The 144,179-nt window shown below is 38.8% G+C and overlaps 4 protein-coding genes and 2 long non-coding RNA genes across 12 annotated transcripts; 4 read left to right on the plus strand and 2 right to left on the minus strand.

Moving 5' to 3' along the window:
* The first annotated feature begins 12,538 nt into the window (after positions 1-12,538).
* cep85.S (centrosomal protein 85kDa S homeolog) lies at positions 12,539-34,629 on the plus strand. Of its 4 annotated transcripts, none has more exons than XM_018248465.2 (14): positions 12,539-12,746; positions 13,951-14,039; positions 14,545-14,697; positions 19,210-19,724; positions 19,837-19,961; positions 23,739-23,856; positions 23,931-24,116; positions 24,290-24,442; positions 25,482-25,636; positions 25,740-25,869; positions 25,941-25,991; positions 26,246-26,353; positions 33,277-33,502; positions 33,806-34,629. In XM_018248465.2, exons 2-14 carry the CDS (start codon positions 13,985-13,987, stop codon positions 33,964-33,966), a joined length of 2,136 nt encoding a protein of 711 aa, XP_018103954.1. In that variant the 5' UTR covers positions 12,539-12,746; positions 13,951-13,984; the 3' UTR covers positions 33,967-34,629.
* Positions 34,630-40,786: 6,157 nt separating this feature from the next.
* On the plus strand, positions 40,787-45,682 carry sh3bgrl3.S (SH3 domain binding glutamate-rich protein like 3 S homeolog). Its single transcript, NM_001091137.1, is given in 3 exon segments — positions 40,787-40,851; positions 43,893-44,060; positions 45,241-45,682. Coding segments are annotated over 3 exon segments (282 nt in total). The 5' UTR covers positions 40,787-40,806; the 3' UTR covers positions 45,310-45,682.
* A 982-nt stretch (positions 45,683-46,664) lies between these two features.
* On the minus strand, positions 46,665-58,222 carry ubxn11.S (UBX domain protein 11 S homeolog). Of its 4 annotated transcripts, none has more exons than XM_041583905.1 (14): positions 57,755-58,222; positions 55,396-55,436; positions 54,604-54,696; positions 54,369-54,469; positions 52,926-52,983; positions 52,770-52,849; positions 52,598-52,685; positions 50,092-50,309; positions 49,932-50,009; positions 49,736-49,850; positions 49,554-49,657; positions 49,410-49,477; positions 47,090-47,215; positions 46,665-47,007 (listed from the first exon to the last, which is right to left on the minus strand). In XM_041583905.1, the coding sequence occupies exons 1-14, from the start codon at positions 57,994-57,996 to the stop codon at positions 46,845-46,847; spliced, it is 1,575 nt and encodes a 524-aa protein (XP_041439839.1). In that variant the 5' UTR covers positions 57,997-58,222; the 3' UTR covers positions 46,665-46,844. The 4 variants fall into 4 exon arrangements, with proteins under 4 accessions (XP_041439839.1, XP_041439840.1, XP_041439841.1 ...); XM_041583906.1 differs by having other exon boundaries at positions 46,665-47,004; positions 57,755-58,220; XM_041583907.1 differs by lacking the exon at positions 57,755-58,222 and adding an exon at positions 57,682-57,749.
* A 3,528-nt stretch (positions 58,223-61,750) lies between these two features.
* LOC108709518 lies at positions 61,751-65,018 on the plus strand. The gene is made up of 3 exons (XR_005965820.1): positions 61,751-62,065; positions 64,430-64,498; positions 64,802-65,018. It is a non-coding gene; the product is annotated as an uncharacterized LOC108709518 (long non-coding RNA).
* Positions 65,019-69,557: 4,539 nt separating this feature from the next.
* On the plus strand, positions 69,558-75,272 carry LOC121400563. The gene is made up of 2 exons (XR_005965819.1): positions 69,558-71,679; positions 74,885-75,272. It is a non-coding gene; the product is annotated as an uncharacterized LOC121400563 (long non-coding RNA).
* Positions 75,273-77,319: 2,047 nt separating this feature from the next.
* LOC108709519 lies at positions 77,320-121,166 on the minus strand. The gene is made up of 22 exons (XM_018249441.2): positions 120,717-121,166; positions 106,529-106,634; positions 102,970-104,123; positions 95,838-99,969; positions 94,596-94,643; positions 94,125-94,243; positions 92,150-92,309; positions 91,923-92,062; positions 91,187-91,313; positions 90,485-90,520; positions 89,621-89,757; positions 89,409-89,535; positions 89,180-89,322; positions 87,887-88,013; positions 86,078-86,110; positions 84,771-84,883; positions 84,217-84,346; positions 83,349-83,488; positions 82,109-82,232; positions 80,143-80,301; positions 79,725-79,884; positions 77,320-79,231 (listed from the first exon to the last, which is right to left on the minus strand). The coding sequence occupies exons 1-22, from the start codon at positions 120,962-120,964 to the stop codon at positions 79,143-79,145; spliced, it is 7,752 nt and encodes a 2,583-aa protein (XP_018104930.1). The 5' UTR covers positions 120,965-121,166; the 3' UTR covers positions 77,320-79,142.
* Between the last annotated feature and the right edge of the window lie 23,013 nt (positions 121,167-144,179).

The raw sequence follows: 144,179 nt of genomic DNA on the forward strand, positions 1-144,179 counted from the left end.
CACTACACCAAGGCAAGGTCACTCACTTTGGAGATTATCCCCCTTGTGGCTTAACAACACGGTTGTCACGAGGTGACAGAGGCATGTTTATCCGAATACACCTCATATGCGGAAGTTAATGCAGGAACCAGTAGCCCCAAAATGGTCTGGGAGGTGTCCAAGGCAGCTGCCAGGGGCACACTTATCTCAGCAATTGCCAGGGTGCGCATTGTGGTTAAACAGACTGTCGCTAAGGCGGAGGAGAGAGTCTGGGAAGCTGAACAAGCTTATGGGGAATGGGAGGGGGAGGCTAACCACCAGGCACTGGTAAATGCTCAAGGAACTTAGAACTAGCACAAACGGCTATTACCAGGAAAAAATTATTATATGCAGCCCAGAGATCCTTTGACCAAGGAGATAAAAATGGCGAAAGTGGTCCAACAGTCCACATTGATTCACAGAATCAAAACACTAACAGGCACATATACCTCTGACCCAACAGAAATGGCAGAAATATTCGCATGTCACTTTGCCTACCTATACACCTCACGAGTCAGATACTCTTACACTAAACTGGAGCAGTTCCTGCAAACAATCCCTTTTCCTTGTCTCACCAGAGCAGAATCCTCCTACCTCGACAGCCCATTCACATTGGGAGAAGCAGTAGATGCCATTGGCAGCCTCCCATCAGGGAAGACCCCAGGCCTCAACGGCCTTCCGGTAGCTTGGCACAGACTCCTTAGTGAACCACTTGCCCCGCAGCTCCATACCCCCCTTCTAGAGGCTCAAAATGCAGGCTCCTTCCCCCAATCCTTTAACTCCGAACTGATTGTGCTTATACCAAAGGAGGGGAAGGACCCAGACCTGTGCAACTCTTTCCGTCCCATCTCACTCATAAACACGGACGTAAACATTTTGGCAAAACTTCTTTCTAAAGGCCTTAACAAAGTTATAACCTCATTTGTCCACCCAGATCAAACAGGCTTCATGCCTAACAAAAGTACTACTATAAACCTACACAGATTACACACCCATATGCAAACCACTCATACAAATGGAGGAACCAGACTTATGGCAGCACTAGACGCCACCAAGGCCTTTGACTCGGTCAAATGGCCTTATGTATGGAAAGCCCTGGAGAAATATGGTATAGGCCCCAACTTAACTTCAATCCTGTCTTAAGCTCCTCTACCTAACCCCAGTTGTGCAGGTCAGAGTCAACTCTCCAGAACCTTCCCTCTTACCCGGGGCAGCAGACAGGGCTGCCCCCTCTCTCCCCTTCTTTTCGCCTTAGCGATAGAGCCCTATGCTATTATGGTCTGACCAACACCCAAAATTAATGGACTTAAATGTGGGAAATTAGAAGAGAAAATTGCACTATATGCGGACGACCTTCTATTGTTCCTAACTAACCCAGATGACTCACTCACACTCACGCTCTGCCTAGCTGACAAGTTTGGCACTTACAGCGGTTTGGTCATAAATAAAGGGAAGTCAGTCTTATTTACTCAGGGATTGCGGTGTGTATCCAGCTTTAAATACCCTGGTGTGATGCTGATGATTTTAATTTACTGAAATAAACGTCAACATTTTATCCTTATGCGCAGTGTCCTGTGATTCAGGGTTTCAAAAACACTGTTAACCAATGGGCCGGTTTACCATTAACGTTATGGGGCAGGGTCAACCTATTTAAAATGGTATACTTACCCAAATTTCTATACTTCTGCAAAATGCCCCAATATGGATACCCCCACAGGTCTTTAAACACATTGACGCTATTCTTTTCCCCTTTTTCTGAGCAAATAAACCCCCTAGAGTCAACATGCTAACACTTCTGGCTCCATTGGAGAAGGAGGGTTAGCCAACTAGCGCTCATACATTACAAAACTGGATTAACCCTGACCCTGAAAACTCACTTACAGTGCTAAATGCCACCATGGCGGGCTCCTTTAAAGAATTAGGAACGCACCCTACAGGAAAGCCAAAGACACCCCTGAACTGCCCCACACCCTAAGCTGCCCGCAAAATGCCTGGATGCTTGCCACCAAGGTTCTTTCAAAAGCTGCAAGCCCTCCAGCCCCCTATACTCCACTATGGAGAAACTCCAATCTACAGCACTTGCTACACCTACTGCATTTCAAGTACTGGCCAAAATTAGAGGTAAGGCACTTATCAGATCTTTTAGTAGATAACACTTTTCTGACCCTTGACCAATTTAGCAATCAAATTAAACCACCCAAATATAGCTCGGCACCAATGTTTCCAACTCAGACACGCTTTTGCGGCCCAATTTGGTAACCTGGTTATTCCTACTAAAACCCAACCACACAAAGACAGGTTTTGGGATCCAAATCCACAAAAACTAGTCTCTGGGCTTTACAAGACGCTGATATCCACCATCAATAATCCATTTAACAAAGCTAAAACTAAGTGGAATGGTCTTATACCTGCTCTAGATGATGATATTTGGGAAAATGCAACAGGGGAACTGTACAGCTTCTTAATTTATACAAAAGTTGGGATGAAAAAATTCTGTATCATACACTGCACATATATTACACCAATCAGGCTTAAGGCCATGGGCAGAAGCCCCAATGGAAACTGTCCCAAATGCGAAAACCCAGACACTGAGTTCCTCCATCTGCTTTGGTCATGCCCCCTGATACAAAGGTTCTGGGCCGAGGTAATAGCCTACCTGACTAATGAAATCCTGCTCCCCGGAGCATTAACACCAGGGGTGTTCCTACTGAGACTGGTGGATGAACTGGCACCTCTGAATAAAACGAGATGTCTATTAAAAACCCTCCTCTTTTATGCCAAAAAACAGATTGCCATCAAATGGATGAGCCCTCAACCCCCCACAGCAAAGCAATGGGTAAAACTGGTCAATAATAGACTCCCAATGATAAAGGTAACATACATAGCCAGACAATGCTCAAAAAAGTTTTAAAAAATCTGGGAACCCTGGCTATAGGTCTGTCCTGAAGCAAATCCAGAGACTCAATAAGTGTAAATTTGCAAGATAATACAGGTAATATGCCTTTTTCTTTCTCAGTAAATGAACTAAGTAAATCTTAGCATGCTTACGTCCCATGAAAACAGATGTAACATGTCATACACACATGGACCTAATATGTAACATACTTTATGCTCCAAATGTATAACTAAACATTTTATTCTAATAAACTGTGGTCCTGCGAGACCAATTACACTCTTCACCAATAATGCCTGCTTTATTTGTTATTAAAATTTGTACTGTTTGTTTAAAATGATAAATAAAAACCTTTAACAAAAAAAGTGTAATGTTTATTTTTTAGGTACAGAGATACAATACAGAAAGATCCCTTATCAGGAAAACCCCAGGTCCCGAGCATTCTGGATAACAGGTCCCATACCTGTAGTACAGTTGATCAATTTCTAATACATAAATCCAAGACAGGACCACCACTTCTTTTCTTGTGAATACTGAATGTTCATTTATATATCATATGCATTCAATGTTTCACTGTTTAAACGCTGGTCAGGCTCTCTTTTATTTACTGTCCATTCTCATTCAAACCTCTGCCTCACTTCTAGGGTAAAGTGAATCTGCAAACCCCGGGTTCCTGAGCATACTGGATAATAGCTTCCATACCTGTATAACAACATAGTAAGTCAAATGGGCTACTGTGTATCAAAAATTCAAATCACACATGTAAATACATGATTAATATTCACATAAAAAAATAAGTATCAAAAGTCATATAAGAAAAGCATGTCAAATGGATTCTAAATTTAAAAAAAAAAAGAGTATAATGGTCATGTTCAAAACATGACCATGCATATATCAGATAATGGAACCCAGGGAAAAGAAAGCTTGGTCGCTACAGTATGCACACAATGGTGAATTTGTACCTGGTTCAGACATGTAGAATAAAGGGAAGTGTAAGAGATCTCCGCTATTTTCTAGGGAACCCAGTTGAACCCAACAGAGACCAGATTTCCCTACTAGGTTGGTGTCAATAGATGCAGTCCATGGCAGGACACAACCCAGGGCCCAAGCAAGAATGAATCAGCCCCTGATGTTATCAGATGCTTTATTAATCAATTGAATGAGGGTAATAGAATATGACTTTATGATAAAAGTCTAAATAATTCTGGTAATTATCCCATGTACAATAAAAAGCAATGTCAATGGACTTCCATGTATTATACAGATTAGAGCATAATTTGCATCACTGACTGGACAAATGTATTGAAACATATGTCATCTATTCTCCAAAATAATATCTGTTCTGCAATGTTTTCTTCCAGACTGTGCAAAGTTCATGATGTCATCAAGTGGCACCTGCCACAGGGCAAGAGACCTCAACCAATTGGAAATGACAGTTTGCGAGCAAAGAAGAACCTGAAGAGAGATTTTTACACATTGTGAGAAGTAGTGATGATCAATTCTGTCCCGTTTTGCAACACAACAAAGAAAGAAAAAAGAGAAGAACATCAGGAAGTGAAGAAAGTGAAGAGGACAATCGCAAGAAGAGGAGAGTGAGGAATCACTGACAGACGAGTCCAATAGAGTGCTACAGGAAGGGGAAAAGAAAAAGAGAGGAGCATGAAAAAGGTAAAGAGAAAAAATGTAAAAATAATTTCACTGCAATAAAGAGCAGCCCCTGTGACTTATAACTGCCCCCAATTTACTGGTAATATCATTATTTATGGCTCAGCAACCAAAATAGGTGCTATGCAGTTAACCATGAGTACTAACCAATATCAACTAATCCGTTTGTAAATTTGTAAACTACTCTTTCTCATTGTCTGCTACCTGATCTGCTATGACAGCTATAGGTGGGCAAGACAACAGGACCAAGAAAAAGGGGTAGAAGGAAGGGGCAAAAGTATGGCAGGAGGGAGCACAGAAGAGGGTATTAGATAGGTAGGAGACAGTAGACATTAATAACCATATGCTGGATAATCAAATACCCATAATAAAAATAGGTATTATAAAAATGTTTCTTCTGACTAGGGCTTAAGAGGGAGATAAATTAGCTAAAGAGAGTGCAGAGATGTGCAACTAAAATGGTTAGGGGGATGGAAGAATTAACTTATGAGGGTAGTCAGACTAGAAGAAAAAGAACTTTCATTTCAAGCAACGTAGGTGGTTCTTCACAGTCAGGACAGTGAGGTTGTGGAATGCACTGCTGGGTGATGTTGTGATGGCTGATTCTTTTAATGCTTTTAAAAGTGGCTTGGATGATTTATTGGACAAGCACAATAGCCAAGGCTATTGTGATACTAAAATCTATGTATGGAGGGGTCAGTGTGAGTGTATGTACAGTATATATGGATGCTGGGTTTAATTTGGAGGGGTTGAACTTGATGGACTTTGATCTTTTTTCAATGCAATTTAACTATGTAACTATATATATATATATATATATATATATATAGTTCCAGCAATTTTCTGTTCTGTCGCAATTGAACATTGCACTTTATACATTTCTCAATGACAGATAATGTATTCTGCAATCCAATATGATTTTGTTTATATCAGATGCAACAAAATCATTGCCAATGCATATAGGGACAAACCACAAATACTTAACCCCACACCATAAAATTAACTCTTCATAGACAGATAAGGAAGTCATGTTGTATGGAATAGAATAATGGGGTATGTACACGTTGAAACTAGGAACATATTTACATGAAATAATCAATTATTTCTCATTTTATTAATTGCAAGGTAGTATGTTGTAGGATAATCAACAAATCGACCATTATTTCCCTGTTTGAAAAAGTTCCATTTAGCAGAGATGATTTGTGGCCTGCAGTTTCTGCATAGCAAGGGGATTATCCATCGGTCATTATAGATTTCTTTATCTCTGTAAAATTCTGCAGCAGAGGCCATACACAGGTTGTTCTGCAAATCAGCAGCTCTTGCCTTCTTCTATATAATTCCTTTAATCTCTATATTTCAGAGACATCAAACCCCATAACAATCTGCTGGATCACAAAGGCCATGTTAGGCTCTTGGACTCCGGTCCTGCTATAGAAAATGTCTTCCATGATGACACCATCACTGGCTGGCAATGTGTGAAAGAAACGGATCCGCACACACACCGATTAGTGCAGTCTGGGATTATCCCCTTTTATTCAGCCACCAAACATCAACGTTTCGGGGGGGAACCCACCAAACATCAACGTTTCCAGGGGGAGCACCCACCCTTCATCCGGGTGAAGGTGGCTGAATAAAAGGGGATAATCCCCGACTGCACTAATCGGTGTGTGTGCGGATCCGTTTCTTTTACACATTGGTTGCTAAGGGACCCGGCCGGGTCAACGGAAGGAACGCACCACCAGCTTGCAGGATTGGTGAACTACAGGTGTGAGGTAGGAGAATTACATTATTACCATCACTGGCTGGGCCAGAACCCCAGGATACATGGTGCCAGAGGTAAGCAATGAGTAGAAAGCATGTAAAGGTATGAAGTATCAGTGTTTGTGCCCAAGACAACCAAGTAGCATATGCCATTATGTGAGCCTTTACAGCTATATTTATTACAAACCAATAAAATAGAAATGGTAAACAGCACATTATAATACCAAGGATCAATACAGGTGTTGATACATGGAGGACTGAATCATATTACTTTACTTACAAGATAAATCTTTTTGTATTTGAATGGCCATTTTGCATTTAAGTGATTTTTTCCTTTCAAGATTCTACAGGGAAAACCATATGGTGTGGCAGTCAACTGGTGGTCATTTGGCATCACCATCAACAAAATGGACCACCTGGATCTCACCTGGAATACCCAGCTAGCTGGATCTAATACATTTTCAAAAAATGGTATGAGGCAAAAGTGGGACAGAGTATGGAACAGTATTGTAACACAAATATGTTTATATGTTTATGCCCCAATCACTGCCCTATTGCCTTAGCTAATGAAGAAGTAAAGATCTCTCAATTTCAGATCTGAATCTGTTTGATCATAGTTTATCACCTTTGTATCACCTTTTGAGTATGCAACAACATGAGCACAGTAAATAGGACTTTAATTAAAATGCATTTTAAATCCATATTTTAATTATTAATTAATAATTAAAAATTTAATTATATTAATTATTATTTGTCATTATAAAGCGTGTTTTGTATTTGTATCAGTTACATTTGTGTAGGGTTAGCTAACCTGAAGGCTAAAACTGACAAGTTCTTGCTAATCAAGAGGTTTAAGAATAGGGCTGACAGTCAATATGCCAAATGACAAGTTCTAGAATGTGCACCAAAAAAACAATCTCAGACTGATGTGTGTTAATTTGAATATTTAACCTGCAAACCTATGATCTTAGCAATGTTTGCAAATCATTTGCAATGATCTTATTGGTTGGCATGTCAGGGTCAGACTGGGTGGGCGGGATACTGGGTAAAACCCTTTTGGGCCACTGTGACCCAGACCCACACCCTTCTGAGGCCCCCTGATTACCCACCAGGCCTCTAATAAATTCTGGTCTTAGTCATCTTTGCTGTGGAGTCTGATTTATTCCCTTTTTAACTTTCTCAATTTCTTAAGTATTGGAAGATGCATGCATTTTATCCCCAGTATAGTCTGGTAGACAGGGCCAGATTTCTATAGGTTGCGCCCCAGGGCCCTGCGTAAACTGTCTGCTGCTCCGCCACCCTGCTTGCCCCAGGTGAGTGTGCGCACACTTCCGGCACTGTCATATTCGGGACTGAGGACTGCATTAGGAAAATTATACAGCTGGGTGAGGCCTCACCACAAATCCAGGCCTGCTGGTAGTGCTGTCTAGAGATAAAAGGCAGTCTGTGGTTTTGTTGGGTTTTAATATAAATGCATTCTACCGCACTCTCCAAAACTATGTACCGCTAATCACTAAGAGCTAATAGCAAGTGAGTTATTTTCTATTAATTGCTCAATAGCTTCAGATTTGTTTAATTGTGTCCAATCCAGAACCAGGCACTCTGGTGGTTCCCTGCCTTCCCCCATTCAATTATCTTTTAATTTGGGAACCATGGGAATCTAATAGGACACATACATCCGAACTTGGTCATGGGGAAATAGTGGTATCCGTTTCCAAACTTTATTCTCAAAAGCTATAACAAAGGGTGATACAAATATATATTTAGATATATATAGAATAATGTAAAATCAGATCTACCCTATTCCCCTTGGTCCTGGTTATATTGCAGATTATTTACAGAGGTATTGGTAACTTTCTTGGTTTGAATGTCCTTGATTTTAAAACATTTTATACATTTTCAGAAATGATCTTTTACACCTAAAGGTGGCCATAGATGCACTATTAGATCAGACTAATAGTAGTTAAAAAAAGTAGATCGGTGGCCCAGGTGCTGCTGCCCCAAGCCCTCAGCTCAAGGGTGCGGAAAACCCGTATCCAAACAAACAAATAAATGTTGGTGCAAGGCTTAGGCAACCAACTCACCAAAGTAGATTGGTGGCCCAGGCACTTCTGCCCCAGGCCCTCAGCTCAAGGGCGCAGACAATCCATATGCAGACAAACAAATGTTGGTGCAAGGCACTTTGGTAGACCACAGATAGATCAGACTAATAGTAGTTAAAAAATAGAAATCCTTTATTTATATGAACATCTCTCGCCTAACGCGTTTTGTGTCACTGGGACACTTAGTCATAGGCATAGGCTATGAAGAACAATTGCCTGTACACCACCATCAACACTTTAATGAAAGTGGTCACACTATAAGTCAGTTACGCTTTCAAATAGATTCAGTCCCGAGGAGACGTGAGGGAGATTGTGAAAATGAATTATTGTGTAGAGAGGTACAGTGGATCAGGAGATTAGGTACTTTGTTCCCACATGGACTGAATCATGAGTATGATTTGAACCCATTCTTATTGAAATAGATTTTAATTCTGGGTTGATCTTATTCTTTTATAGGTTGTTACATGGACATTTATATTCTTTTCCTGGGAGCTGGTTGATATCTATATTGGACACATCAATATCGAGATGTTATTTTATATGATACTAGATGGATACACTGGAAGATAATTATCTCAGGATGCTATATGGATACATGTTGATACCTTTGTAACCCTATAACCTATATCCAAAAGAAGTTGTAACACTGAGTAAAATTTTTAAAAAAAAGAATTGCAAATAGTACAAATACAACATATCAAACACTGAAGCTTATATTTTATTGTTTTCTGAAAAATACATGCTCACTTTGAATTTAATGCCAGCAACATGTTTCAAAAAAGTTGGGACAGGGGTGTATCAGGGACAGGGGAATTGCATCAGCTCTTCTTTTAACAACACTGTCTGTGAAGTGAGGAGACCAGTTGCTGTAGTTTTGAAAGTGAGATGTTGTCCGTTTGTAGTTTGATATTGGATTCCAGCTGCTCAACAGTTTGGAGTTGTATTTTTAAGGGTTTGCTGTGCCCCTCCAATGTTTTGTTTTTGCAGGGGGGCCCAGCGCTCACTAGTTACACCACTGCCAGAAGATGCTGCTTCCATGTTTCCAAACAGATTCATCAGACCACAGAGGAAGGCAAGGGCTACTCGGATATATTTTCCAGGTGCAGGAAGCAGAGAGAAGTAGAGAGAGAGTCAATCAGTGTATGACTTAAAGGGCACCTGTTGGCAAAAAACATTTTCCTCAACTGAAGGTGTGGACTAGTTTTTTTTAAATTGTCCCCCGCCAGTGCTAGGCCACGTGCACTGGGAGCTCCCGGTATGACCAGCCATGTTGGGACACGTGTATGCGCATAATGAGCAAATGTCGCAACTTGCTCACTATACACATGACGCCAGAAGCACATTATGTGCATGCGCTAAGCACAACATGGCCGCACCAGGAGCTCCCTCCCGGTGTTATTGTCCTAGCGCTGGCTTACAGTGACCTTACAGGCTTGTCTGTGATTAATGGAATGCTCATTGGCCATTGCTACAGTGATCTTACTGTCATGTCTAGGGTAATATGCTGATTATCAATTTTCTGTAGTACGTATACTAGCAGGTCTGGGGTTAATCTACAGTTTAGTGATTCTACAGGCACAACTGGTGTTAAAATTACCTCTATCCATTTTATTTAGGGATTATAGTGGCACATCTGGAGTTAAAATGATGATTAACCAATTTATTTAGTGATTATCATGGCACATCTGGGGTAAATTTATTTAGTGATTATGCTGGCATGTCTACAGTGTTTAAAATTGGTGCATTATGTAGGTATAACCAGTGGCGTAACTAAATATTACTGGGCCCAACAGCAAATTATTTTTCAGGTCCCAGAAATGTCTAGAAGTTACCAATATTTATTGAAATTGTATATGAAGGAGGGAATCATGGAGCCCCTATACCTCCTGGGCCCTCCAGCAGCCGCAGGTAGGGTTGCCACCTGGCTGGTGTTTTGCCAACATGGCCAGTAAAACTGATGGCTGATCCAAATGTTATTAAAAGGGAAAAAAGATAAATATATATGAAGGCTGGCTTCCTCTATAGTTAGGCCCCTGGATATAAATGTATAGAATGTAAGGGGGTGTGGTCACAACTAGTTGTGGGAAAAATTGGCACACTACATGCACTTAGGTTGCACCCTAACTAGGGTTACCACCTTTAAAATACCGGCCTGCCAACCATATCTGACTGACCTTTCATTCCCCAGTTTTTTCCAACCTACACCACTTCCCACTCTGTAAATTACTATCCTCATATACCACGTCCACTCACCCCAATTCTTATCAGTTTCCACATGACCCCACGTATTGCTCTTCATCACAAATACTATTTTTGGTGACTTTCACCCATTGTTTTCTATTATATTAGCCCTTGTTTTGTCCCTATATTATAAAAATTCTCATAGGTCGTAAACCCTGCCCCTCCTGCCGAGAAAAACTGACTCCTGTGAGAGGGGAGGCTATGTTGGTGCCGGTGGCCTGCAGCATACCTCCCAACTGTCCAGTTTTATGCTGTCTACAGCATACCTTCCAAATGTGGGTTGAGCTGCTTTTGACAGCTCAACCCGCAGTCCCAGATATGCAGGGCCGCCATTAGAAATCACAGGGCCCGCACAACAAAATTTTCGAGGACCCATCCACCCCGGCCCCACACCAGATCCCGCCCACTCTATATCACAGTTAAAAGACCACACAGACACCAGCGCTAAAAAAGGTAACCCCCCCCCACACAAAAGTTATAAAAAGCTATTGGTGACCAGGGCCCCTCTTTAAGTAAACAAAAAAAAATTGGCACCAAAGAATATTTTTTTTAAAAACATTGATGGCATGGGCCTATTGAGTATTAAAATAATACATTGGTGGCCAGGGGATTAAAAAAAAAACACACATTGGTGTTCAGAGGAATTGAAATTCAGGAAGTCAACTTTGCCTTCTTTCGTGACATTGGGTCTTTTCGCTGCTTCAGGACTTCAATTTCGGCTGTTTTCATGACTTCAGGTCTTTTTTGCCGCTTCGGGACTTCGGCTGTTTCGTGACTTTTGGTCTTTTCACCGCTTCAGGACTTCAATTTCATCTGTTTTCGTGACTTCGGTCTTTTCACCGCTTCGGGACTTCGGCTTCAACTGTTTTCGTGACTTCGGTCTTTTCGCCACTGGGACTTCGGCTGTTCGGCACGCCCGCATTCAGGATTTCGGAAGTAGGCGGCACGGCTTCAGCGCTGTCAAGGGGGGCCTGGCTCTTTCAAAAGTTCAGCAATTCTTGCCCCCCTTCAGTCCCGGGCCCGGTACACTTATACCCCCTGTGTCCCACTGATGGTGGCCCTGCGAATATGTACTGATATTTCCTGAGTTTCTCTTTGATCTGCTGCATTGAATAGCCAGAAAAAGATACAAAGTTTCTAACTTAATTGGCTCTTGGCAGATAGCCCAGAACACATACTTAAAGGAGAATTCAACCCCCTAACTGCGGATGTGCCGAAAGTCACGATATTCCCGAAATTTCGTGACTTTCGTCGCATGTGCAGTAGCTCCTCAACGGAAGATCCCTCCAACTACGCATGTGCCCGAAAATGCCAATTGCTACAGGAAGAAGACCGAAGGAGACAAGATGGCTGCTGTGAACTCCACTGGACAGGACCAGCAAGCAGGGGTAAGTAGAAAGTTAGGGGCATTTGTCCAGGGTGCCAGGTAGGGCAGGGGGGAAGGGGGCCTATTTAGGTTAGGGGGGTGCAAAATAGGGGGTTGAATTCTCCTTTAACATACTTTTGTAACAATTTTATATAAGAACCAAGACTCACAGCTTAAAGGACAATTCACCATCAGCAAAACTGTAATAACATATAAAAACCATATAAATGTGTTCACACTTTCACAACCTACCAAATTTTGTAAACTGGACATGGTAATTAGGGGGTGTGGCCACAAAATGGGCGTGTTTGGGAGGTATGCTACAGTCTGGTTCCGTGTTTGGGAGGTATGCTACAGTCTGGTTCCGTGTTTGGGAGGTATGCTACAGTCTGGTTCTTTTTTATTGGTTCATTCCCTAATACAAGCAGTATTAACACAATTGTATGCAGTGTTCTGCGTAGACAACGCAAGTAACCGGCACCTTCTAATAACAGGTTCTATATTTTCACTCCCAGCTGCGTGGCGCGTCACTGCGCCTAATTATTATTGTTAGTGCAACAGGTCAAAGTCTCATCTCGCGAGCTTGTGACGAAGCACTGAATGAGAGCGGGCGGTCAGGGTCAGAGGAGCGGGATACTTAAACAGCAATCCCAGACTGCGGCCGTGTTAGGAGAAACTGTTTCTGCCGGATACTAGGGAGGTATGAAATTGTAGTTCGACCTCAGTAATATATAGTCGATTTTTTTTTTTTTAATCCGTCGGAATCTTTATTTGTTGGGACAAGAACCACGAAGTCCTTGTCCTGTTGTCCCTTTTATTACAGTTTCTACATTAGAAACGAATTAATTAAGATGAGGTACATAACTGCTTCTAAACTAGTTATTGGTGGACAAGTTGATGGTTAGGGCCCTTCTTAAAAGGGTGGTTCACCTTTAAACTAACTTGTAATATGTTTTACAATGACCAATTCTCATTTTTATCGTTTCCAGCCTTCAAATGGGGGTTATTGACCCCATCAAAAAAACCAAATGCTCTGTAAGGCTACAAATGTATTGTTATTCCTATGTTTTACTACTCATCTTTCTATTTAGGCCCTCTCCTGTTCATATTCCAGTCTTTTATTCTAATCAGTGTATGGTTGCTAGGGTAATTTGGACCCTAGTAACCAGATTGCTGAAATTGCAAACTGAAGAGCTGCTGAATAACTCAAAAAACACAAATCATAAAAAAAGAAACCCAATTGTAAATTGTCTCGCGGTCTACATCATGCTAAAAAGTTCATTTAAAGGTGAACATCCCCTTTAAACATATTGGCAATGTCTTTTGTTTAAACCTTTAGTTCTCCTTTAAAGGAGAAGCAAACCCAAAGTTAAAAAAACCCTAAATAGACTCCCTCCCCCCCCCAGCCTAAGTGTTTCCCCCCGTTAAATGCCCCTAACTTTTTACTTGCCCCTCAGTGCAGATTCAGGCATCACTCAGTCACTCAAACAAAGGCGAACTTCCATCAAATATTTGGTTAAGTTGAAAAGATGTGTCCTCTGCCTTATGCGTTTCTTATTACAAACACTTAATCATGGAGCCTATGATTAAGTGTTTATAACACGAAATGTGTAAGGCAGAGGACACAATAAATCTTTTATACTTAACCAACTATTTGATGGAAGATTGCCTTTGTTTGAGTGCCTGCTCCAGATTTAATCATGGTTGTCTGCTCCCCATGCTGAGGGCGCAGGGCAGTGCACCTGCGCCACTTCCTAAATGTGGTGAGTAAATACTCCACTTTATTGAGACCCCCTCTTCATCTTATCACAAAATTGAAACCATTCAGTAAAGAGAAACCAAAATATGAGTGTTTATAGTCTAATTCCATAACGTCTGTCCATTTTGCATTTTATTTAACTTAGAAACTTCTCTACCTGTTAGGAACCTGTTGATGCTATGGAAACAATAGAAAGATTCCAGGATGCAGGATACCAGCGGACAAGCAGGGCAGGTAAGGCCAATTTATAAATGTGAGTGCTAAATGCTGTTTCCATAGCAATTTTCCAGAAATGTGCTGAGTGGATTGCTATTAGTAACTGCATTGACGTAATTTAGCACCAACTTAGCATAATCTTAGCTCAATCCAAGTGTACTGTGAAAATCTACAAATATTTGCAGTTACAGGTCAGTTATCATGGGCATAGCAGTCCAACACAGACTAGTGATGTGTGGGCTGGCCCATGGGACCCACGGGTTTGGGTTGAACTTTAGTCTGCGTCCATCCTGCCCGTGACCTTACAGTGCCTTGCTTCCGCATCCGTGTGTGGCTTTTAATACTCATGAGAGTCAGGGTGGGCGGGGGTGGATAAATAGGGAAGTGCACAGGGTTAGGGTCAGGTACGGTTCGGAATCTTGTGTACCCGCACATACTACTACAGATGGCAGCCTGTAAAATGGTGAGTATTGAAAGCTGCACAAGAAAAGTAATTTACCTAGCTTTTCTAATCTTCTTACAGAATCTGGACCTTCTCAGAAAAGTGTTTTGTCACACACAGAGTGGCAAACCCCTTTAGTATCTGGTAAAGCTGTTAGCAGATTACCTACTCGATATGGGTTCATAAGTAGTAGCGACCAACAGTCTGGGACCTCCTGTCCTGAAGGCATGCAGGGTAAGTTCCAAGACATGGATTGCAAAAAGTGTTTATAATTTAGTTTGCATAAAATTAATGTTCAGCTGGTTTTACAGAATATGCTTATATCCATAGTATTTGTGACATCCTTTGACTGCCAACTTCACATATTTTATGGAGTGCTCCTTAATATTTCTAATTTGCACACTTTACATTTTTTGCATGCACAGTATTTGAGCGTTGAGATCTGTGTGACAGTACAGTGACTAAGTACGGAAGTAGCAATCAAGTAATGAGGATAATGGTACGAAGCATCTTCATTTTATTAAATAATCCATTGTTATAGTGCCATTTCACCAGCAGGAAATATATACCCTTTAAGTGTAATCTGAAGCCACATGTAAGGCCTCTATTATAGCATGTTTACACTGAGAGTACAGTTAAAAGCTGTTTAGTAGTTGTATTACCTTGCAATAACAGGTTTTGCATGCCAGGCAGTTGATCACAACAACTTGTTATTTTTCAACATGTAAAATCTCAGCTTTGTGATTTGAGTACAAATCATTATTCATGTTTCTCAGGTAGAGGCGTCTTGTGTTTTGCACACTCTGCTACAAGCTGACCCTTGGCAGTGGGGATATTTTTTAACAATCACTCTGCATGAACACTGGAACTGGCTTCCTCTATTACAATTCCTAACACTGAAACCATCTTTTCTGCCATTATCTGTTTTAAAAATAGAAAATGTTTGATATGATTATAAAAGGCGAAAGGTTGCAATATTTTCTCAAGAGGTGACTATTTATTATCCAAAGAGATCTTAAAATCTAATTTGCTACTAAAAGCTTTTTAGTTATCTGGTTTCATCTGTAACCAGTTGTACTACTAGTATGTGTTGAACTGTGGCTAAAACCTGAGCACTCCATGTAACCGCAGTGATGTGATCCATGTACTCTATGACTAAAAGTACAGTACGGTATAGGACCTGTTATCTGGAATACCCCAGGTCCGAGCATTCGTTTACAAGAAAACATGTAAACGGTCAATAAACCCAATACGCTGGTTTTGCTTCCAAAAAAGGATTAATTAAATCTTAGGATCAACTAAAGGTACTGTTTTAAAATTACACAGAAAAAGGAAATAATTTTTAGATTCAAAGGAGTATATGGGAGCTGGCCTATTTCTGAACTTTTGGAATAACTGGTTTCTGGATAATTGATCCCATACTGTTTTTTTTAAAGTAATTGAATTGCACGCAAAGCTGATGTGCAACAACTACTGCAACCCTCCAGCCAGTGCAGATGTTTGGGTGTTGTCTAGTTTTACCTCTGGAGGCAGTACCAAAGAAGTAAAAGCCAGGCTTTACAGACCATGTTATGAAGAAACCAAATTTAAAGACCGTATGGGTAGTTGTATAGAATCAATACCTAAGAAAGCATTCACACAAGCAACAGAAATTTTACGACCAGGCACACTACCCAAGAAAGAACACGAAATCCACTTGCTCAGTGCAGCCCATATCAACAGAAATTGAAAGACTTAATACTAGGTTTAAAGAATCATGACCAAAACATGTTTTATTCATTCTTTGCTCTCTGATCAAGTGTATTATTGTGTTCTAATATGCTTGAGTTTATTTTGTATTTTTTTTTTGCCAAAATACCTGTGCAGTAATTTAGTGATAGTGTTGGTTAGGATCAGAAAACATTAAACCCACCCAACCACCCCAAAGTTGATGTCATGTCCACTTGTACTGAAGTTGTTTACAAAAAAAAAACCTCTAATGCTTGCATAATTCCCTGATGTATGAATGACTTTAGGAAGCTACGAATGTGGAGCCATGTCCTCATTTATAAATGCATGTTAATTCTAGGAAGAAAATGTAGACCTGTTCAGCAAGATCACAGAACCAAAGGGCAGCCTTTTGGAAAAGTTTTACTCTGCTCTGAACTGCTGCTTGCATTTCTATTTTAAGCTTACCTGTGCTATATTAAGAGATGACCTAAACACTGCTTTCTACTTTCAGTGGTGTGAACTCCACCAAAATATTTTTAGACATTTATATTGATGACCTTTTTTAACCTTTTTTAAATTAAGAATTCTCTGGACCAGGGATAGGTGTATCTTTCCTTAATTTGGATCTCTATATTTATACTAAAAAACATTTATATATTAAATAAACCCAATAGTATTGTTTGCTTCAATTGATAAAATTAATAATAAAAGTTTGTGTCCATTACAAGGTACTGTGTTAGAGAAAAAGCAATTATATCCTTATAATGGAATTTATGGGAGATGGCCTTTCCATAATTCAGAGCTTTCTTGATAACTGGTTTCTGGATAACTGATCTATTCACACTACAGGATTGCTTTCTAGGTCACTGTTTGCACTTGATTAGAGACAGGTCAGCAGTACTGTACTAGTTTTGTCATGGACACTTTTGAAGTAACACAACAAAATTAAAAATATTTGTAAAATTTTATAAACAAGGGTTGCAGAATAAAGATGGGATCAGAGGACCCTGCACACAACAGCTACAGTGAAGTGACTGAATGATTCAGTATTCTGAATAGTTACCGTCAGAATACATTTGATAGACCTAATAACCATCAGTTCTATGTACTACTACGCCCTATGTCAAGAATTGTTACTGCAATATATTCAGTTATAACAAAATAATTAATTACTTAGTGATACATTAAAAGCTTTCTCTTTAACTGCTATGTCCTGTGCAATTTTATACTGTAGTAGAAGCTCATCTTTATTTAGTGTTCCTGGTGGTGTAAATGACATACTGCCTCTTGGTATATCCAATTTGGGCTGTGTGCCTAGGACAGATGTCCTGCCATTTCCTACTCCCATAGCAACGCCTTGATTTGAAAACATGAACAGGGGCACAAGGCCAAACCCTGTTTAGTTGTTTGTGAAGGCATGATTGATCTCTGTGCTGGAAACAGACGTACAAATTAGTAGAATTAGAGTATTCAAGAGGTAAGCACTGGTCTAGCATGCTAAGTTATGCTTCTGCATATGATTGCAGGTATGAAAAATGTAACTTGTCTCAAAAATATATTTTACTGTGTACAACTTCCCAGAAATAAGGTCTGCTACATAATGCACATGACACAAAACCTTCTTTTGTAATGCATGATTTTATTTGACTTTTTACTAGTTTCTGTAAATCTAACTTTGCATGTAGTTTCATGAACTGTTATTGAACTGTTATTTAATTTTCCACCTCATTGCCTCTTAAAGTCACCCTGCCAATTTCCCATGTGTGTACTTGATAGTAAGCCTTTAGGGGGCAGATTTATTAAGGCTGAATTGTAAATTTGAAGTCGAATTTTCGAGTTGGATTTTTTCTTTAAGGAGTGAATTATTGTAAATTGTTGGCACAAGATGGGGAAAAACAGTTCTTGTTTGCCTCCCTCGAATTTGTCTGCAGAACAAATTATAAACTTGCAAGAGACATGGAAGGAAACGTGTGAGTCAGATGCCCCTAACTTATCTTGTCTGCAAAGTTTAGGCATTGTACAAACCTACCACGGCTGTACTTTTTGTTGCTTCATGACAGGCATTGTGGTTTGAAAGTAGTGTATAAGTACTATATACATAGGAAGCTCTAGCTGACCAACTTTGAAGATGGCAACTTCCCGTTTTGTCACAACTTTTTGTCTTGCCAATTTTTTCAAGAATTGGTTAATTAAAGGGATTTGGGTTTAGCAGACTGGTGGAATTTTTTATTTTTAATATAGTCGAGTTTCAGTGAATAGGCCTTCCCCGAGTTTTCAAGTGTTTTCAGGTAACCCCTTTCTCCCCATCCCCATGTTGTTCTTTTTTCCTTCCCCTTTTAATGCCCCTGCCTTTTTCGTATCCTATTATTGTTTGCTTTTCTCTTATCCTCCTTTCTGCTATCCTTATTCACTTCTTCCTATTCCACATCTTTCCTTGTTTTCTCCCACTCTTGTTTTCTACCTTTTCTGTTTGTTGCTTCCCCCCCTCCCCCCCCTCTTTATTTATGTATTGTATCCTATAAAACAGGAGTGGCCATACTTTACTAATGCGGGGTCTACTTTATTTGATGGTGGTTCTATTATGATCTACGTCCATAAAAGCATTAGCATTCTGTTCCATGGAAAACATTATTTAAATATTGATTTATGACAAAGTGTATATTGTTATATTTAAACATCTATTTCTTATGTAATCTTAGCATAAAAATATCTGAATGTAAAGCATGAAACAGGAGGGTGATTTAGACAAGCTGTTTGTTTGACCGTGTCTTGAGATCTACTGATCATCAGCTAAAGGTCTACTGGCAGATCCTGATCTACCTTTTGGGCACCCCTGCTATAAAAGAAGTGCACCACATATAGGAAATATATAAATGGTTTGTGATTTGGTATCTTAGGATTCAGGCCAGAATTCCCTACATAGATGCAGACAGACTTCAATTGCAAGCAGTGAAAAAGTAAAAAAAAAACAATGAAGTGTCTCCCTGTATTTTTATGCCAAAGTTAAATGTTTGTTTTTTGTTTCCCCCCCCTTAGACTTTTGTAATGCTAGTGGAAACATGGCATTCCAGCCAATCCGAAGACAAGTCACTATCCCTACAGCACATGTCATGCCTTCTACCCTTGGCACTCCTTCAAGTAACACAAATGAATGTTTTGGATCTGTTCTTCCTAAAGACTCTGCATTGCATGCCTACTCAAGTGTAGCTCCTCCAGAACACAATATAGCAGATGATACTAGGAAATTTGAAACGCCCAATATAGAACCAACGCTGAACCAGTCTGGCTTACTGAATGCATTTTGCACAGACCACTGTCCAAGTGCTTCCACAGGCATAGTCCATGCAGATACTGAACCATATGGTGCTCTGCCTGAGATAAGATCAACTGGAAAAGGGGAATTTACATGCAAGACAGGACAATATGCCCTGTATCAAAACAGTCATGGGTGGAAACCTGAGCAGTACAGTCTGCAACCAGGTGCTGAAATTAGTGCTTGGCGACATCGGCAAGATTCTGAGAACATGAGACTAAGAATGGAACAACTCCAGGTAATTGTGCAAATAACACACAGAATCTAATAATTCCATGAAGCAGAGACCTCTTTGGGCAAGGAGTTGATCAGAATAGACCTCCTAATGGCAGTTCTCTTATCTCCCTCAGTTGGCGAGACCCTGCCCCCCAACACCTGTTTATGGTTTAGGGCTGCAAACTGATCCTGGCCAGTGGGAAAGAATCCTTAAGACAAGAGAAGGTGTCTTCTTGGAGAAGGAAGTGCTGTTGGAGAGGTGAGTAAATGACCCAATATAAAAAAAAAAAAAAGTCACTGTGACTGACTCTATTCTGCTAAATTGCCTTTAATAATTTGTTTTTACTTTATTTTTGTGTTTTGTTTTTTTTAAGATTTAGCTTTGTATTTAGCATCTCTGTAGTTAGCTGCTATCTGGTTGTTAGGGTTCAATTTACCCAGGCAACCACAGTGGTATCAATGAACAAAAGTATTTTGGCTTCTGGAGTCAGACTCCAAGCAACCGGATAGTAGATTCCATACCTGAATAGGGCTTGCAATTTCAAATACTATCTGGAATGCTCCGGATCTGGTGTTTTCAGAGATCTTTCTGTAATGTGGATCACCATACCTTAAGGCTTCTTAAATAATTTAACCATTAAATAAACCCAATAGGATTGTTTTGCCACAAGTGTGATGCATGCAGCTTAGTTACCATCAAGCCAAGGCACTCTTCTATTATTACAGAGAAAAAGGAAATCATTAAAAAATTACTTATTTGTGAACAATTGCACTTGCATTATGTTTTCTCATAAGTGACTGTTCCTGTCCCTGCAGACACAAGGGGTTAAGGAATACTTAACCTTCGGAGGCAGGACAGAATAAACATGTATAGATATCTCCTACTGATCTCCATGGCATGTGATCACAGTCCTCTCCCCCGCAGCCAGTCCCCATTTAACTGTTATCAAGAGTGGTGTGTCAGTCATCGTGCAATATGTACATGTTCCTATAGAGTGCACAGAAGACACGCAGCAAGTAAAGATTCTTCTGCCTTGTGATGAATATCATAATGCTAAGTTTCTGCGCTCTTGCAACTACAGCTTATCTTCCTTGCAAATGTCTGCTTCTCACTTTGTCTGAAAACACTCAAGATATACACGACCAATTACTAAAGTCTAAATCTTTCTGCCCAGCCAAACTGAATCCTAATTTGTGTATGCAAATTAGGGACAGGGAGGGAAATGACGTGACTTTTTGTCACAAAATAAGGAAGTAAAGAATGGGAACGCAGGGATTATTTCCTATATGCGAGCATAAAAGCGAATGTCTGTGAGTACCCATCTGCACAGAAATAGGATTTTCTAAGGAAAGTTAGTCCTACTACATCTACTCTCTAAAGGTGGTGTTGCATCTGGAAGGAGTCTAACACACAAAGTGGTGTATCTACCAATCCTTTTAAAAGTACAAACGGGGTGTCATATATCAAACTATATATATTTTTTTTCTTCTTTTGTCTGCCGCCTGTGGTGCTGGCTTTTGTTTTAGACTTGAAGGGATACAAGTACAGCCAGATAAGGAGTGTTTTCCCCTTACCACCCCTAATTTGCATATGCAAATTTGGTTCGGTATTCGGCCGAATCTTTCATACAGGATTCGGGGGTTCGGCCAAATGCAAAATAGAGGATTCGGTGCATCCCTAGTCATAACGGTTTGCTTTTAAATCTGACCTGCATGCTGAGGATTAATCAAAGTCACTGAACAGTTATGTCCCATGTTGCCCCCTTTATAGTCGCTGACTAAGTCAGAGAGCTGAAAATCAGGAGTTAGTGTTCTGGCTATTATGCTAGACATCTGGTCAATCCAGATTTTATAGATTACATTTAAAAAAAATTCCATGGATAAAAGGACCCCCCATCCCCAAGGTTCACCGTGTAACACAACCTATTGCTCACCTATTGTAAAGAGATGGATTGTGGGACTTCAGCTCTCTGTAGTGGATAGATGATAGAGGGTCTCAGTCTGTGGTATGTCTGTGTCAACATTTATTTTTAATTAATGCAGCATTTCTGTGTTTATTGAACTTTGTTATATACAGTTAGGTCCATAAATATTTGGACAGACAACTTTTTTTTTCAAATTTTGGTTCTGTACATTACCACAATTAATTTTAAATGAAACAATTCAGATGCAGTTGAACTGCAGGCTTTCAGCTTTAATTCAGTGGGTTGAACAAAAAGATTGCATAAAAATTGGAGGAACTAAAGCCTCATTTCAGTGGCTCAAAAGTAATTGGACAAATTAAAAAACTGAAAATAAAATGTTCATTTCTAATACTTGGTTGAAAACCCTTTGCTGGCAATGACAGCCTGAAGTCTTGAACTCATGAACATCACCAGATTCTGGGTTTCCTCCTTTTTACTGCTCTGCCAGGCCTTTACTGCAGCGACTTTCAGTTACTGTTTGTTTGTGGAACTTTCTGTCCGAAGTTTAGTCTTCAACAAGTGAAATGCATGCTCAATTGGGTTCAGATCAGGTGACTGATTTGGCCATTCAAGAACATTCCACTTCTTTGCTTTAATAAACTCCTGGGTTGCTTTGGCTGTATGTTTTGGGTCATTATGTAATGCCTCCCAATCACTTTGACTGCATTTAGCTGGATTTGAGCAGATGGTGTCTCTGAACACCTCAGAATTTATTCAGCTGCTTCTGTCCTGTGTCACATCATGGATAAACACTACTGTCCCAGTGCCACTGTCAACCATGCACGCCCAAGCCATCACAATGCCTCTGCCATGTTTTATAGATGATGTGGTATGCTTTGGATCATGACCTGTTCCACGCCTTCTCCATACTCTCGAATGTTTTTCCAGAACTGTGCTGGCTTATTTAGATGTTTTTAGCAAAGTCCAATCTAGCCTTTCTATTCTTGATGGTTATGAGTGGCTTGCACCTTGCAGTGCACCCTCTATTTACTTTCATGCAGTCTTCTCTTTATAGTAGACTTGGATATCGATACGCCTACCTCCTGGAGAGTGTTGTTCACTTGTTTGGCTGTTGTGAAGGGGTTTCTCTTTACCATGGGATGCGATGTCTTCTGTGGACTTCCATGTCTTTTTGCGTTGCTGAGTTCACCAGTGCTTTCTTTCTTTCTCAGGATGTACCAAACTAGATTTTGCCACTCCTAATATTGTAGCAATTTCTCGGATGGGGTTTTTCAGCTTAAGGATGGCTTGTTTCACCTGCATGGAGAACTCCTTTGACCGCATGTTGTTTGTTCACAGCAAAATCTTCCACATACAAGCACTCTTCCCCCCCCCCCCTCAAATCAACTCCAGGGCTTTTATCTGTTTCATTGATAGACATAACAAAGGAATTGCCCATGCCTGCCCATGAAATAGCCTTTGAGTCAATTGTCCAATTACTTTTAAACCCCTGGTCCAATTAATTTTCAGCCCCTGAAATGAAGTGATTGTTTAAAAAAAAAAAAAAGGCTTTTTGTTCCTCACATTTTTATGCAATCTTTTTGTTCAGCCCACTGAATTAAAGCTGAAAGTCTGCAGTTCAACTGCCTCTGAGTTTAAAATTCATTGTGTACAGAACCAAAAATAGAAAAAAAAAAAGTTGTCTGTCCAAATATATATGGAACTAACTGTATAAGCCCAAAGCTCATCATTCATTTAATTTTAACCAGATTTCCTTGCATCACCAAGACTGAGTAATGTTTAGGACTGTCCTATCTTATTTGCCTAAGGTAGTGTTACTCTTCAACCGTAAAAGGGGAAATTAGTCAGGAAGAACAATTTGAGAGGCCACACGTTTCAATAGTTGTTGTTAGATCAAGATATACTGTTTTGAATGTTCTCTCTACATGTTTTTATTTTTAACTCCACTTCTGATGGCTGGGATTAACAATGTGGAGTACAGCTTTATAAATATAGAAGGGAGGGGTTTTCTGTTTCTGTCCTGCCTGCAGTTCAGGCCTTTGAGAAAAGGATTTTTCGGTAAGTCCAAAATTCCCCTTATCTGGTGTTTGAGTTGTGTATTATTTTTGCAGACAACGGCAGCATATTTTTCAGCTGGAGCAAAAGCTAAGAGGGAATGAGGTACAAGCACACAGCACTCTACTGAGCCAAACCAGCCCGTATAACGACATGTATATAATAAAAATGCAGGTAACAATGCAAGTCTATGAATCCTTTCCTTTTGATTTAAATAATTAATAAAGCTCAGTTTTGAATGTTTTTAGGAACTGCAGAGGGAGGTAACTTTCCTGCGAGCACAGTTTGCGGAAAAGTTTGATTCTTCTAGTACCGAGAAAGCAGAGCTGGAAAAGAAGTTGAATGCTGGCGAAGCAGAAAGCAGAAGCTTAAGAGAAGCAATGAAGGAGGCTGCACAGAAACATACTGAGGAACTAAGGAAGCAGGAAGAGCGGGTAAGAAACATTAGAAATCCAGATCCTGTATTTCGAGGTTTTTTTTCCTTTATTTTCTAGAGGCTTCTTCCCAGCATTTAGGGCATTCAGTGAGTTAATACTAACTGGAAAGAGACAAATTAAAAATGAGCATTTCTCAAAACAAGGAACATCTGTTTCAACGTTGTCTGTAGGTGAAGGGAAGGGACAGACATATAAACTCTCTGAAGAAGAAATGCCAGAAAGAGACTGAACAAAACAAAGAAAAACAACAGAGGATTGAAACGTTGGAAAGATATTTGGCTGATCTTCCCACTGTCCAAGACCACCAAAAACAGACCCAAGAGGTATTTTGCTTTATGCAATTTAATTCCTGGAAATTCTACAGTTCCAAACTTTTAAACAATGGGGGGGGGGCTGCTTGCATGGTTTGTTGTATTTGCGTACAGTATTTATACAAACATAAAGCCCCTTAGCAATGCAAAGTTATTGAAGAGTTGAAAGTTGAGGGCATCTATTACAGGGAGGTTTCAGATTTGACCAAGCTGGTTTAGGTTACATTTACGTCACCTACTCAATAATATGTTGAAATAATGCCTAAATATTAGATACTATTGAGTAGGCTGACCTCAATTTAACTCAAAAACATACTTTCTTGCTACTTTGTTAGATCACAAAACAACATTCCATGCGGCAGGGCATAAATAGATGACGATACAGGGAATGGCAGCCCTGAATAATTTATTTATGTCTTGTCATTAACACAAACACACAAATAAAACCTGAATCTAAGCTTTGGGCCACATCACATTAAGTTTTGTTCCTCCCCAGATTTGACTTCCTAAAGCAGTGTTACTGAACTAAAGATCATCTGGTAGTCAAATTCACAACCCATAAATTGGTTACAACTGGTTATATGTGCCATTGTTTTAATTACCCTGGTATTTTGTACAAAGACCCTTTGCTTTTATCAATGGTGGTCATGCTGACCCATCATAAATAGCATTGCAGGCTGTCCCAAATGGTTAGTTCCATGCTTAACAGAAATTTTTTGGAAATACTCTTTCACAAAAATGCTAGGTAATGACAAGCTACATTAAGGGGCAACTGCAGTGTAGGACCATAACAGCTAAACATTTCCAGGCTGCTAAGCATTAAACACAACCATTACACAAGATAAAAGGTACATGTATATTATTGGTGTGTTTAGGAGTCTCTATGTGTTCTACTCTGCATTGAGCATATTTGCAAAATGAAATACCATACTAGTAATGGCGCTTTCTAAGCTCTTAAGGGAACTGTTATATTACAGAATATACTCAATCTGTCAAGATCAGAAGAATGTTCCTTTCCGGTTATTGATCTTCTCTAAATGTTTCCCCCCAGCTTAAGGGTCTTCAGGAGAAAAGTAGCCTCTTGCAGGAGCAAGTTAGTGAACTGGAAAAGAGTCTTACAGAGATCAGAAATTTAAACCGAGAAAAGGAGACCCAGCTGGCAACAGAAAAGCGCCGGGGACAGGAGTTGATGAGTACTATAGGCAGGTAATTGTTGGAGAGAGGAATTGAAACATGCTGGTAGATGGGCATGTGCATTAGGATTGTTTAGTTAACAGAACACCTATAACAAGGCCATTGGTTGTAACAGTTTAAAGGAGGAGATAGAGTGTTTTAAGCAAACAGACGTGGGAGAGAAAGAAAAACGTTTGACTCAGGAGTCCGAAGAGCTCCGACAAGAAGTGCTGTCTTTACGGAAGGAGCAGGAGTGTCTGAGGAAGGTAAAAATCTCTCCAAATGAATGATTTTCAAGTACAAAAGGCCATGTTGAATTCCACCTTGTTTTTCACAGGTGATGGAAAGCCAAAAGAAAAAGATAGAACAGATGAGCAGTAAAGTGAAGGTGAGTAGGCAAGCATTTGGTGTCAGTGGGGTATAGTACAGGGTTGCATAATGTCAAATCCTACACTTCTCCACATGTAGTACATGTAATAAAAGTATGTTCTTGTCTGTTCTTTGTCCTTTTTCTCTTGCTTCACTTTTCTTCTCCTTTCATCAATATCCCTTTCTCCTATTTCATGCCATTACATTTTAATCCTTTGGAATTCTGTTAAAACTATTTTTTAATAAGTGCTGTTTTTTACTTAATTTATATAGGTCCTTGAAGAACAGGTGGCACAAGAAGAAGGTACTGGTGATGCCCTTAAGGTAGAAGTACAGAGGAAAGAAACTGCTCTGCAGCAACTACGGGCAGCTGTGAAAGAGGTTGGTGATTTAAAAATCATTTTACTGAATTTAATGTAATGACAAATTCTGGCAGGTATGGAGACACTTTACATTTGTAACGTAAAATATCTTTATTTGTTGTTCACCTTCCAACACTCTTTTCAGTTCAGTTTGTTTTAGATTGTTAGCCAGAAATAAAGACTTTTTCCAATTATTTTCTATTTACTGTTTTTCTAATATTGAAGTATACAGTTTCATTTCTCACCTTCTAAAGCAGCTCGGTATGGGGGGTTCGCTGACTCTTTAACTGTTTTACCTTGATCAATTTAGTCTAATTTGTTATATTTGTCCCTGCTGAGCAGAATCCCTGAGTTTCATTCAAAGGGGAACTCCACAAAAATATGTTTTTTTTTGAAAAGTAAACATAGTTTTAAGTAACTTTGCAATATACATCATTTAAAAAATATGCAGACTTTTCATGATTTTTAATATTATAATTTCTGATAGTTCCCCTGCTCTCCTGTTGATCTCTCTGACTACTTTGCTAAGCTGACTGCATGCTGTCTAAGCTGTGGAGTAGTTGTTAAAATTTGTAGCATCAGTGTTTTAGTCCCTCCTTCCCTGCCAGGATTTCAAATGATGAAAGAAGAAGAACCGCTGGATTACAGCATAGAAAATGGCATTTATTCATACTTTTTGAAGAAACTGGTAACTTTGATGGATACATTAGGGGTTTATGTGTTATGTGGACCTCTTTATCAAATTTTGGTTTGGAAGCCGGCGTTCCCCTTTAAACTTACATTTTGTGAAACTAGTTAGAAATCAAAGATGGAAATAAATTCCCCCGAGTTCCCTTTAAAGGCAGCTGTTAGAATTACCGAAAAAAAAGTGACTCAGATAAGACTTAATAAGATTATATCTGGCTACTAGCATTGGGGTGTCCACTAAATTAGCAAATACGAAAAACGAAAACCACAGGGGACTTTAACTCCACAATGCAAGTGTCAGAAACGATCTGAAGATAATACAGATAGATGCACATTGGAATAGAATAAAAAGTGATTTTTATTCACCACCATGCCATAATAATCATATAGAATTAAAACCATTTAAAAACTAAGCAGCGCTGCATATGAAGCTGAAGGGATCCCTTCTCATAACCCCAAAGGCTGATTATATTAATCAGATGGGAAGCGTTAGCATGCTATTGTGTAAAAAAACTTGGTAATCCGTTAGTATTAAAGGATAAAGAAGCTTTGGAACAATAGATACAAAATTGTAATTATAGATTCCTTGAGTTGGTTGTATTCAATTGGATAAATCCATATTGATCCTGATAGGGAAAAATTCCAAAACTTAGAAACAAACAGCATGTGTTCATTCCCCAATATCATATATTATGGAGATAAAGGGATTGCAAAATGCCCACGGGCCGATATTTGGTTCAAAATTAGCTTCAATATTGAGGGTTATTGCTTTCTGTTCGTGCTGCAGTCTGTATAATGCTAAGAGTGCGCTGGCTGCACCTGCGATGCACAATGACTAATCAGTCCAAATGGTCTCCATTAGCGATATAACTATCGCAACACATACTTCCAATTACTTGCAGCCGGTTCACAAATGTGTCCTCAGCGCCGCTGACAATAGCGCACAAATGAAATAAAGTTTATACCGACCGTATGTTGGATAGCACTCGCAGGTGATTGCAAAAGTGAATGGAATTAGCCGCATGGCATCTCTGCCACAGTCCTCCACTAGCACGCTAGAATGCCGTCCGGGAGAGCCCCGATACAACGGATGCTGCACTGCTGTTAGAATTGATACAATAGTTGCTAATATTTCACAAATGCTGAATTTTATCAACTAAATGTAGCAAAATGTAACCGTTCAGAATGCTCCTGGATCACTGAGCTGCCAGACTTTGCATGATTTTTAATGGTTTCTGACAGTTACCTAAGCCTAGCCCTCTGCTATTCTGCTGATCTGTCTGACTACTTTGCTGAGCTGGCTGACTACTGTTACTTTGTATCAACAGCCATCTGTCCTCAGCCTACATCCTCCAAACCCCACAATTCCCTGCACACACACTGGATTTCAGCATAGAAAATGGCATTTATTCATACTTTTTTGAAGAAACGGGTAACTGTGATGGTTATATTAGGGGTTTCCGTGTTATGTGGGCCTCTTTATCAAATTTTGGTTTGGAAGCCGGAGTTACCCTTTAAACTTACATTTTGTGAAACTGGTTAGAAATCAAATATGGAAAGCAATTAAAGTATTTGTTTATGGTGAAATAAGTATTTGGAAGGGGAACAACTTCTTTTAGCTTTTGATAGTGTTAGGAGGGAAATTGTTGGTCGGTTACAGTCTCTATAGTTTCTATAAATACTCTGTTAGAGTATTTGCTTTTCATTAAAACTCTTTCAAACAGAGTTCACAACCAGACACCTGAGCAAGAGAATGTGAATCCATGTAAGAAAGGTTTCTGTTACTTCCTGGTCTGTTGAAACTGCTCTCTGAGGTTCCTTTATGTCAAGCAACCTTTTTATTCTAAAGAGAAAATCCTGTATAATATAACTAATAAGGCCTGTATCATGGCATTCCATTAAAATGTCACACACTGAAATTATGCAATGTTATTCAGTTTTATTGAAGGACATCTTGAATTCTTCATAATGTGTTCACAAAATATATATATATATATATATATACACACACACACACACACACACACACACACACACACACACACACACACACACACACACACACACACGTACGTGTGTGAAAAACTATTTGCCCCCTTCCTGATTTCTTATTCTTTTGCATGTTTGTCACACAAAATGTTTCTGATCATCAAACACATTTAACTATTAGTCAAAGATAACACAAGTAAACACAAAATGCAGTTTTTAAATGAGGGTTTTTATTATTTAGGGAGAAAAGAAATCCAAACCTGTGTGAAAAAGTAATTGCCCCCTGAACCTAATAACTGGTTGGGCCACCCTTAGCAGCAATAACTGCAATCAAGCGTTTGCGATAACTTGCAACGAGTCTTTTACAGCGCTCTGGAGGAATTTTGGCCCACTCATCTTTGCAGAATTGTTGTAATTCAGCTTTATTTGAGGGTTTTCTAGCATGAACCGCCTTTTTAAGGTCATGCCACAACATCTCAATAGGATTCAGGTCAGGATTTTGACTAGGCCACTCCAAAGTCTTCATTTTGTTTTTCTTCAGCCATTCAGAGGTGGATTTGCTGGTATGTTTTGGGTCATTGTCCTGCTGCAGCACCCAAGATCGCTTCAGCTTGAGTTGACGAACAGATGGCCGGACATTCTCCTTCAGGATTTTTTGGTAGACAGTAGAATTCATGGTTCCATCTATCACAGCAAGTCTTCCAGGTCCTGAAGCAGCAAAACAACCCCAGACCATCACACTACCACCACCATATTTTACTGTTGGTATGATGTTCTTTTTCTGAAATGCTGTGTTACTTTTACGCCAGATGTAACGGGACGCGCACCTTCCAAAAAGTTCAACTTTTGTCTCGTCGGTCCACAAGGTATTTTCCCAAAGTCTTGGCAATCATTGAGATGTTTTTTAGCAAAATTGAGACGAGCCTTAATGTTCTTTTTGCTTAAAAGTGGTTTGCGCCTTGGAAATCTGCCATGCAGGCCGTTTTTGCCCAGTCTCTTTCTTATGGTGAAGTCGTGAACACTGACCTTAATTGAGGCAAGTGAGGCCTGCAGTTCTTTAGATGTTGTCCTGGGGTCTTTTGTGGCCTCTCGGATGAGTTGTCTCTGCGCTCTTGGGGTAATTTTGGTCGGCCGGCCACTCCTGGGAAGGTTCACCACTGTTCCATGTTTTTGCCATTTGTGGATAAAGGCTCTCACTGTGGTTCGCTGGAGTCCCAAAGCTTTAGAAATGGCTTTATAACCTTTGAAATTGAACTCAGGTGTGATAAACCACAGTTAAGTTATTTTTTAACAAGGGGGGCAATCACTTTTTCACACAGGCCCATGTAGATTTGGAGTTTTTTTTTCTCCCTTAATAACGTAAACCTTCATTTAAAAACTGCATTTTGTGTTCAATTATGTTCTCTTTGACTAATAGTTAACGGTTTTTGATGAGCAGAAACATTTAAGTGTGACAAACATGCAAAAGAATAAGAAATCAGGAAGGGGCAAATAGTTTTTCACACCACTGTATAGTTTGAGATCATTAACTTGCACTGTTTTATGCAGTGTCAGTCATGAAAATTAAAAAAAAAAAAAAAACTGCATTTTGGGGTTTCTAGAAACCAAGTATTTTTGATACCCTTTTCATACTCAAGAGAATGTTAAAGATCTGGAGCTGCAGAAAGTAACTTTTTGCGAGTACCGTATATTTAAAACGAAAACTGTATAGGAATAAGGTTATAACTTGCATATTATTCTGTTTATGTTGCAGTGTTTTAAATTGAATGAGATTATTTTACCGTGTGTTTTGGCTTTGAAATCTGAAATATGCATATTGCTGGTCTGCTCCTCTGCGTTTTATTCTTATTTGAATTAAATAAAATCATACATGTGCTATCCAAAATACTTAAAGGAACAGTAACACTAAAAAGTAGGGATGCACGGAATCCTCAATTTTGGATTCGGCCAAATCCTTAGTGAAAGATTCAGCTGAATACCGAACTGAATCCGAATCCTAATTTGCATATGCAAATTAGGGGTGGGAAGGGAAAAACATTTTTTACTTATTGTTTTGTGACAAATTCACGTTATTTCCCTCCCCGCCCCTAATTTGCATATGCAATCTTGCAGAAAAAGGCCAAATCCTGGATTCGGTGCATCCCTACTAAAAAGATGAAAGTATTTTAAAAGAATGACATAGTATACTGTTGCCCTGACACTGGTAAAACTTGTGTGTTGCTTCAGAAACACATCTGTAGTTTTATATAAACAAGCTGCTGTGTAGCCATGGGGGCAGCCATTCAAGCAGAGGATACACAGTAGATAACTAATGAATCCCATTGTATACTACAGAGCGTATCTGTGTATCATGTGCCTTTTCTCCTTTTCAGATTTAAATGGCTTCCCCCATTGGCTACACAGCAGCTTGTTTATATAAACTATTGTCGTCATTCAGTGCCCCATAATGTCTGCTTCCTCATCGCCCGTGTGGTCTTTTCTTAGATGGCAGTCTACAGGAGTCACACTTTCTCACACCTTTCACTTCAACTCACTGAGGGACCACAGATAACAATGAAGATAGTTTGAGCTGTTTTTACATTTGGTTGTAAGAAGTTCTATAAATGATATTAAAGGAGTGGTTCACCTTTAAGGCAACTTTTAATATGTCATAGAATGACCTATGCTAAGCAAATTTTCAATTGGTTTTCATTATCTATTTTTTATAGTTATTTGCCTTTTTCTTCTGACTCTTTCCAGCTTTCAAATGGGCGTCGCTGGCCCCTTCTAAAAAACAAATGCTCTGTAAGACTACACATGTGTTGTTGTTGCCACTTGATAATCCTGATCTTTCTATTCAGGCCTCTCCTATTCATATTCCAGTCTCTTATTCAAATCAGTGCATGGTTGTTAGGGGAATTTACACCCTAGCAACTAGATTGCTTAAAATGCAATTTGAAGTGCTGCTGAATAAAAAGATAAATAACTTAAAAACCACAAAAAATTGGAAATTGTCTCAGAATATCACTCTCTACGTTACACTTAAAGTTCTCAAAGGTGAACCACCCCTTTAATGTGTTGTAACTTATTTACATAGTTTAAGAATAGTTTATTTTAAGCCACTAGATGGCATTGTTCAAATATGTTCTATAAATTGTTCTCATATGCAGGAACTGACAAGTATTTATACCACTAGGTGGTGGTTTGTGAAGTATGGCCCCTGGGAAAATTCTGTATCTTGTAGCATGTGTGTTCTTAATTTAATTGCTGCGAGTTTTTCGTGTTCCAAACGGTGTTTGACTGATTCTCTGGGCACAACTGTGTATTTGCCTAAATGTCCGGGTAGGACAGACAAAGGTTCGAATATCTTAGAAAAGCTGCCATTTAGTATGCAGAAAAAACATGACAGAGTGTGTACATATTTTATATCCAAGAGTTAAAAGAACAGTAACATAAAAAAAAATGAGTGTTTTAAAGTAATAATACAAAGCAGTGTTGCCCTGCATTGGTAAAACTGGTGTGTTTGATTCAGAAACACTAATATTGTTTATATAAATAAGCTGCTGTGTAGCCATGGGGGCAGCCATTCAAACGAGAAAAGGCTCCTGTTCCACATCAGATAAGCTCTCTAGAACATAATGGGTTGTGTCCACTATTTAACCTGTGCCATATAGCCTTTTTCAATTTCCGCCATTGCTACACAGCAGCTTATTTATATGAACTATAGTAGTGTTTCTGAAGCAAACACATCAGTTTTACCAGTGCAGGGCAACACTACATGATATTTTCATTACTTTAAAACACTCATTTTTGTTGGTGTTACTGTTTCTTTAAAGCTACTAGCAGATATACCGTGAGAACTGAGCTGTGGAGGTTTTTCTGACCCTCAAACACCCCAGCACAATAATAGAACCTCACAAAACAGGCTATTAAGAGGGGCTTCTCACTGAATAAATTCTGAAAATGTTAGGCTCCCTGACACTGGAACATTCCACATTAAATGAAAATTATGGTTTTGGAAAGGTGTGATTTACATTTGTTTTTTTTCTGTGCTCAAAACCTAGAGGCATTGTTCACTCAGCCCAAACGTGTATGCACATTCTGCAGCCATTATAATAGCCATTATTCCTTACAAGGAATAAAGTAATGACTTTTGAATTAAAAATGCCTTACAAGGAATACCATACAATTCAAGTATTACTTTCATAATCCAACTAAAAATCATAAATGTTTAGTAGGGCAGTTTATTTTTTTTCACTGAGGGTTTATTACATTGGTCTTTTACAGCTTGCAGTGCAGAATCAAGACTTGATGGAGCAAAATGTGACTCTTCAGGAGAGATTGCGTCAGACTAGGGGAGCTGCACAACCGGCTGAATTGGAAGCTGGGACAATCATCACCCTCTATAGTGAGCTGAATCTCTGCCTGAAGGACCTGAGATCCATATGTACTCTTCTTAGTCAGAGAATGGAGGGAAGAGACCCCAACCTGTCTTTACTCCTGGGGATACATTGTGAGTAAAAATGTAGCTGCACCAGTTCAATCAATCCTTGGTTGCCATGGTTTGAGGGAAATTTCAAAGCTCTTTGTTCATATTTGTAGGCTTTTTAGGGTGTTCACTCTTTGACTGATTTGCCTTTAAAATCCTATACAAGTAAATAGAGAGCTTTGAAATGTCCCTCTGGTAAACCATGGAGAACTCTCTTCACCAATATGCCCCTTATCCTACACCTATCCAACTACCTCTCTCAAGTCCTTATTTTTCTTACCGATTTATCTGCTCTTCTCCTTTGCTAATTCCTATTTGCATGTACAGCTGCTCCACATGTTGAAGATGAAGATGGGGCAAGTGATTCATTGTCTTTGGATAAACATCTGGATGCAGTGCGGCGTCTGAAAAGAGAGATTGAGGACTTGAGAACCACCATAAGTGACCGTTATGCACAGGATATGGGTGATAACTGTATCACACAGTAAGGAAACTGTACACTGAACATTTTGCACAGGATTCACACAGACTGTAAAAGATGCATCTTTGTGAGTACTGAAAATCCATCCGGCTCTGAAACCTGCATACAAAATATGTGACAGCTAAAAGATCAAAGTGCCTTTATGTATGAACAAAACCTAGAAGATATGAGCTGCACGTCCACTTGCAAGATTCTGTGGTCGGAGTGGACATTCTAACCCTTTGCACATTTAATGACAGGAAAAATGCACTTGTGTGGGTAAAACCCATTGTTTGTCCCTGGACTGTATGTTTAAAAATAGGAATCCAGAATGTGTCCCACCTGGAATGAAAAAACTGTATTACAGCTCTTGCTGCCCTTGGGCTTACTGTGTATTGTGTTGCATTATTGAATTTATCATGTTGCTTTGGAGATAAGTCTCACTGGCAACTGCTGCTCATTTAGTGCCTTCAAATAACTTATTGGCTGATACACTGAGCTCTATTTAATACTGGATAAAAGACTCTATACTGTTTTGACATTACATTCATGTCTGAGGGATCACATGCAGTACTGTTTGCAAGCCACGTATTGGCTTTTGACTGGTTATTTATAAATTAAAATGCTGTATATCTGTTTTGAATGCTTTTGTGTTTTAACATTAAAATAATAAACTAATGCAAACTTTCAAGTCATGTTCTCTTAAACTCGTAAACTTGTTCTGAGATAATGCGAGAAAAATAGGATATGTGAAATGGGGGCTTGTACAGTCATATGAAAATGTTTGGGAACCCCTCTTAATTCTTTGGAGTTTTGTTTATCATAGGTTGAGCAACTTTTAATATATAACATGCCTTATGGAAACAGTAGTATTTCAGCAGTGACATAAAGTTTATTGGATTTACAGAAAATATGCAAAATGCATCATAAAATTAGACAGGTGCGTACATTTGGGCACCCCAACAGAGATATTACATCAGTACTTAGTTGAGCCTCCTTTTGCAAATGTAACAGCCTCTAGACTCCTCCTATAGCTTTTGATTTGAGTGTCTGGATTCTGGATGGCGGTATTTTTGATCATTCGTCCATACAAAGTCTTTCCAGTTCAGTTAAATTTGATGGCTGCCGAGCAGGGACAGCCTGCTTCCAATCAGCCCATAGATTTTGCATGATATTCATGTTGGGGGACTGTGACGGCCATTCCAGAATATTGTACTTCTCCCTCTGCATAAATGCCTTTGTAGATTTCGAAGTGTGTTTAGGGTCATTGTCTTGTTGGAATATCCAACCCCTGCGTAACTTCAACTTTATGACTGATGCTTTAACATTATCCTGAAGAATTTGTTGATATTGGGTTGAATTCATGTGACCCTTGACTTTGACAAGGGCCCCAGTCCCTGAACTAGTCATACAGCCCCACAGCATGTCACCCTGCCATACAGATGTTCTTTGTGCAAATTGTGCTGAATTGTAGAACGATGAACAGATACACCATCTGCAGCAAGATGTTCTTTCAGGTCTTTGGAGGTGATCTTTGGGTTGTTTGTATGTAACCATTCTCACAATCCTCCGCATATGCCGCTCCTGTATTTTTTTTGGCCTGCCAGACCCGGGTTTTACAGCAACTTTGCCTGTGGCCTTTCATTTCCTGATTACATTCCTTACAGTTGAAACTGACAGTTTAAACCTCTGAGATAGCTTTTATGATACTCTGATGCTCTATGATACTGAACAATCTTTGTTTTCAGATCTTTTGAGAGTTGCTTTGAGGATCCCATGCGGTCACTCTTCAGAGGAGAGTCAAACGGAAGCACAACTTGCAATTGGCCACCTTAAATCCCTTTTCTCATGATTGGACACACCTACAAGGCTACAAGTTCAAGGCTAATCCAACCAATTTGGTGTTGCCAGTGATCAGTATTGAGCATGCATTCAAATTTCAAAATCAAAATTATAAGGGTACCCAAAGTTTTGCACAGCCAGTTTTTCACATTTGATACAAGTGAATACTGCTTCACTAAAAATCTTTGTTCAGAAAACACCCCAGTACTCATCAACCAATATTGTCTTTTCATTTGGGTTGGCCCCCATGACTATGTACGTTTGTTGAGTGCCGCTTCAAAGCTGTTAGAGTGGCAGCAGTTTGAAAATCTTCCCTGTCATTGGAAAAATGTGGGTGTTTGGAGTGCCGCCCCAAAAATATAGATGGCGAGATCACATAGAAAAGCACAGTCTGGTCCGCTATTGGGTGAAGGAGTGTTTGGGTGTTGTACCCCTAAAACTATAAGGGGAAGCGTTTAGAAAATGGGGGCGCTAAGAATAAACTGAAGTCGAAGAATAGTATGTTGGGTTTTTTCTAACCAAAATAATAGTCTATTTCAGGTGCTTTTTTTCATTGTTGAAGAAATAGTATACAATGCAATTAGCCTCAGATGCAATAGCTTTAGGAACATTGTGCCTGTTGGGTAATTTTCACCTCATCAGAAATGTGGCTCTAACTTGTTCCCTGAACACAGATTGTAAAAGCTCGAAACTTGTCAGACTGGTTTTCGATCAAATAACACACCTTTAGGTACCTTGCCATTAAGAAAAAAATACACCTATTACCTATTATATTATAGCTGGAAAATGACTTTGATATTCAGCTGAGAGTCTTTCATATTCTTGTTGCAGTCATCTTTGGCTGCTTTTCCTTGCAGATCACTTCTAATTCTGGGATTGTGGAGCTCTGCAACATCACTTCTGTATCAGCCAAACCTTCCTGTGGGTGCTTTGCAAACATATGAGGGGTTGCTTTTGCCTTTCTGGCCAGAATACAAGCAGTTGTCTCCAAAGGTTTTTGTTTTTTTTTTTGGTTTTTTTTGGGGATCTTGCCTTGACTTCATAGTTCCCCTTAAAGGAATTATTCACCTTTGCGTTAACTTTTAGTATGCTGTAGAGAGTGATATTCTGAGACAAATTGCAGTTGGTTTTCATATTTTTTTTTATTAGTGGTTTTTGAGTTATTTACCTTTTTATTCAGCAACTCTTCAATTTGCAATTTAAGCAGTCAGGTTGCTAGGGTCCTAACAACTATGCGTTGCTTTGAAGGAGAGACTCAAATATGAATTGCAGAGGGCCTGAATAGAAAGATGAGTAATATAAAGTAGCAATAATAATAGATGTGTAGCCTTGCATTGCATTTGTTTTTAGATGGTGTCGGTGACCCTTATTTGAACTGTCAAATATTCAGAATTAGGCAAATAACTCAAACTATTAAAAAGGAAAAAATGAAGACCAATTGAAAAGTTGCTTAGAATTCCCCATTCTATAAGATACTAAAAGTTAAGATGAAGAACCCCTTTAACTTTTTATATGATTTCACGGACAGTGGAAATTGTCGGCTGGAAATGTTTTGCAAATCTTTGAAGCTTTTCCCTGCTTTGTAGGTACCTATTAGATTAATTTTCAGTTCCTCACAATTACATAGAGGAGCCCATGGTTGTGGAGTGAGGGAATTTTATTTACAGGGCTTCAGGGGAGTAGGGTAATTCTGGGGGAGTTTTTGTGTGGGCTCTTCTTATTGCTTTGCTCAGAACACTTATGATATCCTAGTTGATTGTTTCAACATATGACTGAACCCACAAAATCCAGTACATCAGAATGTTTCTGATAAGCCCAACAGGCATCTGCTCACAAGAAGCATTATAAAATGTTTTCTTAAGCTTTTGTGCCAAAAACACAAGCAGGAACTTGTAATGATTGGATTTTAACTTAAAGGCAAAGCATCTAAAAGTGTTTCATTTCAGTGAAAATGAAAGATATTTACAGCTTTTATAATAGATCTTTGTTAAGGGAGAATGTTTCTGGGATGTTTAATTGTTCCAAACGATATTGCAATGTAGACTAAATACGCCATTACTTATACAATGAAAGAAAAATCTCCTCCTTTGACTGCCATTTTCATCAGTGGGACTGAATACAGTGTATTGTTGTGTGATGGAGGGCAAGCAGTTTCAGAGCAGTGTCTTATCTCTGCTCCTTCTAATCAGTCAGTAACAAAAGTCGCACCCACCTTCCACCCTGTTCTGTTCAAAGTAGGGAAGGGACAATTTGAAATGAGCCTTTCAACTTCACCTATCAGCTGCAGAGGGAAGCTGACAGATCATGTGACCCCCCACAAGCACACAGCCTCCACACCCACTCACATGCCTCTTGTGTATACCCCTACCATCAGCACTGCTCCTGACCTTATCAGGTGCATCATCACTTGCTCTCTGGTCAGTTTTGGGCCAGAGAATATCCAGATGTTGGATCCTCAACCTCCCTAGAATCCAGCCCCATATACCTTAAGTCTCAGGTCAGTTTTCTTCATGTGTATGAAAGAGAGAGAACAATGAAAGACACACATAAAATACACCCACAGCAAAGTTATCTATGAAATAATTTTTATTAAAGTTAATTTTATTAACATTAACTCTACTGTCTATAGTGTGAGTGTGTAAGTATGTATGTTGTTGGATTCCATTTCCCAAAACTCCTGTTGAGCTGTGGGTGATGAGACGTGTCAGTCCTGTCTTATCTCTATGAACTTGTGGTGAGGCACCCCAGCTGCTGTGATACACTGGATTTAGATTTCTGCCTCTTACAGAATAACATGACTAAATGTAAACAAATTAGTTTTATGGATGTTTGATGTAGGAGACTGAGGAGAGGGTTGGGCACCTCAGCAGGAACTAAGAAGGAACAAGGCCACTGTTACGGGGGGGGGGGGGGGGGGCATCAAGCCTTAAAGGAATTGTTCAGTATAAAAATAAAAACGGAGTAAATAGGCTGTGCAACATAAAAAATGCTTCTAATATACGTAGTTAGCCAAAAATGTAATGTATAAAGATTGGAGTGACTAGATGTCTAACATAATAGCCAGAACACTACTTCCTGCTTTGCAGCTCTCTTGGTTTCCATTGATTGGTTACCAGGCAGTAACCAATCAGTGACTTGAGGGGGGGGCACATGGGTCATATCTGTTGCTTCTGAATCTGAGCTGCATGCTAAGGATCTATTGCAAACTCACTGAATAGTTATGTCCCATTTGGTACCCCTTAAAGGAAAACTACAATGCCAAAATGAACACTTAAGAAAACAGTTTACAGTGGCATATTAAAGAATCTTACCAAACTGGTCTATATATTTAAATAAATATTGCCCTTTTACATCTCTTGCCTTGAACCCTCATTTTGTGATGGTCTGTGTGCTGCCTCAGATCACCTGACCAGGTGTAACTGTATCTGTTAATTGGCTCATGTGACCTAATAAGTATGGTTTGTTTGGTAAGTTTGTGTGCACAGTGAATTGTACGATCCCAGAGGGTGGCCCTTATTTTTTAAAATGCCAATTTTCTATTTATGATTACCCAATGGCACATACTATTCGAAAATTATATTATTATGAAAGTGGTTTATTTACATGAAGGAGGGTTTTACATATGAGCTGTTTTATGCCACATCTTTTTATAGAGACCTACATTGTTTGGGGTTGTGAAGTATAGTTTTCCTATAAAGTCGCTGACTAACACAGAGTTAGAGAGCTCAAAATCAAGAAGTAGTGTTCTGGCTATTGTGTTACACATCCAGTCACTCCAGCCGTTATACATTACATTTTTGCCTAACTAAATTGGAATTTTTTTTATTTTGCACAGTCTGTCTATTTACCCAGGGTTTTTTTTCTAATTAGAGTAGGCAGAAAGCATTTTCAACAAAATGGATTTTTTTTTTTGTTTTTAGGTGTATACTAAGGGGCAAATTTACTTAGGGTCGAATATCGACCCTAAGTAACCCTCGATATTCGACTGCCGAAGTTAAATCCTTCGAATATCGAAGTCGAAGGATTTAGCGCAATTCGAACGATTAATCCATCGAACAAAATATCTTCGATCAAAAAAAGCTTGCAAAGCATATGGGGACCTTCCCTATAGGCTAACATTGATGCTCGGTAGATATTAGGTGGCGAAGTAGGGGGTCAAAGTTTTTTTTAAAGAGACAGTACTTCGACTATCGAATGGTCGAATAGTCTAACGATTTTTAGTTCGATTTGAAGTCGTAGTCGAAGGTCGAAGTAGCCAAAAAAACACTTCGAAATTCAAGGTTTTTTTAATTCTATTCCTTCTCTAGAGCACTAGAGTAAATGTGCCCCTAACTGTCCCTTTACCTGATCCAATAACATCAAGATCTTTCACAGCAAGTGTATAATCCAGGTACTGTTAAAATCCAATGAAAACAATTGTTTTTAAAAACGTCATGTTTAAATATGAACAGTAAGTAACAGAAGCAACCAGGACAATAGTCTAATGCAGCTGCTCGTGGTCAATGCTCTGGTTTTGATATCTTCTATCCTCCAGCTACAGATCTAATGTTATTCACTATTATTACAGCTTTTGGACATAAAGTTACAAATATGTTTGAACAGTGTTTCCTGCTGTTTGCCAGGAACCAGGGTCCAATTTACTTCTGTAACCTGCAGTCTCAACCATTGATGAACCAAATGTTATCAGACTCTCTCTCTGTTGATTTCACACCTTTAGTGCAGACTAGAACCGCTTGCTAGTTGTATTACCTCTAACAAACAACGCCAGGAGGCGCCCACAATATTGTTTAAATCGCTAAAGCCATATAGAGTGAGTGTCATTTACATACAGACGGGAAATATACGGCTAATACCTAAGTGGCCGCTAGGCATAAACTAAGATAGACTACACAAAAGCCTGTGAGGCTAGGATGAGGCGACTGTAGATAAAGTGCGATGTATTGTTTTCTGATTGGTTCCCTGCCTATCACATGGTGGGAGAGGCCGGAAGTACCGCTGCAGAGTAATATCACGTCTGGAATTAAGGATGGTGGTGAAAGTGTATTTCACGTCGGTGACCGGATCTCGGGAGGTGAGATTTCATGTTAAAAAGCATTGTCAGAAGATGCGCTACTATGGCTCGTGTGTGCACAGTGTATTAAACATACAGGGTTTGACTGCTTTTTCCTATATTGGTTAGCTGCACGACTTGCTCCCCCGCCCTAATTCATGAATGCCACAATTAGTCTCATTATTGGGGAAAAAGAATAACGCCCAGGGAAATATTGTACATGTCTGGTGATTTTTAATTGTGCTTTATTAATTACAGTTTCCTATAACTTAGAAGCAATTCCTGGGGGCATTTAAATGATATATATTATTATTATTATTATTATAGATATATATATAATATATATTATAGCACAGTGCTAACTTATATTCACACACACATGGAACCAGCAGCAAAATGCCCCTGGAGAATATATCTAAATAATGGTAACTTGTACTAAAACACAGTGTATAGTGTCCACATCATTTTGAATATTGAAAGACTTGCATAGATAAAATGCAGGGAAATTCAGCCTGTGTCTGGTATTCCAGGGAGCTTTAATCCAAACGCATACAGTATAAAAGACTTACAATAAAGAGATGTCCAACCACAGGCCCAGCAGTCCATCGTTCTATATCATCATTAAAGGGGTGGTTCACCTTTGAGATAACTTTTAGTATGGTATAGAGAGTGATATTCTGCGACAATTTGCAATTGGTTTTGATTTTTTTTTCTTATTGAAGGTTTTTGAGTTATTTAGCTTTTTATTCAGCAGCTCTTCAATTTGCATCTTAAGCAATCTGGTAACTAGGGTCCAAATTACCCTAGCAACCATGCATTGATTTGAATAAGAGACTGGAATATGAATAGAAGAGGCCTGAATAGAAGGATCAGCAATAAAAAGTAACAATGCATTTGTAGCCTTGCAGAGCATTTATTTTTTTTTAGAAGGGAGTCAGCGACGCCCATTTGAAAGCTGTAAAGAGTCAGAAGGAAAAGGCAAATAACTATAAAACTATATAAAAAAAAAATAATTAAAACCAATTGAAAGGTTGCTGAGAATCGGCCATTCTATATCATAATAAAAGTTACCTTTAAAAGTGAACCGCCCCTTAAAACTCATTGTTACACTTATTTAGTTGTCAGCCAAAGAATACTGATTTGGACTTCTTGCCTTCAAAACTACATTCAGATTTGCACTGGGTTCTTAATAATTAATTATGGGAAATGGTGTTAATTCTAATGTTGGAAAACTATTAGCAGGTAGAAAAGGCATCATTACTCAAAAGGGAAGTACATTTATTAGGGGAGAGTAACAACTGCCCTATATCTGCCAACTCCTTTTGATTTGTTACAGCACCATCAGCCTTGTCTTGTGATTGGTCCAATATGTAATTGTTGTGCTTAATTGTGTTATATATTTTTTAAAGTATTTTGATATCAGCACATTAATTACATGTGTTAAAATTAGGGATGCACCGATTCCAGGATTCGGTTCGGGCTTCTGCCTTTTTCAGCAGGATGCGGATTCGGCCGAATCCTTCTGGCCGGCTGAACCGAATCCAAATCCTAATTTGCATATGCAAATTAGGGACGGGGAGGGAAATCGCATGACTTTTTGTCACAAAACAAGGAAGTCAAATTTTTTTTCCCCTTCCAACCCCTAATTTGCATATGCAAATTAGGATTCGGTTCAGTATTCGCCAAATCTTTCGCGAAGGATTCGGGGGCTCGGCCGAATCCAAAATAGTGGATTCGGTGCATCCCTAGTTAAAATGGTATGTGTATAGGAATTTGTATTCTTTAAAGGGCATCCATCACTTGCTGACAATATGTAAACATTTTTTACCGCTAAAATGTATGCAGACAAATTGACGTAAATTAGCCTGCAGGGGTAATAAAACTGGAGTTTTTGTTGGAACTCAATAATGCATAAAAACAAGCTGCCTAGTTTTGGTGTTTTGTTATTTCCTATAACTTTTTGGACAGCCCTCATGTCAAGAGGCTTGTTTAAATCTCCACAGCAAATACATGATTAATATTATTTCAAATGCTGGTATCTGTTTAATTTGCGCATTCTAAGGGCAGGGGCACACAGGCAGATTTGGGGAGATTTAGTCGCCTGGCGACAAATCGCCTCTTCTTCATGGCGACAATCTCCCCGAACTGCCTTCCGCCTGCTAAAATGAAAAATCGCCTGCGCCAATGCACTTGCGGCGCTTCGATTTCCGAAGTCGCCCGAAGTTTCCTCGTGAGGCAACTCTCATTTCTCATTATAGCAGGGGGAAGGCAATTCGGGAAGATTGTCGCCCCACAGAAGAGGAAATTAGTTACCAGGCAACTAAATCTCCCTGAATCTGTGTGCCCTGCCCTAAGAATCATGTCATACTCCGTGTGTGCAGAAAAATAGTGATGGTGGAAAACCACTAATAGTGTCCAGTACCGCCCTGTGTCTTTATTTCAGCTAGAAAAATACCCATGCCAGCATTAGCTTAACTCAGAAACTCGTCAACATGAACTAGTTCTCCAGCAAAACGTGCATCCATTTTATAAAACATTTATAACACAGACTTCCTCTTATAATGTGTATGCATTTCTGCTTTTTTTACTTCCCCAATGCTTCCGTTGTTTGCATAGCCTTGGTGTGTGTGGGCGTTTCCTGCAGCTTGCCAGCACTTGTGAAATCTTTTTGCAAACACGCCTCACTTATTCAGTTGTTCTCATTTCTGTACACCCTCAGCACTAATTTTAAACTGCATTTATATAATATTTCTTACCCACTCTGAAAGAAATTTTTTTAAAAATACCCCTAAAGCACAGGGGGGGGGGCCATAAAACATTAACCGTTCATCCTGTCGACAACTTCCTTCTCCAGAACTTCCTCAATCACAATCACTCGTTTCTGTGACTGCATTTTATTCGCACTTCCTTGTATAATCATCTTTCTGCAATTATGTTGCCATTACTTTGTTCAAAACATTGTTCTATGTTGTCATTATTTTAAAGCAGCAATTTTACAACTACCAATGTATGTGTTTTGCCTTATCTTAATGTCTGTTTTTACTGTCCAACCTAATCTTTAGATAAAGTCTAAACAAAGTGAGCTGATGCGCATCCTGGATAGCAAATGCATTGAATATGAGAGAGTGGATATCTCTGTAGATGACAGTGTCAGAACAGAAATGAGGGAGAAGTGTGGGAACCCCAAAGCCATTCCACCTCAGATCTTCAGTAATGACCTGTATTGCGGGGTAAGTGTGTCCCCATTTTGAAGCCATAAGCTAATCTCGCAGCAAGTATATTTCCTATCTTGAGATGCCTGAAACAACTACACCACTTTCTAAAGACTTGTAACCATCTGACCCTTGACCACTGTTAAGAAGATTATGGACAGTTTGAGGCACATCCATAGCCATAGGCTTTTTAGGCTAATATCATGTGGTGTATGTCTACCTATGCTTTTCAGCCAACACAAATGCAACACTGACACCCTGTGTTCCAGTAGTATTGGCAGACATTAGTGTTCACATGGGTATACATTTTAGCCTCACAATTGTGCATTTTTCAGGCTGAAATCTGCCCATGTTTGCACTGACAGGCTGCTGAAACAGCAGCAGTGGAGTATCTCTGCTGGCAAAAAAATATGATAATCGACATTAGCCTAAACATTTTTTTACGACCTGGAAGAGTCTCTACTAGATAACTAACTGCCGTGTTTATAGACAGATATTTTTTAACTTGAAGTATACTATATTTTTTTAATGAGAAAAAGGTTCTGGGCAAGTAAAACTAAATGCCAAAATGTTGGTAATAGTGATGTGCGGGCCGGCCCGATGCCCGCGGGTATCCTGCTCTCCCCGCCCGCCACCTTCAAATGCCGGCTTCTGAGTTCTTCTTTTAAAGCCCCACCCCTTTTGTGACATCATCGGCGGGGCGGCTCGGGTCTAAAAAAGGAACCCGGATGCGGACGGGCGCGGGCTAAGGAAGTGTGGGTTAGGGATGGTTGCGGGACGGGGAAATCCCGACCCGCACATCACTACTTAATCAGTTTAGGGTATGTTGTACTGTTAGGTTTTGTAAATTAAATGTAAACAGAACAAAGAACAATGAAGTGCACAATCATACATTTCATTTACAAACATTTTGGCATTTAGTTTTACTTGCCCAGAGTCTTTTTCTGATTAAAAAAATATATAGTATATAGTATAATGAGAAAAAGGCTCTGGGCAAGTAAAACTAAATGCCAAAACCTTGGTAATAATTTTAGGGTATGCTGTACTGTTAGGTTTTGTAAATTAAATGTAGAATAAAATATATGATGATGCACGTCATTATTCTGTTTATATTATGAGGTTGTATACTTAATATGACATGTCTTGATTTACTCTCTATCCTCCCCTGTGCTCTCATCATCTCTTTTCTTTATTTCAGGACTATGAAGAGTTTTCAGCTGCAGTCGAAAATGATATATTGAGCCAGTTCCTGAAGCTAAAAGATTAGATTCTCTGATGCAGAACCTTCTTTTTTACATCTGTGCATTTAGGCCCACCCCCTGCTTTTTTCACCCATAAAGGTGTAAAATTGAAACAGGTTATTCATTCCGTCTTTTCCTCTACATTCCGAAATCTCACATTCTTGCACCTCATTCATTCCTGGGATACTGGAAGAACCCACACTGTTATTCTGTCTTTTGCAAAACCACTCCCCCCTGCTGGCAGTTAAGGGATCTTAAAAAACGTTATTGTTTATGCCTTCTTAACTCATTCCGTGTTTTTCCTGCCAAAAAGAAAGGGAGAATGTCTTCCAGCACATCAGTAAAGCTGTTCACATTGTTTTCATTTAAAAAATAAAAACATATCTGTTCCAAACTAAATTACTCTGAATTGTCTATGATTTTTACTCTTGTATACAATGAATAATCAGCAGATGTGTGTAGGTGGTACATAGAGGTTGAGAACATGGACCATAAGATTTAATACTGGACAGTAGATTTGCACTTTTTATGAGGTACATATTTTTCAACTGTGTTTCTCAGCTGGAAGAAAAGCAACCAGATCTTAAGGTGGCTTATTGGCCGTGTATGGGGCCCTCCGACGGGCTGCCCCGATCGATATCTGGCCGAAAGTCGGCCCGATGTCGAACGGACAAAACTAAAAATCCTGTCGGATCGCGGTCTCATCTGTTTGTTGATGCGGTCCCGCGATACGACTGCCCGTTAGCCATCGTTAGGATCCCTCATGATGGGCATATCGGGGAGAGATCCGCTCATTTGGCGACATTGCCAAACGAGCTGATCTCTCCGTGAATTGCCACCTTTACTGAGAAGTCTTTCTTTGTCTTCAGTTTCCATTAAAACTAATGAAAGGCTTGTTAGATGGGTTTGTGTGCCATGAGCCCAAACATGGGCTGATCAATATGGTACTCCAACTGATTGACCCATGGGCAGAATCTTACGAGGGGCCAAACAAGTGGTTAACTTTATTTAGCTCCAGAAAAGCAGGGAGTGGAGTTGCAAGCTGTGGCACCCTGTTAATTCCTTTTGGCAGGCTGCAGTCAGAACCAATAATTTTCCATCCAGGGTCCAGGGTCACACAACCCCACAGGCACCATAATTTTCTGTTTAAAAGCCTGAAAAAAGTATAGGATAATATACAATAATTTTGCTTTTTTTCTTGTGTAAACAAATCATTACTGTAAATAGCAGAAAATGTGAAGTGCTGTTATGGTGCGTTTGTATGGTTAAAACATCATAGTGCTCATGAGAATGTTTGTTGTGTTTATAGTGTTATCTCCCAAGTATCAAGTTTTACTCATAGTAGAACATAATTTTATCCCCACAATGATAAAAAAAGAACTGTGTAAGTATTGGTTTATTGTTCCTTTATGGTCATGTATATCTGTAGAATTATATTATATATAATTGCATGTTGTAAAGTTGAAGTCGAACTGTCCTAGGGAAGAGATAAAAGATGACTGTCTTCAGTTTTGGTTGGTTCTTTAGATTCAAAAACAAAAGTCTTTTTCTCAGAGGTGTGCTATTTTTGTGATTGCTTTTGTGCTCCTTCCCCACTTCTTGCTCTGAGAACTAGAAAAGCATTGGGGACAAGGCCAATCTCTTCCAGGGTAGAAGTATCATCTTCATACACACAATAAGGGAAAGGGCTGATTATGTTGTAGGAGGAGAGATCAGGGGCCCTGCTGACAAAAATAAATAATAAGAAACAAGCTACACAAACTAAATATGTTAAAGTATTTTTTAAAAATTTTTTAAAAAAAATACCTGCAAATGGACAGGTAATTTCGCAGGTCAGCAAGGGTTTCTGAAGACAACATTCGCACTTTATAGGTTTTTTCACCAGACACGGACCTGATCCTTAAAGTTGACACTGCAATGTTCTTCTGTGTGCTAAAATATACAGGTACAAATATTTAGACTTTAATTCTTAATTGCTGTGACAGAGACAACAACACTGTCTCAAGGCTCAGCAAAAGCAACAGTCCTTTATAAGCTGTTATAAGTCCATATGTGGCCTGCTATAAGCACTTCAAATTCCATTCATAATGGAAGAGGCATTTTTGTAAGACAAAGTAAAAAAAAAAACCAAACAAAAAAAGAAAAAAACAGGATTAAAACCCAAAACAGCAAAGTATTTTCAGTTGTGTTCAGAATAGCAGCAGTCTGACATCACTAACCTGATCAATCACTGTTTTTGGTAGAAATTATATTTGTAAATGGCAAATAATTTAATAGTAGGTGTAGTAGAGTAATAGAACACCAACAGTCATGACATGCATGCTGCTGATTCTGTGTAACAGAATTGAGGCTTGTTCAAAAGAATACAGTAGCAGCGTTCAAAATTAGAACTTGTTCCAAATAATAGCAGTGTGGAGTTCAATTAGTGAGGTCATTCGTTCCGTCAAAAAACAGGTGTCAGTTACGGCACTTATTTAAAGGAAAAGGAAACCCTTTTGCAAAAAACCCCATACCCCCCAACCCATGTAGACCCCCTCCCCCCCCAGGTTAACTACCCCCCGGGGAAATGCCCCATACTCCATACTTACCCCTCGTCGCAGATTCTTCCAGCGGAGTTCCACACATCCATCTTCCGCGTCCTCGGTAAGATGACTGTGACAACTGCGCATGCGCAGAATTGCACGGAAATCCGAGGGTAAGTATGGAGTATGGGGCATTTCCCCGGGCGGAATAGTTAGTAGGGATGCACCGAATCCACTATTTTGGATTTGGCCGAACCCCCGAATCCTTCGCAAAAGATTTGGCCGAATACCGAACCCTAATTTGCATATGCAAATTAGGGTTGGGAAGGGGAAAATATTTTTTACTTCCTTGTTTTTTTACTTCCTTGTTTTCACGAAATGTCCCTCCCCGCACCTAATTTGCATATGCTGATTCGGTTTGGCCGGGCAAAAGGATTCGGCCGAATCCGAATCCTGCACCGAATCCTGAGTTCGGTGCATCCCTAGTAGTTAGCCTGGGGGGAGGAGGGAGAGGGCTCTATGTGGGGTGGGGGGTACGGGGTTTTTTGCAAAAGGGTTTCTTTCTCTTTAAGGAAGAAAGTTGATTGGAGAGGGGAAGACATAAAGAAGCGCAGAAAATGATAGGCTGCTCAGCTAAAATGATTTCAAGTGCTTTAAAATGGCAACTAAAACCTAAAAGACGTGGAAGAAAACGGAAAACTGCCATTCAAAGTGATAGATGAATAATCAAAATGGCAAAGACTTTTTGGGTCTAGGGGCCACAGACAGTTTGTTAGACGACCCCCAAACACTGAATTCAAGCCACAGTACACTGTGAAGACAGTGAAGCATGGTGGCACAAGCATCATGATATGGGGATGTTTCTCATACTATGGTGTTGAGCCTAAATCACATACCAGGGATCATGGATCAGTTTCAATACATCAAAATACTTGGAGGTCATGTTGCCTTATGAAGAGGAAATGCCCTTGAAATGGGACTTTCAACAAGACAACGACCCCAAACACACCAGTAAACAAGCAACATTTTGGTTTCAGACCAACAAGATTGATGTTATGGAGTGACGAGCCCAATCCCTGGACCTTAATCCAATGGAAAACTTGTAAGGTGACATCAAAAATGCTGTTTCTGAGGCAAAACCAAGAAATGCAGAAGAATTGTGGAAAGTAACAGCTGACAAGAAGTTTGTCGACTCCATGTAACACAGATGTAACACAGATGTGCAGCAGTTCTCAGAAACACTGGTTATACAACTGAATATAAGTTCAGTGATTCAAAGGAAAGCACAATTTTGAAATATTATTTAGTTTATATCCAGTGAATGTTTGAGTTTATAAAGAAGAATGCAGACACAGCTATTTTTTGGAACAGATTTCTTCACTTTCTGTAAAGGAATAACAAATTTGATATATTCTTCTTCATGTTTTGATTTCGAAAAGACTGTGCAGTGTTCCCAATGCATTTGTGTGTATGGAAATAAAAGCGGTTATAAGGAATTTGAGCTTTATTCACTTTTTTAAACACATTGCTATTACTCTGAACACAACTGCATGCGATGACTGTACCCCCATTTAAATCAGTGGAATACATTTTACTATCTGTACCTCTGCTCTTTTGATAGCTGGGGGGATTCAACTAGGATCTCTTTTGGCATCTCATTTTCTTCTGACCCCTTAGAAAAACAACAAGAGCTAAGTATCTGACGAATTTCCTCCAAACCACCCCCGTTCCCATGGTCATGCACAAACCTGCAGAGTGTCTTTGACAGCACCTCGTATGTCTACAATTCTTCCCCCACGAACCACAGATTTAGGCAGTCTATTCAAAAACTGGTCAGTGGAGAGCTGCAACCCTGTTTATTGGCAAAATGTACAATGACAATATTCTAAAAGGCCATACAACTTGCCTTATCTTTACAGAGAGCACTTACCTGGCTTTTTGCTAGTTTGTATGTTATTTCCTGAGCTCCCAACAGTCTGACCAGAACCAGGAAAATCATCCCATCGGCTCTGCTCCTGGAAAACTACGTTACGGTTGTCTGTGACCTGCAAAGGCAAATACACTTTTAAAGAGTTCATGTTTTGACCTATGTGGATAGAATGTGTATCCTTCAGCTCATCTCTTACCTGAAATGTGACACCATCAGGAAATCGATTCTGAAGTTCAGAGGGAAAATAGCCATCCATTATATCTCTCATACATAACTGTAACACAATTAAGGACAAATTATTGTACCACGAAAATCTCCATTCTCTCCTTACATACCTCTGTCTCCATTAAGCTCACCTGTGTGGATTTCTCCTGATAGGATCGAAAGGGTCCTTGGAACAGAATAATTCCATTTTTATACAGAGTGAGTGGGACAGACTCGGGTGCTTTAAAACGGGCCCCTCCCTTTTGGTACTTAATATGGGATTCTCCCTCACCTCCAAGCACATTCAAATCTCTTAAGTTTTCCAGGACTCGATCAAAGTCTGGTTGGAAAGAGGTAAGTGATGTAGGGACTGTGGAGATTAAAAAACATTGTTAACAAATGTTCATATTACTCTTTTATTTAATAGAAGAATAAAGCAAGCTATTTGATTTAATATTTAAATGATTTTCAGCAGACTTAAGGTATGATCTAAATTACTGAAAGATCCTTTCCTATCTGGAAAACCTCAGATCCCAAGCATTCTGGATAATATATCCTATACCTGTACCATATCTCTAGTGTATAAAAAACAATATAGTAAACCTATAGTGATACTCATGCATCTTGGATTTGCAATGTCTATCTACAAAGCTCAACTTTTTATGGCACGTTCAACAGCTGGAAATGGAAATAATGTGTTTTTTTTAACATATTTTATTATCTTAAAGATTTATTCTTATTTAGCTCTCATGTCCATTCCTTTGGTTACAGAGTCATATACAGTCATATGAAAAAGTTTGGTTACCCCTCTCAGCCTGCATAATAATTTAACAAAAAAGATAGTGGTATGTCTTTCATTTCCCAGTACTGGGGTGTTTTCTGAAAAAGATTTTTAGTGAAGCAGTATTCAGTTGTATGAAATTAAATCAAATGTGAAAAACTGGCTGTGCAAAAATGTGGGTACCCTTGTAATTTTGCTAATTTGAATGCATGTAACTGCTCAATACTGATTACTGGCAACATGAAATTGGTTGCATCAGCTTGTTGAGTCTTGATCTTCATAGGCAGGTGTGTCCAATCATGAGAAAAGGTATTTAAGGTGGCCAATTGCAAGTTGTTCTTCTGTTCAACTTTCCTCTGAAGGGTGACAGCATGGGATCTTTAAAGCAATTCTCAAAAGTACCATGGTTTAGGGAAAGGCTAAATAAACCTATCTCAGAGGTTTCAGTTTCAACTGTAAGGAATGTAATCAGGAAATGGAAGGCCACAGGCACAGTTCCTGTAAAGCCCGGGTCTGGCAGGCCAAGAAAAATACAGGAGCAGCATATGCGGAGGATTGTAAGAATGATTACAGACAATCCAAAGATCACCTCCAAAGACCTGCAAGAACATCTTGCTGCAGATGGTGTATCTGTACATCGTTCTACAATTCAGCACAATTTGCACAAAGAACATCTGTATGGCAGGGTGATGAGAAGCCCTTTCTGCACTCAGACCACAAACGCTCATTTAGACAAGCCACAGTCATTTTGGAACAAAGTGCTTTTGACTGATGAGACAAAAGTTAAGTTATAACAAAAAGCTCATGGCGAAAGAAGAACACCACATTACAAGAAAAACACCTGCTGCCTAGTGTCACCTACTGTGGGTCTGTGTGGCTAGTTCAGGTACTGGGGCCTTTGTTAAAGTAGAGGGTCAGGTGAATTCAACCCAATATCAACAAATTCTACAGGATAATGTTCAAGCATCAGTCATAAAGTTGAAGTTATGCAGGGGTTGGATATTCATTGGACAATGACCCTAACACACACTTCGAAATCTACAAAGGCATTTATGCAGAGAGAGAAGTACAGTATTCTGGAATGGAAGTCCCCCGACTTCAATATCATCGAAAATCTATGGGATAATTGTCCTTGCTCGGCAGTCATCAAACAACCTTTATTGTAACTTAAAATAATGGTTACCCACTACCACCAATCCACTTTATCTTGTCTGTAGTTTTAATTAAATGTGTGTTTTAGAGACACAGTCCCACTCTCTGGGATAGAGAGGAGTGAGTAGTTCTGTAATTGTATATGGAAGCGTGAGTATATTTTTTTAAGGAGTAACATCATTAAAAGTTAAATCTTAATTTTCTAATTTATTATCTAGCTCTGAACTGGTTAACTTGAAGCTCACGGACACTACATGGCTATATGTGGTGTACTATGTGTAACTTCAGTTTGGATGTATATAGTTTTTAGTTCTCCTTTAAGGTTAAATTCAATGAAGCCATACAACTAAATAAGGTTCTAAAAGCAAGGTCAACCATTGCTACTAATTTCAATAGTGGTATATTATAAATCAGAAGCCAAGAGATGAATAAGACTAATAGCTAGGCGATACATTGAACCTTCTTGTGGCACAAATTTGACCTACTGTATATGTGACATACAGGACAGGCTGAGGACAGGCAATTGTTTTTGAATAGAGCTTCTACACTGGCATCTTAACCTGCACGGTTTAGACTAAAGAAAGTCTGCAGAATTGGCCCTAGTCCATTTGGTAAAGAAAGGTCTGCGTATGTCCAAATAACTAATAGTAGCTTCTGATAGCATGCTTTTATCCTCTGCTTCCACGGAGATTATTTACAAAGGAAATGCTACCATCTACATTTACCTGGGCTTTGTGTCCTGGCAGTGGAAGCAGGTGAGACATCTGCATTATTTTCCCCAACCCAAACCAGTCCATAATCACCAAGGAAACTCTATGAATAGAAAAAAAAAACATTTCTGGGTCTCACTTGTTACACAGCATTACATTACAAAAATATGGCACACAATACACTCACCTCCATCTCACGGATTTGTTTTTTTAGTTTGTTACACTGTTGTTCCAGTTCTTGTTCTCTCTTTCCACTTGTGGCATTCCCTGCATGTAAAAATAGAGTGTAAAGAAACTCTAACTATATCATTCAGTGGTCATGCATTACCTTCCATTAACAAACCTGAATGTAGCTGCTGCAGTCTCACAATTTTCTTCTCTAGGCCTCTGATTTCCTGATCCTGTGGCAGCAAGGTTATTGATGTTATGTTTACACAGAGGATCATAATACGGATATAGATAGATATAGACAGAAAGGCACATTTTTTTCAGCATTTATAAAAGTATATAAAAGCAGCCCATCTTCTAGGGTGAATAACTGCCTAATTCATTGATCCTCTGTGATAAGTTACTAAAGTTCACTAACCCAGTGTGAACAGTTTTTCAATAGTATAAAGCTGGCCATAGACACAAAGATAAAGTCGTACGAATGGAAGTTTTGTATGATTTTCAGACCATGTGTGGACATTTTTTGTAACATGGTGATCGGTAGTTTAGTCGGTGGAACAGGTTAAAAGATTTCTGTTGGCTAATGTTAATTTCTCTGCATGTATTGCCTATCTGACAATATCGATGGGTGACTGTCACTACTATTTGTCAGACATAAGTTTCATGCAATTGTTGTCATCTAATTTGTTCATTTACTACTTTATTTAAACTGAATGGTTAGTGGCAGATAAGAAGATTGCATTGTCCAATCGTTTGTTGGATACAAGGCTAAAATCTGCATGTCTATGGCCAGCTTTAGATTTAAACTTTGAGATCCAATTAAGAAAATAAAACCCTTTATCTAGAGAAGAGCTATTCAACACAGACCCTAAGGGTAAGGTCACATGGGGAGATTCGGGGAGAGTTAGTCGCCCGGCAACTAATCGCCTCTTCTTCTGGGCAACAATCTCCCCGAACTGCTTCCCCATGTCTTCCGCCTGCTACAATTAAATAAAATCCTGCAGCATGGCAGTTGCGGCGATTCGTTTTCCGAAGGCGCCCGAAGTTACCCCGTGAGGCAACTTTGGGCGACTTTGGAAAACGAAGTGCAGCAAGTGGCATCCCGCTGGTGATTTTTCATTATAGCCAGTGGGAAAGCAGTTTGAGGAGATAGTCGCCCATAAGAAGAGGCGATTAGTCGCCGGGCGACTAAATCTCCCCGAATCTCCCGGTGTGACCTTACCCTAAGTCTGGATGAGATCCTCTCAAAGGTTTTCCATACTGTGGGCCATTTATTCACTATTTCACTATTGGTGAAACAATGATGTCATAGAGGTCGGTGAGGATTGTGATCATGCTGGGGTTTTTTAAATATGTTTGGAGGTGAACATCTGTCTGCTTGCCCTTAAATTGGACAGTCGTTTTCCAAGGGATTTGCTGACCACACCCCATCCAAGTAATCCACAGTCATTGTATTATATAACAACTGGTGTCTAGTAGTATAAAAATGACCACTATGACTGAACATGATAATTGAGAAGTGTTATAATGAAGCAGTATGTGTGGAAGATTGTCAAGCCACTATACTAAAAAAATGAAGGGCATAATAAAAAACTATGTTACGTTTCTCAGTGCTGACCTTCAGCTGTAGCTCTTGTTCCTGGGCCCACACCTTCCTTTCCAGATCTCCTAAACGTTTCATTGTAGAATTTAACAGGTCAAAGTCACTGGGAGCAGAACCTGAAACCACATCACAATGTTCAGCTCTAAACCTTTTGCTACATCTTTGCTGAAAACATACAGGTACAATAAAGCATTGCCTCAGCCAATCAGTAACAAAAAAGTCCATTAGACCAAAGGAAACTGAGACTGACCCTGTACAACTTTCTCAACAAGGGAGTAATTCACTTTGTTTATAGGTGCTGTGGTATTTGATGAGAGACCCCCAAGTAATGCCAGCTCTTCTTCTGCAACAAACAAACATATATTAGTGAAATCCCTTGAAGGATAAACTGAGTACCTAAAACAAATTCTGAGAGTTAAGGGTTATTAAGATGCCTTTTATCGCTACATATAATTGTGGCTCTACTGTTTCTACATGTTTCACAGATGCAAGTACTTTCATTTACTTTGTCATCTTATTGGAATAAAGAACACAAGAATTAACAAGAATAATAATAATAGATAAATATATGTAGTTTATAAATAACATTTCATGTAAATAAACCATTTTCATAATAATACACTTTTTTAGTAGTATGTGCCATTGGGTAATCATAAATAGAAAATTGGCATTTTAAAAAATAAGGACAGCCCCCTGGGATTATACGATTATACACAAGCATACCAAACAAACTATACATGCTAGGTCACATGAGCCAATTAACAGACAGAGTTCTGACTTTTGCTTCCACACTTCTTCCTGTTACAGTTAGAGCTGTGTTATTTCTGGTCAGGTGATCTCTGAGGCAGCACACAGACCATCATGAAATCAAGGCAAGAGATGTAAAAGGTCAATATTTACTTAAATATATATATCGGTATGACAAGATTCTTTAATATGCCACTTAATTTGATATAAACTAAGTATTCATTTTGGGGGTATAGTTTTCCTTTAACATTAAAAAAAATATGCACAGTTAATGGGTATCATGAAAATGACTCACCTGTGTAATGTGCCATGGGCTTGAAAGGTGCAGCTCGTCTTCTAAAAGGAAATAAAAGTAGTAAAAGATGCATTTGCTTGGAGGGGAGAAGATATGTAAACATGAACAAAGAGAACAGTAGATAGATTTGTTTAAGAAGAGTACCGTATATACTCGCGTATAAGCCGAGATTTTCAGCACCCAAAATGTGCTTGAAAATCCTACCTCGGCTTATACGCGGGTCAGCTTATGAATCCCACATGCAGTGTCGGACTGGCCCACCGGGAAAAATCCCGGTGGGCCCCCAGTCCTTGTGGGCCCCCTCAACCACACACCAATCTATTTTTTGCCAGAGCTCCGGTTTTGCGCTCGCTTCTTCCACAGCAATGGGCCCCGCAGCGCTGCCACCTACTCTACCTGAGCTCCTGGGCTGGCTAGTACTGAACTGCCTGGCAGAAGCTGCTCCCTGACTCTGCTGTGCTCCGGGCCCGGTGGTTGTTTGCGCGGCGTCCTGCACATGTTTTCAGTGTGCGACACGCGTCTGTGCCTGATGATGTCACAAACTGGCTGGCGTCCAATGCGACCTTCACATAGGGGAAGAGAGAGGTGCGTGCGTGACGCGTCAGAGAGGGAGCGGTACTGCTGGACTGGTGTGGTGGGGTGGATCCTGGCTGGCTGCATTCGCTGGGCAAGTTGTGCGGATGAGTAGTCTCTTCTTCCTGTCTCTTCTGCCAGTCCAGTTTTGTTGCTGGAGAATATACATGTATTATATTACACACTACAATGCTGGTGAGTGCCCTCTCCTGGTGCTGTTCATTATGGCCTTTAGCAATTGCTTTTTTTCTGGGAGCCTATCATTTCCCCTTTTGCTCAAACATTGGAAAATTGGTGTTTGCTCATTTCTTGTAATTTATGCACCAGGATGCTTAAAACTTTTTTTCCTCAGTCTGAGTTGTGCATGCAAAAAAGGAAACTGAATTTAAAACAACTTTTTTCCCTGCAGGCCTGCCAGAGACTGTTTGATATTTCTGAGACTTTTCTGACTTGTGTCTAGGCTTATACGCGAGTCAATAAGTTTTTCTGGTTTTCATAGGTAAAATTAGGTACCTCGGCTTATACGCGGGTCGGCTTATACACGAGTATATACGGTAGCTCTACAGAGGTTGTTCAACTAGACTGTACAGAAACCATTTTTGGACATCCTCAGGAGACTTGCTCTCAGGTATGCGCTCTCCTTAAGGGTGGTGCCACACGCTAAGATTCCGGGGAGATTAGTTGCCCAGCAGCTAATTTCCCTGAAAAGCCTCAGAGATGGCACTCGGAGTGCTTTGTTTTCCAAAGTCGTCTGAAGTTTCCTCACGATGCAACTTTAGTTTCAGTTCTCGGTCCTCCTTCCTTTCCCCTCCATACTCTTTTCATATCTCTCCTTCTTCAAACCTCCATCCTCCTCCCTCAGCCTTGACCCATTTATTCATCAACCTTATGTTGAGCCAGGGTGCTTATGCTCAGCCTTGCGCCCTCATTCATCTCATCTTCCCTATATTTCCTAACCATATCACCTTATTTTGTCAGCATCCATTGAAACCCATTTTTACTTGGTGCGAAAGACAGAAATATAGCTTAGATCAGGCATCCCCAACCTTTTTTTTTCACCTGGTGAGCCACACTCATATGTAAAAAAGAGTTGGAGAGCCACACAAGCATGAAAAAAGTTCCTGGTGGTGCCAAATAAGGGCTGTAATTGGCTATTTGGTAGCCTCTATGTGGATTGGCAACCAACAGGATGCTCTCTTTGGCCATAAACCTATTTTTATGCAACCAAAACTTGCCTACTTGGAATTTGAAAATTAGCACCTGCTTGGAGGCCACTGAGAGCAACATCCAAGGGGTTGGGGACAGGGAGCAACATGTAGCTCTTGAGCCACTGGTTGGGGATCACTGGATTAGATGAACGCTGAGGAATTTACTGGCAAGGCTGGTGAATCATGGCAAAGGGAGAAGATAGATATTATAGGAGTGGTGATGGGGTTAAGGATGAGGGAGGACAGCTGAGGGAAGAGGGGATGGAGGAAATGAATAGAGTAGGAAAACTTTTTGACGTGAAGGCTGACCAACGTGACAGGAGGAGTTGTGAGCAAGATATGCGGCCAGGACGGAGAAGGACAGCTAAGGAACAAGGGCCATATTGGCTCAGGCCTCCCAGCGCATTTGTGCACGCGCATCCTCGTTTCCGCGGGGGGGGCGACGTGGCCAGGCGTGTTGCCTGGAGCTCCCAGCCTGCATTGCGCGGCACTGTGAGGAACATACCGGGTGCAGTTACAGTGCTGAGGATGTCCTAAAAGTGGTTTCAGTGATTGCATAGCTCTGTGTTACTAGTTACCCAGGGGATTCAAGAGCAGGTAACTGGTTCGTCGGTCTAATCGGAGGTCTCGACAATTGCCCTGCCAAGTGTATCGCAGTTTCCCTTGTTGCGTCCAGAGCCGGAGAACTTCTGCCTCCATCCTCACAGTGAGCCGCCAGTGGAGTTTCGTGCGACCGCTTCTGCCTCCCGCTATAACTCTGCTGTTCCACCGATATCCTGGGTTTACGGGCTTTTCCCAAAGTAATCAAAGGGCTGCTCATGCTGCACTCAATGGCGCTCCATATTGTTTGGTGTGAGTCGCTAGGCAACGCTAACTCTATTCTGATTGGCTATTAGTAATAGTCTGGAATCCAAACTCTAATTCTGACCAGCAGGTGGCGCTCCTCCCATATACACGTTTTCATTTCCTGTTTTTTGTTTGAAATCATTCAGTTTCTTTTACATTCTGGTCCAATAATAGTACTGAAAATAGCACACAATGGTTTATCATTTCTGTGGATCTCTGCTTTGTTATATCTATTATTTATTTTTCTGGACACGTTTTCTTTGTCTGTGAAAACCTAAAAGAAGATTACTGTAAACAAAAAGACAATCTGATCATGGCTAATCAAAGTCTGATGGGCTGAGGGAGTGCTGGAAAATACACAGTACAGCCAAACACACAAAAGCATTACAAAAATGAAGAATCTGAACTTCATGTGTACTTAGGGTTGCCACCTGGCCAGTATTTTACCAGCCTGGCCGATAAAAATGATGGTGGATCCCAATGTTATTAATAGGGAAAAGAGATAAATATATAGGAAGGCAGGTATTTTTTTCCTGAAAAGGTGGCAACCCTTTGTGTAAACATCTTATGAGTTAAGGGAACCATTTCTCAGCCCTTTATACTGATTATCAGCCAGGGGTATGTACACAAAAGTAATGAGGGCTGCTATAGCACATGCTTCTACAAACTCTGCCATTGAGTAACTGGGTACAATCAAACCATATGTTTTCATATAAATGGCAATTATACAGGGAAGAGCCAACAAACGGCAGCAACTGCCTTTACCACATTTAATTGCAGAAAACTGGGACACAAGCTTTCAGGACAATCCCCATCAAGCTAATACAGAAGTTTTTGACCCAAAATGTGTTAAAATAAAAACTATTTCTTCTACTTTACATTATTTTGATGCATTGTGACAATTTATGCTATATGTCCCCTATATGTTGCCACTTAGGTTGAACAGTTGTCTTCCAAGGGATTTGCTTACTCCACCCTATCCAAGTAATCCACAGGCAATGCATTATATAACAACTGGTGTCTAGTAGTGAAAAATTGACCACTATGATTAGGGTTACCACCTTTTCTGGGAAAAAAATACCGGCCTCCCTATATATTTATCATTTTTCCCTATTAATAACATTTGGATCAACCATCGTTTTTACCGGCCAGGCCCATAAAAAACTGGCCAGGTGGCAACCCTAACTATGATTTGGCAACAGGTGCCCTTTAAAGGGGTACACCTTTAACTTTTAGTATGATATTGCAGACTGGTAGTAATTGGTGTTTAAGCATCGTTACCCACTTAGGCGGTGTGGATGCATGCATGTGTATAAGGGGCATCAATTGTGCTTCTATATAATAGTAGAATACATTTGGAACACTTAGGCCCCCTTGGCATTTGGTCCTGTAAATGGTTTGTCTATGCACAGGACCAAATGATTCTGAGATGTTTATTGGCGCAAATAAATTGAAATACCTTTCTCTGCATGGCTTGAAGATCATGGTCAGGAATGGGGATTGGCAATGCCCTAAAATAGTATAGCAGTTTAGTTAAGAGACATCTTAAAGGCATATATCTTCCCGAACCACAAGAGATCCATCTTTGACCATTGTCACAAGGTCTCACCTGCCTTCTCCAAAACTGGGGATAATTATGTTGATATAATGTAGTAGTATCCCAGGGAATATCAATTCCCAAATAATGGATCGTTGTTTCCTGCCATTTGAAATCAAAATTTAGTTGTAGTAATTTGACTATAGGTTGGGGTAGTGATATAGTAAGGGCTTCTGATTTAGTATGATTTATTGTTAGTCCCAATATTTTCCCAAATTTATCTAAGAGATGGATTATGTTGGGTCGTGAGGTAAGTGGTTTAGTTATAGTCATCCGAATGTCATCAGCATACAATCCTTGTTTATGAATGTGGCGTTTTAGCGGAGTACCTAAAATATAACTGTCTTGTCTGATAAGTTCAGCTAGGGCCTCTATGGCTAAGACAAATAATATGGGAGATGGGATCTGCTATATATGATCCCCACTTGGGTATTGCCATAGGGAAGTAATCTAATGTTTTCAAGATCATGATAAAGTGGGGAGCAATGCCCCATTTATCCAGTATGAAATATAAGTAGTTCCATGATATGGAGTCAAAGGCTTTATGAATATTGATTGACAGCAGCACCCCTTGTTGTTTTGTATTATGCACTATATCTATTAGATGTATGGTTCTTCTAATGTTATCTGTAGCTTGTCGTCTAGGAGTAAAGCACGTTTGGTCCAGCTCGATCAGATCAGGGAGGAATCTGCTTAGGCGGTCTGCTAAAATTTTTGCAAGCAGTTTGATGGCAATATTCATGACAGATATTAGCCAGTAGTTTGAACACTCACGGTGGTCTTTTTGTGGTTTTGGTATCAATGTCAATTGGGCTTTCAATGATTCCTCGTTACTTCTCTTTTGATCTGATCAAATTGAACATTTTAGTTAAATGTGGGTTTATAATATGGTCGCCAATTTGTTGTAGTATAAGCATGTAAAGCTGTCGGGTCCTGGGGATGTAGTGGTTTTACATTATTGATTGCCTTAGATACTTTTTCTTTTGGTGGGTGCATCTATGTTTTCTGTTTGTAATGTTGTTAGTTTAGGAAGCTGTAGAGAGGATATTATTTTATTAGCTAACGTAGATGGAAAGGGATCTGGTTTTGCATAAATACTGGAATAGTACATAGAGAATTCTTGTAAGATTTTTTGGGGATTGCTAGCTGACTCCAGTTTTAGTGCATATTATGGTGGGTGGAGGTTTATGGTTAGTTGCTTGGTTTAATTTCCTGGCTAGCATTTTATTTCTACTTTTTATTACTCCTCTTTCCTCCCCTATTCATATTCCAGTCTCTTATTCAAATGAGGGCATGGTTACTAGAGTAATTTGGACCCTACCAACCGGATTTCTGAAATCTCAAACTAGAGAGTGGCTGCATAAAAATCTAAATTACTCCAAAACCACAAATAATAAAAAATGAAACCCAATTGCAAATTGTCTCAGAATATAACTTACTACTTCAGACTAAAAGTTAATTTAAAGGTGAACAACCGCATAAGTTACATACATTGCATAAGCTTAGGGGGTCTAATGATCTTGCTGTGGGCTCAATAATCCTTCTCCTGCTGAAAAGTTCATGTAAGAGACATTCATATAATTCGATAAATAGATCCCAATATAAACAGCTGATGTTTACACTATAATAAGCAGCTTATATAAATAGTTACTAAACTAATTAATGTGCTAATAAGTCAGTCAGTTCATATGGGGACAGTTGAATTTACCTATAATTCATTGGTGGTCAGTTTGCCCCTGCTGACCCTTTTAAAGGTGAACTATTGCGAAAATTAATGTAATATTTGCTTCAGCATACTGAAATAAGAAACTTTGTAAATACAATCAATTAAAAATTATGTACCATTTTTTAAATAATCAAGTTTATCTTCACTATTCCTCTCTCAGCATCTGTTTCTTTTCATTCTGTCTACATTCAGGAGTTGGATGTCAGATGAAGGATCCTATAGGGTTCACTCTATTAAAATCACCAGAAATTCTGTCTCTCTACATGCAGAATTTGTGCAAAAGCAGTTATTTTGTTAGATTTTGTTTGTACTGGCATTAGTTATTTGAGTGAGCTCGATTACATCTGCTAGGAAAGGAAGCCCTCCCTATAAGATATATTGGATCATTCATCTGACACCCAACTGCAGCATGAAGACAGAATGAAGAGAAACAGATGCTGAGAGAGGAATAGTGAATATAGAAAATGAAGATTTCACTGGAGAGCTGATTTAGTGAAACAGTGAAGACGTTTATTCAAGATGCATTCGAGGCGTTTTTTAGATGCTGGCCGGAAGAGAGGTCAGAGAGGCAAACAGCGGATTTTTGGCACAGAAAGAGACGTAGGAGAACGAAGGGACAGCTACGAGGATTACAACACAGTACAGAGGCGATCGCAACGCACATCAGTGAGACGCCAATTCTACAGACCGTAATTGAAGGAGAAAGGTCCAACGATATGTGTAAGTCCACTGACTTAATCATTAACTTATCCAGTCATGTACTGACCACAGCAGAGATAGGGGTCCTAAACAAAGATTTTGGCTTTATCCCCACACACTCCACTGACAATTTTCAATGGAAAGTAGACTTTCATAAATTTATCCGAAGACTGAAATTAAAAAAATGCATTTCCTTGATAAAAAATGTGAACCTGCTGAACGTGATTTACATAAAAGTGACTTATTGAAGGCTAAAAGTGATTTTACGCCTGATATTACTTTGCCAATCGTTAGAAACTTTTCAGAATGTGATTTTACATGAGGTTTCAGAGTTATGGGGTGTACACAGCTTTTCAAACTCAAAACCTGTTTACAATATTACTAAAAAAGAAAAAGAGGCATTAAAGTCTCTACAGAAAAACGACAATATTGTTATCAAAAAGGCTGACAAAGGGGGCAATATTGTAATCCTCAATAAGGAAGATTACATTAAAGAAGCAATGAGACAGCTTACGACCCCAGGCCACTATGAATGTATTGATCACGACCCCACATGGGAGATCAAAAAAACTGTGGATGATACAATATCGTATGCCTTTGATTGTGAGATTATTACAGAAAATACTAAAAAAAATCTTAAGTACACCACACCCCAGAACTCCTCTTCTATACCTGTTACCTAAGGTACATAAAAAATTGGTGGAGCCACCTGGACGACTCATTGTTTCAGGAATGGGCTCGGTGCTACAACCACTATCACAATATGTTGATACATTTTTACAGGAGGTGGTACAAAAAATACCACAATGTCTAAAAGACACCACTGACTTCCTAATAAGATTGTCAAATTTGGGTAAAGTGAAGCCTGATAGCATCTTATGTAGTATTGATGTCCAGTCCCTTTACACTTCAATTCCCCATGAGGAAGGAATGATATATATAGAAGAAATGTTACTCTCAGAAAACATACCTCACTCTACCTCACATCAGTGAGACGCCAATTCTACAGACCTACTAGCTCTGGTCTTGAAGAAAAACTACTTTAGGTTCAATAAGAACCACTACATACAGTTACAAGGGACAGCTATGGAAAGTAATTTAGCTCCTAGTTATGCTAACATCTTCATGAACGCTATTGAACAAAAATTCATCCTCCAGAATCCCCTATACAGTAACAAAATCACCTGCTATTTTCTATTTGTGGACGACATCTTCTTAATTTGGGACTCAACAATAGAGGAATTAGAATCCTTCCTGTCCTTTATAAACACACAGCACCAAACCATTAAATTCACAGCAGATTACAGTCCAAAGAGCATACATTATCTAGATGTTAAGATTAATATTGAGAAGGGTGAATTAACCACTGAACTATACAGTAAACTACTTGAAAGAAATAACATGTTACTACATGACAGCTTTCACACCCCAAATACAGTGAGAGGTATACCCAAGGGACAATTTTTACGTGTAAGAAGAATTTCCTCAGACGATACTAAATATCTGGAAGCATCCAATACCCTGATTAAAAAATTTGTAGATCGGGGCTATGACAGGAACATTCTAATACAAACAAGGGATGAGGTCCTTTTACAGTCACGTGACAGCCTCCTAAGGAACACAAAAGAGAGAAGCACTAAAAACAGTATCCCATTTGTTACAGAATATAGTCCTTTAAGTAGAAAAATTGAATACATCATTAAAAAACATTGGTCCTGGTTAGGACAGGACCATACTTTTGGGAAACTGTTCAAAGACCGTCCCATATTCTCATACAAGAGAGGTAAAAATATTGCCAACTCTCTAGTAAGGGCTGAATTAAATATACCTGACCATAACAATAAAACTAGGTTCCTGAGCAAACCAAAAAATGGGACCTTCCCATGTTTAAATTGCGGGAAATGCAATTCTATAATAAAGGGGGACTATATTACACATCCATACCAAGGAAATAAAGTCCCAATCAAACAATACCACACATGCAATTCTGACTACGTTATTTATGCCCTGAAATGCCCATGTGGAAAACTATATGTGGGACAAACGACACGGGCAGTCAAAGTAAGGATAGGGGAACACAAGAGATCAATAACCTCTTTTGACCCTAAAAATAATAAAACACACACACCGGTTGCCAGACATTTCTTTAATGAAAGACACAGTCCTACAAGCTTGAAATGGATGGTGCTACAGAAGGTTAATATGCCCAGCAGAGGGGGTGACAGGAAAACTATGCTTTTGCAACAGGAAGCCAAAGGGATTGAGCTACTAAACACAATAGAGCCAAAAGGAATGAATGAATGAAGCCTGGAGCTTAAAGTGTTTTTTATAAGTTTCTTTGTTGCATCTTAAAACTATATCCACTAATTGTTACATTTGTTGCAGACTGGTACTACCATCTGGTTAAATCGATACAAATGAACTGATAAACTTTGGACTACAAACAACTAGATGGTAGGAGATACTTTATTTACACTGTTACACTGTTTAAACTATATGTGTACTGAAGGTCAGTTTTAGAATAGACCTAATTGGTAGTATCCATGTTCTAAATGATACTGTAATTTATAGACTTGGCCTGAAGGTGGAGCTAGTATACAATTGTTTGATCACATGATGGTTGTGGGATGGGATTGTGGGCTTTAAAAGGCCTCATTCAGTGTGTTGTAACTGTACCAGAAGAAGGACCCTAGAGGTCCGAAACATGTAGTGCTAAATGCATCTTGAATAAACGTCTTCACTGTTTCACTAAATCAGCTCTCCAGTGAAATCTTCATTTTCTACATGATACCTCCTTTCTGGACGTGGCAAAACCAGATCACTGTCGGATTGAGCTATTACTGATACATACGGTTTGTGGCAACAAGTTATTTGTATTTTGAATAGTGAATATAAACTTGATTATTGCAGAAACAGTGCACAATTTTCCACTTTAAGCTTCTCTGCATTGTTATTGATTGATACTGTACGTAACTTACACAAGCTTCTTGGTAAGTTACATTAGGCTTTTGCAGAAAAGTACCTCCATACCCCCCCCCGAAGCATCCGATAAGCTAGCAAGGCACACATATACAGTATATAGTTTATGTTTTAACTTATGGTATCTGGAAGTTGCTGTCATTTTAAAAAGGGGACATTGATTAGAGTGATGCAGTACTGAAAGAAAGCTTTGCAGGTGACACAGTGGGTTATAGTTAGGCAACAGCAGTAGTGTGAGTATTTACATATCCCTGCTGCTTTCAATCAAGTAAAATACCAACTCATTGGTACAATGAAGCAGAGCAAAACCACCTTATTAGGTTTATTGTTAAGGGAGGCTGGCAGTTAAGTCATTAGACACAGTAACGTAACTAGAGGGGGGCAGGCCCTGGCGCGGGACGTGCAGCTGGGCCCCTCTATGTACGCCCGGAACCGCCGGGAAATCCCCTGGAACCGCCTGGACTGGCAATCTGTGGATTCTGGCATATGCCAGAAGGGCTGCTTAAGATGCTATACACAGTAATATTTTGTTTTTATTCTGACCTCAGCACACACGCAAGTTTAAATTGTGTACTCAAAAGAAATTCTTCGAGCACATAGCCAAGAAGAAATTAAAGGAAGCATTAGTGTCAAGCATAAAAAAACAAGGTTTTATTGTATTCAAAATGTCTTTGTTACATGATGGAGTGAGTTAGCTTGCTACATATTCTTAATAATAAGTATGTTTACATAAAGAATGGAAACTTTTCTCTGCTCATGTTTATCTCTCAGTTTGCACCACATCCTCATTTGTGCGGTAAGCAGGATCGTTAACCAGAAATTTCAGTTCTCAGAATATTCCCCGTACAGATTCAAAGGCAGAAGGGAGTGGTCCTTACTTTTCAAAAGTATCAAAACAAATACTTAAGAAAATTTAAGCAAAACTTAGGTATACATGACCCTATGAAAAAAAATAGACTAAAATACTATACATACAGCCATGTTATGCTTAATTAAAGCACTATGCACAAAACGGAAATAGTTGCAATATAAACTGGACCAAAGACCAGAAGAAAAATTATACATAATTATTGTTGTACAATGCATATACATAATATTCATATTGATTGCACAGTCAGTTGAATCCAGCTTTGATCATGATGGATACATTTGCAATCTGTACACTTGCTAAACATACAGAAATTTAAGATAAAGATAATAACTTAAGATAATAACGCAAAAGAAATTAGTCATATATCGTATTTGCTACAAAGTATATGTGAAGGATCACATGTCATAATCAAACTGGCAGTTTCTGAAGAGGGAAAGGTATAGATAACCAAATTAAATTGTTAATATCTGATGTGATATCACTTTTCCCTAATGTTTTAATATGGAATTTGGAACTGAAAAAAAAATATTGGTGTAATTAGTGATCCCTCTTTAGCACTTTTGCAAAGTATATTCATTTTCTATTTTAAGTGGTTTCTAAAAGTTCGCCAAAGACCTAGGTTTTATTCTGTGTAAGTTGTACATTCAGCTATCAATCCTTAGTTTCAATGCCACAATCTAAAATTAACCATTGAAATTGTAGGCTTAAAGTAGTTAAAAAAGCAAATCAGACGATGTTCTGGCCATTAACTTTTAATCATTCAAAAGTTATGTCCCAGAAATAGTAGTGACAGTCACCAATGGATATTGTCAGATAGGCAATACACGCAAAAAAAATCTAACAGAAATGTTCTTACCTGTCCAATCGACTGCCATGGTACAAAAATTTTCAAGCAAGTTCGAATATCATACGAAACTTTGTTTCTGCAGCTGAAATGTTAGAAACCTTACCCAGACTGCATAGTGAATTAACCCTAGTGTTGCTCAATCTTAAAGAGAGCTGTTGAGCCAAAAGCTTGGTATCAGCAAACTAAACTGCATACTTCTCAGAAATGCTTTGAAAAGGACTTTGAGTAAGTTAATAGTAATTCATGTTTTCAGCATAGATCCCTATTAAAAGTATGTACCCATTTGTAATAGTTGGAAATATGGCGTATGTTTTCTAAACTGTCATCCAGGGATGATCCTGGCCCCTTTGCCACCTGAGGTGACTTGCTTCTGCCTCTTTGGTGTAGTCCTCCCTGCTGACATTTAATAAATATGAATACTTCAGTGATCTGAAATTGTTAATCTGTGCTCTACTGAATTATGGGATTTTAAAATGTGCTTATTTCTACAACAGAAAGGAATGTTGGCCTGGAACATAGTATTTGTACCTGGATAGTGAACTGGCTAAAAGATAGACTACAAAGGGTGGTGGTAAATGGAACATTTTCTAATTGGACCAGTGTTGTTAGTGGAGTACCACAGGGCTATGTACTAGGTCACTTGCTTTTCAACTTGTTTATTAATGACCTGGAGGTGGGCATTGAAAGTACTGTTTCTATTTTGCAGATGATACTTAATTGTGCAGAACTATAGGTTCCATGCAGGGTGCTGCCACTTTGCAGAGTGATTTGTCTAAGTTGGGAAACTGGGCAGCAAACTGGAAAATGAGGTTCAATGTTGATAAATGCAAGGTTATGCACTTTGGCAAAATGATATAAATGCAATTTACACACTAAATGGCAGTGTGTTGGGAGTTTCCTTAAATGAGAAGGATCTAGGGGTTTTTGTAGATAACAAGTTGTCTAATTCTGGGCGGTGTCATTCTGTGGCTACTAAAGCAAATAAAGTTCTGTCTTGCATAAAAAAGGGCATTAACTCAAGGGATGAAAACATAATTATGCCTCTTTATAGGTCCCTGGTAAGGCCTCATCTGGAGTCTGCAGTTCAGTTTTGGACTCCAGTCCTTAAGAGGGATATAAATGAGCTGGAGAGAGTGCAGAGACTAAGTGCAACTAAATTGGTTAGAGGGATGGAAGACTTAAATTATGAGGGTTGGGGTTGTTCTCTCTGGAAAAAAGGCACTTGCGAGGGGACATGATTACACTTTACAAGTACATTAGAGGACATTATAGACAAATAGCAGGGGACCTTTTTACCCATAAAGTGGATCACCGTACCAGAGGCCACCACTTTAGACTAGAGGAAAAGAACTTTCATTTGAAGCAACGTAGGGGGTTCTTCACTGTCAGGACAGTGAGGTTGTGGAATGCACTGCCGGGTGATGTTGTGATGGCTGATTCAGTTAATGCCTTTAAGAATGGCTTGGATGACTTTTTGGACAGACATAATATCAAAGGCTATTGTGATACTAAACTCTATAGTTAGTATAGGTATGGGTGTCACAGATACTGTACTTCCAACCGCATGTGACTTTAGGTGTGGCTATCAGGGGTCACTCACTCAGTCTCTCACCCACCTTGCACACAGGTTAGAGTAATAAAAGCACCCCAAACACCAACCAACACCCACAAAACTCATTCGCTGCCACCATCTATCATTCACAGGTGATAGAAACCTAATGTGACTATTTCCCCATTTTCTCTATTGGGTAATAATTCACAATACACCAATGCATTAAACACTCTCTCACTATAGTCAGTTAGTTCCTACTGATTCAACAAGTACTTCAGCAGGCAGAGGGTTAAGGCTCACAGTTACACTCTTTCAGGCTAGGTTCGTTTAGAGCACCAAAGACAATCTTATTAAATTCTCTTTAATATTATAAAAGGTATAACAGTGCAATATACAAAAAGATGTTGCAAAAAGAGACATACATTCAATAATACAATTACAAACAGTTGTAAAATAAAATTTATAAAATAAAAGGGAAAACATGGAAAACCTATACTTAACTCCAACAGTATAGAATTCCTGGTCCTGGAGGCAAGGGGAAACAAACGGGATAACTTCCAATCGCAATTGGTCCTCCAAAGTAAATCCCAAGTTTAGTCAGAAGAGCTGACTATTTATTAGTGATTTCAGGGCATCAGGTAACTGCACACTCCCCCCCCCCTCAGGAATGTAAGGGGGCGTAGCCTAGCAGGACACAGATTGAGTTTTTATGACCTCCTGTGAGTAGGAACTGGACCAAGAATATAATGACCATAACTCTCCATTGGAACATGGGAGAGAGATGATATTATATTCATTGGTTATTAATTCTCTCATGGATTTCATAGATACTACACATCAATACTGTGTGACCTGCCCATGCCCAGATATTCACATCTAATATACAGAGTACCAAACCTAGTCATGTTTGGACTTGTTTGAAAGCTGAAATTGCCTTGAACCCATCACTAGTTTTTTATACTGTTGGTACAACAGGTATGGGTTATGTAGGGATAAATATATTTAAGGATACATTATATGTGACCTTCACTTCACCTTTGAGGGTCTTGCTGGGAACTTTAAGTTCTCACTCCTTGGGCTTCCCCCTCCCATGGAATGGCTCTTATCAGCCAGGGCATGGAGGAGGGCATTACAGCTCTGACCATAGTGAAAAGAGGCCTGTTATGTGTCTGATTTAGATGTTGGCAGAAATATTTCTCATGATACCTTGGCCTGTTTTATTAACTATTACAGGCCTGTATCATGACAATGGGTATATAGAATTTATGTGAAAGTATGGAGGGGGGTGTGTATGGATGCTGGGTTTTCATCTGGAGGGTTTGAACTTGATGGACTTTGTCTTTTTTCAACCCAATTTAACTATGTAACTATGTAACAGCCAGATGTGAGTTTATGTGATGAGCTCTGATTCAAGTCTTTGCAAGTATAACTTTTCTATGAGTCTGAGCAATTGGAATATGCTGCTGCATTTCAGGCCTGGACTGCAAATCTGTTGGTTCTGGCAAATGACCTAGGGACTGCTGTAAGTTGCCATATACAGTCACTATTTATTGGGTCCAAGTCTGCCATCAGGGGGACACACGAGTGACTATCGTCCCAGACCCGACAGATCTCGTGCTCTCAGGGGGGCCTTGTCGGTGCTGCTGAAGATGCTGCTCCGGAGAAGAACCCGCAAAGGAAAAGAACGAAGAAGCCGTGTCGGAAAAGAACGAAGAAGCCATGTCGGAAAAGAATGAATAAGCTGTGTCGGAAAAGAACGAAGAAGCCGTGTCGGAAAAGAACGAAGAAGCCGTGTCGGAAAAGAACGAAGAAGCCGTGTCGGAAAAGAACGAAGAAGCCGTGTCGGAAAAGAACGAAGAAGCCGTGTCGGAAAAGAACATAGAAGCCATGTCGGAACAGAACGAAGAAGCTGCGATAAAAAAGAAGCTCCAATGGAAAGGAACGAAGAAGCCATAACGGAAAGTAATGAAGAAGCCCGCTTTGGAAAAGAATGAAGAAGCCCACTTCGGAAAATAATGAAGTAGCCAGCTTCGAAAAAGAACAAAGAAGCCGGCGACGGAAAAGAAAGAAGAGGCCGTGACTGAAAAGAAAGAAGAGGCCGTGACTGAAAAGAATGAAGAAGCTGTCACCAAGGAGGAACTTGCAGAGGGCCCTGGCCACCTATGTTTTTTTAACTTGGAGACCCTGGTGCCAATTATTTCGTTTGTAGGGGGACCTGGCCACCAATGTTTTTATTTAACTTGTAGGCTGCCCTGGCATTAATGTTTTTTTAAGTTGTCAGGGTCCCTAGCATCAGTGTTGTTTTTTAACTTTTTGGGGACCTTGGCACCAATCGTTTCTTCTGAACTAATGGTAAATAAGCAATTATTTTTTTTTCGCAGCTCTCTAACTTGTTAGTCAGCGACATGAAAGGGGCTACATGGGATATAACTGTTCAGTTAGTTTTCTTTTGATTCTGACCTGTAGACTTTGGATTCAGATTCATTCAGACATATTTGCTTTGGCCAGGTTCTTGGATTAGGTTTAATCCGCATCCTGCTAAAAAGGCTTGCAACTAGCTACAATGCAGTATGATTTCTTGAACAGTATGTGTTATTAATTCAAGAAAAGCAGTTGTAGCTACATAGAAATATGTACTATCAGTTCAGGCAGCTTCAAGAGAGGTATTAGGGATTAGTTATCTTGTTACCTGCCAATTGTTCTGTTGATATGATGTGGGGGGGGCATGGAAGTTGACATCAATCCAACTTGCAGTGCAGCAGATTGACGCATTTCTGAGTACAGGGTTGAGGGCAGTGTCAGACTGACTCACCAGTACAGTGATACTAGGAGGCCAAAAAATAGAAAATAGGAGGAAAATTTTTTAGAGAATGGGCCCTTTGTCCAAAATTTTCTGGTGGGTCCCCGGCACCCTAGTCTGACACTGGTTGAGTGGACTTGGGAAAGTAAGAAAATAGCTTGCCTCATGCTAAATATTAAAAATTAAATATAAATAAAATCTATCTTTTGAAAAACAAATTTTAACACTGGATTATACTTTAGCTTGAGGAGCTCTGTTAATTGATGTTCAAAAAAGTCTTTCATTGTGACAGATCCAAATCAGCAGGATCAAAATACTGTCTCTGCATAATGTGGTTTTGTTTGAGGCACACACACAATAGGTTTATTTTAGGGGAGGACTGTTGGGGCTGAGTTTATGCAGCTGCAAGAAGTGGAAGTTTGAAGATTCACCCGTGTGTGACCTGAAAACCTCTCACAGGTAGAGCACAAACTTTTCTGTTGCTCCAACTCTGTATTGCTAAAGACAGAACATCATGAATCGTTATTTAATCTGCAGTGCCATCATTCTCTTTGCCGGGGCCATAGACTTAGATTCTTCAAAAATGGTGAGTGTTTACATTTTGAGACTTAAGTGTTTTTCTAATATATACAGCATACAGTTCTTTGTAAGACAGTAGGGATTTTGGGAAGAGAATCTGTCTAAGGGGGTCTATACACTTAGGGGCAAATTTATTAATGGTCAAAACTGTCAAATTTTATGGAATTATACAAAATTGATTTGAGTATTTTTAAAAAATTTGAATTCTGAGATTTATCATACTTTAAGAATTCAAATTCGACTATTCACCACCAAAAAACTTTTGAATTACTGTACAAGTCAACAGGAGAGGTGCAATTCAAGTTTTTTTCAAAGAAAAAACGAATCAAAATTGGTCGAGTCGGTAAATTTCGTCCGAGTTTTACATATTCGACTTTATCAATAAATAATCGAATATTAGAATTTAGAGTAAAATCTAATTCATGTGAGTTTAAAAAAACTCACATGAATTCGAAATTCGACCCTTACCTCCCGAAAGTCTATATGAAATAATACATGCATTATCAACTGAAATGAGAGGTGATATCTGATCTCTCAATTCATAAATAGTCATAAGTTATTATCATGGGTAATACTTCCAGCCAGATAACGATTTTTGAGATACTTTCACCTAAAATGTAATTATCACCTGACTTATCAAGCTAAAACAAGAAAAATAACTCAAATAATGTGAGTTTACTCACATATTTATCACCTGTTTTAAGTTGGCAAAAAGCTACTTTTTAATATATCAAAAGTGTATAAGTTACATGTGTTTGTACATAGGCGGATAATTCCCATTAATGTTAATGTATAATGAAACTGAAACAGTTGTGAAATGAAGTTTTATTAAACAGTGCAGAGCAGGAAGCACTGATACTGCTCATGTTATTAATATCCGCAGGTACAACAGACATTTGTGTATATATCTATATATATATATATATATCTATATATATATATATCTATATATATCTATATATATATATATCTATATATATATATATATATATATATATATATATATATATATATATATATATATATATATATATATAAAGAGAGTGAGAGAGAGAAAAGAAATCCGCACTCATAGGTCTTTTGTGAAGAAAAAAATGGGTTTATTCAACGTTTCGGCTCTTAGACTCCAGCCGTCTTTTGCCTTTTGAACTATAACTGGGATTATGAGTGCTAGCAAGATTGAAGGTCTGACCCAGTCCACAGTCTGCCATATGTATGCAGATTTGGAGCTTACTTCTGTGGCAGTTGTGAGCAATTTGCCACTTTAGAGGACCTAGAGCAACAAATTGCAACACTGCAGTCGATTGACAATCTTGAGTGGAGTCTTGAGTGAGCAGAATTAGTGGGTTCAGATAGGGCAGGATGAGGATGCAGTCAGCTGGTGAGAGTAAGAAAATGGGCAGTATGGGCCAAAGGAAATGTGAGGCTGCTCCAGGGTTTATGCATCCTGACAGAATCACCAGAAGGCGTGCAGAACATGGGAGCATGAACTCTGGATTGGCAGTACTAGATGGGGCTCATCTCTCTAACAGCTGGGAGACCAGTTTCACTAGTAGTGGTGGGGTAGAGAGCAGAACCTGATCTCAACATATTGTGGTTGTAGGGAATTCAATTATTAGGAAAGTGGATAGGGTAATCTGTCATCCGGATTGCTACAACCAAACAGTTAGCTGTCTTCCTGGTGTCAGGGTCTGTCATGAGGTTGGATGGGTAAACAAATTATTGGGTGGGGCTGGGCATGACCCAGCTGTTTTAGTACATATTGGTACTAACAACAATATTAATGGTAGATGGAGGACCTCAATGAGTGTGTTCAGGGATCTAGGCTATAAAACTAAATTTTCTGAAATTTTGCTGTGCTAGGTGCAAGTTTAGAAAGAGCTAATTGCTTGGCTCAAGTCTTCGTGCAGGAAGGAAGGGTTTGGGTTCTTAGAGCACTGGGCTGATTTTTCTTTGGGGTACAACCTATGTAGTCATGACAGATTGAACCTCAATGGAAGGGGGTCCACTGTGCTAGGGGAAAGAATGAGGCTAAGAGGTTGGAGGAGTATTTAAACTAGGCCAAGGGGGTGACCTAAAGAATTATGGGGAAGCTAGGATAGACTGGGCAGTGAGATTATTTAGTAAATTGGGTCATGGGGGAGGAGTGAGGGGCATACAGTTTACCAGCTAAGGAGGTCCCTCCAAGGGAAACAGCCTAATACTAACTTGAGATCTAATTCTCCATTAAGCAATGTAAATTTCAAAAGGGAAAGTAGTAACCTTCTCTGTATGCTGGCAAATGCACAGAGTTTGTCAAGTAAAATGGGAGAGCTAGAGTTAATTGCATGCACTAATGATGGTATAATTGGTATCACTGAGACCTGGTGGGATGAATCATGTGACTGGGCTCTGAATTGAAATGGTTACACCTTATCTGAAGGATAAATTACAAAGAGTAGTGATAAATGGAACATTTTCTAATTGGACCAGTGTTGTTAGTGGAGTACTGCAGGGCTCTGTACTTGGTCCTTTGCTTTGTAACTGGTTTATTAATGACCTGGAGGCGGGAATTGAAAGTACTGTTTCTGGTTTTTGCAGACGATACTAAACTATGCAAAACTGCAAAAAAAAGTTTCATGCAGGATGCAGCCACTTTGCAGAGAGATTGGAGAACTGGGCTGCAAATTTGCAACTGAGGTTCAATGTTGATAAATGTACTTTAGTAGAAATAACATAAATGTGTATTGTGGGTTTCCTTAATTAAGACATATTTAGGGATTTTTGTGGATAACAAACTAACTTTAGGCAGTACCATTCAGTGGCTACTCAAGCAAATAAAGTACCGTCTTCCATAAAAATGGCAATAATGCAATAAATAGTGTGTGTGTGTGTGTGTGTGTATATATATATATATATATATATATAATATATATATATATATACATATACATACAGTATATTCATTGTGTGTATTTCTCCTATAGCATACTGTATATACAATATACCTTAAAATTGCATCTGTTTTTTGCAATGGTGCACCGTGGAATTTAAGGTTAGAAAAATCCAGCATCTTTATTGTTTCAATTTAAAAACATAGCACTTCTCATAAAGAAGAAAAAGCTCAAAAGAGATTGCACACTTTACATGTTTCATAGTCCCAGACTACTGCCTCAGAATCAATCCTACAATTTCACCCTGTTTATTGACCCAATTTATATTTTCTCCTCTAGGCGGCCACGTCAATCAACAATTCAGCAGAGGTGGAACAATCTTCAGAACCAAATAGCATGGGCCTTGGGTCCTTCACTTCTCCGGTACCACTATTCATCTGCACAGTTCTATCCCTCTTTTTTTATATGTTGGGAAACTAATACCTTCGTTAATGAGAAGCATCCTTTATTGGAGACCCAACTGTTGTTCCTTCACTTTGTCAGAGAGTCTTGTTCTTCACCGATGACCAAGCAGTCCTCAAACGAACCCTCCGAGTGTATTTGTGAATGCTTGCTTCTTCACGGCTGGGCCAAACCTGATTTTGCACTCCTCTATTCAACCCATGGCTACAATATCTTTTTCCTCTGCAACCCATACACTGGCTAAATAAATATCTATTCTTTTTCACCAGAGAATTTTCTTTTTTTATTTATTTGCAAATTGATGTAATGTGAGTATAATTTGGTTAATGTGTGAATTAAAGAAGGGAAAGCAAGGAAAATCTGGACACAAATACAGTGAAATACAGTAAAATAACTAAAATCACTATTTGAAACATAATTGCCTACATGTGAATAGAAGGTTAATAAGGGAATTGTAAATGCATTTTACACATGTTTAGGTATATTTGTAAACGGTAAATCCAATAACTACTTGAAGTGAATTATTTTACAGGCCTATATCAGCAAATATAACAGAGACAACAAGTGGGGGTTTTAACGTGAGCTAAATTCTGCAAAAACTGTTACAGTTATGAACTCTGGATTCCATTCTGCGTGTTTATTATAAAAAGTAAGGAAACACTGAATCCATAGTCATTCACAAAAGATATGGTTGAATATCAAATACTTAATTTGCCTATTAACATTCTACGTCCAGTGCTTAAAAAGTCACATGATTTTAAAGGTTTCAATTTGGTTCAACCAGGCAGTCAGAATTATGGTTAATCTCAGCCCTGAACTTCTGGGCCTCTGTTAAAGCTTGGTTCTTGTCCAGTGCACACCTAATCAAAATCGACTAGTAGGTTTCAAGGGCATTCTGTAACCTGCCATCATAGAGCAATTCAGCAGGGGCAGGTAACTGCCTGCAGGAAAAGTTTATTTACACAGTAAATTGTAGTGTTAAACTTCCGGTCTCAATTTTAAAAAACTGTATAAAAATGAGGGCACCATAGAAATGTTACCCATTGGTTTTTTTTTAAGAGATGTAACAGAGAGATGCTGCAGATTGCTAGGGAGTTTATGGGAGGCCTCAATAAGAGCGGCTTTGTAATACTCTTCCATATGCTTCCTGTACTGTAACCACAGGTGTGTTTAGTTAAATGCTACTGATGTGGTATCTCACTTTTTTTCATCAAACACTCACTTGCCTTACCATTTAAGACACTTTATAGTTCAGTTAGAACTAGGTTTGCAAAAAAATAATCATATGCAAAATGTTCTGTTTAATCCATGAAAAAAGTGGAATGCACATTTTTTGGTAGCAGTTGCTGCAACCACCACCATCTATAAAGAGCTTGTTCTCTACGTCAGCCTTTCCAAGTTTGCAGGGGAGCCTGACAAGTGAAGCTGATCTCTCTGGTGAGGCACACTGGGTCGCAGAGTCAGCTGGGACTCTACAAACTTTAAGAAAACTTTCAAAAATAAAAAATATACTATGTAGGAAAAAAACTGGGTAAATAGATAGGCTGTGCAAAACAAAAACTGTTTTCAATATAGTTAGTTAGCCAAAAATCTCATTTATAGGGGTTGGAGTGACTGGATGTCCAACAGAACAGAACACTGCTTCCTGCTTTGCAGCTCTGTTGGTTTTCACTGATTGGTTACCAGGCAGTAACCAATCCGTAACTTGAGGGGAGGCCACGTGGGTCATGACTGTTGCTTTTGAATCTGAGTTGAATGATGAGGATCAATTGCAAACTCACTGAACAGATATGTCCCATGTGGCCCCCCTTAAAGTCGCTGACTAACTCAGAACGCTGAAAAGAAGTAAGTTCTGTTATGTTAGACATCCGCTCACTCCAGACTTTATAGATGACAGTTTTGACTAACTAACTATATTAAAAACATCTTTTACTTTGCACATCCCATCTATTTACCCAGTTTTTATTTTTACACTGAACTGTTACTTTAAATTCTCTTTATCTGCATCCTCTGTTATTTCCCAACACACCACACACTGGAGAGATACAAAGTGATGTTTCTGGATGCACCATCTTATTCGCCCACAAAAGCTGTGTCCCCTGCAACTTACAGATGCAATTTAGTGCCTGTTTGGTCAATTATGCGTTTCAGCGGTCGCTTTTATTCTTCATTTCTATTGGAATGGCATCACTTCTGATGTGCAACATTGATTCTGGCATTTGTCAGTTGCAGCTATTGATAACTGACTGTAACTCACTAGGTGAACCCTAGAATTCATCCATCGCATTATCAATAAGATTCAAGAAAGCAAATTAAATAATGTCATTTTTAATGTCCCACATACAGTATGTACAAAACCACCCAGAGCGTGTGAAGGAGAAGGTAGGAAAAATCTGTATAAAAATATACATTTAAATATAAATAAAAGTGTATCATTGCTTAAAACATTACTGTGCTAGAGAACACTATATACAGGGTGCTGTCCCCTGTATTGCACAGCTTCTTCACATTTCGTACATATGTTATAAAGAAGTGTAATGTCTTTTCAAGAGGCACATGGGGCATTTTTCCCGCTGCTGTTTTCCACTGGGTGTCACTAGTGTATAAAAATTCCTTGTCCTCTTGTCACCACTCCGACACTATGGGGCAGCTTCACTAAAAGGTGAAGAGGCCGACGCTACTAACAATTCGCCATAAATCCCACCTGCAGGGACATTGCCAATTCACTAACAGACGTAGAGGACAATTCGCTAGCTAACAAGACCATCGATAGCCTACGTTCGCACCCTATCGCCAGAAGACTCTCTGCTCTGGAGATTGGTCGTTACTCTGCAAATTCACTAAGATGAGAATTTTACAGAACATTACCTCTTTCGCCAGAGTTTACTTCGCCACCTCAGACCAGGCAAACTGATAACACAAAGCTACATCTTCATCAATCTTATGTCCGTGACATCATATCCTGTATGCCGGAAATGCATTAATAGTTCAGACAAAAGTCTGAACTATTAAAGATTTATGTGTGAAGATTCTTTTTCCAAACATTTGAGGGGCCTGCCACATTTGTTTTAGGGTGGGCTCATGTCTAGGGCATTATATGATCTCTTTTGTCTTTATTCAGGTTCCTTGGACATTTGTAATAAAAAGTGGCCACTTCAAGCATTTGCACCAACATCACAAACATTTTTTATGTACCGGTCCTATTTAAATTCACCTAAGCGTAAGAGTACTAACGAAATTTCACTAGGTAGACATGAAGACTGCCAAAAATTCGCTATGAAATGCTCGAACTGCTGAAGTAAGGCTAACGAAAATTGGTCTGCATTCGACTGCTGAGACACAACTTCACATTTTAGTGAATTAGCATAGTGGTAAGGCATTTGCGCCTGGCGAAGTGTAGCGAATCGGTTGCTGGCGAAAATTCGCCCTTTAGTGAATTTACCCCGATGGCTGACATATACAGAGTAGTAGTCTTGTCACTCTGAAATATTGAATTGAGCAGTTTCTTACTCGGAGAGCCATGTGTCAACATCAGCCAGGGCAGCAGAAATGGTGACGGTATCTTGACTGCCAATAACTGAAAACAGCAGGGGTGGTCAAGAAGCCATACTGTGCCATAAGCTTAAAACTGTTCAGCCGGTTATAATGCAGGCTCTGCAATTTCTGGCAGATGGTTTAATGATTGTAGCTGAAAGATTATATTGACTACTCCGTTGCTTGCAGTACCTGCAATACCTGGTTTTCCAGAAGACATCTCTGATCCATTAAGTGATGGTATTCCCCAGAAACAAACCCCTCGTTTGCAAAAGTTCATTAGCACGTCAGAGGGTATAGAATTTCTCTATAGGTAAACAAAGAGTGATTTTGCTTTTCATTAATGAGATGGGGTTAAAGTTAGTGTAACTAAGTTGGAAAAAAAATATACTTATTATTTAATACTACAGTAGTTCTGGCTTCCTGCCTCCTAAAGCAGCACACACAAGAGTACAGGGGAAAATCTGCCTTTTTGTGCTATGTTTAGGTGTATGAGGACCAGTAGCCATTTATTGAAGTAAATCTGTGGGTTTCACGTTGTATATACCCTTGCTAACATTTCCATATTGACTTTGGGTACACAATAAAGATGGCTCCAGTGTTAGAACACCTCCAGGTCCCATTGCTGGCTTGGCCTGTCTTCCGTATTCTCCCATAAAACCACGTGGTCTGAGTCATAACATTGGCCTCCTGGGATATGAAAGGTTAAAAGAATGGTGAAGCATTAATATGGGCCCTAGTCAAACTCAGAACAGACTAATGTGTAGTAGCATACTATATTAAATATATCATCTGCTGGATGTACAATCACAAAAGACATTATCGGTCAAGTATGTAAAACAGACAAATAACAAAGAATGTAATTTCTATAGTAGACATGGCTTAAGATATATTTGCCTTATATGGAAATAATGAGAATATTATATATATTCTCTCTGTAGCACTGAGATTTGCTGCTATTTTTAACAAAACAAAGGCAACCCCGTTCAAATATTTTGTGAATATCAATATAAATAACTAATTTCTCTGTAAGCAAACAATAAACAGGACCCAGAACAATATATTCACCCATAATGAAAAAAACGAAAGACATTAAAAAAACTGATTGGACCGGAAAAAAACATTAAATCTGTCAATAAAACCGATAAACAGGTTAATACTATATAAATGTGTGTTTGCTCACCTTTTACATCAAGACACATTCCTTTAAAAAGGCAACTTGTTATGCAGCCAGAGTCTTCTAGGATCCAGGTCTGAATTGGTTTGCGGCTTTCAGACCATAACACCACTTTGGTTCCAGAGCATGACTGGCCAATCACTTGCAAACTCATGTGAGGAGCCATCTGTCCAATAGAAACAACAGATTGATAATAAAAAAGAAAAGAGATAGCGTGTTAAAACAGTGAGGCAACAGTTAATGATATAGTAGAAAAGACGTTTTTTTTAGAGTTGTAACTTTTTGGATGTGTTCCCATTTTTTAACTTCAGCTACTTTATAACTGTACATAGCTTCTTGTATATACATATGAGCCTATGGAAGGAAGGCACCAAGTGCACAACAGGGTTACTGTAAATACATTTCTAAAAGTGAGACTACTTACCTGGTTTTTAAGACGACCCTCCTCGTAGAACCACAGCAAACACCTTCCCTCTTGTGCTTCAGTCACAAGTACACGTGCTGCCTTCATATCCTCGGTCAGCTCAGCAACACAGAGAAAAAGGCCCAGATTGCGGTTCCGAAGTCGGAAATACACAGTCCTCTGGGGGTAGAAGTTAAGTGGTGAGCCTAATGTACTGTATGCTCTGGAACAGTGATCCCCAACCAGTGGCTCTTGAGCAACATGTTGCTTACCAACCTCATGGATGTCACTCTCCTTGGCCTCAAAATAAGTGTTTAATCTTTGAATTTCAGGCTTGGTGGCAAGTTTTGGTTGCATTAACAGACCCTCCTGTAGGCTGCCAGTCCACACAGGGGCTATCAAATAGCAAATCACAGCCCTTATTTGGCATCCCCAAGACGTTTTCATGGTTGTGTTGCTCCCCATGTCTTTTTAAATTTGAATGTGGCTCATGGGTAAAAAAGGTTGGGGACCCCTGCTCTAGAAGAACATGACTCATTCAACATGGATACTATGAAAGCAGTTTTAATTCAGACCACCCTGCAACAATGAAGTCCAACCAACTTCCCCTTGTCAGTCAGTAAATATGGGCTCATTTGCTGAGTGCAGTTATTATTCCCAATTTAATTTAAAATCATTTTTTTCATTATGTCTACTGTTGGCTGTTACTTATTCAGCAATCCAAGTTTAATGGCACAAAGTTCATTGACATAGGAGATCAAGGTCTAACTGCAGCAACAGCTTCCCATTGTGGTCAGTGATAAAGATAATACTGATGATAAAGTATCTGGTGTTCTAATCACAGTGACCTACTGGGGTTTATTTCCTAACATTAGACAGAATTGCCACAGTGCCATAACCCATAACAGCTAATCCGCAATTAGCTTTCATCAGTTTGCTGTATGTAGAATATCAAAAAGAAAATACAGGTATGGGGCCTGTTATCCAGGGATAACGGATCTTTCCGTAATTTGGATCTTCAAAACTTAAATCTACTAGAATATCGTTAAACATTAAATAAACCCAATAGGCTGGTTTTGCCTATTGGGTTTATTTATATCTTAGTTTGGATCAAGTAGAGATACTGTTTTATTATTACAGAGAAAAAGGAAATATTTATTCTAAATTTTGATTATTTGGATAAAATTTAGTCTATGGGAGATGGCCTTTCTGTTTACTTTTTTTGTTGCTAAGAAATAAGGTACAATTATGATTTTTTTGCACTATGGTAGTCATAATAAAAATCTGCATACAGACCGACATCTTTGGAAATGCTGTATATTAAAGACCATTTTTAATAATGATAGTTTCTACAGGTTTTTAATATGAATAACCTGGCTTATTATCTTTGCTTTTACAAAACCAATTATTTGTAATATCGGTGCCACAAGATTTCAAGGTTGTTCACCTTTAAATTAACTTGTATATGGTGTTTTTGAGTTATTTGACTTTTTATTCAGCAGCTCTCCAGTTTGCAATTTCAGATATCTGGTTGTTAGGGTCCAAATTAACCTTTGTTTTTTAGATGGGGTCAGTGACCCCCATTCGAAAACTGGAAAGAGTCAGAACAAGAAGGCAAATGAAAAAAAAACTATACAAAAACAATAATGAAGGCCAAATGAAAAGTTGTTTAAAATTGCCCATTCTATAACATACTAAACGTTAACTTAATGGTGAACCACCCCTTTAAGGAATTCATCTGCAAGGTATAACATAGGGTCATATTTATAAAAGTCTGGAAACAGTTCCCAAAATATGCCCCCTAGGGTTCTATGCTTTGTTTACAAACAATATAATTAACTATATTACAGCTATATAAACATGAGATAAATGTTATATCAACTTTTTGTGTGGTTTCTCAGGTAAGATTAGCATTTAAACAGGCTGCCAGATTTACTTAATTTGCCAATGTAAATAAGGAGACATAGCAGGATGTTCTTGACCTCACCTGTCGGATAGGACAGAGTGATCCAATTCGCTGGAGTCCACTGTAAAGCAGCCAGTTAGGAATCTGCTTACGTTCCAGTAACCACTGTCTACCCCTAAAATCACTGTGCTCGTAGACTACCCATCTGTATGGAGAGAGGGACAAGAGAATTAAAATATTGGGTGAGAAAATACCAAATTGTTGTGGAAGTGAATAAGAGAAGATAACAGGAAAGCATGAAAATGCTTTAAGAGAAAAGGTGAGACCAGTGTTGGACTGGCCCAATGGGATACCAGGAAAACTCCTGGTGGGCCCTCCTGCTTCTAACCATTTAGCCTGTTTCATGGCCATTGCCTACTTCTGTATGGGAACAGAGAGGCTAAATAGATAGAATAATAAATAATAGAATAGAAAGAAAACAGACTTGAAGAACAGAGGTTGAGTGAGGTGAAGAAGAGGAGAAATAGCTCTGAAGAATGGGCCCATGGACTAAGGTTTTCTGGTGGGCCCCTGGCATCCCAGTCCGACACTGGGTGAGACCATGACAATTAGAAGCAATTTTCCCATGTACACAGGTTTACGTCTCTTCACCAGTATTTCTATTCCAAGTTCATCGTATTTACCTGTTCTAATATTTCCCCAAAGGCCTAGATTTGTTTTTTAAATGCAGTGTTTACAAATGCATATTTTCTTAGTTCCACGTGACTATGCCCATGTAACATACCTCATGGGAATAAGTAAGTTATATATTGTACCTCACATAGTTTGTAGATCTGTGGGTATTGCTATTTCCCAGACCAGTACCTGCTTTAAAAGACAAAGTAATGTGGCAATGGAAAGACGATAAAGTCCTTCTAGAATCTGAGGTAATTCCATAATTTATTATAGATTAAGTATTGTAGAAAAATAGTTGTCAAGTTACCAGCATGCAGTCCTATTAGTAGTAGGCCTCCCCAAATCTCTAACCCCATTCCTCTAAATTCACTATATATAATGGCAGTCCATGTGAGAGAGGAAAGCAGAATTTTTGGTGACCAAGTGGAAGGCAATGTGACAAGTTAGTCAAAATAAGGCTGAATTTTCTATAGCTGTTAGTTGAGAATACAAGCAATCAGGCAGCTTCCAAAAATGTGTACAAATACACATTTGCAGAATAGGGATGATGTGTGCCCATAGTAGCCTAGGTCATCTTACTTTGGTGTCTGTTTATGGGACAATAAATGGAAGATTATGCCCAAGCCACAGAGGTGCTTTAACTCACATGCCACTCTTTACGCTCACTGACATCACATGGTTGTTGTACCCCTCTCCCTGAAGGCTCCGGACTTCTTCAGTAAAATCCAACTCCTTCCCCTCAAATCTCTCTAAGCCATGGAGTGATATAGAAGGAATAGAAAAATACTGGAAAAACAAAGCAGAACTGAGGATCAGTGACATGGAATATTGCCAGTGTTAAGCAGCATTTCGTGTAATTAGCACAAAGCACAAGAACAGTAATTAAGGGCTGGACTGATAATTATGCTGATCTACTGATCTCTGTTTAAAGAAAAGCAAATAATTACAATGCTGTCTCTGCAGATTCGCAGATTCCATAGTAATTAGCACCGGTCAATCCAATTGAGCATAAGGCAAAGGTGTATGGGCGGACAGAGTCTGGGTGGTTAACAGTGGCACTATAGAATATGAGTAAGTATCAAAGAGATTTCTGGTGTAATTAGGACCTAAAGCTGGCCACACACAGACTCAATTTTGCTTGGACCAGTCATTTGTTTTTCCAATTTCTAAGTTTGGCATGACCTTTTTCAGTGTAATTGCATTAGATGTTCAAAAACGCAAACTTATTGCTACATGTGTGACAAGATCAAAGCACAAAGTATGGCATAGTTCTCATTTGTTACTGCAATCCATACATTTACAAAAATAGTAAATAACAGATACATCATCTACAATTCTATGGTTTTAATGCAGCATGGTTACAAAGTTTGCTCTTCACTTTTGCGACACCTTAAAATATGATTGTCGATTCACACACAGACCAATGTTTGGTGCCATCTGCTCATGCTTTGGATATTGGTATTGTCAGTTACACAAGTAAATTGAAATCAGCAAAACAAGAATCAGAAACATACTAGAGGCACTATCTTGAGAGATCGTAGAGAGCAGGGTATCAGACACCCCATGGCTGTGCGAGTTGGGTATTCTCCTTCTGACAGAATGTATTGTTCTCCGCTGCAGTTCTCACCCTCATACAGGCTCCAGCTGTGGGAAAGGAGACAAAAAAGTGTTATGTGATATCAATATCCTGCCTCCAGGGCGTAACTACAGAGGAAGCAGACCCTTCGGCTGCAGGGGGGCCTAGGAGGTATAGGGGCCCTAATTAATATACAATTTCAATAAATATAAACAGAACATTTTGGGGGCAAAAATAATTTGCTGTGGAGCCCAGTAATATCTAGTTATGCCACTGCCTGCTTCCTTTTGCACTATTGCTCATACACATTCCATCTGAACACATAGCAATGGAACTTGTTGTGAAGCAAAGTGCCTATTATTTCTGGAATGAGCAATACATTCCAGGACACCAAATTTAATGCCATTCTGCAAGCGGGTTAAATAATGTTCTAACATCAGAATTACTAAAACCATATTTGTACAAATGACTAGAAGCTATATCAAAACAAACCTTCCACACTCCACCCTGCAAGACTGCGGTGAAAAGGATTCTGGGAGCTCTATGTGATCTTCTCTGCAAGTTAAACAGTCACCATAGAAGTTTGGCTCTGTGAACAAGTGGATCTGAGAAAACAGAACGTATAACAGTATAAGGGAATATCTGGACTAATTGTTTTGCTTTTGTAAGTCAGCCGTTTAAGAGGCATTAAAGAAACGTATAACTACAGACTAGTTTAAGGCTCCTTGAAGTAATTAAAGTCTAGGCATGACATTTTTAATTCTAAAAACTTGTTATCCAGAATGTTTCAGACATTCCACATTGTACTTTAAATGGACTCTGTCATGACTTTTATGGTGTAGTTTTTATTTCTAAATTATACTTTTTACACTACACATAATATACTTTACAATATAAAATTTAATTCCTGAACCAACAAGTATATTTTTTAAGTTGTAATATTGGTGTGTAGGCAGCCATCTCAGGTCATTTTGCCTGGTCATGTGCTTTCAGAAAGAGCCAGCACTTTAGGATGGAACTGCTTTCTGGCAGGCTGTTGTTTCTCCTACTCAATGTAACTGAATGTATCGCAGTGGGACCTGGATTTTACTATTGAGTGCTGTTCTTATATCGACCAGGGAGCTGTTATCTTGTGTTAGAGAGCTGCTTTTTGGTTACCTTCCCATTGTTCTGTTGTTAGGCTGCTGGGGGGGGAAGAGAGGGGGTGATATCACCACTTGCAGTACAGCAGTAAAGAGTGACTGAAGTTTATCAGAGCACAAGTCACATGACTGGGGACAGCTGGGAAACTGACAATATGTCTAGCCCCATGTCAGATTTCAAAATTAAATATAAAAACAAATCGGTTTGCTCTTTTGAGAAACAGATTTCAGTGCAGAATTCTGCTGGAGCAGCACTATTAACTGATGCGTTTTGGAAAAAAAACATGTATTCCCATAACAGTATCCCTTTAAATAAATAGTTTGTTATTTTTGTCTGATTCTATAGTCTTCTCTAATAATGAGCTCATTTATTGTTAACTAACCATAAACCATCATAAATCCATACCAAAAGCAAAGCAATTGTATTGTTTTTATTTATACATGGCAAAGGAATGCATTATAATTGAGGCAATTTACTCCACATTCTAAACAGTACAACCCACCTGGCACAACTGAAGTACATGGGAATAGCCTAATTGCTCTAAAAGTCAATTTTCACACTATTCAATTGATTTCAAAGGGAAGCAGTTGCTCATATGATATATATAACTAATGCTTCTACACAGTAAATGTACATGTATATACTTGTTAGCTCACCTTGGCCACAAAATGGAGGCTGTTTCCCCCAACCTGAAAGTTAAAAATCATTCATTAATTGTAACCCAGGCAAAATGCATAAGTAACACAGTAACTGCTGAATTCTTTGCATGTGATTGCATTCTCTGTATATAGAATACACATGCTTTGCCAATTACCTACACGGCATCATTTTGATAGGTCATAACATAGTTCTACCATTAGGGAAACAGCATAGATATGTGTCTTATTTATCAACTCAGGGCAATTGTGCCCTAGACTGGTAAATGCGCCACCTAATGCATGCTAATGTGACACTGAATGGCTGATTTACAAACACAGGTGCTGCATTACACTAGTACAGGAGTGCCCAGACTTTACTAATGTGAGGTCTACTTTTAGTGATTCTGTCCCATTATGATCTACATCCATAAAAGCATTGTCAGCATTCTGTTCCATGGAAAATATTACTTCAATATTATATTGATTTATAAGAGAATTTAAATTGCTATGTTACCTTAATGTAATAAATATCTGAATGAAAAGCATGAAACAGAAGTTGTTTGTTGACAATGTCTTGAGATCTACTGATCACCAGCTGAATGTCTACTGGTAGATACGGATCTACCTTTTGGGCATCCCTGCACTAGTACAATTGCCAGCAGCAACTATTATGTGTTTAGTGTTTTGGAGTTTAGTCTAGATACACTTGTCTGTGGATCATACGACTTAACTTTATTTAGGATTTGCATGGTTTGAAGACGTGCTAAACACTAAAAACGAATAAGGCTAGAAATGCAATATTATATATATTGAACTTATTGAACCTGCTTAAAGGTTCAGGACAGCGGACTAACTCAATTTTACAAGGCTCTACAGCAAATTAATGTTATGGCACTCAGCACCCAGCATATCCAGAGGTAGTCCTGTTTTACCAATATATGTTTCCCATCTTGTATTTTGTTAGGAGTGTCTGCGACATACACATGCTCAGTGAGTTTTTGGGTTGTCATAAATCATCAAGCAGAAAATGGTCCCTTAGTTCAGGTAACTGAAAGCAGCACAGAACATGTGCAGTGAATCAGCAGAAAAGAAGATGGGGAGCTACTGGGGGAATCTTTGGAGACACAGATCTTCAATGCTAAATGGCTGTTGTTGCCTTGGGCTGGTACAGAAGCACAAAACATAATGTACAACATTTATACCCTACTATCTTAGTTCGGCTTTAGTTCTCCTTTAAAGCAAGTGTTGTGATTCTTACATTGAAAAGCTGTTATTGGTGATAGGCTACATTTTGTTTGCTGAGTAAAGACCATTTCATGCTTAATCTAATTATTTGTCCTATGCCATCTCTGGGGACATTTTTGAATCAAACTTAATATGACTTTTCTCACTACAGAAACAACCATCTTTATTATAACTTAAAACAAGATGAAACAAGACCAACTGAGGGTTTCCCAACATTGCATCATGATAAAGTCAAGTGTCTGTGATTGTCATGCAGCACATGGATTCTTCGCAATGCAATGATTAAAGTGGGCTAAATATAGTGATGCACAGGATAACCCCTTATGTAGGTTAAAATACTATACATGATAACAATATAACTAACTGATAGCAATATTATTTTCTAGATAGTATCCAGTAATATTCCTTTTCATAACTGTGTTAATACAAACATTTCTTTATTTGTCATTCACATGCTGTGCATTAGCTTGACACTCCCATTACAGCTATAACTCTACATTTTTTTTATTTAATGCGTAAGGCACATGTACTTCTCATTGTGGACGAATCACATTCATTCTATAACTAACACACAGCTCTCACCTGGATCACTGGTTGCACAGAAGAGATCTTGCAGTTCTCAGCTCCCCAGTCCTGGTGGTTGTGATAGATTCCTTTCTCTAAAATATACTGCTCGCCCGAGAAATCCACATTCTCGTATGCTACCCACCTGTGTAAGAAGGGCAGATTGGTGATAACATTGTATGGCTACTTACACATTGGCAAATTAGACTCCAAAATGGTAAATAACCCATAGTAACTAATGATAAATTTACCTGCCGATAATATAGGTTACTAGACAAGTAGTAGACACCTAAAAACACCTTTGCTAAAAATGGGCACAATAAATTGGACTTTTGTTAAAATTACATTCTGCTTATAAAGGCAATGGCACACTGGGTTAGTTTGTCACTGGGTGTTTGGAAATGTGCTCCTTTTAGTGTAGAAAGTTGTTATAATTCCTTTAGTTTGCTTTAGGATAATTACAGGCTAGTAAAATACCCTTTTCTAGTTTCAGTTATGCCAGGTTTAGGTAAATAATGAAAACAGTTATCCAACCTCATGTTTCTGCTTCATTCTCTTAAACCCAATAACAATGTTGAAGAATTCTCATGCCCTATTAAAATAGCAGTAAACGCTATTTTATTATGCCAGCTAATGCTGTATGTGTTAGTGTCTGCTCGTTTATCATGTAGAAACTTTAATAGGGTTGTCCACGATGTACATTTATTATTGGACTGTCTTTCACTAACTTAAATCTCATTCTATTTTCTTATTATGCTTAGTCGCACATTCAGTAATTGAAGCAGGTGCGACATTTACTAGTTGTCCTCATAAGAATATTCTTGTAAAGTTCTGACATATGAACCTGGGAATTAAGCTGAGGCGTTGGCCTTCAGACTATTTAAATGAAATGTCATTATAAAAGGTTGTTAAAGGTTACAAGCATTTAATGATGCATTCAAAGAAGCAATTTCCATAAATAACATAGTCTACACAAAATGCATTATAACTCAAATTCCATGTTAATATCTTAATAGGACAGTCAAACTCATTATGTGGAACCTGTTGTCTAATGCTGGTAGTTCTCAGCAGATTCAGAACCACAAGTTTCACACTCCTGAGGTGTCAAGTGTTCCAGCCTAGATGAAGTGTTCTCTGCACTCTGTTTCTAATGACATACAGTTACACCCACTGACCACCTGCCCCCCCCCCTTCGCTCCACTTCCCATCCCTTGTATGCTATGTCCCACCAACATTGCACTGTTCACCTTACACCAGAGTGCAGAAAAAAAGAGTACATAAAAAGCACCACTTATTGTCAAGAACACTTACACTCCACTCAGAACATGGATGGATCCTGTTCTTGTTCCATATTGAGCCTCTTCTAAATCAGCTAGGGATTCACTAAGGCGCAAACATGGACCCTCTAAACATCCAGGCAGTTCATATAGCACTATCTCTGGTTGTGAGAAATCCTGATAGAGAAGATAAATGTATTTCAGTATTAAAACTGTTTATTTATCCTTGCGTGCAGCAACCAGTTCAGTAAAAACAATCTCACCGTTCGGATAAGTCTGACAGAACCCAGCTCCTCTGTGCAGCCACCCCAGTCAGAGAAATTGTTATATTCCCCTTCTTCCAGCAGGTACTGGTGACCTCGAAATCCTTCCTTCTCATATCCTACCCAACTACAAACATGAAGAAATAAAATGCATATTATATGGCAAAAATGCAAGACGGAATTGTAACAAACATTACGCAAGTTATACTCACCAGCCCCCAACGACCTTCAAAGATCCCATGGAGTGTAATTGTTCTCCCTGAAAGTTGCTCTCCCCCTCAATAGAATTCATGTCTCTAGTCACCTCCAAACAAGTTCCTTCAGATTCAGGCATCTGGAACAGGAGGAGCTATAGGAGAAAAAGGAAATTACATTAATTTGGCCACAGAATTAACAAATAATATATGCACCACACACTAACAGCTGAACTAAACTAGTCATTGTACATAATGTCCTGTACCACTTCACTATATTACATTATATGTGCCATGGTATTAATACTGCTAAACACTGCACATTTTTTCTCAGTACACAATACATATTATATGCAATGCACACTTGCCATGGAGCTCAAGGTATAGATCAGAGGTATCCAGGGGTGCAGTGGCGTAACTACAGAGGAAGCAGACCCTGTGGATTAAGGGGGGGGGCAGGAGGTATAGGGACCCCCACAAGGCAATAATTAATGTGAAATTTCAACATATATTGATAAAAACGGATATGTTGGGGGCCATAAAATTAATTTGCTGTAGGGCCCAGTAACATCTAGTTACACCACTGCAGGGGTGTGAAAATAAAGCTTTCAGATCCTGCAGTTGCTGGGCGTCCAATCATTTTATGGATTTCAGTGGATCCCTAACAAATGTGCAGTTTAAACATAAAAAAACGGTATTTTCAGAAAGAGGAAGGGCGTGTGCAAAAGACATTTCTGAGGTGGGCTCAGGAACGCTAGTGTTTCCTTTGTACAACTGTAATCAATGAACATTGTCTTTTGTGCATATTAGGTTGGCGTTTCTATAGTCTCATATACCAAACACTAGCTACTGCATTACCATTCCTACACAGCATCTACTCACTTTGGGTTCATTAGGTTTTTCCACAGTGGGGCCTCCCTGCAAAAAGAAAAAGAAACAAATGTATATGTACAAAATAAATTATATCTGTCAATGATTAACCTTTACTTTGTGAATCTGTGAATGATTAACCTCTTACTTTGATAGAACCACAACCCACTCTCTTCCACTCATGTCTATAAATGTTCTCACAGCCATGGCACTGACCTATGAGAATGCACGTTTCTGCACTAAAATCTGCCTTGTGTGGAACAGAAGACAGGGGTGGGGGGTTCAATTTTTGTACTGCTGATTTTTACCGTTAAAACCAACATCATCAGAGCAGATTATCTGTTCAGAGGCAGCCTCTTGGATACCCATGGAGGATGCCCCTGGAAAGCAGAAATCAGCACTCCATATTGTGTGAAGGGTTCCTTCAGTGAAAAGATGTGAATTTGGAAAATCTCTTACCTTGGCATCTCCTATGTAGTGTTTGGAAACTTTCATTCACTCAGGACCCCAAAAACCACATAAACCCCCAAAATAATTTTTCCTTGTTAAAGAAGTTGCAGTTACTCACTGTTCCAGTAATTGTTATATTGTTAGATTGTTGCTTCTTAATCATGTATTGTATTTACTTCTATACTAGTGAAATGTTTACCTAGACATATATGTGAAGGCTTAAGCCTCTTCACATGGAGTGGTTGATGGGTACAGCAAACTTACAATACGTGCAGCTTCAAGGGAGCATACTTGAGGATCCTCTGCGCCCCAGGATCTCCTGTTGGGATAACCACCAGGCTCCAGAATGTAGGGGTCACCTTGAAATAAGGGCTTGCTAAATACAAGCCACCTAGTAAGAACAGAAAGTAGTGGTATGTAAGTCATAACACAATAGGCACTGCTTTTACCTTGTAGAAAGAGGGAGAGAAGACGCGCTCTATTTTTCAAATAGTAAAGGTAGCAGCACCTCAATAAATGGATCCACCAATCCTTGTACTGCTTTTACCTATTAGTGCTTTTTTAAACATATACTGTATTAGTACAGGTATGGGATCTGTTATCCGGAAACCCATTATTCAGAATATTCCCGAATTACGGAAAGGCCATCTCCAATAGACTCCATTGTAATCCACAATTTTAAAAAATGATTTCCTTTTTCTCTGTAATAATAAAACAGTAGCTTGTACTTGATCCAAACTAAGATAAAATGAATCCTTATTGGAAGCAACCCCATTTTATTGGGTTTATTTAATGTTTACATGATTTTCTAGTAGACTTAAGGTATGAAGTTCCAAATTACGGAAAGACCCGTTATCCGGAAAACCCCAGGTCCCGAGCATTCTGGATAATAGGTCCCATACCTGTACAATCAAAATAATTCCTTTCATTACTTTTTGTTTTGCATTTATATTTTTTCAACAGTTTCTCACTGCAATTCCCCAGATACCGTTTTTCTTACATGCCGCAGTGCACAATGATGGACTCTGTTTTGATTGTCTGGCCATATTCACTCATGTCAGGTGCAGCTCCTTCAATTTGTACTTTCTCTCCTTCCCCATTTGGCTTTAAGAACAAACTGATTTTGGGGACCTGAAAATCCTGAACAGTGTGGAAAATATGGAATGTGTTAACATGTACAAATAAAGCTTTCATTTTGAATGTGCTTAAATTTTTCTTTTTACTCACCCTAACAACATGGCGCAGAGATCCAACCCAAAATGCTGATGTTGATTGAGGCTCTCCCTTTAAGTCAGTCTGTTCAAGCCATGGACACTTCAGTTCTGCATCGCCTTCTAAAAGCATAACACGCCTGCCATGGAACCTTGGCTCTTCATACAGGATCCATCTAGATGTGGACATCTGTTGTTATGATTCATCATTTGCAAAGTAGCAAAATATTTCTCAGTGCTTAGCAGTCAGCAGTAAACATTTTAGTGTGACAATACCACTTTCCTCATGTCTATGCAAAAGGTGACATTGGATAGCCCTCAACATTTATAATTGTTGTATGGACTTGTTGATGCAGGAAAAAAAATAAATCTCTTCCACCTTGTTCCTTTCTCTGTAAAGCACTTAATACTATGCTGTTGGTAAATAGACATGTGCTAATTATGACAGTATGTTGATCTGTACGTTTCTGTGCACTTTCTGCTGTTTTTAGGCTGCTCCCAGACCAGGCGTACTGTCGGCCTGCAGATAGATGCAGGCCGAGAATCAGCCCCAAGCTCTGATTAGCTTTCTGATGTTCACATGAAACAGATGCCACCAGTGGATGTGTTTGGCTAAATTCAGTGGCAGAGCTGATGGAGGGATGGGGGAGAACCCTGTTTTGCCACAACTGACAGGAAAGAGGAGGGTCGAGGGCTGGAACAGCATTATACATTTATACAGCAGTGGTCTTACACAACTGCCACTCATAAACTTGTCTTCCCACCATTGACCATGGGGCAGTCAAACATGTTTTTTAGTCAAAACTGCCCATTCAGGATGACTTTTGGCCATTCCCTCCCAATATGGTCATATCATATAACATCTATCGGTTTTGCATGTATGTATATTTGTATGTATATTTTTACTTATATATATACCTGACCTGTTACCCACAACTAAAAGCTGTATAATAAAAGTCTGTTTCAAATTTAACAATATATCCAAATTCTTTTTTTAATTAAAGTATTCACAGCTGTTGTAAACTCATTTAAAAATCTCAGCTGTCAATCAAATATTGCCTGCCCCTCCTCTCTGTCTTAGGCATAGAGGCAGGGCAGGCAATAACTTTCACTTTCCATTCAGCACTTTCTAGATGTCACTGCCCTCCCCACATTCCCCCAGTTCTCTTTCCCATTTAATTGTGTAGCCAGAGCATGGGGATGGACATCAGGTCCCCCATTCTGGTGCACAAACAAGATTTTGAGATGGTGCAAAGCTTATCTTAATAACAGCGTCCACCAATTGGCTCCTGCTTGCTTGCTATAAATATGAATTCCCAGAGGAAACAACATTCAAATAATTTATATAGTGTAATTAAAGCTTCTTTTGCTTGACTAAAGTGATGAAATAGGAATTGGAATATTTTTTTCTGGTGACAGTTCTCCTTTGAGGTCAACCGGTGTGTCCTCTATTGGAAATGGGGCCAGCCATTCAGAAACTGGCTTAAACTATACCCATTATACTATACAGTGCTTATCTGAGCTACTCAATGTCTACACAGCATCTTATTTATATGAACTATAGTAGAGTTTCTGAAACAAATACACCAGTTGCCAGTGCAGGGCTACCAAACATTATTTTTTAATTTCTTTTAAACACTTTCTTTTTTTTGATGTTACCGTTCCTTTTCTGTTTTAGCAGAGAGGGGACAAAATACAGCACATAACACAAAGTACCAACAGCTTCACACTTTCCCTCCTTGGAAAACCCTCGGCAACCATTACATTATATGTTACAGCAGGCAGCTGTCCTAGAATTTTCCTTGGTGATATAGAAAGATATTTGCAGGAGTCAACTGTAAGCTTATCTGGGGGTCCAAACAATCAGTGAAAACCCAAGCCAGGAAATACTTGTTACTGTTCCTCTTACTGTTTTAGCAGAGAGGGGACAAAATATTGTACATAACAGAATAAAGGATAAATTAGCAAAGTGCCAACAGCTTCACACTTACCCCCCTCGGATAACCCGGATTGATATGGTTTCCTTAAGTTCCCATTTACTTGTGTCACTGACATTTCCATATATTTCATAGCACTTCCCACTAAACCCCGGATCTGAATACAATAGAACCTGTAACATGAAAACACAAGGCAAGTGAGTAAGTTCTTTTGTAAAACCAGAGTTGGGGGGTGGGGGGGACAAACACAGTGGCTGGGTCTCCAAACTGAGATTACTGTATGTAGTTCTTTTTACCAGGGACCCTGTGTGGGCCTAAGCAAAGAAGACAAACTTTCCTCTAAAATGGTCAACACAGTTCAACATCATCTCCCTTCTAACTAAACTGATGGTTGGAAGTAAAGGGGTCCAGCAGTTCCTGCCAATCATCTATACCTCCCATACCCTCACTTAAGATTTAATTAAAGATCATGGCAATCCAGATGATGAGCAACAAATGGAAACATATAAATATATATCACATTACCTTCCCTGGTCTGGGGTTCACTTTACCATGTTCTTTTTTAGTATCGTGCTAAAAGAGTGGACAGAAGAATAAACACTGTTAGCTGTTGCATTGCCAACCTGTTGTAAATGCATAACTACAACTGATTGATACAATGCAATAACTGTTTTATATATAAATCCCATGCACATTCTATAGCCCATGATAATTAAGCCATTGATAGTTGCATGTAATTTTGAACCCATCTAAATATAATTTATGTACTATATTCTATATACAGAGACACAAATGGAAATAAATGAATGGTCATTTTGGACCAATGTACCTTATGCCTGTGGAAAATTATGAAAACATCTTACTGTGGATGGGAAATCTACTGTATACCTATGTGTATGGTAAGAAGGTGGAATGAAGGGCAACCATTACATTACATGTTACAGCAGGAAATTGTCCTAGTATTTTCCTTGGTGATATAGAAATATATTTGCAAATTTTCAATAGGTATGCAATAGGCAGGAGTGAACTTTAAGATCATCTGGGGGTCCACACAATCAGTGAAAACACCAGCCAGGAAATACTTGCACAGTAATAAGGACTTGAGAAGCACACAGGCCACCAAAGTAGTGGTAGCAGAGAGGGGACAAAATACAGTACATAAAATAAAGGATTAATCAAGGAAGTACCATTTTGCAATAACAATTTATTACAAATGAACACAGGTACTTTATATAGGGGAATACTATACTATACTGTGTAAATACTAACCTAAGTACTTATTCACAACAGTGCAGTTAACAATCGGCACTTTGTTTGGTTTAGGCTACTACATGTTAGATCTCCTTGGTTGATATGGATAATTGCAATAAGAGCTATAGTGGCTTGTTTTTGCTAGTAGTATAGATGCCAAAAGACTAACAGTTGTATTTATATCTATTTAGTATATTTACACCAAATTGGACAGGATATTTCTTCAGCTAAAATGTTGTTTTCAACAAGAAAAATAATGTCTTAGAAATCAAATAGGAAACAGTGTAGGGTGTTACACGAAGGTCAGTAGAAATGATGTGCTAGTTAGCATAAGTTAGATGATTAGACTTGGACTCGTGGCAAATTATTTGTTGAGATTATTATCCTTTACCTTCTGTTAACAATACATGCTTATATAAATCCACCAATTAAGAGTGCAAATCTTACAAAATATGGTTTGTTCTTGATAGAAAGAAACAACATAAACCAGAAAGAAAATGCTAGAATTAATTTTACCCAGATATCAGTGGAAGCTTTACATTGAGAGACAGTCCTTAGGTTTGACCTGCATGGGAGTTCTCTGGAGACCAGAGGGTTTACAGAATCCACAGTATCCGCATATTTTGGAGGGGTATGGATTCCAGTGGCTGGATGTTTTGGATTTTCTGGTGTTCTAGGAACATCCACATTAGGCAAAAACTGGGTGCTTCCAGCTTCGGTATGAACCAAATCTGGCAAGGATTCTGCCTCTTCTCCATTCACACTTAATGATTCTTTTGTAGGTTTAATATAACTGCTTAAAAGTAAACTACTTTTCAGCCTAGAGAATGACTTTCCCTCTGTCTGCTCATTTTTCCTTTCTTGCCTGTCAGACAACAACAGGGATCCAATGATCGATCCTTGCCGTTGACTGAGGTTTTGTGTAAGCAAAGACTTATGGGATGCCATTCTTTCAACTTCTTCTCCGGAATGTTTCCTCATCATTTCAAGTGGGGAGCTCTGAAGTGGCTTCTCTAGGTTCTTCTCCCAGGAGTACTTTTTTTCATTCTGTATTGTTTTTGTGTCTTGCTTTATCCCCAGATCATCATTTTTTTCTTGTGGGGGACTAATGCTATCAATTTGATCACTATTTGGGGCACACACATCCTCTGTGATGGGGGGAAGAGTGGCATACATAGATAATGCAGAATGCCGTGGCTGTCTTGGGGCTCTTTGATATTTCATAAATTCGGGAATCTCCAGTTGTCGAAGAGTGTTAATCCACATCTCCATATCTTTAGAAGACTCTTCCTCAGTCTGCAAATTGTACTGATCCCCTGCATACTCTGTTGTAATATCATTCCTAACTGGAACTGTACAGTAAACGTGAGAGCCTTGTATAAGTTGGACTGATTGCTCTGGAAGGTTTGTGAGCACCTTTGTATTTGAACATTCAAGAACATCAGGAGACATTGTGTTCTCTATATTTGTGTGACCTGAGGTCTTTGTGTCTGCATCCTGCATACTTTCCTGATAGACTTCCTGATAGGAATTTATCTCTGAAAAGATCTGTCCAGAAAGAGACAAAGAAGAAATGAATGAAATAGGATTTGTTTTTTCCACTTGTGCTTCTTGTGTCAGTAAGCCTCTGCCATTGGTAACATAGTAACTTCTGCTTTTGTCAGCCATTTCTTGCATATCATTTTTAACTGCTAATGAAGAGTTTTCACTATAATGTCCCACTTTAGGCTTCATAGTTATAAAATCTACTTGCTTAACAGGGATTTTTGTGTGCTGCTCATCAGTGGGAACAATACTGATTCTACCATTAGATTGATTTATTACATCTTCCCCTTGGTCTATGCCAACTGGTTCATATTTGTTGTGTTCTACAGATGTTTCATTGAATGATGCAAAAGAGATAACATTTTGAGAATGATTTGATTGGCTTTTTATATCTTCAGCAGTAAGGTTGATTATATGCTCAGCTTGGACACCCTTTGAAGATGAATCTGTGGGACTGGCAACATGGTTTTCCTGATCTACAGGTTTCTGAATTATATCGCTACTTGGTTTTTCATTAGTATTTTCTATTGATTTCCCCTTTCTGTAAGTGTGTATGTTTACTGTTTCCTGATCTTTTAAGCTGCTATCGTGTTCTTTTGGGTTCTCCTCCAAGAGCTCATCTATCACATTTACAGTTGGGTCTATCTCATCCAAAGGCTTCTGTATCAAATATTCTTTAGACTGAATGAAGGCGCGTTCTTCTGATACATCCAACGGACATATGTAATGAAATATCTGGTCTTTCTTATCACTTTCACAGTTACTGATATTCTTATCTGTTTCCTTCTTTAAGGTCAAAATATTTGTTGCATTGTCAGTCTGGTCTACTAGCTGTTCAAGTTTCTGTGACCCATCTGTAATTGCCTTGTGATTATCTTGTTCCACTGATTCCTCTTTTGTTGATATGTAAACTAACACATCCCCTACCTCATCTAAAGCTAACAAGCCACTCATATTTTCTGCTTGGTCCTCTGCTGAAGGCGTTGTATAAATCATATCTATACTATCATCTATTTTTTCTAAATATGTCTCCACTTGGTCACTTGCAACTGATATTTCTTTTGAAAATATTTGAAATAATTCCCCAGCTTGGTGTGTTTTATCTTTATTGTTCATGTTGAGGTCTGCTTGAGCTTCTTTTTCTGACATAATATCTATTTCACTATTAGTATACAAGTGGATAAACTCTTTACTTGGTTGACTTGTAGTTTGCGGTAGAAAAACGTCTTTGGATGGTGCAAGCACTAGTTCATTTTGAGTTACACATGTCAGAATATCTATTGCATCATCAGTCTGGCCTACAAGTTCTTCGGGTTTCTGTAAAAAATCTGTCTGGTCATTATCCTGTTCCACCAATGCATCCTTTGTGTCTATGTAGACTTGTATATCACCTGTCCCATCTGTCCCAGCTGTCCCATCCACAGTTTGTTTTCTGTTTTCTCCTGATTGTCCATCTTCTGTTGAAATAACAAATCCTAATTCACAATCCTGTTCAGTCTCATTTGCAGTTTCGTAATCTTTTACTTCTGGATGAGAAATAATTCTATTTCCAGCTTTGGTCCAGAATTCTGATATTGACTTGTCTTGTGTGTTTTGCTCTGACTCATCTTCTGTAGATGTATAAACCATCTGAGCTTCAGCTTTGTGCCACATATTATAAACATTATCATTCATATTATCAGTGTGAATGTTCTCTAGTACTGTGGATGTAGGCCAATGACAACTATATGCTGGAAAATCTAATGTAAGTGATCTTATTTCAGTATTTCCAAAAGTGGAAACTTTTCTGTTTTCTGTTGTAACACTTTTATCACTGTTATAGATATTACTTTGCTCATAGCAATCATCTGATACTCCTCTGATAATTGTATTGCTCTTTGTTGGGACATATTGGCCATCAGTGATTTTAGGATACTCTGTTGACCGCCAGAATATTCTTGCAGGGTCCTGCACAGGACTTTCTTGTTCTGCTGATTTTAGTATAACTTCTTCACTACCACCTGTGTCTCTCATCTGTTTTTCGGAAAGTTTGTAAATTGTTGTTAATCTATTTGACTCCGGGGTCAAGTTTGAATCAGTTGTCATGTCTTCTGTAAAGGAGTTTTTCCCAATATTATCTAAATAATTTCCATCTTGAAGAATAGTCATCTTGAAAGACTTCTCAGATTGTGCTTTGTTAGTTATTTGTAGATTTGTGATTAGGACATTATTTATTCCTTTTGTAGAACCTTGCATTTTTCCACTTGGTTCTGCTGTGTTTTCTGAAAATGAATCTGTAACATAGTTCTGGCAGCCATCTTTCTGAGATGTGAAGGTAAATTTATCTGAGCTCTCGTTTAGTACAGGTTTAGCAGAATCCATATTTCCATCTGTCTGGAAATGAAGTGGTCTAGGTGACTGAGATCTATGGCTCTCCTTTCTCCATCCTTTTGGAGATGTGAGAAGCACTGATGTAGTCCTTGATTTATCTGGTGGAGGTGTTGGTGTCCTGGGATGAACAATGAGATCTTTAAGCATTAATATTGTATCTTTATGTTTGGTCTCTTTATCCTTTACATCCCTGTCACGCAAATGGATAATTTCCTTTTCCAGAACTGTTCTACTGTCCATTTCCTTTCTGCTTTCCCAAGCCTGTGCTGCATTGACAGAATCTTTCCTGGCCAAATGAGACAATAACTCATTACAACCTTTTCTGTTCAAAGATGGTTTAGGGGGCTTGAAAACTTGAGAGTAAATTGGTTTGTGAAGTTCATTGAGCTCATTTTGAGTTATAGTAGATTTATTTTTTGTTACAGAATTGTATGAATTTGATTTCACACTATTCAATTTGTGGGTAAAATCCTCTTTTGAGCCATTACTCTCAAACACTTTCCTCATATCCATAACATGTCCCGCATAGGATTCTTTATCCCTAATGGTTGGTACTCTTGATACTTGATTTTTACTTAGTAACATTCTGGAAGGCTGAGCCCTCTCTGGGCCGTGGCTATGTTCGTTCAGACTGCACTTCCTTTCCATTTTGGAAGACTGGGATCTATGATATTCTAGTGTCTGCTCACAGACCAGAAGGTGCTGTTCTTCATTCCTTGCCAAACTGATATCCCTGCAAAAAGGAAAGGCCAAAATTAATCAAGGACAAAATAATTGTTTTTTTAATTACAAATGTGCAGTAAAACTGTTAATATTTTAAAGAGACTAAAATTGATTGATTTATTTGTCAATTCTACCAAGTTACTGCTTGGTGAACCCATGCCAACACTTTTGTATTAAACAATTTATTTTCTGTGCTTTAATTTGAGTGTGGAAAATTTTATTTTTGAAATCCTTTCTACCCACATGTCATTTGCATTGAGGAGCAAGGATTCAGATGGTAATAGTGTGAGCACTACCGCCCCATTATACTTAATATATTACTAAATATAATTTATTAAAAACCTTTCTGGCTGTCATACAAAATATAGATAGCTTAGATAAATCATAAAATAGTTTGAACTGCTGGTAATACCAAATTGCTGGCAAATACTAAAGAACTACCGCTAATCTGTGTATGTTCTTTAGACAGAGAATCCATATATCATGAACCCCATTATACAACCCCATTATACAAACTGCTGGTAAATACACAAGTACATCTCCTTTTTGTGGTTGGGGTTAGGATAAGATGTCATGTATAAAGTTGTGTAATTGGCAAATCTGGAAGGGAGTGACTGCTTATCACAATGCACAGGTCAGAGCAAGTCAATAAACAGGAACCTGTTTGGGTTTGTCCCAGCAAAAAAATGAAAGTGCGTTTATGTTATGTACATTAATAGAGCATAGGTCTGTGAAAAGGTGTATGGTTTATGGAAAAAAAGAACAGTTAGGGGCAAAAATGAAACTGGGTAAAATAAAAAGGCTGTGCAAAATAAAAAAAAAAATGTTTTCAATATAGTTTGTTAGCCAAAAAATATTAAATATTTGACTAACTACTGTATATAGTATTTCTTAAATATTGTTAGTATCCCTTTAAATCGGCTTGATCTTAAAAAGTTTACTGTACCTTCCTGATATAGTCTTGGGAAAAGTTGATAATTTTTTGGTAAAGTTCAGATTTTTTGCCTCAAAAATGATATTTGGTCTGGGAAGCACTGAAATTGTTCTGGGGAATCAGTAAAGTTTAAAAACATATAACAGTTTGAGGGAAACGTTCCATGGCTCACATAAATACAATTAAGCACTATCCTTACAGATAGTGGATTACTGTAATTATATTGTAATGTGGGAATGTGCAGGCAAGTTGTGATGTGCTGATCTGTGGAAGTGTATTGGTAAGTGACCTAGGTAATTTGTGAGTCATTTTCTCATTATGCCTCTCAGTCATTCAAAAGAATCATTTTTAATGACTTGTATTCGTCATCGTGAACCAGTCTGTCAATTTTTTTAAAGGTGGAACCCACAGTGCAATTCTGCATTAATAGAAACATTAATAGAAACACTTGCACACTTCACTGTAAAAAGCTTTTCCCTTTTAGCAAGTAAGACATTGCACATTTTTTCAGCTTGTAGTAAAGTTTGGAAACACTCACAAACGCAGCATAACTGCAATTAGGCTTTTATTCCATTACCACACATTTTTTCAGCTGCCAACAGCTGCTAACAATAAATGTAAACTTATTCATAACACCCTATCTAATGTTGTCCAGACTGTGCATTGCATACCAAAACATTCAGACCCTAGGCTATAGAACGTTTACATGATCAACAGATGACTGAGGTTAGTTGTGAGTGAATACACCAGAGACGACCCTTGTGCTCATTGCACTAAATTCTAAAAGTTGAAACACAGAGGTAGTTCAGCTGCACCTCTACAGTGGCAGCTCTGCCAGTTTCACAGTCACAGAGTGCTAATCCCTACCTAATATTTTGGGTGACCTGGGGGGAAATGAATGTGTTTATTATTTGCTGTCCCTATGTTTTCACAGTCAGCATGCCATTATGGAAATACACAGTTGTGAATGTAACATTAATAGCTATACCACCTATGAGACTACGGCAACACAACAGTAAAAAAACTGTAGCTCATAAAACTGTTAACAAGTAACAGAGCGACATACATACTTCTAGTGTTCTTGGAACTGAGCCTTTATATATCTACAGGCAGATTCATATTCTCTTTACTATGAATCTCATACTGGTTGTGCTCAAACTCCAGCAGAACTACCTAAACCTCCACAGCTCATCTGCTTACTTACCTCGGCTTGAGCTGGTCAGTGGCAGTAATACAGCATTCTAAAACATTATTTACTCTTAACAATCCTATGACAAATACCCCATTTCAATGTCTGGCGTCATCTGTTATAATCTTGGCACAGTCTTATTACTTTTATCAAAAGGGGATTTAACAGAGAGATTTTAGCTATTGGCCACTCAACTAAACTATTCAACATTTCCAACATTGTTATATAAGCACCTAGTGGTATTGTGAGCGAGGGGAGATCAAATCCCATCCCATTCTCACTATTATCCTATGACAGTGACTTCCCTAAATACTGGACTTTGTATCTCTGTCAGTGGGTTGCAATACACCTGCAGAATACAGAGTCCAAACCTTGCTCAGCAGCAGCCAAGCCCTGGATACAATGTAAGCAGGATAAATGACCTTTAGCTATAAAGCAGAGGAGGAAGTTTGCATTATATCTAGGAATATATTTTCTTTTGAAGTGATCATGTATAGCGTATAACATCTATCAATCATCCATCTTTCAAGCACAAGAGACTGAAAAACACCAGCACTCATTTATATGCAAAATTATATGGTGGGGAAAAAAGAGTATGGCTTTCTCCTGTATCAGATTTTCTTTCTAATTCTACACAGGTATACTGTAATATTTTCTGTTGTTACATTGTATTAGTCAACACAAATGTATATCTAATTTTATCATATCAAATGTTTGTTTGAAGTCAAGCTAAAATAATTTAGACAGTGCTTTGTAAGCAGATTTTCTATCCCTTACATTCTCTTTCAATAAATCTATTGATTTTTTTCCCTCTGACCTGTAAATATATGTTCCCCACACAGATTTGTTATTTCTAGGTAACTGCAGGGGATCTAGTCTTTCCTTACCTGTCCAGATGTGCCCTCACAAAGGTTTCTCCTCCCCTCTTCTGCTCAGAGTTCTTCTCATCCTCCAGGTTTGTATATTTCTTAGGCTGCTCTGTGTGTGCTTGAGCTGTCAGTGCTGCAGCACCCGCCCTATGATGGCCACATGCCTGACATTCCAATGAAGGTGACAGGTTTAGATCTGGTCCTACAAGTTCCTCTCCTATTGACATGGCCCCTCCCAACTCAGGCACATCTGTTTCATCCATCTGTCCTTTTTTTGTCATGGTTATTATGATTTCATAACGGACTTTATGTGTACCTGGAGTTGCTTGTGTTTGAAACTGATCTTTTACATGGAGCTTTGGGGATTCCATTGAAGATACTGTGAAGGCTTCAGTTACTTTCTGCGCTAATTTGTCTTCTTGGACAGCTGGATAAGTTGGGTTTAGTTGAGGTGTATCTTGCTCATCATTTGGGAAACTTGGGCACTTGGGATGTGTTAGAGAGTATTGATTTGGTTCTAGGGGTTTGTCACTGTTAGAAGGGGAACGAGGGACTGAATTGGTTTGCTCTTCAATCATTTTAACTTGTAATGTGTTGCAAGTCAATTCACTGTGAAGACATTTTTCTTCTTCAGCGTCTCCTTGTTTTTTCAAAACTGGTGATGGCTGCGGCTTATGATATTCTGGAATGTACTCATTGAGCATGCTCTGTACCCAAAAGGGGAGGCACACCTTTTCATTTGTCTCCTCCTTTTCATTTGAAGCCCTAAAGGACTGCAGCTGAGCATCTGTATCCCTAGCATCCACTTCAATGGAGCAATAACTGAAAGTGCCATCATCTTCTAGACAATCAAAAGATTTTGACATTTCTAGGTTTCTTTGGATATTTTGATTGTCCTTGGGACATAAATCTGCACTTTCCAGTGCTGAGTCAGGAAACAAAGCTTCCACATAGCAGGATTTAGGCCGCTCATCCTTCAGATCGCTCACACTATCCACAGGTCTGTTCAGCTGACCCAAGGACCAGTGAGTGTCCACTATTGTGGACCCAGGGGAAACCAAACCACTGCCATATAAGACATTGGACTTCTTCTTGCGCCAGGTCAGACTCCCAAAACGCTGCAGAAAGCCTGAGGCTGGCAAATTCATTTCGGAGGAACTAAGTAATCGGGTCTGGAGGATAGAAAAGTGAGAGAAATTACAGGAAAAGGAAAGAAAAAAAGAGAGGAAAAGGGATAGCTGAGGAAAAGGTGAGCTGGATAGGGCAGAAATAAATTAAGAATTTTAAAAATCAATACATTTATGAAAGTTAAAAAGAAACTCAGGGTAAATACTAATGCAGATCAATGTTAAATTGCAGTTAACCAAAACAACCAGATATTTGCCATAACTGTTGCTATTGGTAACTGCACTGGTGATTTAGCACTGATGTTAGTACATTAGTTTCAGGCTGTAATAGTCTAATAGTTAAAAAGTTAAAAATAGGGAATACAGTATTGGATTATTCAGAATGACAGTTGTAAAGGGGTAGTAATTTACTAAAGTCATTAAGGTGCAAGCACTTGGCAAATGAATGTAAAATAGCATAATTTATCCAGAAACCATACCACTGGTTTCTTCAAAGGTGTTATTAGTATGTAAACATTTTCTTATTACCCTTTCATTTTTTCTGACTCAGCACCATGTAAACTTTAGCAAATAACCTACAATATTTTTTAAAAAGGTTATTGTTCATGCAATTCCCCAAAAAAATCACAATAGAATGCACCCTACTCATGGACAATGAATAAACATTGCCCTGCTATGCCTCTTCTGTTCCGTATTAACTCTTTATGTAGGCTGGCGTCTTTTGTAGGATACTGGTTATATTGCCTAGAAATGTATTCCAGGAAATTCCAGCAAACTGGGATATACAGAAAAAGACAAAATCATGCAACAATTTATCTCTTGTAAAAAATTTTAACAGTAGATGGTTCATGTTCTTATGACACCATGTGGTTATCCTTGTGTCTTCTGTTCTTAAAGGATATTGTTTTCAAAAACAAAGCTTTGTATGTGTAACTGTAAACAATATGTAGTGTTTAGTAAACAATTAAAAATAAGTTACTTTTTTTTTAAAGAATTAAAACAAAGTTTACCTAAATTTACCTAAATTTTGCAAAAATTTGTAGTCACCTTTGTGCTGTCTAAAGCTGCCCATAAACTGAAACCAAGGCAGAGCTTTCCTTGATATGCCCACCATGAGGGTCTAGGGGCCCAACACAGCGAGGGGAATGTTAGCTGTATATATTTGGCTGTTTTTTGGCCTGTCGGAGGGCCCCATACATGGGCAGACTTAGTCTAAAGACATTGACAGCTTAAAACTGTTCATGTATGGCCTTCTTAACTCTCAAAAAGCAGCATTTTTGGCATGCTTTATGGCTGAGATTGTAGTTATTTCTACAATGTGAGCTTTTAAACTACAGAGGTCCAAGATTTTTTAAGATAAGAACAATTAACAGGAATAATGAGAAGAGTGACCAAGGTAAGACATTTTTACAAATAGTGGCATAACTACAGGATCATGGGCCCAGATGCAAAACTGCACCTGCCCCCGCAAGGACACAGTGGGGCAGTTTTACTAAAGGCCGAAGTGACTAACGTTAGCGAAAATTCACCAGTGTGACATCATTTTGTTACTTCACCAATTTAGTAACGGGCTTAGGCGTAACTTCGCTAGCAAAGAAGATAGACTCCGGTAATTCGCTCCCTTATGCCTAGCGAAGTTGCGCTCTGGCGAAGGGACGTAACTACACAAATTCACTAAGATGCAGATGCAGAGCTTCTTGACATTATGATATTGTATGATAAATGTATATATTCAGTAACAGAACATTTCCCTAACCAAATTAGATGTGCAAGAAGAAAGAGGAACTTCAGGGAATTTAAGATTTTGTGTAGTGTCAGGAAGGCGAACCTCAGTTTGCCACCTTTAATGCAAGTCTATTGTTTGCTAATTGAGTTATTGCTGAAATTATGTATTAGGGTGGCACTAAATTGATCTTGTTAAATCATACCTTGCATGTGAGGCAGGAATCCTGTGTGCTGGAAATAGGTATTGCAAAAGGTAGAAACCTGCAGTGACTCATTGGCAAAGAATGACAGTTTATTGGGACACGTTACATATAAACAGACCTGATGCCCTTTAATGACTCTTAAACCACACTAAATAGCTGCACTGAGAGTGCCTTCTGAAGCCATGTATAACTGCCAATGTAACTGTTCCCTGGCTCATTTATTAACACCAGGCACATTTGCACCTGGGCAGTAACCTATAGCAACCTATAACTGATTAGTTGTTTGTTAATCATTTGACTGGTAGCCATGGGTTACTGCAAATTTGCCCAGTGCTGATAAATAAGCCATTAATAAGCACATAGTGCAAAATGACACACAGATATAAACTGAGGCTTTAGCTAAACCCTAGTTAAACCAGTAGATGGCATGATACAGTATTACACTATATAACCAAACAGCTACACCCTGTGCTTTAGCACAAAACAGTAGAAAAACTAGGCAACTAAACTCCTTCCTCTGACCTTTGATGCTCTTTTGGATCTTCTCAACATGGAATCTTCAGTTCTGTGATATCTGAGGTGTGGGAGACTATGGCCCCATCCCTGCCTCTCATTTTCTGCACCACTCCTGTAATAACAAGACATCAGGTTATACTGACAATATTACACATTGATATTATATATAAAATACAAACGAGCCATGAATATCCTGTAAACTATATCCTTATAAAATGTACTTGTTATAATCACTACTTAGTGCTGTAATTCCCGTCACCTTGAAGTTCCATGACCATTATAAAAGCACTTAGCTGTATATTTTACAATAGGGGGCACTTTATTCATTCATGAATACATATATAACCAATAAAAAATAAAACCCTTTTTTGTATTAAGATTCCTAACGAATCCCTAACAGACTCCACAAAATGGGGAAAATACCCTCCCCCACATGTAAAAGGTGTGGAGAAAGGGATGGATGATTTTGGCACATGGTATGGACGTGCCCTATCGTATCTAGGTACTGGGAGAAAGTCACCACATACATCCCTACTTTTATAATAATAATGCAATGGATGGCCCCCATTCCACCTAAAAAAGCAACTTGGTCTGTCTATGTTAACAAGATGCTCCCGCTAATGAAGTTGACCTATGAAGCCAGGGGTCAGCCTGACAAGTTTGAAAATATAAAAGTTGATATAACTGCTGCTGTAACCTTCTGTTTGGGTTTTTTCCCCTCCCCCCCCCCTTTTCTCTTCTGTACCCCCCCCCCCCCCCCGTTAAAACAAAATCAATAAAAAGAACGCCTGTTTAAAAAAAAATTCCTAAAGAAACCACAAGACTGAGGTCCAAGTGGCACAGGGGCATGATCTGCCACTGCTGGCTGTTTAAAGGAATAGTTCAGTGTGAAAAGAAAAACTGGGTAAATAGATAGGCTGTGCAAAATAAAAAATGTTTCTAATATAGTTAGTTAGCCAAAAATGTAATGTATAAAGGCTGGAGTGACTGGATATCTAATAAAACAGCCAGAATCCAACTTCCTGCTTTTCAGCTCTATAACTCTGAGCTAGTCAGCGACTTGAAGGGGGGCCACATGGTACATTTCTGTTCAGTGAGTTTGTAATTGATCCTCAGCATTCAGCTCAGATTCAAAAGCAACAGATATGACCCATGTGGCCCCCCTCAAGTCTCTGATTGGTTACTGCGTGGTAGCCAGGGTAACCAAGAGAGCTGAAAAGCAGGAAGTAGTGTTCTGAGTGACATAATATACATCAAATCACTCCAGCCTTTATACATTACATTTACACTGAACAATTCCTTTAAAGGAGAGCTAAACAAAAAAATCAATATGGCTAAAAATGCTATATTTTATATACTGATCTTATTGCTCCAGCCTAAAGGTTCTACATCTCTATAGTAGTAATGATCCAGGACTTCAAATTTGTCGCTGTTGCCATGCATGAGAAATCTAACGCCGATGCCACGTATGCGCAATTGCTGCACATGCGCTTGAAGTCAGGGATGGGGGGCGAGCTGGCTGGCTGGGCTGTCTAGGGCGTCTGGCCAGCCAGGCCCGCCTCTGGCCATGTACTATTAATCTGAATTATTACTAATCAGCCTTCTGTTGTGACATTTATAATATATATTCAGTATGTTGTTCCCCTGTCCCTAAGCCCAGTAAGTGACAGCAGCACAGAGCATGTGCAGTGAATCAGCAGAAAAGAAGATGGGGAGACACTGGGGTATCTTTGGAGGCACAAGGTGTTCTTTGTATAATTACAGTTTTTTCACTCTACCATTTGCACCTCCTCCTTTTCACTTGCTTTCTCTGTATCAGTATTTTTGTACTGTACTTCTCAGACACAGGGCAGTATTACTTGTTGTTCCACCAGTTTTCTTTGCCCTGAACCATCCAGTGCATTACTTTGCATATCATCGATCAACTCATTCCTTCAGATGCCGAATTATGCTAATATATGATAGAAAACCATTCTGCAGCCCTCCAGTATAATTTTTCCTGGAAAGTACAGATTTCTGAGTCCCTGACACACAAACAAACCACACCTTGTCAAATGACAACTTTCTATAGTCCTTTTGTTTTGTATATACAGTATACTCTCACTGTATGTTTTCCTTCCTCTGCATCAACGTGAAGACAGAGAAATACTTTGTGGGTTACGATGACATCTATTATTAATATACATTTGTTAAGCCACAGTAATACCTGACCTTTATTGCATCCAAGATGCATCCTTTCAATACCTCCTGGGCTTATTTGAAAAGTGAAATGCAGGGTGCAAAGTGTAAAAAATGAGTGCAATTTGCAGTGTAGGTCTATGCTGCTCACAAGAAGATATCAAATATTTTAATACAGTGTATCGCTTTAAGGCAGGCAGCAATGACAGGGCTGATTTAATGTTCATTAATGTTCATCTGGACATAGTTTTTGATTCACAGGAAGCATTACTGACATTCTATACCACATGTCCTGGTCAGTAATGGTGTGTGTAATGTGCTTGTGATGTATACACCCTTGCACTTTACATTGCTAAGAAATATGCTGTTGCTTTATAAATATGTGTTAATTATAATAATAAGATGTGATTATAATATGAGTGGAAGTGGCCACATTGACATCTCTATCAAGTCAACATAACATTTGTAAACTACAAGGGAAATGTTCGTATTTAAATAATACAGCAATTATTTTTAATATTCTAGTGTGCTCTATTTCTGGCAGGCTTCATAACAAAGACTCAGCTTCTTTCCTTCTCTTGTCATCATTCATTTATTTAACCCACCTCCTTATCTCCTTCTATGTATTTTACATGTCTAATATCTATTTTCTTTTCTCACACATTTTGCCTTTGACCCATTGTTTTTAAATCTATCACTTTCTCCTGCCTCCATTCTCCCTTCCTATGCTTTCTTTAATTTGTCTCAGTGGGCTGTGCACAATCATTAAGGTGACCGGTAAATGCTACCTTCTATAAAAGCCTGTAGCAAATGTTGTACCTTTTATTACATAATCTTTCATAATAGACATATTTAATAAAGGGTGAACGTTAAAGCTTGGTGTATTTTCAATAAAAAACAAAACACAATATGAAAGAACTACAAGTTTTGAATATTAAAGGGTTTGTTCACCTTCCAAACATTTTTTTTAGTTCAGTTGTTTTCAGATTGTTCACCAAAAATACACACTTTTTTACAATTGCTTTCCATCTTTTATTTTTTATCAGCAGGGACAAACATAAAAAATGTATCAACTAAATGTATCAATTTAGAACAGTTAGAGTCGCTGACCCCCCCCCCCTGAGCTACTTTATAAAGACATAAGAAAGTGAAAAAATTAAACTTTATACTTTAACATTAGAAAAATTGTCACAAAAGGTAGAGCGCAAATGAAAATACTCTTTATTTATGATAAACTATCTGAAAACAACTGAGTTAAAAAAAAACTTTTTTTTACAAGGGCAAAATATTGAATATTCACCAATTTAGCAGAAGAGCATTTTGTCAGGTTCAGACTGGCAAACTACTTTTATAAAAATAGGCCGCTGCACCACCAAAGTCATCAGCACAGAGTGAGTGAGTGGGGCTGGATCAGACCCTAAATTGCTGCTTAATCTACACCATCTCCTCCACGCTAATATCCTACACATGTCATTTCTTTATGGTGTCAATTTTCTAGCAACAACCAGAAGAACTGGAATGCAATATTCTACTATGTTACTCACATGTTTGTTCAGAAGAATAGAATATTAACATAAACATAACTACTGCCATGTAAAAGGACCAAAGAATCCACCTGTGCTTCACAGCAAGAAAAACTTAAAGAAAAGCTTTTTTGTAAAACTAATGTAGAATTGCTATTCTAAGCTCTTTTGCAATTTAGATATTTAATATAATTAATTTTGTAACAACAGCGCCACCTGCACTTCTACAGACAGGAGACCATGTCAGAATGAAAAGGAACAGTAACACAAAAAAATGAAAGTCTTTTAAAGTAATGAACTGTTGTACTGCACTGGTAAAATGGGTGTATTTGCTACAGAAACTCTACTATAGTTTATATAAACAAGCTGCTGTGTAGCCAAGGGGGCAGCCATTCAAAGCTGAAAAAGGAGAAAAGTCACAGGATACACAGCAGATAAAAGATAAGCTCTGTAATATACAATGGAATTCTTCAGAACTTATCTGTTATCTACTGTGTATCCTGTGCTTGAATGACTGCCCCCATGCCTATGCAGCAGCTTGTTTATATGAACTATAGTTGTCTTTCTGAAGCAAACATATTAGTTTTGCCAGTGCAGGGCACCATTATATTATATTGTCTTTCCTTTCCCACATTACTCTTTCGTCCTCTGTGTTCAAGAATGACCCCAATAATCAGTATATATATAATCAGTCACATGACTCACTGAAACATATGTATTATAAGAACTGATGTACTCTCTGTTAGTGACGGTCGAATCTGTGCCGTTCTTCGCCGGATAATTAGCGAAATTTACCACGAAATTCACGAATTTCCAGCGAAATTCACAAATTTTCCAGCGAAGAATGGCACAGATTCGACCGTCACTAACAGGAAGTTCATCAGTTCTTATAATACATATATTTCAGTGAGTCATGTGACATTGAGTACTGATTATTGGGGTCATTCTTGACCACAGAGGGCGAAAGAGTAATGTGGGAAAGGAAAGACAATAAAATACTGCATAATGATGATGTCCTGCACTAGCAAAACTAACGTGTTTGCTTCAGAAAGACTACTATAGTTCATATAAACAAACTGCTGCATAGTCATTCGTTGCAAAACTAATTGGAGTCAATGGGCATCAAAATAATTTTGACGCGCGTATATTTTGATGCAATCGTCAATTTTTACACGCGCGACTATTTGGTGCAAATGCATTAAAGTCAATGGCCGTCCGAATTTTTTTTTTGATGCAGTGTATTTTTTGCCGGCAAATTGTGGTCACAGTTTCACAAATTCATTTGCTTGCAGTGGAACGTGGAATTTCGGGTGAATTTATTCGCCCATCACTACTACCTGTTGCAAAATAACCATACAGTTAAAAAGTTACAGACAGCCAGCATAAAAGCATATGTACTACTGTACACAATACGCTATATACCGATGGTTTTTCTGAATTAATAGCTGCCTAGCACATACCAAGTTCCTTCTAGTTCAGTGTAATTTTTAAGCTGGAAATGTGCAAGTGTGAATTTTGGTATCAGCATAAAAGGATCTGGGATACTGAGAACCAGCCAAGTGCCTGCCCTACCTGATTGCATTTGCATTATAAACAATCAGTGCAGTCCTTCTAAATGGATTTTCTTGCAGTGTTTCTTATTCTTCTAAATGATCTGGGATTCTAACTGACACTTTGCCAGGGAGACATGCAGCTACACTTGTCCTTGGGAGCATAGCCTGAAGCAGAAACCAAACTGCTTCAAGTTTATTCAGTTGAATTGTCTTCTACCATGTTATGGACTGCATCAAATTACATTTACAGGTATTTCTACTCAGTTGTTTTTTCAGTCAATGGTGTCCCTTCAAATAAATATGGAGTAGCCGTGTCATTTAATATCACACTCAAAGGCTGATCTTGGAATGTGCTGATGGCAAAAAAAGATCATGTGAGATAACAGAAAATAACTTAGAAAACGATTAGTCATTTGTACAGAAGGATTAGACAAATATGAGAATGGGAAGGTTAAATAGCATAGGGTTTAGCATAAATGACAGGTTGAGCATTTTAGAATAACAATAAAGCATGAGAATTACAAGAATTACAGTAAAATAATTACATTGTAAAAGATAACAGACCAAATTTCTTAAATTCATTACAAAAGACAGATTAAAGATTAAGGAAAGAGTAGATAATTCTTTTAGCAAGGTATGTACAAGGAAGTGCTAGCGATGAATTCATAGATTTGGATTTCTTTAACTAGAACATGGCTTTTATACAATTTCATTAAATATTGGTAAAACAGGTCAACTTGTAGACAATTTGGGGGCCTGAGAATAATTTGCTGCGGGGCCCAGCAATATCTAGGTACGCCACAGGTGGTATAACAACATAATTGCTGATTTTTAAAGGTTAGATGAAAGTGCAGGAAGGCTAAGGGCCTCAAGATCCTAGCCATTTCTTATGCAGAAACCGATTATACAGAAAGTTACTCATTACAGGAAGCAGTGTCGGACTGGGCTGCCAGGGGCCCTCCAGAAAACCTTAGACTGTGGGCCCAACAAAAAAAACATAGACCGTGGGCCCACTTTGCAAACTATTATTCCTCATCCCCTCGCTCAACCTCTTTATTCTCGTAGTCTTTTATAGAGTGGCTACGTACTATACTTTATCCTTCCATTGTTACATATTTTTTTCCCATAAAGGAATAGGGAATGACCATGAAATAGGCTAAATGGTTATAAGCAAGAGGCCCACTGACACCTGGGCCCACCGGGAGTTTTCCTGGTATCCCGGTGGCCCAGTCCTACACTGACAGGAAATCCATCTCCCATAGAATTCATTTTAAGCAACTAAATCGTTATTATTATTATTTTTTCCCTGTAACAGTACCTTGTACTTGATCCCATATGTATGAAGATATAATTAACGCTCAATGGAGTAAAAACAATCATATTGGGGTTATTAATGCTTATATTATATTTTTAGTAGACTTAGGTTATGGCGATCCAAATTAGAACCCTTAACTGGAGCATTCTGGATAACAGGTCCCATATCTGTACAAAATTTAGCATACCAGCAGCCAAATAACAAAAATAATCCTTGCTTTCAACCAGGGCAGGGCCAAGTCAAATGGGAGTCCTAGGAAACCTGACCGGCCACCACGAAAGTGCGCTCGCACGCGCTGTAACAGAGGAGAGTAGCAGAGGGGAGAGCAGCAGAGGGCAGGAAGGATCGAGCAACAGAGGGGAGGGATGGAGGGGGAGAGTGACAGAGGGGAGCAAACTCGGACTAGGGGTAGACAGGAGACCCTTTAACAGGTACATTCCCAGCTCTTCCCTATCATGATTGCACCCTAGGCAGGTGCCTCTTCTGTCTACCCCTAGTTCTGGCCCTAAATTCAACATCCGGTACTCTCTATAGCTGATCGGCCCATTGGCTGAATGGACAGAACTTTTCTATTGTTCCATTCATTTGTGCAAAGAACACAAACAATAGAAACACTAGAAAGTGAAGAGGGTTGCAGTTTATCTATACATATGGAGAATATGAATTAAATATTTATTAGTCTTTGTGTTGTATATTGTGTATAGTTGTGTTTATTTGTGTTTTATATTGTGTCTATATTGTGTATATATACATATGCAGTACACACACGTAATTTTGACCTTTCCGATAATAATAAAAAAATAATACAAATTAAAAATTCATATAAATGTACAATCTTTCTTCCACTGTTGGAAGGGTTGTTGTGTTCGCAAAAGTTACATTACATTTGCACAAAGAACACATTTTTGCATTATGAGTATTTTATTACATTCTCTGACTATATCTATGAAGGTTTTTTGAAGTATTAACCTTACTTTTTTACCCATTTCCAAGCCACAAGTGAACATTCCACGTCATTGTTGAGGTCGCTGACCCTAACAAACCGATTTTTTTGGGTTCAGCTTTCTTTAGAGACTTTTATTAATCTTCATTCTGACTTGCTTTCCTGTCAAGTTGCTAGTGTAAGTTCTAGCAACCAGATAGCAGTTGAAATTCCAAGTCTAAGGCTTATGAATGATGAATAATGCCTTGGTTGGTATATATAACAAGTACTACTACTACTACTACTTCTACTACAAACAATAATAATAATCCACCAAAAAAAATGAAAATTAGTCTAATGAAAACTTTACTCATAATACTGTTATCTAGAGCATATTAAAAGTAAATTTAGAGCTGACCTATTTATTAAACAAGACACATGTATATATTGTAGGGGGTGTATGAAACCCCCCCCCCTTAATGGTACCCTGGTGGTTTCAGATCAATACCATGCTGAGTGAGGCAGAAAGCAAGAGAAGCATTGGGAGCAGGAAGAAAAGAGGAAAGGAACTTGTGTGCCCTTTATTTATAATTTTCATTATTTTTATAGCTTTGTAGTCTCCTGCACTGCCTAGCTATAAAAGGGGGATACAAACACAAAACATAGTTTATTTGCAAGGCCTGTTGAGGTACTGAGTTGGACTCCCAGCTGGATATGAGTGTTTGGAGCAGAGTGGACCAGAAGAGACTTGTCTAGATACATGTAGGATGTATTACCTGGAGAATACTTAGAGTAATGCCAACCTGCAGGCAACCAATAGAGAAGACATAAAAGGGGACATAAAAAGCTAGTAATCACAAAATGGAGGTAGACCGAAATGGTCAATGTATACAAAGGCAGGACAATCATATATGAAAGTGGGAAACATTTTTATTATGTTCTACATGGCTACATTATACCTAAAATGATTCAGTCCCAAAACCTGCACAGGGTCATAATTGGGGGCACAAAATAAAATTGCAAGTTTTCACAAAGGCTAAATATATACTGAGGGTGAAACAACTGTTCATTACTTATTGAGATTAATGGATTGTGTTCATCATAGAAATTTTTTGCTGGTAGTGCAAGATAGTGAGACAACTCTCATTTTTACATCTTGAATTCTCCTAATGTTATTTGATTGTTGTTACACTCTTAGTTTGCTTGTGTATTCCAGAATACCGCAGGATTAAGGCACCTGATAACCACATTATAACAGAATACAGTAAGGCTAGACATTTCTCAGTGAAATTGGAATAGTGTCACAACTACATCAAATAATGTTAATATTTATATCTGTGGTGTTTATACAAATGGTCTGCCATTGTGAAACGTCTTATACTGACAGAAAACGTGGTGCAAGAGAAGTGCACTTTCAACCTGGGATCTTTAGTCAGAATTAAGAAACCAGGGATACTGAAACAAGGACAATCTAAATTTACTACACCACTTGAAGTGAGACGCCAGTGAGGACCATACACATATAAACTGTCTGATGGATGCATATGGAATGCAAGTCAGCTTGCTCCTGTTAGATATGAATTTGGAGAAGCTCCATTTGATGAAGGATAGTTTCCTACTCCTGATGTCAACTGCAATAGGCCTGAAGAAAAAGAACCTATAAGGCGTACTGAGAGAATCAGAAAACTACCTGCATGGACCAAGGACTTTGTGATGTGAAGAATGTATAACATTGTTTTAAAATGCATACTGTTTAATTGTTGCTGTTTATTATAGTTGTCCAAATGCTTTCCTACTATAGGGGGAATATGTGGTGTTTATACAAATGGCATGTAGATGTCACTGTGTTCAGACATACTGTGCATACTTCCTGGTAGCTTAAAAGTGAAAGTGAAAGCTTACTTTGTGTAATGCCTGCATGACTCTGCTAATAAAGCACTGTTATAACCTACTCATCCTCGGCTAACCAAAACATAACAATATCCTACCCTTTGCTTCTTCTAGCTTGCTCTTCTATTAACACTGAATCATATTTATCTAAGCTCTCCTTTCAAAAGGCACATATAAAAGTCTGTGAGAATCTTTTCTTGTTATGAGAACATTTAGAGAATGTTCCAAAGAGAATGGCATTTATTATATACACAGGCAATATACAGTTTGTATGAAGAATAACATTGACAGGATGAGACATTAATATTTCCTCATTTCATTTTCTATCCTACCTACCTGCCAGCACATATTTCACTCCACAATCCAGGACACATACACATATATGCTTGGTATTTTATATTAAGGTTAATGAAAAAATGTGTATTTTGAGCATCCAACATATTTGCCAGATGTGCCCAGATGCATATCAACTGCCAAGTGCCTAAAAAGTCCTGCAGTGCATCTAATTAAAGACAATAGTGCCAGGTCCCTTACATATATACATATTTATACTATACTTTAACTGCTATATTTTTACTCATGTCAAAAGAACAATATAAAGTGGATATGAAAAAGAAGAACCACATACACCACAAAATGAAGAATCATTTGATTCATATAAGCAGATCTATGTGAGATTTGGCCATCCACAAGAAACTCTGTGTTTTATTCAGTAAGAGATGAAGAGATACAATTTTAAGATTGCCACACTATAAGAAGTGTTCTATAACATACTAAAAGTTAAATCAAAGGTGAACCACCACTTTAAGGCAGTGAATGGATAACAATGCTGAAGCCTCTCCATAAACTCAAATTGGTAATTATTATGTATAATATCCCTCAGTTATGGTTTCTTGAAGGATATGTGGGCATCAAAATACAGTATGTGTGGTTGAATGTGTGTGTGTGTTGGGGGGGGTATTAGCAAATGGGTTATGTTTACCAAAGATTCTCATGCATTTCTTTTCCCAAAGTAACTAGTTGTTCTGCCTCTGAGTGTATTTAAATATTTGTTATACTTGTATCAAGCTACCTTGCACAAAGGCATCAGGGGTGTCCAAACTTTTTGCAACGAGGGCCAGATTTAGTGAGGTGAAAATGTGTGAGGGCCGACCATTCAGCCTGACATTCATTCTGAGGTAGCTAGCTTGTGATCAGGATCATTCACTCCTGGAGATATACGCGTACACGGAATTTAGGAAGTGTAGAAGTGGAGTCTGTTTGGACTTATATCTCATTTAGACAAGGAATTGCATAGCCACAGCAGTAATATTTGGGCACATGATTAGTGATATGATCATCTATACTGCTGCCTGTGTGCTGAAGGTGTTAGCAATAGACATGTAATGGCACGTAGTTATGCGCCGCTCTCGCATACGTCTCTAGTTTACTGTACTGGGACGTCAGGACGTCTATTGCACTTTCAGCCCTAAAGAAGTATGCAAGAGTGGCGCGTCTTTACGTGCCATTACGTGTCTATTGTCAACACCTTCAGCACACAGGCAGCAGTATAGACGATCATTTCACTAATCATGTGCCCAAATATTACTGCTATGACTACGTGATTCCTGATTGCACTGTGCTGGGGGCCACATTATTATTAATTTCATGACAGAGGCTGGGGGCCGGTGTAAATTTGAAAATGGGCCGCAATTGGCCCGCGGGCCTGACTTTAGACATGCCTGACCTAATCTATAGCAATATACAAGAAAAAAGAAAAGAACCCTTTTTTTAATTAAGATGTTGATGCAATTGCAGGGAATACTAAAGAAATACTACAATTATGCTTCAATTCTGGGCACGGCCTTCCATAGGTCTCAACTATAAAATCAATTAATATCTACAAACTAAGTTCCATGTCTGTTTAAGAACTGACAATGCAATATTTAATACACTGAGCAGGGGCCAATTTAACATGCTTGTATGATTTTGAGAGGAAACTAGTGGATTACCCAGTGAAAACCCATGCAGATACAGGGAGAACAGACAAACTCCTTGTGGATAGTGCCTGGGCCAGAATTAAACTCATGACCCCAATACAGAGAGGCAGAAGTACTACCCACTGACAATGTATTTGTAAGTGTAAGTTTGCAGGCAATTACCATCAGCCAAACCAATACAATTGACACGACAATAGAATCGCTGCTATTTCAGCACAAACAAAAACAGTAAAAGAACTCCCAATAGGATTTCTATTTACACATGAGTAAGGACAACACCTACCTTTTTGTCTAAGTATGAATAGCAGCAATTGCTACAAAATCAGTAGATGTATAATCTAAAGGTAACCTACTAGACAAAAGAAAAGAAAAAAAATAATACTGCATGGTAAATAAATACCCTGCAACCCTGCAGTCTGTGCTTAATGGGTAATGGAACATGGGCATTTAGGTTGTTTTGGCTCTCTAATGATTTCCAGTTTAGCAGATGGGTGGAAAAACACTTGAAATTGAGCCTGATCGATCTAAATTGCAATCATATGGACTTGCACATCAAATTATAGCAGTTGAAATGAAGGGGGGGGGGTATTTTAAGCATTATGTGGCCCACCTGCTGAGTTGGAAAGGACTTGGATGACAAAACATCTTATAATGTCTAATGTGCCATTGGCCGTAGTAACATCCTGCTTCACCTGCTTCACCTTGTATAAACTTCTTTATCCATCCGCTGAGTCTTATTTTATCATCTGCACATTGGTAATAGACTGTGCTGTTCCAGGTACAATAAGGCTAGAAAGTGGCAGTTATTAAGGTGGTCACAGAAAACACATGGCTTTCCTGCAAAATGTTGAATGACACTTTGTTGACATGCTCCAACTGCCCCTGGACTGATTGTTCCCCTTACCCCTGCACTATAAATGAACATTACAACAATGCTTATGCAATTTTAGTGTCCCTGCTACAACAGGGATACAATAGGTTGCTATAAGACTGCATGACTTGTATGACCATAGGCTGCTTTGTCCTATTTTTTTGGGTGTCTACCATTTGAGGGCCTTCAAAAAGCTATCCATTGCAGGTCCCCATACTGATGGATACTGAAGGTTTCTAAACATCATGGGGCAAATTCACCAACCTCCGGATATAGTCTTGTAGGCCAGTTGGCACCATACACTGACCAATAAGCTGACAACTTGGTGCAGAAGGACTGAGTAGGGAGCTTTTATGAGCACGTATATAGCCAGCTTAAGAAATCATGTATGTCTTTGACTAACTAACTACATTAGAAACATTTTTTATTTGCACAGCCTATCTATTTACCCAGTTTTTATTTTCACTCTGATTTGTTCCTTTAAGATATAATTAATCCTTATAGGAGGCAAAACAATTCTATTGCGTTTATTTATTTATTTATTTATTTATTTTAAATTATTTTTTAGCAGACCTAAGGTATGGAGATACTAATTATAGAAATATCCCTTATCCAGAATACCCCAGATCCCAAGAATTCTGGATAACTGGTCCCATATCTGTATATCTAATGTTTAGTATGCATCTTTGGGTTCTGCAGACATTCTGGTCACTATAATATAATATCTGGCACACTAATATGAAGAAAAGTTAGTGGGTGACCTCTTATTTGTAAATTCAGTGGGAATGCCAGTACAAATTACCATACAATATACTGTATACATAAAGGTGTGTATATGACATTCACTGAGCCTTTGCTGTTTACACAGTGTAGCATGTGAAAAGATCTAGAGAATAAAGCAAACATTGGATTTCTCTCTCATAGCCATAAACACAATGCTACAATAAATTCAACTTATTTTCTTTTATACACCCAGAATTCTGCACACACATAGCATTGCATTGCAGTGTTCCAAGAATGAACATGACATTTCAGAAATGTAAAATGTTGTATGACACAATCAGGCCTGGACTAACAATGTGAATTCTGGCAAATGCTTCTGTAAGATGCCATAGACAGCCACTATTTAGTGGTCTGGTAGGGGCTGTCTGGGCCTCCATTTACTTGGAATGCCAGGACCTATTTTCAATCCCAGCCTGGACCTGAACACAATGAACACATTTAGAAGACAAGTAAAGCCAAGAATACATTATTGTATTATTACTATGCATGTGTCTGGCGTAATAATATCATGCTAAACACAGACCAACAATGTCTATCCACTCAGTCTTACCAGGTTAACAGCTTAATGCCTCATGTATAGGGTTAAAAAAAAGGACTCAGACACTTAATTCTGGCCATTGCTTGGCCACTGCTATCTGGGCTACCTGCAATATCATATTAGTTGAGTATTGGTTCCTGCCAGGTATGGCCAAAATACTTTGTTTGATAACCATGCAACACAAGAATATAGACAACTTGAGATTTTGAAGAACACACCTACTACAAGATCTAGTGATCTGACCTTATCATATACAGTGTGTAGCTGGAGTATGTTCTTAGTTCTGACAGTCAACAGTTTCTTGCATAGGTGCTTATCAAACATGGCTGGATATGGTGAATACTATACAAACTATGTTTCTTTGCTCTTGAGTGGGCTGTTATTAAGTATTTCACATAAACCATTTTCAGGTTTTGTTTTATGTCAGGTTTTATGTAACTAGCTGCATTCAGAAAAATATTTGCATTACATATACGCATGCATGTATAATAGGACAAATATTAGGAACAAATACATCAAACAAACGAATAAAAGTGCAGATGTATAACTCTGCTTGAATAGTATTTTCAAAGGTTCATGTTATTGAGTATTTCTGCATTCTCCCTTCTGTGTCCCTCCCTTGTTCTTATGTCAACTACTTACCTTTCCTTTTTCCCCCTCTTCTCACTCCAGTTGCTCCTGCCCTTTTTGACCAAATGTCCTTCTTCCACAGTAGACATTGAAGCATCTTCAGCGAAAGAACTGTTTCCATCACCGACTGTATGAAATTTCTCCTTCAGGTTCCCCTCACTCTTGGAGAACAGTTTAACCAGCCTCTTCTTTATACCTTTCTTTTTTATGGTGGGAGAAGCCAGGTTGGAATCTGACAGGTGGGACAAACCAGAAGACATTGCTAGATTTGCCACCACAGAGACAGTGACTAGTGGACCATAGGAAGAACAGTTCTTTTTCACTTCAGGCAGGTCGAGGATGGAGAGGAGGGGAATGGGAGGGAAGGGCTGTGAAGCCCGAGGCAGGAGAAGGGGGAGGAAAGCAGCAGGATGCAGACGCTCATCTGTCACCTCAGGCTCCAATTGTCACATGGGACACACACAGGTGTGGGAATAGAGCTGATTGAAAGACTCCCTTCAAGGGCGGGGGGCAGATTTACTTCTTGTGGAGCCTTAGGGTATGCAGAGCATATTGTATGTACAGGCTTAACTAAATGTGTAACTTCCTTGCACTAGACTTGGGGTTTATGCACACAAAGCTGTGTTACTGTACAGAACAGAATGCTAGCCAATCAGTATTTGTATAAGAAGTCATATATTTGCAGAGCTATGAATATTTGTTCTGTCTTATTTTCCTGTGCTAGGGTTCTGCTCCCTGCACACACCTGACACTGAGGATTTCAGTTCTGAGTTACAAACATGTGGTGCATCCACCCTCTAGTTCAGGGCCGGTAGGGCAAGTAGTTGTAATGTTATGATACAGGAACGCAGTTCTATTTGCCCGCTGAACAATATAAAGATCAATAGTAATAGTTTTTGAGTATGATTGGATGCTGCTGCATCTAGGGTTACCACTTGTCCAATATTTTACCGGCCTGGCTGGTAAAAATTATGCTTGATGCCAATGTTAGTAATAGGTCAGACAAATAAACATATAGAAACGCCAGCATTTTTTTCCAGAAGGGTGTCAATCTTAGATGCATGTTTACTTGGGTAGTGGCTTTCAAAAGGGTTAATCTAAGGGTGGCGGCACACGTAGCGAATCGGGGAGTTTAGTCGCCCAGTGACAAATTCCTCGGGGGACTAATCTTCCCGAAATGCCTTCCTGCCAGCTAGAATGTGAATCACAGGGAAATGGCACTCGGATCTCTTCAGCTTTCCAAAGTCGCCGAAGTTTCCTCATGAGGCAACTTCGGGCGACTTCAGAAAACGAATCGATCTGAGTGCCATTCCGCCAGCAATTCACATTCTAGCTGGCAGGAAGGCATTTCGGGGAGATTAGTCGTTTGAGGAAGAGGAGATTTGTTGCTGGGTGACTAATCTCCCTGAATCTGAGAGTGTGCCACCACCCTCAAGTGTAGAGATTAAAACTGATATGAAAATTCTCTAAGCAAGCAGTAAGCAGCAGATGGGAAATATTTGTATTAAACACAAAGATTTTCTCTCCCTTATAAATGATATCCAGAAACACAAAGCCCAACTTAGTCTGCCTACATAGCACCTACAGCTATGCTCAAGCATTTTGTCCCTAAAGCTGGCCAAAGACGCAAAGATCTGATCGTACAAATCGAGGATTCGTACAATTTTCGGACCGTGTGTGGAGAGTCCTGACATTTTTAGTCCGGCCGAGATCAGTCGATCGGACAGGTTTAAAAAATTTCGGACGGCTGCCAATAATATCTCTGCATGTATTGCCGATTGTACGATTTTCAGAGGGAGTCTGTCACTAGCTTTGGTCGGACATAACTTTCGTACGATTGCTGTCAGGGGCAGAACATCAGATGATCTGTTCTTTTTTGATCGGAATGGTTAGTGGCAGGTCGGGAGATGGGAAAGTCTTTGGGGCAAATTCACTAAAGCGCGAAGTGGCTAACTCTAGCTCAAATTCACCATTTCATTACTTCGCCAATTTATTAACGGGCGTTGGCGTAAATTCGTTAGCAAAGCGGACCTACTCTAGCGCTACTTCGCACCCTTACACGAGGCGAAGTTGCGCTATGACGAAGGGACATAACTATGCTAATTCACTAATTTGCGGATTTTCATGAGCGTTAACTTTTGCGCCAGACTTGCCTTCGCCAAATGAGACCAGGCGACGTGCAATAGAGTAGATAGGGCTTGCTTCAAAAAAAGTTGAAATTTTTTCTAAGACCCAAAAAACACTGGCGTCTTTTCCTTTTTAAGGGTGATAGGCTGAAAAAGATTGTACATTTTTTTGGGTTACCCTCCTTCCCCCCTACATTTCCTAACATATGGCACCTAAATTATACAGTGGGCACATGTATAGGGCAAAATAACAACTCTATTTTATTTTATGAAGCTTTCCCAGATTGTGTAGTGTAATGTATTTGGTGCTACACATACGTCCATTGTACTTTAACTTAAGCGTAACTTCGCTTTGCTTGACGAATTAACGCTAGCGCAACTTCGCTACCGTTCCCCTCCCTGAGCGCAACTTCGTATTTTAGTGAATTTGTGTAGCGCTGGCGAAACTACGCCTGGCGAAGTGCGGCGGAGTGTGGTTAAGCTATCGCCGGCACAACTTCGGATCTTAGGGAATTTGCCCCTTTGCATCTATGGCCAGCTGGGGCTTCATGTCCGGAAGTGTTGTGTTGGCTCAAGCGTGAACACACACGGCAGATTTAATCTCAAAGTGCAAAGTCTCGCGTTTCTTCGAAGAAATCAATAGTGTTCACACCGGAGCTGACACATGGCTTCCAGACGCGAACAATGAAGAGTATAAGAAATGTATTCTGCTAGCAGTAAGGGGCTGATTTCAGCCCCATCTGGCTCTAGCCTTAGACAAGATGATTTCCTATAGATTTCTAATTATTTAATTTTGGACTGATTTGATTTTTCTCTGTATAAGTAAGAATGAAACTTGTAATTGGTTTGTTTTTATATTTAAATGTTTTTATGGTTTTAAAGAATAGTGCTCCACTTTACAGAAAGTCCCAAGCATTGCTGTTCAAGCACCACAGTCATAATTTTAATTGATCACTATGGATGATACAGAATTGATCTTAAATCAATCTAGATAAAATGTGTTAGTATAATTATAGTGTTTATATCCCATGCAGTCTAAAAGAAATAAATAAATTATAGAAGCAAGAATTTGCTGAACTATTTTTCTACTGAAGTGAAGTAAAAACATGTCTCATATTGCCTGTTGCTTCCCAGGAAAAATACTGATGCTTTTGAATGTTGGAGTTGGGGGAGGCTTTTAAAAATAGGTTCGATAGCACTGCCTTTTATGCATAGAACTTAATTTCTTTTTCTGGAAAATGGCTTGTGTTCTGGGTACACGTGTGTAAAACTGATCATAATCATATTCAGATAAGTAGCCAATTCAACTCCTTTAGACCAAGTTAGCCCACGTATGTGCCCTTCTCGACTGCCTCCTAGACAGCTATGCCAACAGAAATTGGCCAGATATTTATTCGGCAGGTTTGAAAATCCTGTTGGGTATGAACCGTATTGGTACTGTCACGGCCGGCACCCAATACCAGAACAAGTGCCAAGTACCCTGGTCTCGGCTCGGCTTCACCAGTAGTGTGACCACCGTTGGGCTTCGGGAGGAGCCCTCAGCTTACTTGGGTGCCACCTGGACTTATGAGGGGAACAAGGCGAGATGTTCTGGCTGGCAAAGGGGTACGGCTTTAGCAGAGTCTTTTAGGCCGAAGATCAAGGTACAAATGGAGCAGGCAAGGGAATCGTCAGACAGGCTGGGTCGAGACAGGCAGATATCAAGAATCGTCAGGCAGGCAAGGGTCAAAACCGGGTAATCAAACAGATGGGGTCAGGCAGAAAGAGTAGTCGAGATGCAGGCAAAGGACAGGATTCGGATATCAGATTTGTCAGAATTGTCAAAACCGGAATAACAGATATAAGCTTACAGGAACAGACAGCACAAGGCTTCAGGAACCACCAGAATCAAGATTCTATCACGGGCAAACTCTGGAAGCCCTTTCACCCTATTTATACAGTTTGAATTTGGCGCCATTGCGCGCTGGCGTCATCACGCCAGTGCACCTGCGCCTTTAACGAACACGGAGGCGCACGCGTGCCCTTAGCGAAGCAAGATGGCGTCGGCGCCGGAGCTGGACCATGCGGCGGCCGTCCCAGCTGATGGCGACCCCGCCGCACAGAAATTTTTATTACAGGTACATTGTTGCAGCCCTCTCCCAATGAGCCTGCATAGGCTTTTGTTATGATCCATTAGTTGGCAGGGGGTGAGATGTATATAAGCAGTGCTATACAGTAGAACAATACAAACCAGGGGGTAAATGCAACAATAAAAGATACATGTATTCAAGTTTATGTGTTAAGTGCTACGACACAAAAGGAAGGAGATTCCTGCCCCATAAACTGATTTGGTGGAGCACATAGGTGGTCAAATTGGATAAAGATCCACTCAATGGGCAAACTCTCTGAAGAGTGAAGTGGATATTAATGTATATGGCCAGTTTAACTCTTCAGTCACAGGAGGAAGCCTGCAGGGAGCATAATAAGAACCCTTTCCACAAACTTCACAATTTGGGAAGAATGATAAATACAATAATTAGTGACTTAACTAATAATCACTAATTATCAGATAACTAATATTGATTAGTTAGCCAAATTAATTTTATTACTAATAATAACAATAATAATAATAATTGGTATTTATTAGTTTTACCATTTATTGATAATTCATAGAAACCATTTATTGGTGTTTTCTTTTGCAATAGTTATATTTTGATGGCAAAAAATTAACAAACTGTATAGCAGAAAGTGCAGTTTAAAACCCACAATTTGCCAATAATGTCACTGATGTTACCATTTATATACTTGCATTAATAATGCCAACTATCAGAAGGCAAATTAATATACATATTCATTTTGATGTTAAAAAATGTGTTGGGTTAATTGTGAGTTATGAACAAGTTTAACAAACCTTAGTAAATGGACACCATGACCTTACAGAGTAAGGCTGCAGAGTAATCAGAGCAGATTTGTGCTTAAAGAACTAAATAGGGATGTGCCAAATCCAGGATTCATTTCAGGATCTGGTCAAATCCCAGGATGATTTTATGAATTAGGCTTTATGGACTACTGAAGGAAATCTGTCTTTTCTTCATACAAAAGGAACACTTTTCAATTTTGTCGAACATTGTATCAGTTTTGATATGCAAATCAAGAATAGGTTCCCCATTTGGCAAATCTTTTCAGAAGATTCTGCAAAATACAAAAATATACAGTATATTATTCAGCCCTTCCTAATATCATAACTCATAACTTATATATTTTTGAGACATGCAATAGCTGAGTTATTTTGACTTTTATTTCTAGTCCTAGTTGCATGATCCAGGTCATGACCCACAATGCAAACCTCCTCTTGTTTATAAATCTCTCCGTGAGGTGCTGTTCCAGGAGAAAGAAATACTACTACTACAACTAGAATATCCCTTGGTTTAACAAGGGAGGGAGCAGCAACTGGAGGTAGTCAAGCCCGACTTTTGTTGGAGTTTATTCCACGGCTCCCATCAATCACTGCAAAGGCTATCTGGGGAATTGTTTCTTCAGGCAGGCTGACCAACAAACACAAAGACATAACATGGATGGATATCCAAGGTGGACTTCTACTTAGAAGCTTCATACATGCCTGTAACTTGTGCAGGTACACTGTATCATTCATGAAAAAACAGCTTTGCGCACTTTTTGGGATTGCCCATTTGCACAGGCCCTGCTTGATGCCTTGCATCTCTCGGTGCCCTGAAACTTTCTTATGCATGATGCGGTGCTTTATGGACTATTTCAGGGCACCCATAAAGAGGATGAACTGTGTTAGAGATGTTAGAGACATTTTGTGGTTTTCCAGGAATTATCTCATTGTAAGGAGGGAAAGGATGACAATCCAAGATTGCAGCAGGCTGGTTCACACCTGCTTTGAGACTTCAACATGTAAGACAGCCTTGAGGAAGAAGAGGATCGAAACATGTATCTTCCCCCCCATCCTATACTCATTGTATTCTTTCATCTGAGGAAAAAGCTGAGAGCAAGTGAACTCCAATACCCTTAATCCGATCACCTTTCTCAGTTAACTTTGGGTATTTTTGAATTGTGTTGCATTGCAAAGAATTCCTTTCTTCTTGTTTTTTTTATATATATATATATATATATATATATATATATATATATATTATATATATATATATATATATATATATATATATTTATATATATATATATATATATATAATAAAGTATATTTTTATTTCTGTTCTTTGACCTGAATACTTGAATCAAAAGGATTCAACTGGGTCAAAAGGCATACACCCATACAGGGGACATACTGTAAGTTACCATACAAACACTATACAGGAGATTCCCCAGTAGGGTAGGTTACAACTGACTATTAATGCACTACAACAACACCCCTGATTGGTTGGATAGGATATTGCATTGCTGCAACCTTTGCACCTAGTTCTGTACATTAAACCTCATTATACATAGCTGTTGACTTTGTTCTATTCTTCATTAACTGACACTTACGTTCTGAGGTGTAGCATATTGTGCACTATGAACATACTTTCCTTGCATTGTTTTGCTTATACTGTACATATGAATGCGAGTTGCAATTTTTTTACAGGTTGCCTAATGTCACACATTCTCTCAATTAACATTCCTGCTTCGAATTGCATTCACTTTGTTTTATCTTTGTGGAATCTTTTCACAGTGAAGAGCCTATTCTTTTAGGCATTCGGTTAAAGTATATAACATGTTTAAAGTATTCAGTTAAAGTATATAAAAAGGCTTAAGCTGACCATAGATGCAAAGATCCGATTGTTCAAATCCTCGAACGATCGGACTTTCCCATCTCCCGACCTGCCACTAACCATTCCGATCAAATAATGTAGAAGAGAACAGATCAGCCGATGTTCTGCCCCTGACAGCAATCGTACGATATCTATGTCCAACAAAAGCTAGTGACAGTCTCCCACTGAAAATCGTACGATCGGCAATATACGCAGAGATATTACCGGCAGCCGACAGAAATCTTTTAACCTGTCTGATCAACCAAACGACCGATCTCCGCTGGATGAAAAATGTCAGGACTCACGGTCTGAAAATCGTACGAATCCTCGATTTGTACGATCGGATCTTTGCGTCTATGGCCAGCTTTACAGACAAATGAAGTGTTGCAGTTAACTTTATATGAACTTTATAGGGTTATTTACAAAGACCCCAGATAAAAGCACAAGAGGACATTTGACCCCCTTATGTCTTCTGTTGTCTGTAAGCAGACAAATATCATGCTCAGTCAAAAAAATTATCTCCCTGCACATCTCAAGAACCTGCTCCTTGCTTTGGTGTGATTTGTCTAATTACAGTGGGTTTAAGCTTTATTGCATAATGCTACTGAAGTCTAGACTGTCTCTTCCTTATTTTGTTACGGTATGAATTTTAGATTTAGATTTTATTTTGGTATAATTATCTGCTCTCCAAATAATTTCTTAAAATGTAGAAGTGATGTACAGATATTCCCTTAAATACCATCAACAGTTTAGCTGAATGGTAATGCAGCCAGCAACCAGTAAAACTACATTGGAACACTAATGTTCAGCAGACAAAATGTGGGGTGCAATGAATTGCCCACCCTAGATGACCCTGCCTATGACTAAGTGCTGGGTAAGCATGAAACGCGTTAGGCGTTAGAGGGAATACTATACATGTTTTTTAACTACTGATGTGAATAAAATATATATTTTTTATTGAATAGCATGTTTTGGAGAAATTATTGAGATCACCCTAGATAGAAGACTGCATTGTATTGCAACTAATGTTTACTTGCTGCTCAGAGTAATTTTGACTGCAGCAAAAAAAAAAGCTTTTTCATATACACTATTTCTGAAGCTGGATATGCACAGGCAGATATAAGCTGCTGAATCAGCCCCATCAGACTAGGTGGGTCCTACCCAACTGCTTGCATTACAGATATATGGTTGAAAATTAGACAGATATATTTTGGCCAGATTTAAAAATCCTTTTAGCAAGAACCACATTAGCCCCTATTGGCCATCATAGGAGTGTATGTAGGTGGCTAAATCATGCAATGATCTTACCAGACTAGCAAATCTTAATATGTATGCCCAGAATTACATTCTTAATAGCTTTTTTAAAAATTATAACAACCTGTACATTTGTGTACTGAACACCTGTAGTCACTGACTATCTTTTTTCTATGATTTTCCTATTTGCTTTTTAATTCTCTGTGATGCTGCACCAAATGATTGTACCTTACACAGACAAATGTTATATTCTTGCACAGGGCCGGACTGGGGGTAAAAAGCAGCCCACATGTAAACGTGTGATGATCTTGTACACATCCACTCATATATTGGGGTAAAACTGCAAAAAATGATGTGCATAAGGAGCTGCCTTTCTTTCTTAAGTGTAATTCATGTAAAAATATGTTAAAGATTCTGCAGCCTTGTGCCTTTATATGGTCACAGAACAACCCCTCAGCGACTTCTTATATCCTTATCATTTACAGTAGGGTATAGGGTTACTATAGGCACCATCTCTCCCGACTATACCTGTAATCCCACAGTCACACTCCCTTCCCAGAGACTATTATCCACTGTTACTATAGGCACCATCTCTCCCTACTATCCCACAGTCACACACCCTTCCCAGAGACTATTATCCACTGTTACTATAGGCACCATCTCTCCCTACTATACCTGCTATCCCACTGCTATCTAACATTTGCAGGAGAAATACACCTGTCCCTCAGGTTCATCCATTCAGTCCCCACCCCAAGCATCACAGTTGAAGATGGATAGAAGGGAATTAGTAAGGGTATTCTTTTCTTTATATTAATGAGCAGCACACTGAATCACATATAAGCAGACGACATTGCAAGCAATGTTCACCAGGACACAAACAAAAATAGCTGCCATTCCTAAAGATCTGTCCTTCCTTCGTTTTTTGCATAAACCTTTCCTGGTATTTTCCAGAAAAAAACTTTATCCAGAACCATTTTTCACAATGATTTACCAATGATCAATGTTACCAATGTTACTAGCACACAGTAGTCTTGTACATCTCGTTTCCTAGTCTAAAGCAGGCCATACAAAGGCCAATATAAACTCCCAACTTTACCCCTCCAGACAAAGTCAGCCATGATTTGGGACATATTTGGGACATATATGGGGGCCTCCTTACATCAATAGGCAGGTTTTGCTGATGCAGCCCTCACCTAGTGACAAAGGCCGCTGTATGATCTGATCTCTGGCTCCGAGTCTAACTGACCTGTACATAGGCTGTCAATTTAAGCAGAGATCCACTTGATTGGTGACCTTGACAAAGGAGCATATTTTATTGTGTATGGCCAGCTTAACTTGTCCATCTTCCAAGGCATTTTGTCATTACAGGAATTCACACACTCCCACGGGTTAACAGCAGGTTTTATAATTACAAAGCAGCTCCATGCTGAACAGGTGTGCATAATTAGATTATATGTTTTACAGTCCTTCTGGGTTTCATTGCAAATTCTGTTTTCTGGTACATATTACATTATCTTTAAGAGACTACATAAACATTTTGTTACTTTTAAAGGGATGCCGCCATGAAAACAAAAAGGTAGTATTGCAGAATATAATATACAGGTATGGAAACTGTTATCCAGAATGTTTGGTGCCTTGGGTTTTCTGTATGAGGAGCCTTTCTGTAATTGGGATCACCATACTTTGTCTACTAATCAAATCATGTAAACATTAAATAAACCTAAGAGGGTTGCTTTGCCTGCAATAAGGATTAATTATACAGTTTCTTAGTTCAGGATCAGGTATAAGGTACTGTTCTATTATTACACAGAAAATAGAAATGGTGTTTACAAATTTGTATTGTTAGATTACAATGGACTGTGTGAAATGACCTTCCTGTAATTCAGAGCTTTCTGGATAATGGGTTTCCAGATAACAAATCCTTTACCTGTATTATTTTAGATTGGGTTATTATTTTTCTTTATTTCTTCCACTTTTACTGTCTTCTACTTTGTGTTTTCGTGGTAGTTAGAGGCTTTGTCATACATCTTTGTAAGACCTTTGTCCCCATGTACAGGTATAATGAAAGGCCCAAAGTTTGCCCAAGTGCAGTAACTCGTAGCAACCAAGGAGGTTTGCTTTTAAATACTACCATTAAATACTACCTGTTGATGCAGAATTGCAGAATGGAGAGCTGTTATAGAGGAAGCAAAACAAGGGTATATTGGAAAAATAAGACATTGTTGAACTGTTTATGGTGGAGTTTTATAGATACTGGAAATACCTATGGTCTTATTCCAAGTTGACATAAAAATAAATTAAATAAATGCATACAAAAAATGTATCCTTAATTGTATGTCAAAGCATTAACCAGCAATGCATTAGCTTCTTCTGTCGCACTCTCACAAAAAACAAAACTTTAGGCCCTCAACTCCAAGCATCAGTTGAATAAAAGCCCTGGCACCAACCTTCCCCCCAACTGTGCATATTTTTATCTGCAATAATAAAACAGTACTGTAGTTTGTACTTGGTCCTAACAACCTAGCATTACTTCATACTAATGGCAAAATAATCCTACTGGGTTTATTTAATGTTTAAATGTAAAAAACTCCCAGGTCCTGAGCAGTATAATCTCATAGATGATACCCTTGCAAACACCCACGCATATTGTTCACTGATGGAACTTCAGCTATCCAAAACTGCATTTATTGCTTTAAAGCTTGCTTGAGGGAAAGTATGAAGAGAACATGGAAAAAACATGATTATTATACATTTCTGTGATGAACCAATTTAGTCCAATTTAGTCCTTATAAATGTGGCATCTAAACTTTGTTGCCAGAGAGCCACTGCAACTAACATTCATTCAGAATGAGAGTGTTTTGTTGCAAAAGCCATATAAAGTCTAAAGGTAATTTTAAATAGCAGCTCTATAGAATACAGATGTGTATATATATTAATATGACAGCTGAATTTAGTATTGTTACACAATTGCATATACAGGTATCATGTGCATTAATCAACAGAAGGTTGAGTAGCTTTATTTATTATATTTATTTATTTAAATAACACCACAAATTTACACAGTGTTTTACAGTGCATAAAACACAAACAGGGCTACAAGAATTATACATTAGACAGTAACAACAAATAGTGACACCTAGACACGTCTTGGGAAACTTGATATAGTGTGAGGAATATACAGAATGGCTTCTTTATTACCTTCACTAGCCTCATGCTGCCATACTGAAACTCCCTTCTTAAAGGGGATCTAAATTTTAAAAAAAATAGTTGCAAATATTTTCAGGATGCTTCTCTGAGCTTTTCTGAGAATTTAGCAGTTTTAGACTGCTAGGCAGGATTCAGCCACTCAACAGCTCTCTTTAAAGGCACAGAGTGTCAGAGACCCTGCATGCATTTTATGTGCACTTCCTAGAGTTGATTGAACCTCCGAAGAATTTGTGGTTTTCGGCAATAATTTTAAAAAATCGTGAGTTTTCGGACGGCCAAATTGGAAAAATTTGTACAATTCAAATTTTTTTCACGATTTTATCCTTTTTTTCCAGAACAGGAAATTTTCAGAAAAATTTGATGATAAAAAAGGGGGAAAAATCAGTGCGGATTTGGAGTATTTTTCTTACATTTTCAGATTTTGAGTATGTTTGTATGTAGTTGTGGGAGCAATCCAAGTCAAATTAAAATAAAAATTACGTATAATGCAAGTGTGACTGATCTGTCCAATTTTACATAAAAAGGGGGAGATTGATTAATGAACACTCCCTGTCCTCATTTTATTTGTTATTTATACTATGTAAGGGCATACATTTTATAAAACAGGGGGTCTAACTTACAAGGTTATTATCATAAAAAAATGCTGACCCACCATACCGCGACAAGGTTAAACCCCATTTCTTTTTTTCTAAATTATGGCATTCCCAAACAAGAGCTTGGAAATAATTGAGGCCAATGTGGTAGGCCATGTTGGGATTTTCTTTGTCTTCATATGGATCAATGTGTATAATATCTTTTTTCCAGCTGCCAATTAACAGATTTCAGGCATTTCAGACATCCGAAAGTCTCTCAATCTTTTGTTTTATAACATTATACTGTGAAGCTTTTATTATACCTATCACTTTGATTTTGATAATGCAGAGCAGCCCCCCACCCACATACATACTTTAGGGCGCATATTTATTATGCTGTGTAAAACAGAATTCATTGTGTGTAAATTCATGTGAAGACTAGATTTGACGTGGTTATTTTACATTGTTTTCAGTGGAAGTCACTCTAAGAAAAAATTATAAAACAATTACGCCATTTTTGACATGACAAAGCCTGTGTGGCATATACCGCTGGTTTTCTGTTCATTAATAATACCACTCCCTGTATCTCTCTCTGATCAGGCATTATGATAATTTAAGTTTGGCAAAGCTGCCACAAATGAGAAAGTAAAGAGAGAAAAAAACTACAGCATTCAGGCAGTGAATGTGCAGGTAACGTGAGGACCATTAACTCATGGAACAGCCATGCAGAAGAGCTGGTCTGTGTAATGCTGGAATGAGCTGCATTTAAATGAGCACAACAACTGAATATTTCGTGAACAATAAAACTAGGAAAACTGGGCGAGCAAACAAGTTGTATCAGTTCTCTGTAATTCTGTATGAAACCAGTTATATCATGTCAGGACTGGTGATTAACTTCCTGTTTTGAACAGGATATCTCCAGATCACCTATACATATGAGTACGTACTGTATATCAAAGGACTGACATTGCTTGATTAACTAAATTTTCGCCAAAAAAAAAAAAGGGAAAAACACCAGAAAAACAAGCAGCTTTTTATGTAAGAAGATAAATACCAACATCATTATGAGGATTTCTCCATACAGGTGTTTTTTGAAATTTATTATGCACAGGGAAAAAACAAATGAAAAAAAAACACCCAATGACTGCATTTACAGCAAGAAAAAACATAGAGTGAAAACATCCACTGACTCCAATGCATTTAGCAAATTTTTCCACAAAGGACTGGTTTGCATTCCCACTATTGAGTTGAATTGAGTCTGAAGGGATGAGTTATTGTGTCCAAATGCATTAAAGTCACTGGGCGTCAAAAACAAGATTTTTTGCAAAACAATTTATACATGTGCAAATTTTTCCGTGCCGAATTTTTGCAGCAGTTTCCCAATAAAATTTACAGGTGGCGAAGTGCAGACATTCACCGCAAATCCATGCCTGACGAATAAATTCGCCCATCACTAATAATAACAAATAAAAAAACAAACAAATACAAAAAGTATGTAGAAGTGATACCTATATTGGCTAACAATAAAAATTCAATGCAAGCTTTCAGAGCACCAAGGCCCTTTCGTCAGGCAAAAGACAAAAGAAAGCTGGAAAGGCACAGCAAATATTCTGTTAGATCAATAAAAGGTTTTCATGGGTAATAAATTATGAAGTTACAGATAGATAGATAGATAGATAGATAGATAGATAGATAGATAGATAGATAGATAGATAGATAGATAGATAGATAGATAGATAGATAGATATTGTACAGATAGTAAAATGAATTAGGGCTGGTTGTAAATAGTCCAGATTTATCTCTATCTATCTGTAATTTCTGAATTTATTGCCCATGAGTACCTTTCACTGGTATATAGTATATTTGCTATGCCTTACCAGCTTTCATTTGTTTTTTGCCTGACGAAGGGGCTTGGTGAAAACTTGCAATATATTTTTATTAGCCAATATAGGTATCACTTCTACAATGCTTTTTTTGTTTGTTTTTTATTTGTTATTTTTGCTACTGGCTAAAACGGTACCACCGTTTTTGTTTTGTAACAGATATACAAACTCATTCTTTTACCGGCATTGGATCACTTACAGGAAGACCATCTCCAATACAGTCCATCTTAAAAAAATTAACCAAATTTCTAAAAACAATTTACTTTTCCTCTGTAGTAATAAACCAGAACCTTGTACCTGATCCTAACTAAATTGTTTGAATCCATATTGGTGGCAAAACAAACGATTGGGTTATTTAATTTTATTTATTCATTTTATTAATTGTATTTAATATTTTAAAGTTTTATAGTAGTATGTTGATCCAAATTACATAAAAAGAAACTCATATACAGAAATACCAGGTCGCAAGAATTCCCAATACTAGATCCCATCTCTGTATCATCATTAGTCTTGTAAAGAAAAAAGTTGTGAATAATATATAATAACCTGAGAACAGCATCATTTCAGGGGCTGCTGCCGTCTGAGGCAGCAGCCCCAATGCCCCCCCTCCTGTTCCGCGGTTTCAACTTTTAGCATTGGGGCCACATCGATAGTGTAGTGAGCACTTTTGTGCTCACTGCCCTAGCAGAGCATAATTTACGTGTAAAAAATGGTAATCGCCTCTTAAAGTTACCAGAAGCAGCTTTTTGCTGCCCCTGGTAACTGGCCGCTCCATGCCACCTGAGGCAGCTGTGAGATCTCTGTTCTGAGCCCACTGGTATTTTAAAGTAGCCTTGGAGGAAGGCTAACCATTCTGACATTGCTTGCATGTACCCTAGCATATTGCCTTTCTTTGGGGCTCAATTTGTGGTGAAAGTAGAGAAAACCAACAGTCAAGAACACAGTAATAAATATAATAGCAACACAATTAAATTATATATTTCTTTTGTATAAAAGCATATATTAGCTTTGGGTTATGTTCTTGCCCCCTGAGCATCAGGTTTCTGTTCATGTGAGCCTTGTTTTAGTGTTAGCAACCTGTGTACACTTGGGAGGAAAAGGGAAGTTGGGGTTTCATGTGCTGCTGCACCTTGTCACAAAATAAGCAGCTGCAGTACACAGCCATTTCTTTTGTTTGCTTGTCTAAAAATATATTTTAATTTCTTGCTGTTTCTTTAAATGTATTTTAATTGCAGAACTACTGTAAGTTTGACAGTCAAGTTCTAATCAAGACACAACTTTATGAATAAGTAAAGGAATCCATGGCATAATTTACAATCTAGGTTTGCTTCTTGCCAGGGAAGACTCACGTGAGTTCTAATTTAGCCTTTATTAAGGCATCCATCAAGATTCCTGGGAGCACATTCACTTCTAATAATATTACCTTACTCTATAAGAATTATATTGGATGCCTAAGATGCAGGAAGTAGACAAATATAGTAATTAGCTATGGAATTGGTCCTGAATTAAATACAGTAATTAGAAAGGGATTTAAACACAAATCAAATACATTTTTAGGCTAAGGCCACACTAGGCGATAGCGCAGCGATTTGACTCGCGGCGACTTTTCGCCGCGACTTTTAAGCCGCAATCGCTGGGGAAACTTTTGCGCTGGCGTCTATGGGGAATCGCGAAAAATCGCCAGCGTAAAAACACACGCGGCGATCTTTTCTCTACTGTCACTATATAGAAAATATATAGAAAATAGAAAAAAGATCGCCGCGTGTGTTTTTACGCTGGCGATTTTTCGTGATTCCCCATAGACGCCAGCGCAAAAGTTTCCCCAGCGATTGCGGCTTAAAAGTCGCGGCGAAAAGTCGCCGCGAGTCAAATCGTGGCGCTATCGCCTAGTGTGGCCTTAGCCTTAGCAGGGTTGCCTACTACAAAAACTTTGGAATGTGACACAATGAGGCACTTCCAAAAAGGATTTAAAAAAAGGGGGTTAATTTTCACTTTCACTGAATGAGAAATAGGTCTTTAATTCCACTTTTTGATAATTTTTGCATGCCCCTACAGTCACTCCCAACATAACAACAGCTGGTGGATAATTTAAACTAAAGTACACATAAGAAGGCTAATTGCATGTTTGTTTTGTCTGCTGCTGCCCTCCAGTGTACAACAGTTGCTAACAAAACAACCCTATCTTCCTGTCACTGCTTCTGATAGAAATGAATAAAGCAATTTAACAGATGCACAAAGATGACTGTAGCCGACAAAACACAATCTAACATATAGTTTATAACTGAATATTCCTGTGAGCTTTGCCATCTCTAGATTCATCTGTTTTTTGGTGGTTTTTGTTGTTTGTATTTTTTACATTTAGATACTGACTGTATGGGAATAATGTAATAATACATGTTCATTGTTGGTTCTAGTTCTAGTAACCCACAACAACCGCTCAGCAGATACCACTTGGTCTTGGTTTGAAAGCAAGCATTTGGTTGGTTGCTATTTGTTAAATACTGAGCAAATATTCAGTTACCATTTCATTGTAACTGGACTGGACAGGACTGAGAAACTTATAATAGACTCCTTTATCTATGTATACTTTAGTTTAATTTTTACATTTGTTGTATATGTTATTTGCTGCTATTAATCTTTAATTTACACCAGGGTGTAACAAGTGCATGCTGGGGCCCCCGCCATTTTCTGAGGGCCCTGGCAAGCCTAGCTGCTCCAGCCTGCATAGCTGTGCCCAGCTGCATTTGAATGCTATAGAGGAAACAAACCAATGGTCAACCTCCATGCCATCAAAGACAAGGCGTGTGGCTCTGGGTGGAATACTGGACCTTGACCCAAAAAGTCTCTCCTTGGAAGAGGCCAGGGATCCGCTACAGCAAGTCTCCTCACTCTTCTGGATCTGACTCTGTACCATTTTACTGATTGGTTTTGATCCCCGGCCTGTTTAACCTGACTATGCTACTGGTTCCTGATCCTGTACTGCACTGTCTGGTTGGTACTGTCCTAAGCATGTACCACAACATGTTCCCCATTCCTCCTGTATAAGTTACAGTACTCTTGCCTGCTAAGAACTTTCCCCTTGGTCCTCTCACTTTAAGACCTGGTGGCATCCGAGAAGCGGAGGGCTCCACCTGTCCCCTAGGAGAGCTACCCACCCCTGGGAGGAAATTTCTGTCGACAGAACTCTCCAGTTGATGGGAGAGAGGGGAAAAACCTTGGACAAATTCAAAGGATCTTGCCACCATGGAAAACTGTCTCTGAGCCTGGAAGAAAGTGGAATCAGGTTGATTCCAATTCTTGGACCAGCAATCCCAGTGAGACAGAAAGTGATGGGCTTCCCACATGCAAAGCGTGCTCACTTGGTCATAGGAAGACAGGCTGCCATCAGACCCAGAAGTAAAATAAATTCTCCAGCTGAAGCTGGTAACATGCTCTCTGCTTTCTGGTGAGGTAATCAGACCACATTTTTCCCAGCATTGAATAGGGGGAATAGATATAAACCATAGACTGAGATGGCAGTTGACTTTTTTCCAGCCAACTCTCCAGCCAATGTTTCTGCAAACTTGGCCGAGAGAAGTATATAATCGAGATTTGCAAGGCCTTGCTTCCTCAGTTCAGCTATCAATTTCACCAACACCTTGGTAAATGTCCAAGGAGAAGTGGACAGGCCAAAAGATAGAACATGGAATTGGAAGTGCCTGTGCTTAACTGTACAGCGTGGGAAACCTTGGTGCTATTTTGCCACCAGAATATGCAGATAGGAAACTTTTACATCAATGTATAGAAGCCAATCTCCTTGCTGAAAACTAAAATAATTGTATTTACAGGCTCTATTTTTAATTTTCTTAGTCTTACCCAGGCATGTATTTTCTTGAGGACAAATACTGGCCTCTAACCTCCCAATGCCCTTTTCACAACAAACACAAGAGAGTAAATCTCTTTCCCCAATATGAAATAACGTTGAAAGCCTGACCCCTTACTGGAGGATCCTCGATTAGGTAATTTTCAGGAAGGCTTCCTAGATGAAGCAGAATGCTTGATTTTTTCCTCCTCTAAAAGAGGAAGATTGACCTCCTCTTCAGAATTACCTGGCTGAATTGTCTCTCAAATTACTATAGGAGGCTTTTGCATGTCCTGAGTCATGAAAAAAAAATTTCTGTGGAAGGGAAGTTTTCCCCACCCATATCTTTCGTAGTTACTTCCTCCAACTTTGGACCAAAGAGGTTTGTTTCTACATATGGAAAGTAACAGAGACTAATCTTAGAGGTTATATCAGCCCCCAGGCTCTACGCCAGAGAGCCCTTCTTGCCAAAACGGATACTGCCATTGATCTGGAGGCTAGGCAGGTAAGGTCAGCCACTGCTTTAGACACAAATGCCATTGCCATCTTGAGATCAGCCAGACCAGCACTGCTGTTAGCTGCTTCAGGGCCTTCCATGGTAGCCTTATCTAAACTGTTAATCCAAAGAGAAACAACCTTAGCCACAGAGACCAAAGCTACAGCCAGCTTGCAAAACACTCCAGCAACCTGATAGGCTTTACGTAACACAGTTTCAACCCTTCTTTCCTTTTTTCCTTCAAAATTGAAGAATCATCAATGGGATGCATTGTCTTTTTCGACTAATTTATTACCGGTGAATTCTCTGCAGGAGGACAATCCCAGCTTTTAGTATCCTGCTCCTTGAAAGGATACAGTTTATACAATCTTGTGGCCAAATGAGAAAGTTCCTGAAAAAGAGGAAAGTATTCCTTAATTGAAGAAAGTAACATCTTGGATTTCTTTTGTAGACTCTTCCAAAATCAACTTCACTTGCTTTAATAAAGGAGATCCCAAGGAAAGATCAAATGTAGAAGGCTCATATTCCTCCTCCTCCAAAAATACATCTGAATCAGGCCACCCGCTGAATCTCTCATCCTCCTTTTGGTTACCCTTGGTTATCTAAGGTAATCAAGAATGCACACATACCAAGAAAAAGGGCAAGGAATGAAGCTGCAGGAGCATGTCACTTCTCCCCCTTCTAGTACACTACAGGCAAAAAAGGGAAAATCTAAACTCTTAGGCTACTGTAAAACACTATAGCCTACCAGCTGGACAATGCAAACTGTCCGCAGAAATACCAGAAAAAACATGTGCCAAAAGCCAGTACTGGCTGCCAAGGTTACAACTCTCACAAAAACGATGACATCACTGACTCAGAGAGACAGCTGTATCCCAACAGATGCCACCAGAGGATGTGCCTTCAGTGCTTACACAGAACCACTACATCTTGAAAGCTGGAGATCACACCAAAAATACTTTTTACTGTTCCAACCTTTCAGACCATCAACCTGAGGCAGCCTAGTTCCAATCTGAAGGGACATCAGATGTGCTAGATGTGCCTCACCGCCACTCCCGCCATCACTGCCTACTCAGTTTTCACTGGTAAGATGGCGCCTGGCGGGACTAGCAGAAGAGGCAGACAGGCCAAGAAGAAGGGACGGCCAAGTGCCGTGAAGGTTTTGCACACTGCTGCAGCATGAGCTTGGCTATGGGGGATATAATTGCGCTGCAAGCAATTTGAAAATTTGAAATCACTCCCCAAAGCCAAAGGGGGATTAAACATTTTGACCATACATTCCCTTTAAAACTGGTCAGTAGAAAATGCACTTCCAGTTATAAATCAATATACCAATGCCTTCCTGCACTTGAGTGTTTTCTCAATGAATGATTGCTGGTATGTGGTACTGTGTGCTGTTTCCCTGCTATCCTCACAGACCAAGTTTGATACCAAATTTGAGGACCGGAATGCATTTGAAACTGGGATAGCCAGGTACAGCTGTGCTCAAAATAATAGTAACGTCACTAACATGATCAATCACTGTTTTTGGTAGAAATTATATTTCTACAATGCAAATCATTTACTATTAGGTGTAGCAGAGTAATAGAAATCCAACAGACCCAACAGTTATAACATGCATGCTGCTGATTCTGTGTAGTTGAATCATTAATTGAGGCTTGTTCCAAATAAAAGTAGTATTCAAAATAATAATAGCTTGTTTCAAATATTAGTGAGGTCATTCCTTCTATGAAAAACAGGTGTCAGTTACGGCCCAAATTTAAAGGGACAGTAACACCAAAAAATGTAAGTGTTTTAAAGTAATGAAAATATCATGTACTGTTGCCCTGCACTGGTAAACTGATCTGTTTGCTTCAGAAACACTAAAATAGTTCATATAAACAAGCTGCTGGGGAGCAATGGCGGAAATTGAAAAACGGCTATATGGCACAGGTTAACAAATGGATAACAGATAACACCATGAGACAGACAGAGCTTATCTGCTATCTGCTGTGTAACATGAGCGTTTTCTCCTTTGAATGGCTGCCCCCATTGCTACACAGCAGCTTATTTATATAAACAATAGTAATGTTTCTTAAGCAAAAGAACAGTTTTACCAGTGCAGGGCAACACTGCATTCTATTTTCATTACATTAAAACACTTATTTTTTGACGTTACTGTTCCTTTAAGGAAGGAAGGCAAATGTTTGACACAAGATTTGGCATTATAAATTATAACTCCACTAGTCACCAAGGCCTACACATTGTACTACAAATACGATGCACTTGGTGTGTTAGTTAAAATCTTCATTGATTGAATATAGTTAAAAACATAAATATAGCTCATATGAATATGATCAATATCCCACGCTTGACGGGTTTCGTGGCCTTTCGCTACTTCCTCAAAAGCAACATTGTATTACATAGCCTTTGTTTGCACATAAACAGGCCCAAGTACTCATTAATATATATAATATATATATCACTAAGAGACTGCTCATTGGGCCTACACATTCCCAAATCTCTGGAGTGGCTGAATCACGTGCTATACCAATTATGTGGTAGTTGAACAGTCATTAACTAATTACTAAGAGATTGCTCATTAGGCCTACAAGGCATTATTATATAGACTTTGCATGCTCAGCAGTCAGAGTTCATGTATATTTGAGCATGTTTACAATATGGATGTTTAGTGTAATTTGCTAAACGGCCACTAAATGGAGCAAGGTAATAAAAGTGTGGCTGGAATATACTCCCTCGTCACTACAGGGAGATGGTGAGTGTAGAGGTAGAAAAAGGGACCACATCTATGTTTTATGGTCTTAGTCGGGAGGGAGTGGCACAGAACAGAAGACTGGAAATTAAGATATAGGGAAAAAAGAATATAAATAGTCTAAGAGCAGAAGAGAGGGAGTTGAGCAGGCACTAGGTGTGTGAGATAGAGTACTGAGCATGGGCTGCCTAATGCCCCTATGAGGAGGGTTGTGGGGATAGTGCCCCAGTGGATTTTACACAACATAGGGACCCAAGAGAAAGGGTTTAGACCAGTAGTAGGGTTTAATGGCTTTGGGCCAGTGGTCTGCCAGGAAAAAAAAGTATAGTCGGAATAGTAAAGGAGCACCTGTGAGGAGTGCCAGATTATTGAGGCAGGTGGGGAACAGGGATTCCAGGTAACTGATGACAAATGTGAAGACCTGACCTAGCCATTTCAGTGTTATAAACTCTGTATATTTGTTTGTTCAAAGTTTGTTTTGTGTGTGAGTGAAGAGTGTTCTGAAGCCAGGTACCCTCCTTACAAGGAGGAGACCAAGAATGGGAGACTACTAGTCACCTACCGCTCTGTAAATTTATAGGGTCACTACTACAGCAGTTTAAGATTAAAACAGCCAGTATACAGAGTTTATGTTAGGTCATTATCTACTGTAAATAGTTGTAAAGTATGTGTCTCACCTATACCAAGTTAACACTGGTACTATAAATATCTGTTTGGTACATTTTATTATGCAGAGAGGGGCCCCTTGTCTATGAGTGGTTATGCCTTTAATCTTAAGGTGATTTTAATTTGATGCAATAAACATCTTAAGTTTGCATTTGCCATTATTATCTATATTTCACATAGTGACACATATACCAGGGGACAGGGGGGCCCAGACCACAAGATCTGCTGTATGGTAAACCCTTTACCAGGGCCTTAAAAGGGTTGTTCACCTATAAATTAACTTTTAGTATAATGTAGATTGTAGAGAGTAATATTCTAAGACAAATTGCAACTGGTTTTCATTTTTATTATATGTGTATTTTTCCAGTAATTCCAATTTTTATTCAGCAATCCTCCAATTTGCAATTGCTACAATGTGGTTGATAGTTTCCAAATTACCATAGTTACCATGCATTGATTTGAATAAGAGACTGGAATATGATCAGAAGAGGGTCTGAATAGAACGGTGAGTAATGCAAAGTAGCAATAACAATAAATGTGTAGCATTTGCTTTTAGAGGGGGTCACTGACCCCTATTTGAAAGCTGGAAAGAGTCAGAAGAAGAAGGTAGATAATTCAAAAAACGATACAATATAAAAAATGAAGGCCAACTGAAAAACTTTATAGAATTAGTTATTACTGGGCCCCACAGCAGAGCCCCAAAAATGTCTAGAGGTTGACCTATTTTACCAATATTTATTGAAATCGTATATGAATTAGGGCCTTATGGGACCCTTATAGCTCCCGGGCTCCCCTGCAGCCTCAGGGTCTGCTTCCTCTGTAGTTACACCCCTGAATGCAGACAAGGTGTTTCTCTCCAAAAAACAATATATGCCGTAATTTATCATTTTTGGCAGTTTTCCAGAAAAGTTTTGCCTACCAAAAATAGATGTTATGTGCACATTGGCACTTGTCACATTTAGAGGCATATTTATCAAGGGTTGAATTTTGTATTCATTTTTTTTTAACTCAAATAAAATGATTTTACTTTAGATTCAATTGGGGGATTATTCATTAAAAAAATCAAAAATCAAATTTTACCGACCCGAAAACTCAAATTTGACCAAACTCGATTCGAGTTTTTCTGCGAAAAACTCAAATGTCAGGAAGGCTCCAAACATGTCCAAATGGAGATCACTGGAATTCTCCCATTGACTTATGCATGAATTTGGTATATTTTAGGTGGCAAATGGTCAAATTCGATAGAATTTTTTTAAAAAGTCGAATTGAGTTTGGATAATTCCCTAGTCAAGTTTGACAGTGTTGACCAAAAAAAATGGAAAATCCGAATTCTCAATTCTACCTTTAATAAATCTGCCCCTTAGTGAATGATATTTATAAGTGTTTTTGTGTCAACTAATTGCTCACTATTAAGACCTATTTAGCATATGCATGTTTGCTCTTTCCCAGGAGTTTCTGACCTTCTCAGGTCTTACACTACCTAATATTGTACTGTATATACTCCAAATACACATAGGTTTATAAATATTATGCGTACTGTCCTTTACTGACTGCAGATAAATACCAGGGTTAAAATAGACATATACTATAAAACAACTGTGAAAGAGTAAAATATGCAAATTGGCACCCTGTAACTGCCAAAAGAACCTCTTACAGCATTCGTCAAATATTTTGTTAAGCAAACACTACTTATTGCTAGGCTAATGTGAACATCTGTTCTTGTCTGTTAACAGAGAGTATAGGACCAAAGTGATGTCACTTCCATTTTTACTTCCTATATATGTCTTTGGAAAATAAGGTTAGATGATCTATCTCTGTAGAACCCCCATTTTATGTTTTTCAGGGGGCCAGGAAAGAATAGTTTAAAATCAGAGAAAATGTAAAACAAGGGGAATGTGTTAACGCAACTTATTCTTCAAATACTTAA

The sequence above is a fragment of the Xenopus laevis genome, chromosome 2S (assembly GCF_017654675.1).
Source record: "Xenopus laevis strain J_2021 chromosome 2S, Xenopus_laevis_v10.1, whole genome shotgun sequence".
Lineage (NCBI taxonomy): Eukaryota > Metazoa > Chordata > Amphibia > Anura > Pipidae > Xenopus > Xenopus laevis.

Excerpts from the sequence above, each read along its gene's own strand:
- ubxn11.S (XM_041583905.1), bottom strand. The coding sequence starts at position 57,996 with ATGAGCAGCCCTTTGATTACTTTGGGAAAAGCCCGTAAACCCAGGATA. Across the intron at positions 52,984-54,368 it reads AACAAGAGCTACAGCTGAAG|GATCAGGAAATCAGAGGCCT; the intron begins GTCAGCACTGAG and ends TTGCTGCCACAG. Across the intron at positions 50,310-52,597 it reads TGCCAGGACACAAAGCCCAG|TCCCTACATCACTTACCTCT; the intron begins GTAAATGTAGAT and ends TAATCTCCACAG.
- cep85.S (XM_018248465.2), top strand. The coding sequence starts at position 13,985 with ATGGAAACAATAGAAAGATTCCAGGATGCAGGATACCAGCGGACAAGC. Across the intron at positions 14,698-19,209 it reads CTGTCCTGAAGGCATGCAGG|ACTTTTGTAATGCTAGTGGA; the intron begins GTAAGTTCCAAG and ends CCCCCCCCTTAG. Across the intron at positions 33,503-33,805 it reads TTTACTCCTGGGGATACATT|CTGCTCCACATGTTGAAGAT; the intron begins GTGAGTAAAAAT and ends TTGCATGTACAG.
- LOC108709519 (XM_018249441.2), bottom strand. The coding sequence starts at position 120,964 with ATGTCTTCTGGTTTGTCCCACCTGTCAGATTCCAACCTGGCTTCTCCC. Across the intron at positions 90,521-91,186 it reads CCCTTGAAGCTGCACGTATT|GGAGGCCCCACTGTGGAAAA; the intron begins GTAAGTTTGCTG and ends TTCTTTTTGCAG. Across the intron at positions 84,347-84,770 it reads TGCAGGGTGGAGTGTGGAAG|CTGGAGCCTGTATGAGGGTG; the intron begins GTTTGTTTTGAT and ends CCTTTCCCACAG.